This window comes from Bufo gargarizans, chromosome 1, assembly GCF_014858855.1.
Source record: "Bufo gargarizans isolate SCDJY-AF-19 chromosome 1, ASM1485885v1, whole genome shotgun sequence".
NCBI lineage: Eukaryota > Metazoa > Chordata > Amphibia > Anura > Bufonidae > Bufo > Bufo gargarizans.
Window position 1 is genome coordinate 235,984,694 of NC_058080.1, and position 144,179 is coordinate 236,128,872.

General features: G+C 46.2%; 2 protein-coding genes across 4 annotated transcripts; one reads left to right on the forward strand and one right to left on the reverse strand.

Moving 5' to 3' along the window:
- The first annotated feature begins 1,597 nt into the window (after positions 1 to 1,597).
- On the forward strand, positions 1,598 to 45,497 carry LOC122924350 (ras-related protein Rab-34-like). Of its 3 annotated transcripts, none has more exons than XM_044275355.1 (11): positions 1,598 to 1,859; positions 5,098 to 5,176; positions 16,265 to 16,356; positions 19,906 to 19,974; positions 20,698 to 20,799; positions 24,369 to 24,433; positions 28,071 to 28,122; positions 28,225 to 28,306; positions 30,435 to 30,525; positions 33,907 to 34,014; positions 44,908 to 45,497. In XM_044275355.1, exons 2-11 carry the CDS (start codon positions 5,120 to 5,122, stop codon positions 44,973 to 44,975), a joined length of 786 nt encoding a protein of 261 aa, XP_044131290.1. In that variant the 5' UTR covers positions 1,598 to 1,859; positions 5,098 to 5,119; the 3' UTR covers positions 44,976 to 45,497. The 3 variants fall into 3 exon arrangements, with proteins under 3 accessions (XP_044131290.1, XP_044131308.1, XP_044131298.1); XM_044275373.1 differs by having other exon boundaries at positions 19,909 to 19,974; XM_044275363.1 differs by lacking the exon at positions 1,598 to 1,859 and adding an exon at positions 2,818 to 2,939.
- An 8,391-nt stretch (positions 45,498 to 53,888) lies between these two features.
- On the reverse strand, positions 53,889 to 83,673 carry LOC122924372 (adenine phosphoribosyltransferase-like). The gene is made up of 6 exons (XM_044275397.1): positions 83,556 to 83,673; positions 78,676 to 78,821; positions 65,202 to 65,295; positions 61,478 to 61,624; positions 55,251 to 55,346; positions 53,889 to 54,448 (listed from the first exon to the last, which is right to left on the reverse strand). The coding sequence occupies exons 1-6, from the start codon at positions 83,560 to 83,562 to the stop codon at positions 54,294 to 54,296; spliced, it is 645 nt and encodes a 214-aa protein (XP_044131332.1). The 5' UTR covers positions 83,563 to 83,673; the 3' UTR covers positions 53,889 to 54,293.
- Between the last annotated feature and the right edge of the window lie 60,506 nt (positions 83,674 to 144,179).

The window sequence follows — 144,179 nt, forward strand, 5'->3', positions numbered from 1 at the left end:
ATAATGTGATGGATCCATCACAGCTGGAATTCTGTATTTCTGTTGCTATGATAGAACAAAAAATTTTTTAATTCCTAATAAAGATGGGACCTCCAACTGAACTCTGGATGGGCATGATTTGATGAGAGACTAAGACAGTAGGGTGTGAGATTTTGGATTTATGGAAGTATCTTGTTGGTGCTCTGATGCTGCTGTCTTGTGGATGTGCCCTGTGTGTCATACCCCAGACCTGGGGGTACTACTATTGTGTTCTTGTTTGCTGCATTTTATATGTTTTATATGCAATCTGTTGTACATTTCACGTGTACCATTTCATTTTATTCAGCAGGCGAGGTACTGGTTGGCAAAGGCTGGCTGTAACAGGGTTAGAGTGCGCTGGTAGAACTTCCTATTGACGCCAATAGGCTACCGGTTGGGCAGGGTGTGCGGTAGGAGGTGTAATGATAGCATTGGCGTCCAGATACTAGTGCCAGAGGGGGTTTAAATATTCCTGTGCCACATAAAAAGACCTTAATAAGGTGGGCCTAGGAGCTACAAGTTAAAGAGTAACTAAACTTTTACTAAACTTTTTGGAAAAATGTCCCTAATGCCCTAATTTGTAACATATTTTATTAATAGATTTTGAATTTTTAATAGAGATAGTCCCCCCCCCCCCCCCCCCCCCAAAGCGCACAGGGAAGTGCGCTTAAAATCCACTTTTCTGTACACCGTTGACTGCTCAGCGGTGTACAGAGTACGGGCTCTACAGTTTATGAATGGGGCTGTAGCGCAGTGAGTATGGGCAGGACCGCACATTGCTGCTCCTGCCTGTGCCCCCCTGGGGTTTACTAAATGCTGCCATAGCACATGGGTACCCTTTAACCATGTGCTATGCCAGGATTAGCTGAGCGGAGCGGCTCCTGCTTGTGCCTGCTTTGCTAAGCTAAAAGCTGACATGCAGGACTTTTAGCTCCTGCCTGTATTACATGCGCTGCGGCCCCATTCATAAACTGTAGAGCCCGAACTCGGTACACCGAGCGGTGTACAGAAAAGTGCATTTTAAATGCACAGGGATAGGTGCGCTATAGGAGGGATATATTTATTCAAAATTCAAAATCCATTAATAAAATAATACTTTTTGTAATGTATTAGGGAATTAGGGACATTTTTCCAAAAAGTTAATTAAAAGTTTAGTTACTCTTTAAACCTCAGTATAATAGATTTAGATCTGTAGCACTAGTATAAGACGGGCATACATTAGTTAGTATTTAACATTGTAAATTTTATCGATCAAGCAAAATGGACTCTTAACAGTAGCTGGAATCATCGGCTGGGTGACATCCGTGATTTTGTATACAAAAAGTTTACACGGAAACGACCTATAGACATCCACCAATTGAATAGATAGCCGGCGAGATAAATATTGGACTTTTTTTCTGTTTTCTTAGCAGCTTGCACCCTTTAGAGTGATAATGTTATATGCAGAAGGATGTGACAAGTCCAGTGAAGTGGTAAGTAACTGTAGGAGGAGGATACTTCAATCAATGCTAATTCTCCATCTTTGACACTTCGCTAGACTCTCCTCTCAGCATGGGGCACACAAGAACTTCCTGAGGCTGAACCACCAACATCCTAGGGGCTTTAGTCACTGCTCTCATCCCCCACCAGACTTCAGGGTGGAATACAAGAGTCAGCAGCAGGGGAGGAGGATTCGGGGCTGGGGAATAATAACCAGGCCTCTCAGTTATTTGAGTCACAGTAATAAGAAGCAGCTGCCGGCAGCTGGGCCGCCCCCTCTGCCTCCCTCACTTTTGCCCGAGCTCTTGTGAAGTGGGGAACAACGTGACACCCTTTCCGCCGGTGCAGATTTCTTATGCCAGGTAAGCGGACATCTGCTAGTTAATGCAGCCTGGAGCTCCAGATGGTGTCTGGGGATGGCTTACGTGTCCATCTTCATGGAAACATCTGATAATTCAGTAGTAAAATCTGTTCTTAGACATTTTGCTATGAGGATTATGCTGCCTGTACCACTACTAAGGGTATGACAACACGGTCACATTTTCTGGAAGCCAAAACCAGGAGTGAATTCGGAAAAGAGGACAAGTCTTATCTGTCCTTTATACTTTCTCTCCTTTTATGATCCATACCTGATTTCTGGCTTCTAAAACGGCATCAGGAAACCTGACCAAGGGGCCATATCCTAAAGCTATCCATTATTATACTAAGGCTACATGCACACGGCCGTTGTTTTGGTCCACATCCGAGCCACAGTTTGCTGTCTGCATCCGTTGCTCCGTTCCGTGGTCCGCAAAAAAAATATAACCTGTCCTATACTTGTCCATTTTGCGGACAAAAATAGGCAGTTATATTAATGGCTGTTCGTGCCGTTCTGAAAATTGCGGAACGCACACGGACGCCATCCACGTTTTGCAGATCCGCAATTTGCGGAACGTACACGGATGCCATCTGTGTTTTGCGGACCCGCAATTTGCGGGCCGCAAAACACACAACGGTCGTGTGCATGTAGTCTAACCTATACCACTGTGCTTACAATCAACAATGCACAGACCCAAAGAACAAGTATTGATTAAAAGTGAGATCCTCCTGCTCATCAGAGCGGACAGTCAGTACTGACACATACAGACGAGGACGGAAGACTTGTGTAGATTTGGATGGCCATTGTTGTGGTAGATTGCACATTGTCACCGTCATGGTTGCAATGCTTCTTGTGTTGTTGGAAGCCGTTGCCATGCCCGTGCTGCTTGCACTCTGTTCCTGGTTAGGCTCAGGCTATAGGACTGCTGCCTGTGTTAGATGCGGTTCAGATCTCTTGGAATTTCCTGCTCTCATGTTACTGCCACAATTGTGCAGATTTCGCCCCAGTCAGGCATTGTTCTGGGATGATCCAGCACACACTGAGCTTTATGTAAACTCTTTCTCCGAAATATTTCGTAGATGAGGTAAGAGGTTTTTTTTTTATTAACATTCGGAAAGTATTTTCGCATTCAGTCTTGCTGGATCTTAAGATTGCTGCTTCATACATAGAGAATAGGAGTAGTAATCCATCAGGAACGGTACAAGGGCTATTTAGTGATTCAATGTGTGTTGCCCCAGGCTACACTTTTCACATGTTGATGTTTGCAGAGCAGGAATTGTTGTGCCTGTGGTTCTTCTAGACATAAGTGTAGGATCTGTTCACAGAAATCTGATGGACCCACTGTAATTCAGTGGGATCTGTTATGAGATATATCATATTGCATCAGTCCTATGCAATAAATTACAATTACGAGGATATCTGCATTCTCAGGATGCAACACATAATGGACATACAAATATCAAACAGACATGTCTCTCATCTTATTCCATTTTGATACTCCGTTGTTGCAAGAAAGCTCTAGATTGGGGGCAGTGGTACAATATAAAAGCATGAAAAAAAGCGCTAAATAGGGGGCAGGGGTACAATATAAAAGCATGAAAAAAAGCGCTAAATAGGGGGCAGGGGTACAATATAAAAGCATGAAAAAAAGCTCTAAATAGGGGGCAGGGGTACAATATAAAAGCATGACCCATATGCAATTTATAGTGTCCCCCTAATAAGGAATTTGCAAATGTTAAGGTTTTCTGGGAGTACAATATTGATGCCCTATCCTCAGGATAGGTCATCAATATCAGATCTAAAACCCCAAGGCCGGAAACCAGTCCGTGCATGGACTCCTGGAGAAGGAAAAGGCAGACAATGCAAAAAGAAAAAAAATCCAACGCTCAGTGTCTCACCTAAAAACGATATTTAAAGCAATTAAAAGCAATTAATGAACGCAATAACGCGTGGCAGGCCTACGCGTTTTGAACCATATGGTTCTTAATCATGACATTAATATGAAGAACATTCACAAGATATTTAATACATGGAACAGGTCACATGCCCAATCACTCACTAAACACCAGGTGAACCAGTTGCTAGATATCCTAGAAGCCTCTAGATTGGTTAATTTTTTTGCCCATGTTGTGGTGGAGAATATGACAAATAATTAACCAATCGAGAGCCTTTTTGGACATTTGTGTTGCACTCTAGGATCCCTAAGGGGTTAAATCAGAGACGGGATCTTATTTGCTGCTTTTAGTCCCCATGTTTTCTGTATGATTTGGTCATGTGACTCGTACCATGTTTTAAATGTCCTGTGAATGTTGTTCATATTAAGGTCATGATTAAGAACAGTCTGATCCGAAATGTGTAGACCTGCTATGCAGTATTGTGCTCATGGAATTGCTTTTAATGGACTGCAATAAATAATATTTTTAGGTTGGACAACAAGTCCTGGAATTTACTTCTTTTGTACCAGTATTAGATTGGAGAGGGTTCTACTCCTTGCACCCCACCAATCAGCTGTTTGAAGGGACCATGGCGCTCCGTTAAGTGATACAGCCTTTTCCTAGGCCAGTGACATCACATTAATCAGTCACTCACATGGACCTGGGCTGCAATACCAAGCACAGCCATGTACAATGTACGGCGTTGTGTTTGGTATACTGTGAGGAGGCCATAGCGCTTGTCTGAGTTCTGTGGTCCTTTCAAACAGTTGATTGATGGGTGTGCCAAAAGTCCCCCACCAATCAGATGATGACCTCTCCTGAGGATAGGTCATCAATATTGTACTCCAAGAAAACCCCTTTAACTGTTTCCCTATCAAGATGACCTCCTACCAGTTCCCTCTGTCAGATAAACATGGAGTAAACAGATCCTCTAAAAACCACATGGGTGGTCATCTTGTTTTATTGTTTTATTGTGTCATTTGTTCCATAGGGACGACCAGTTCACCAATACATTTCTGTCTTGACATGTGCAAAAGGATATCTGAAAATAAAATTGCGTAAAAAGTATGTAAAAAGTGTCTGGAGTCGCTGTGCAGTCATGCATATGTAAACCTGGCAATAACAAAGAAAGTTACTAAATAATTCAATGGTTTTTCAGACAAAGGCATGCTAATGAGGAAAGCCCGGCGACATTTTTCACTTCATGGTTAAACGCTGTTTAATGTTCTAGTTCCAGCTTCATTTGCGATAGGGCTACCTCTGTTGTGTTCTTTTTGGGGTAACTACTTGCTTCTTTTGTCCCCACAGTCAGCAGACTTGACAGTTGTTAATGATGAGTGTGCTACCCCCAGTGCGGAGAGATCGGATTGTGGCAGAGATCCCCCAGGTAAGAAGAAGTGTTACTGGTTTATACCCTAATCAACATTGTCCTTCTGTTTTTGCCTAAAATTATAATTTATCAGATACAAATAAATGTATCTTGTTACCAGTGGTTGGATATTCCACAGTAATATTTATTTTACGCAGGCCGTTTCTTGGTTGATGAAATAGCTTGTTGATTGACTCCTGTTTGTCTCCATTTACATGGAGCAATCATTGGGACGGTATGTGATCCTCTGGATAGGTCCTCAGTATCTGATCGATAGGGTCTGACAACCGGTACCCCCGCCGATCAGCTGGCAGTAGCACCACGGCCTTCTCTCATCTCACCAAACACAGTGCCATACACAGCTCAGCCTCATTCACTCCAATGGGGTTGAGCTGCGCCTAGGCCTAGGTGAATGTGACGTCAGATGGCCTAGGAAAAGCAAGAGAAGGCCTCGGTGATACTGTGAGTGCTGCTGGTTTCTCTAACAGCTGATCAACGGGGCTCCCAAGTGTAGCATACCAAACCACAGGGGAAAACACGTAAGGCTCACGGTGGGACACTGGGTGCAATAGTTCATGTACTCACGGTTAGCAGATGCCTCCCTGGACTGGCGTACAGTGGATGGGAAGACAGCACAAAATCCTCCAGGGCACTCTCGGTTGCAGGGAACACCAGCCAGATGGAAGTTTAGGTTCCCTTGATGGTAATGGGTGTAAGGTGCTTTTGCGGATGGGCCCCTGGTTCATGACACCAGCACCATTAGGTGCAAATGTTGAGAGTAGCAGTAGTAAGAATGAGGAGTCGGTTGTTGTAAACCAGTTGAATATTTACTGAAGAATCAATAGTCTCTGGACAGTTGGTACAGTTCGTCAATGGAAAGCTTTTTGTATGGCATAAGTAATAATAAGTTCACTGGTAATCCTATTATCAGGTAGTGGCAGTTGTCAATGAAGGAGTTGTCCTTTTTAAAGTAGACACTTTACACGCAAGGATCCTGGTGGTAATCCCAAGTCCACTCTATAGCATTCTGGTACTAAGGTATGCTGATATATATAGTTACTATGAGCTATCCTTTAAGGGCGTTCCCCTCACGGCAGGCAAATACTTCTGCTTCATTATTTGCAGGATACTCTTATAAATAGGTTTTTCCACTATGAACCGGAATGCTTGTGTAGTGGATAAGGACAATTCTACGCACTAACTGTCCATTTGTGTCCAGGCACTAGGAAAGCTACTCCTGGTCACTTGTGCTAATGAGGTCCATAAGCTATAGTTAGCTGTTACCCTCGCTAGGCTCTCTGCATCTTTGTACATAGACTCACTGTCTGGTGCTTGGTTGCTGTGGTAGTCTTCTCCAGGCTTGATCAGAGCCCAGAGGAAAAGAAAAGAGCTACATGGTGACTTTAGCCTGTGTCTCTCTTCCATTAACTTGCTTCTCCTCCTCTCACATTCCAACTTCAACTAACTCACTTCCTGTCTAGACACACCCAAGCTACATATATTATGTGGTGCCAGCACCACCTAAGGGCGAGTGGGTGTAATGACATTGCCAGCCAGATAATAGGAAATACCATACATTGCAAATAAACACATATATATATATTCAGATGTTTAAAGTGTCCCATTTACACACATATGTGGAACCCTGCATACCCCACTGCTAAAAGATAAGTCATCCTCGATGTTTGCAGTGACTGAAGCTGTGGATCTCTACGCCGTCTCCTGAAATACACCAAGTACACGCCACAAAAATACAAATATGGATACAAACATTTCAATATATATATATTCAGATGTTTAAAGTGTCCCATTTACACACATATGTGGGACGCTGCACAAGTGTGAGACCCCCACTATCCAGACCATTGGTCATCAGTAAAAAGCTCTCAGAAAACCCCTTTAGTGCAGTGTCATTATTGCCAGCAGCACGTCCATGTTTATATGAGGAGATGTTCTGCCAACATCCGATGATTTTTATGTCTGCTTAAAAGGTGCGATCAGCGGAGAAATTATGATTTGCTCATCTATTTGCTGATCATTAAGTGTGCTCACATGCTGCAACGACTGTGTATGAATGCCCATACAGTGGTTCATTTGCCTGATTATTGCCACATATTACAGATTTTTAAAGGTCCTTTTAAACTGACCGATAATTATTCCAATTATCGGGGATAAGTGTTTGTATAAACAGTCCTTCCTGATAACTGGCCTGTGTAAAGCTGCCGGTGATCACTTGATAAAGGAGCAAACGCTCGTTCATCGGGTCATCATGTCTTTCACCAAAAATTATTGGGGAACATTTATCAATAATGATGTAATTTGTGCCAAAAAATACTAACATTACAAATCAAAAGTGATTTTTTTTTTTACCTCATATATCAAAAGGTGCACGCCACTTTTAAAATGCGACTTTAAAAAAATATAAGCTTGATTATCTGCCTATTTCTCTTGATTTGCAACATTTTAACGCCAATAGCACGAAAATGTGACTTTTTTAAACTGAAATGCGCCATTTCAGCCACCTCCTGCCAGACCGCACTTGCGACTTTTGAAGCATATTTGCAACATTTCCACTGGTAAATTGCGACTTTTGTCTTAGATGTTTTTGTTAATGTTTTGTTGGATGTCAATTATTGACAGAACCCTGTCGTTTAGCTCATTTATATTAGATAGAAATAAATGCCTCCTGTTTTAATACATTAATATCACTTGTTCCCATAATGGGTTGGTTTTTCTTTCTTATTACAAATGTGACTTTTTGACAAAAAGTCACATCTTTATGCCATAAATGCAACTTTTTACACCATGCACCTCCACATAAGTTGGCCTAATTGTCCGCCGATAAGAGGATGATAAATGAGGTGTAATATGCGCCAATTTGATAACTCCGCCCACTATAACTCATTTCTGGAGTGATGCATTCTTTATAGTGATAAATCTGGAGAAAAGAGTTGATATATTTGGCGCAAATTAAAACGTTATTCTTTTTGGCGCATTATATGCCTAAATTCTTGCGCAACATGCTTAGTAAATGTCCCCTATTGTTTCTGTGAAGCTATTCATTTTCTATGACAGGGGTATGCAACCTCTGGCACTCCAGCTGTTGTGAAACTACAACTCCCAGCATGGGAATTGTAATGCCGAAGGTTGCTGACCCCTGCTCTATGGGATCAAGTGATTGCAGCAGTGGTTGCGAATTCCCATACAGCGGAGGTGATTGCTACATGTTAATGCAGGTCTCCCCTCTGACAGGCCAGCAATTATCAGAAATGAACGTCTTGTTCCTGTTAATTGCGTGCTGTGTTGGCCTAGCTAAAAGCTTGTGAATGAAAACAAGCCTGGAAAAGCATAAGGCCCCTTGCAGACGAGCATGTCCAGATTAGGTCCGGATGCGTTGCGTCTGCGATCAGGGAAAATCGTGCGAGTAGGTACGCAATTGTAGTCAGTTTTGACTGCGATTGCATTCCGATGTTCAGTTTTTATCACGCGTGTGCAATGTGTTTTGCACGCGCGTGATAAAAAACTGACTGTGGTACCCAGACTTCTTCACTGAAGTTCGGGTTTGGGTTCGGTGTTCTGTAGATTTTATTATTTTCCCTTATAACATGGCTATAAGGGAAAATAATAGCATTCTTAATACAGAATGCTTACTAAAATGTGGCTTTAGGGTTTAAAAAATGTAAAAAAATTAACTCACCTCATCCTGTTGTTCGCACAGCCAGCATCATCTTCTTTCAGGACCTGCCAAAGGACCTTTGACATAATTGCGCTCACCAAGTGGTGAGCGCGGTGACGTCAGCGCAGGTCCTGCTGAATGAAGATAGAAATAATTACGTCATCAAAGGTCCTTTGGCAGGTCCTGAAAGAAGAAGAAAGAAGATGATGCCGGCTGCGCGAACAACAGGATGAGGAGAGTAACATTTTTGGTCTTTTTTAACCCCTAAAGCCAATATTTTAGTAAGCATTCTGTATAAAGAATGCTATTATTTTCCCTTATAACCATGTTATAAGGTAAAATAATACAGTAAATTAACTTTTATCAATTTACTTACATCATCTCCTAGCAACCGTGAGTAAAAATCGCACCGCATCTGCACTTGCTTGCGGATGCTTGAGATTTTCATGCAGATCAATTCATTTCTATGGGGCCTGCGTTGCGTGAAAAACACAGAATAAAGAACATGCTGCGATTTTCACGCAACGCACAAGTGATGTGTGAAAATCACCGCTCATCTGAACAGCCCTATTGAAATGAATGGGTCCGGATTCAGTGCGGGTGTAATGCATTCACCTCACGCATTGAACCCGCACAGAATTCTCGCCCGTGTGAAAGGGGCCTAAATCTACTTTAAGATTAAAAATAAAAGGGTAACACAAAAGGGCAGGCTAAGTGAACCATATGTTGTTGTTTTTTTTATCTTCTATATTTTTATGCTTAGCACCCCATTAGCCAGAATTGCAATAGATGCCTGGTGCCTAAACTGGCCATCCTAACAGATCCCACCGGCAATCATGGAATATACGCTAATACAGTGATCACCAACTCTCCAGCTGTTACAAAAGTACAATTCCTATCATGTCCTGATAGCTGCAGGCTGTCATGGCATGATGGAAGTTGTAGTGTTGCAACAGATGGAGAGACACAAGTTGAGGAACATTGCCCTAACTTCTACCATAAGGAGAAGAAAGGATTGGACAACAGGGATTGTTAACCTATTCTTTTCTGTTGCTCCTCCTGAGTATCAGCCTCAGATTTCTGCTGCAGACCCTATTGAAAAAATCTGACACGTGAACATACCGTTGAAGAAAATCACAGAAATAAGATAATAATGCACTTAGTAAAGTAGATGCAAGCATTATATATGGACAAAGTCCTCACTCTGATATGATAATATCTGAGACACTTAGCCAATATATTTTGATCAAAACACATCTGTGCCCGCCTACCAAGCGCCAAGGTGGTCTCAGGTCAGGCTGGTCCTACGCTAAACCTACCTAAGCCATTGGGCTTCTATGTTCAGGAGCGCAGACGCCGCACATATGGTGTGCTGCTCCTAGTCACCTCTATGTGCATCAAGTAACCAATGGGAGGAGGAGCAAGCACACCTATATGTACCACCTAATCAAGGCGGTCTATTGGAGCTTAGGTAGGTTTAGCGTAGGACCCGCCTGACCTGAGACCACCTTGGCGTTCGGTAGGTGGGCTCAGATGTGTTTTGATCAAAATATATTGGCTAAGTGTCTCAGATATTATCATATCAGAGTGAGAACTTTGTCCATATATAATGCTTGCATCTACTTTACTAAGTGCATTATTATCTTATTTCTGTGATTTTCTTCAATAATATGGCCAGGGACATCCACACATTTATATATCATACCGTGCAGGATGTTTTTATCTTAGTTTTTTCTGTGATTTTTTTGTACATGTGAACATACCCTAAAGTATCTGTGAAATGTATCATGGCTCTCGTAAAAACGTAAAAGCAATATGCCATAACTTTATGAGATTGGAATAACCCCAATCTAGACCACAACAGATAATACCATTAACTTGTTTTTCAGGATTGTACAAAATTAGGCTAGAGGAAGGAAAAGCTTAAAATAAAACCTGATAAGTCTTCTTCTCCTCTAGTTCTGCTGCTCCCGTGGCCCCTGGGTACACACACTTGACCGCTGCAGCCAATCACTGGTCTTACCCTTCTTGTGCCCTACATGCCAGCATCACTACTGAGTCCATGATTACTGCAGTGATCACCTGGGTGTACAGTATGTCACCACTGCAGGGAAATCATCAAAAACTGGCACAACAGTTGGGGAGGCGGAGGGTTTGCAACATATGCCTGAGGAGTGAGCGCATGGAGGATGGGAGTGGTAGTGGCTTTGGTTGCAATAATTATTCACAGTCGCAATCCTCACACCGATGCTCCCTAGGGCTGGGCATTTATAGGAGGGCACACCTTTTCGTCCCTCGGTGCAGACTCTGATGTTGGGGCTCCTGTGAGTTTGGTGGGGGTTCTAGACAGGAGATGTAGGTGCAATGGCCGTTGAATGGTGCTGGAGTCAGTAACCAAGCCAGTTGTAGAAAATAAATGTCTCTCTTTCCTGAAGTGCAGAATGGGAGTTGTAGTACATCCAACGGTATCAAGGCCACTCACAGTGCAAATCTTCAGAGATAGTGTTGTATTGATGTGAGCACGGATGTGGATTATAGTACTCCTTTTCCTCTATCTTTTTCTCTCCCTCTCTGCAGAGACTAAGGCTGGGAATAAAACACCCTGCCATACTCACTGACTCCAGTGCTCGGCCATGCAGATTCTGGACCTTCTTATCCTTTCTCTTTCCTTTCCTTCAGGAGTACTGTGAAGTAGAGATGGTTTCCTCTCTGTGGATCTCTCAGAGATTGTGGTTTTCTGGGATTTAGGCCTAGTACTCTTAGAAATGAGCACATGTAGCTTCCTCTCTCTTCCTCAGCTAGACTCACATACTAGAACTGCATACTGAGCTAGGGGGTGGTCCTGAGTCAGGACTGTTAACCCCGACAAATCCATACAAAACTACTCTGGTGCATTACAAGACATTAACGTATTAAATAACATTACATAACTAGAAAAGTTTACAAGCACCCGATTCTGGGGTACTGCAGATTTATGGTACCTTTTTCAATTGATGCCATGTCTTTCCTTTAGGCCTCATGCACATGGCCGTTGCCCGGCTGTGGCTGTATTGCGGCCCACAAACAGCAGGTCTGCAATATGCGGGCATCGGCCGTGTGCTCCCCTTATCACGGATGCAGACCAATTAACTTGAATAGGTCCGCAATCCGTACCTGCGCTGCGGAACGGAGGCATGTAACCCCACGGAAGCACTACAGAGTACTTCCGTGGTGTTTCTGTCCGTGCCTCCGCACAGCAAAAAAAAAAAACATGTTCTATTTTTTTGCGGTGCGGACGGATCATGGACCCATTCAAGTTGCACGGACGGCTGCACAACGGCTGTGTGCATGAAGTCTCAGCCTGATTTTTTTCCCCAAACCCAATTACAGCTTTAACCCCTTTATCAACCTAAGCCTCCAAGAATATTAAGTGGTAACCCTTAAACCACTCTAGACCTCTAGAGATATCAGGTTTTATTCAGACCACCAGACATATTAGCTAATTAACCCCTAAACCGCTGTAAAAAGAAACATGGTGTGTATATAAAGTTGGCAAAATGTGTATAATGGGGGGCATACTATTCTCGAGGGACCACTTAGTGAATAATCTGTACTATGTTGTCTTGGGAGAACAAACCATACGTGTAAATTAAAGTATGTGTTCTACATGTCACAAATAACGTGTAGCTGTTGCTGCTTTGTCATGTAAGTTGTACTGTTGCAAGTACTTTTTATACACTTATATGTCAGATCTTTGTCTCTTTTCCACCACACTGCTGTGTAACATAACACCCTCTCTCCTAACTGAGCCTCCAGCGCATTCACCTTGTGTGGTCCCAATGTTCTGCATGTGGCCTTAGATCTTCATGTCTATGCAAGTAGGATGAGCAACGCAAAGCAAGCAGCCTAATGACTGCTGCCAGGCAGGAAGTTACAGTTCACTTTTTCTGAGCTCAGGCTTGGATCTCAGACAAAACCAACATCTCAGCCCAACACCAGCAGAGAGGATGAGAGTGTGCAGTTTTAGAGGAAAGTTATAGCTAATAGTAGCCAGACTCTGTGCATATAACTACCGTAGCCTCAGAGGTATACATTCACCATATGTAAGTGCAATGGCCGAGCCCAGCACCTGGGGTATCCCTTGCCCCTTAGGAGGTTTCTACAAAATATGTCCCTCTTATAGAGCAAGTAAACGTGACGCCAGTTGCGGTTAAGTAACGGGAACATGGAGTCCCCTTTGTAGATGGCAATGTTGGTACCCAGTGTAGGAAGGCCAGAGTGGTGTTGAATAGGCCACAATATCCCTGGAGATGTTGTGTAGCACTTGTGTCACGGTGCTCCTACCTGAATACGGGTGGATCCTAGACATGGTTGACCAAGGCAATGCAAAAGGGGAATGAAGAACTTGGATGGTGTAAAACAAAGTTGAGTCCAGACTTGGTAAATGTTGAACAGTTGCTTTCACTTGGCATAAACGATAATCCATACAGTTTCCAGACTTTATCTTGGTTTCCAATAGGTTTCAGCAGGCAAATGGCAGGCAAATACTTTCTCTGCAACAATCTTAGCTCTGCTATGTTGTAGCTTCCTCAGCACGACTATGTTAGCAGTAGTAGCAGTCTCTTCGGGTAGATATTCCTAGGAACTTCTTGTCCTATTATTTAGTACCTCAAACTTCGGCTCAGCTTGGGTAAAGGCAATTCGTACCTCAAGCTTCGGCTCAGCTTGGGTGAAGGCAATGCAAGCCCAGGAGGGGACAAACTGCACTTTAGAGGCAGAGCCTCTGGGCCCAGCAGAGCAGGAAGAGCTCTGCTAGCCAACACACAACCTCTCCGCAGGAGGGGGTAGGCTAGACTGACTACTAACTAAACTAAACTACTCTCCTTCTTCCTCTTTCCTAGAGGGAGAGAGACTGAACAATCCAGTTCATTCCCTGCTCTAGCACTGCCAAATGTTTGCTGCCACCTTGTGGTCACCAGGCACATTACATGAACATAACTATTAAATTGAGTAAATATGCACATTATTAGAAGATGACATAAGATACATGAGATAACAGGAATTAGCACATAGGAAATGGTAGCAAGGTGTCAAAAACGGTAATGGCACTCTGGGTCATTACGTAAGTGCAGCATCCATCACCCATAGACTCCCAGAGTAAAGACTCCCAGAGTAAAAAAAAAAAAGTATAATACATAAGATACATTTTTTGTGTTAACCCTATGTATAAGGCCCCATTCACACGACCCTGGTTTTGGTCTGCATCTGATCCAAAAATGTAGACAGCACACCTTTCTTGTCCGTTTTACATTCATACCACCAATGTATTTTGCAGTCCGCAAAACACATATCCTCAAGAAATACAGATGACGTCCATGTTGTATCCATTTCTTTTGCAGAACCATTGTAACAATGACTATTCTTGTCCACAAAATGGCAAAGAATAGAACATGTTCTATTTATTTATTTTTTTTGTGGGACTGCGGAGCTGACAAACGGATGCAGACAGCACATGGTGTACTGTCTGGATTATTTTGCTGCCCCATTGCAATGAATGGGTCTGCATCCAATCCACAAATAATGTGGATCGGATGCGGACCAAAAATAGAGTCAAGCGAATTGGGCCTTAGAAAGAGCAGTCTTAAAATACGAGAGACCAAATTGAAAATCAGCAATCCTAAGATATCTACAGAATTACACCTTAAAGGGAATGTCACCCCAATTTTTCAACCATTATGTACAGTAACACGAATAGTACTGCAGATAAGGAGTCCAGGTCACTATTTTTTTACTGCCAGCGCAGAGGCGCATGGAAATACATTGAAATGACTTCTGTGCATGCGCACGAGTCCTTTTCATTATGTCGGAACAGCACAGCAGTGTGGACTGTGTATTTCAGTGCAGTTTTGAGCGCTGATAGCGGGGAAACCAGGGTCAGTAGGAAAATAAAAAATAGTGATCTGAACACGTTAGCTGCAGTACTACGTATGTATTACTGGAGATAGTCCAAAATCGGGGTGACGGATTCCCTTTAATGTCGTTTATTTCCTGATAATCATTTTTTCAGTGGTGGTTTAGATGCTTTTAGTTTATAATCCTTCCATGCTCACTGTAGTAGACAGAACTATCCATGCACTGAATAACTGGTTAGCTTGTGATCAGTGTCAGACTGGGGTGCCTAGGGCCCACCAGTAAAATGTATTTTGGGGGCACACTGTACGGATACATTCAAATATTAGCTGCTTACACAGCAGCGAGATACCACCAGATGATTGATTATAGAGGTCCCTACAGCGAAAAGTTTGAGAAGGTAGGTCTTAGGGAGAAGATGATACTGGCTAGCTTTCCTCTATACCCAGAAGTCATCTCAGCTCTGATCGTGTCTTTATATGAACATAGGCTGGATGAGGTGCTGTACATTGAGTATATGTATGTAGCGCAGTACGTCTACTGTGTTATGTACTATTTCTGCAGGGATGGGAGACTAGGGGCCCACCTTGCTCAGGGGCCCACCAGGGGATTGACCTGTACCCCTGTGGGCCAGTCCGAGCCTGCTTGTGATGAGCTTGTGCTGATACACCGCAGCCAATCTGAATATACAGAGCTACACTATAAGGCACTCCAGATAACCTCATACTGCCATTAAATAATGCAGCTAAGATGTTGTCACTGATCATAACTGTGTCCTAATGGAGAAGAGCTAAAACTGGCTGCCAAGAAACAAACCTGGCAATAGCAGGCCACAATGGGACACCCGCTTTAGAAGCTTAGGCATCCTTGTGTAACAGTTTTGTCTATATATGTAAGGCCCCATAGTGGCATTATCACTTCTGCACCCTGCTACTATCTCTAATGGGCTAACAAAATGTCATCTTATGTATTTTGTTCAGGTCCACTACACTGTGCATTTCCAATGTTTTGCAACTGTTATGTTCAGATGCGATGTGCCTGGTTCACCAGCAGGTGGCAGCAAACATGGAAGAGATACAGTTAGGTAGAATGGAGCTTTCCATTCCATTCTAACCCCCCTCTGTGGAGGAGTGGGTGAGTCCCACTTCCTGCAGGAAGGGTGGGGACTAGTGAGAGTTAGTCTAGCTTATCCCCTGCTAGGGGACAGGTGTGCAGGGAACGTCTCTGCTTGACGTGTCCAAGCCAGCCAGAGCACCCTAAGCTTTGCTGGCCATGGAGGCCAAAGCTTAAAGCCTCAGAAGCCAGGAGCATAGTTCCCTGGCATAACCTAGAGTCAGACTACAAAGAGAAGTGCAGCATCAAGAAGAAAGCAAAGTTATACAGCAGCCTGTCAGTACAGCAGAGCCAGAGAGAAACAGATGTAGCAGAGACAAGTTTGCCTGCCAGTTTTCGTGCTAAAGCCTGCTGGAACAAAGACAAAGATTGTATCCCAATTTTCCTTTTTTAATTAGATTAATTTGTGTTATGTGTTGTTTTTCCAGTGTTTCAAAAAGGAGGCATGTCTTCACACCAGAGACTCCTTTCATTCTAAAGTCATCAGTGCCTGCAAGCAGCAGAGAACCGGGACTGTGGGGTAAGCAAAGTCTAGATCAAATATATATCAATTAGACTGATTTAGCTCCCCAGTACGCAAAGCGCTCAATGTACATTTTGTTAACAAACTGCATTGTGAATCCCGGCAGTCTGTTCTAACAGAGGACCAGACAGCTGGAGTTCACTGTATCCGGCATAGCCAGACACCACAATCCACTGCCGAGTCCCCATTCACTATAATAGGATCTGGCCTCTTCACAGCCTATATGCCAGCTTAAGGCCAGACAAAAAATGCTGCATGTAGTGTTTTTTGTCCGGCAGCTTTCCGGCATGTATGCCGCATACAGTGCCTGGAACAGAGTGCTGGAGTTCACAATGCAGATATGAACCCGGCCTTAGTGGAGACCGGGAGGCAAGTGTATAACAAGCCCTATGGTTGACTATGGTGTCTCCTTTGTACCTGCATTGTATTATGCTTTTTTGTGATATCTTTCTCCTTGGTTATTATTACCTATCACCACAGCCCCTGATGAAGCACACTTTGGTGTGGGGGAGGAAACGCGTTGGAATTTATTCTGGATAATTATATAACAAAACATTGAATGGTGGTGTATATTTCTGTTATCCGTCTTGATACCAGTAGATTAGTGTAGCAAGATTTCAACTTTGCTAGGTATCAGTGGTCTGACTATTGTCCCTTTTTAGTTCGGAAACCACAATGGATGTAGTTCAGGGTGTTCTTGGGAGAATTCTGAAGACAGTGGGATCACCCTTATCAGTTCAATTGTTCCGCTTTAGGATGGGCACCCAGGGTGATATTAGGGTTTTGTATCATTTGGGGCTCTCAGCATTTGGAATTTTTATTTTCACTTAAAATAAAGGTTCTGTGAGCATACTGTTTTGTTAGCCCAGAAAATCACTGTACCCTATCCAGCTGCCATCTGCTGGGCATCAAACCAGTATAACACACACATAGGGGGATAACACTTAGGAGTGAATTATTTGATCTAATCCACGCAAAAGATGCGGACAGCACACCGGTTGCTGTCCGCATCCGTAGTTCCGTTCTGTGGACCCGCAAAGAAGATCCGCGGACAAGAATAGGCATTTCTATCATAGGGCCGGCCATATGCTGTGTGAATGGACCCTTAGAGTGAGTCCATAAAGTGTACAATCAGACTGCCCCCCATGAACTATGGAGCAAGATAGAAAAACTACCTAAAATACTAGATGGAACTTTTTGCACCAAAATGCAACTCATTTTAGACAATGTCAAGAGTCAAAGAGACAAGTCCATAATGAATCTGGGCCATTGTGTGCACTTAGCTTATAAAAGACTAAACAAAATATAAAATTGGTTGTCTGAGTTATAGAAAAACCTGGTAAACCCCTGTAAATGGCCTGAAATAACAAAAGAATGGATACTCACCGGTTTTCTTTCCTGCTTCTTCCTGCACTGCTACTCACCCTTCTCCCCTTCTTCTTCCTCTGCTGAGCTCTGGTCCTCCCCACCACTGATGTCATCTTCCTGGCTGCAGCGGGGACGTTCTTGCACACAGGTCACTGTACAGCCAATCACTGGCCTCAGCAGTGCACAGGATGCTAGGGAGGCTCATCCCCGTCCCCGTCTGCCATTGGCTGCTCCCCCCTGACGCCGGATGTGTTCATCTGTGTACAGGGAGAAGCAGCAGGGACCAGGAGTGGTGCGGGGAGCGGGGCAAGTATATTCCATGTGAGGGGCCTGGCACATGTGGGGGGCTGTTTATGACATTGGATAACCCCTTTAAGTGAATGGGCCTGGGCTTTAATACTAAGTACAGCCACTATATAATGTATGGCGCTGTGCTTGGTACGCAGTGAGGAGGCTGCAGCACTTACTGGAGCACCATGACCTCTTCAAACAGCTGATTGGAGGATGTGCCAGGCAGGGGCGAACCTATAGGGGAAGCAGGGGAAGCAGTTGCTTTGGGGCCCTGACCCAGAAGGGGCCCATCCAGGAGGAGGAGGACTAAAGGATTTGGTCAGGGCCCCCTCAACAGTATTACACAATGAAATTATATACAGTGACAGTATAGACAGTGTAGAGAACGGATGGAACAGCTGCCGGCCCTGGTCTGAGAGAGCGATCTTTACTAGCCACAGGAATGGGGGCGGCATGAAAGGAAGGGGTTGTGAAAAACTGACTGGTGGAGGGGGGCCCCATTTAAAAATTTGCTGTGGGGCCCAGTCATTTCTATCTACGCCACTGGTGCCAGGAATCAGACTCCCACCAATAAGATATTGATGACCTATACTCAAAAAACCTTTAATCCCCTCACGTTCTTTATATGTTTCTATATTGTTTGTGCTGTTTCTTCTTCATCTGAGCGGTGACTGATATAAGTGGGATATTTCTTTCCTCCTTTCAGGGGTCAGTTGTAAGGCTTGGTTTATGATCCACTCACAAGAACATTCCTCTGAGTTCATTCCAATACACCCCGACTTTCCCAAATATCTTCTAAGTGGGCGTGCTCCTGTTATGGGCGTGCTCCTGTTATGGGCGTGCTCCTGTTATGGGCGTGCTCCTGTTATGGGCGTGCTCCTGTTGGATATGTTCTCCCCACAGTTGTGCACGCTCACTGCAGGGACATAAAAAGTCATCTTTACATAGAGATTGCTAACCTGATTCTACCTTCGGTGGCAGATTTACTTCTGGAAAGAAGCAGAACAGAGAGGTCACCTAGTTACTAATAACAATAAATGCAGCATATACAGTATTTTAAGAGTTCATCAAGGACACATGCAAAATGATTACACAGTCCCTGAAAGCCAACATAAGACAGTTAGTTACTTATACTTTATATGTGTGTAAGGGCTCATGCATGAGCACTGACCGTATGACCGCCGTATGCGACGGTCCACACTGCTAAAAAGTAGTGCATGCACTACTTTTTTGCGGTGTGGAGTTACGGGCAGAAAACCCACGGAAGCACTCCGTAGTGCTTCCGCGGGCTTCCGATCTGTGCCTCTGTTCAGCACCGCGTCTCCTGGATTGCGGACCCATTCACGGCCGGCGCCCCTATGTTGCAGACCCATTTGTATAATGCTTCTTCATTGTTGGCCAGTCACTGCTGTGTTCATTGTGTAGCGGCCGTGCCTAGGTCTGCAGCACAGTCCCACTCATGTGAACGGGATTATGCCGCAATACCAGGCACATTCACTACACAATATGGAAGATTTATGAAGCTGTATAAAAGGAGGGTGTCTTTGCTGCCCATAGCAACCTATCACAGCGCAGATTTCATTTCTTATTGTGCTTTTCGAAAAATGAAAGCTGTGCCGTGATTGGCAACAAAGACAGTCTTTCTTTTAGACAGTCTTCGAACGTACGGAGCTGTACCTGGTAAACAACAAAGGGGCCGCAGGGTTCGCCGGAACACCACAGCTCCTTCACAATCAGCTGACCATGATGATGAGAGTCGGACTCCCACCGATCTGATATTGATCCCAAGAAAAGACCATACATTTTAAAGCCCTGGAAACCATGTTTATAGTGTATTATTATTCTCCGAACTTTACTTTAATTTTACTTTTTACTTTTCTTTCCCAGCAGATTTAAGATTTCCAAGGTCATTGTGGTCGGAGATCTTTCAGTGGGCAAGACGTGTATGATAAATAGGTAAGATTTCGATTTTTTTCGGCTCAAAAATAGCTAAAGTAAGTCTAGATGTCCTGCACAGCATGTCCGTATTGTTGTATTAGGCGTCTCAACCTTTCTCTGGCAGTAGCACTGGAAAATCATTGCTTGAAAACGCTGAGCTTTTAGATGGAGATGTATTACTGTGTGAACACTACCTCATAGTCCCAGGCCTAATAATCCAGGTGACTGGGTGATTTTCCGCAGTACTGACTATATTCCACCAATGGAGCCCTGCACAACCCTATTTATATTATTACAGTCTTTATTGTTCTCAATATCTATGTTCTACAGCTTCACAGATTCACTTCATATTCAAACCATTGTTTAAAGGGGTATTCCGAGACTTAAATATTAATGACCTATCCTCAGGAGGGGTGTGGTCTCTTCCTTGGCCTGTGATGTTACATCCATAGTTCACATGGCCTTTAAATAGCCAAGTCCCAGTCAAATGAATAGGACTAAGTTGCAATATCAACCACAGCCGCTATACAATATACAGTGCTGTGCTTGGTAAAGTAAAAAGCTTCAAATAGCTGATCGTTGGGGTCTCTGGGAGTCAGACCCCACCAATCTGATATTGATGACCTGTCCTAAGGATAGGTCATCAATATGTAGGACTTGGAAAGACCTGAAGCTCATATACAATAAGGCTATCCTACTGTAATATAAATTGTTAAAGACTAGTGATTTTTTTTTTTTAAGGTTTTGCAAAGACGTCTTTGATAAAAATTATAAGGCGACAATTGGGGTGGACTTTGAGATGGAGAGGTTTGAGATCCTGGGAGTTCCTTTCAGTTTGCAACTGTAAGTACAGTAACTCATTAGATACTTACTGTTAGTCCTAATCAGGATGATAACCTGAGAAAGCCATGTGTACACAGATGATTTACGATCATAGGAACAGTTTTAGAGCAAAGTTCCTAATGTCGCAAAATGCTGTAAATGTATTCCTCCGCTATGGGGTTTTCCTATCTGAACAGAGTTTACAGTGAAAGACCATTGATAGCTGTGAACAGTTCTGATACTGAGCCGCCTCTGAACATAAAGCAGACCATAGACAGGACCCAGAAAGATGATCAAAATTAAGGTTATTTAGTTTCGAAAAAAAGATGGAGCGATGGGGCGATGGAACTATCTATATACAGTGCTGGCCATAATTATTCATACCCCTGGCAAATTTTGACTTAAAGTTACTTTTATTCAACCAGCAAGTAATTTTTTGACGGGAAATGACATAGGTGTCTCCCAAAAGATAATAAGACGATGTACAAGAGGCCTTATTGTGGGAAAAAAAACATTTCTCAGCTTTTATTTACATTTGAGCAAAAAGTGTCCAGTCCAAAATTATTCATACCCTTCTCTAATCAATAGAAAAGCCTTTATTGGCTATTACAGCAATCAAACGCTTCCTATAATTGCAGACCAGCTTTTTGCATGTCTCCACAGGTATTTTTTCCCATTCATCTTTAGCAATGAGCGCCAAATCTTTCAGGTTGGAGGGTCTTCTTGCCATCACCCTGATCTTTAGCTCCCTCCACAGATTCTCAATTGGATTCAAGTCTGGACTCTGGCTGGGCCACTCCAAAACGTTAATGTTGTTGTCTGCAAACCATTTCTTCACCACTTTTGCTGTGTGTTTTGGGTCATTGTCATGCTGAAGTGTCCACTGGGCCCAAGGCCAAGTTTCTCTGCAGACTGCCTGATGTTGTCATTGAGAATACTCATGTATCGCTCTTTTTTCATGGTGTCGTTTACTGTGATTAGGTTCCCTGGTCCATTGGCTGACAAACACCCCCAAAGCATTAGGTTCCCACCACCATGTTTGACAGTGGGGATGGTGTTCTTTGGGTTGAAGGCTTCTCCTTTTTTACGCCAAATGAAGGAAACATCATTGTGACCAAACAATTCAATTTTTGTTTCATCTGACCATAACACAGACGACCAGAAGTCTTCTTCTTTGTCCAGATGAGCTTTTGAAAAGGCCAATCAAGCTTTTGTGTGCCTCATCTGGAGAAGTGGCGTCCTCCTTGGTCTGCATTGTGCAGTGTCCGTTGGATTGTCTGCCTTGAGACATTGCCACCAGCAGAGCCCAGATTCACCAGGATGGCCTTGGTGGTGATCCTTGGATTCTTTTTCACCTCTCTAACTATCCTCCTGGCCAGTACAGGTGTCACTTTTGGCTTCCGACCACGTCCCCTGAGATTTTCCACAGTGCGGAACATCTTGTATTTTTTGCTCAAATGTAAATAAAACCTGAGAAATGTTTTTGTTTCCCACAATAAGGCCTCTTGTACATCGTCTTATTATCTTTTGGGAGACACCTATGTCATTTCCCATCAAAAAACTTGGTATACACATCCCTTGCTAGCTGGAAAGAAATCTTGTTGGGGTCACAGCTCTCTAGCACGTACCATTCCTGAGATATTCCCCAAAAATGCAAATATGGCACATCACATGACCTACATTAGATAATAGAAGCCTGCAGGTCTTTCTCTTCATATCCCAACTGCTATACACACGGTCACAAATCTCTTATCAGCCAATAGAAGCGTACAGGGCCACGCCCCCAATCTGATTAGGCCACGCCCCCTCCAACTCAGCAGCCGACAGGGATTGAAAAAATGAAGGTAAAAATCAACTTCTGTCAGCTGCCGGGGTGGGAGGGAGGGTGACTTTCTCCCTGCAGCTCACACTCAGACAGCACAGACCTAACAAAGTAATAACTTCGGCACATAGGAGCCAATACATTCTAATACTGTACAAAGGGCTCGCTCCATACAGTATTCAAATGAAGTATTATGCGAATCGACTTTGGATGTTTCATCAGAAGTCGATTCGCTCATCCCTAGTGAATTCACTAAAAGAGAAAGGGCCTGGATGTATTTCTGGAGTATAATAATATTACAGGTTATCATTACTAGATTTCTGGAGAGGTCCAGGGAATTTTTCTGATTGCAAGCTGACTTGGACAAACTTACTGTTTGGGCCTCCGCTTGGCAAATGAGGTTCAATATAGATAAATGTAACGTTATGCACCTTGGCGCAAATAATCTGCATGCAGCATATGTCCTAGGGGGGGGGGGGGGGGGGTAAAACTGGGAGAGTCACTTACAAATAGTACAAATATATAAACGGACCATACAGAAAATATCTAGGGGAGCTATTCTGTGTTAAACCCCCTTTAAAAACAAGGGGCCACTCCGTACACCTGGAGAAAGAAGATTCAGTCATAAGAAGTGACAAGCATTCTTTACAGTAAGGGCTGTGAATCTCTGGAATAGCCGCAGGCGCTGGTCACAGCAAATACAGGAGATGGCTTCAAAAAAGGTTTAGATTAATTTTTAATTCAAAATAACATTGAGACATATGATAATGTATAGAAATCTTGTTCTATGCACCCTTTCCCTTTGCCCCAACCCCTTTTTAAAAGGAAGATGGACATTGATCCAGGGATTTGTTCCGTGGATCAATATAGCAGGATTTCAGGTTGGACTTGATGGACTTTTGTCTATGTAACTATGGAGTCAGGCTTCTACCTTCCTCTGAATCAAGAGCATGAACTGGATGGACATATATATTTTTTCAGTCTCATAAACTATGGGACACATTTATTAAGACCGGCATCTTAGATGCTGGTCTTAATAAAGCCCCATTTCTAGCGGAGGATCAGCCGGAGTTATGAAGAGGCGCCAGCCTCTCAATAACTTTGGCGCAACCAGCACCAGTTCTAAATGTAAGTCAGCTTCCAAGCTGTCTTACATTTAGACCATTTTCTACACCTAAAACAGGCGTAAAAACTGGTGAATGAGACGAGCCTGCTGGTCCATCCCCTTCCCCGCCCATGCCACACTCACAATTTTAGAACTGGTGTGAGCGGGGGAAAGTCGCATATAGCGGCGCAACTAACCATTGCCCTGCCATCTGCGCCTGACATACACCTAAAGTTAGGCGTATTTCAGCTTAGCCCTATATTGCTATATTACTATTTAAACTCAATTGGACCAGTACTTCAATATTTTGTAGTATTGGAATATTGCCCATTAAAGGGGCTTATATGGAAAAAAACATTGCAGCTATAAATTGATCTCACAGCTCAGCTGAATCACTGTCTATTATGGAATATGCATTGGAGGACATAATTGAAGCAGAAATATTTTAGGGCTTATTGAGTATTTCACCATATTGACTATATCCCAGTGTTAGTAAAGTTGACATTGACTTGCATTAACTATGTCTACTGACCATCAAAAAATGTTCTGGTTCGGCAAAAAATACATGTACAGTAAATGTATTTTTTTTATAAAGTCAACCCATTTTCATTTGCATTTGATACAGTAAATAAGTAGTTTTCTACTTTTTTATTTTTCTAATAGATGGGACACAGCTGGACAAGAAAGGTTTAAATGCATTGCTTCGACATACTACAGAGGGGCTCAGGGTATGTTTTTGATCACTAGTTATATAATTTGTACTTTCAAAAGGTTTTCTGGGATTACGGTATTGATGGTCTATCCTAAGGACAGGCCAGCAACATCAAATTGGTACTGGTCTGACTCTTGGCACCCCAATCGATCAGCTGCTTGACACAGGGCCTCTTCATTGCTTACATTGTTCCATACACTTGTACGTCATACGCTTATTATCGTCTATGCTGGATAGTTCAGCTTTATCCCATTCATTTAAAAGGCACAACGCTGTAATGCCCAGCACAGCCTCTAATAAGAGGGACAAAGCTGCAATACTCATCGCCACTAAGTGTATGACATGTAAGTGTTCGGAGGAATGTAAACATGAAGAGGACACAGCGCTCACCCAAATCCCCCCGGCCCCCCAAGTCCTTACAGGTGAAACTCGAAAAATTAGAATATCGTGCAAAAGTCCATTTATTTCAGTAATGCAAATTAAAAGGAATTGCATTAATGCAGCTTAAAATTAGAATTTTGTGAAAAGGTTCAATATTCTAGGCTCAAAGTGTCACACTCTAGTCAGCTAATTAATCCATACCCCCTGAGCAAAGGGGACCTGAGATTGTGACTTTGGGGTATAATAAGCTGTAAGCCATAATCATCCAAATTATAACAAATAAAGGCTTGAAATATCTCGCTTTGCATGTAATGAGTTTGTCTCATATGTTAGTTTCATCTTTTAAATTGCATTACTGAAATAAATGAACTTTGCACGATATTCTAATTTTTCGAGTTTCACCTGTATATTAACCCCTTAGTGACCACCCATACGTGTTTTTACGGCGGTCACTAAGGGGCCTTAGGCTGGGCCCCCGTGCAGCCGGAGCCCTGCTCTAACAGCCCTGACCGGCAGAAGTGCAGATCCGGGCTGTTTAACCCTTTACATGCCTGGCTCAATGGCGCCCACTGCATGTAAAGTGGTGACAGAGGGAGCGGACTCCCTCTGTCTCCCATCAGCACCCCGAAAATGCGATCGCGGGGTGCTGATGTGTTGTGAAGCTTACCTCGCTTAAGATCAGGGCCCCGAGCCTGTCTTCCGTTATCTCCAGCAGGCTGTGCCTCTCTGGCGCAGCCTGCTGGTCAATCTTTGAATAGCATTGCTATTGAAATGTAATGCATTATAGAGATAATGCATTACATTTTAAAAGCAATCAAAATACTGTATATTATAGTCCCCTTGTGGGACCTTTAAGTAGTAAAAAAAATACACTTTTATTAAATAAAAAAATTCCATAAAAGAAAAAAATATGCTTTTTTTTCCATTGAAAATACGCTTTTCAATGAAAACAATAGCAAAAAGAAAATACCCCTCATATGTTTGGTATTGCCGCATCCGTAACGACCCGGACTACATAAATATTACATAAATTATCCCCTATGGTGAATGCCGTAAAAAAAAAAAGACTGAATTTCTAATTTATTCTTAGTTTCCACCGAATAAAACGTAATAACAAGCGATCAAAAAGCGGCATTTACTCCAAAATGATACCAATGAAAAATACAAGTTGTCCATCAAAAATCAAGCCCTCACACAACTCCATAGAAAAATAAAAAAAATAAAGTTATGGGTCTTGTGAAGTGGCAATGCAAAATCATTTTTTTGGTTATTAAAAGGGGTTTTATTGGAAAAAAAAGTTATAAAACTTAAAAAAATTATAAGTATTTAGTATCACTGTAATCGTACTGACCCAGAGAATAAATATATTATGTTATTTGTACTGAAAAATTAACGCTGTAAAATTTATAATGTAAAAACGCAGTGGCAGTATTGCTATTTTCCCCATCTCCCTCCCAGAAAGAGTTAATAAAAGTTAATCAGAAAGTTATGTGTACCCCAAAATGGTGCCATTAAAAACTACAACTTGTCCTGTAAAAAACAAGCCCTCATAAAGCTATATAGACGAAAAAATAAAAAAGTTATAGCTCTTGGAACGAGACCATGAAAAAAGGAAGAAAAACGCTTGGTCATAAAGGCCCAAACAGGCTTGGTCACTAAGGGGTTAAAGATCTGACATGAGGGAATTTCACCCAAGAAGTGAAAAACATCCTAGTAGAGAGGGCCCCCAATAAAATATATATAGTACACAAAAAAAATGTCAAGTGCTACACATTAAAAAATCCACAGGCCTGAAGAAACACATAGGAGGGGCTAGACAGGGACAGTTGTTATGATTTATTAAAGGGGTATTTACAACTGGGAAATTGATGATATATTACTAGGATATGCCATCAGTGTCAGGTGTGAACAGAGAGCAGTTGCACAAGCGTGGTCACCCTCCATTCACTGCCCTCCTGTGCAGTGTGCTCTCCATTCACCGCTATGGAATTTCTGCGCTCTGCGGTTTTTGGAACTCCTATAGTGATGAATGGAGAGCATGCTACGCATGCACATTGTGCTCTCCTTCACTTTGGGGGCCCATTCCCTAGATAGGAGCAAGTGTCAGAGGTGGGACCCGCACCTATCTGTCATTGATGGCATATCCTAGCGATATGTCATCAGTGTCCCAGATGGGCCAACCCCCTTAATTGAACAGAAATACCCTACCATTGTGCTCCTGGTAGAATGTCAATTATAATTCAATATGCCCTATCCTTTTTTCCCTCGACATATGCCAAACAAACATTGGCAAAGGGTTTTGCACAGATTAAGGCCTCATGCACACGACCGTTGTTTTGGTCGGCACCCGAGCCACCGTTTTTGCGGCTTGGATACGGACCCATTCACTTTAATGGGGCCGCAAAAGATGCGGACAGCACTCTGTGTGCTGTCTGCATCCGTTGCGCCGTTCCGTGGTCCCGCAAAAAAAATATAGCATGTCCTATTCTTGTCCGTTTTGTGGATAAGAATAGGCATGGGCCGCCCATTCCGTTCCGCAAATTGCATAAGGCACGCGGTCGGCTTCCGTTTTTTTTTGCGGATCCGCTGTTTGCATGTAGCCTTAGTGTTCATTGGGTTTGACTGACCTACGTCTATTTTGTATACTGTTGACAGCAAAAAGTTGTATTCTGTAAAATAAAATACATTTGGGTCCATGTACATTAATGGAATTACTCCAGATTTCTGGCTCTGTTTTAGTCACACTATTTGTAACGTAATTACAGAAATTATCCAATTTTTTAGTGGAGACTACACCATGTTGTATTTCTAAATTGACGTGCCCAGGATACACTGTAATATTTGACCAAAACACCACTAGGCGACACAGTGGCCTTAGTAAATGTGCTCCTGCTTCATTACCAATATTCAAAGGTTTATGGGGGAGATTTATCAAGACCGGTGTGGTATGCTGGTCTTCATATCCCCTGCACTGCTGGAGAATGCTCTTAATTTATGATGAGGCGCAGACTGTGCCCCTAAACTGAAATCTGCAGCAGCTCGTAGCTGCCATACATTAGCCTTTATTTACACCAGAAAATTGGTCAAAAAGAAGCTGGATGTGCTCGGTCGCTGGCCCTCCCCCGTGGCAAGACCGGCGTACAAATATTAATTTGAGGCTAAGTTTAGTTGCACATCCACATTTAAAAAAATTGCAAACATGACATAAGCTGATAAATCTCCCGCTATGTCTTCTCAACCACATGCTAACATCAGCATCTTCTGTCTTACAGCCATTGTTATAGCCTTTGATCTGACAGATATTTCATCATTAGAACATACTAAGTAAGTGAATTCTCTCCGAATTATAAGCTATGGCTACATATGGGACATATACCGCCGAGGTTTCTTTGGAATTGTGTCTAATTCATGTTACTTTACTAACAGGCAGTGGCTTCAGGATGCTCTAAAGGAAAATGACCCTTCATCAGTGCTACTATTCCTGGTTGGGTCCAAGAAAGATCTCAGTGTAAGTATTGTATTACCACAACACGACTCGTCTAGTCCTTGGGGAACCCTGGAGTCATGTTTTCAGGATTTCCCATAAAGAAGACATCTATATACAGCAATATTATAATACTACTCGTGCAACTTTAAGGAAATCATAAAAAATGGACTCTTCAGGGTTCCTTAATAATTGCAATGAAAAATCAGTACAGTAGAACAGTTAAAGGGGTTCTGCAGTTTGTTTTAAGTGAACGGAGCTTAGCCGCGCCCAGGCCAGTTGATACTAGTCGTGACGTCACTGGGCCAGCAGTAAACGGTGAGAAGGCCACGGCACTCCTGGAGCGCCGCTGCCTTCTCAAACAGCTGATCGGCGGGGGTCCCGGGTGTCGGACCCCCGCTGGTCAGATGCTGATGATCTATCCAGAGGATAGATCATCAGTTTAAACAAACTGCAGAACCCCTTTAATTTAGGATTTCAACAATTATTTAGATTTATTTCATTCAGACTCCTATTCACTTCATCTGTCTCATTTTTCAGAGGGGTGTTTATATTTGCCATATAATTAATACCTCACCTTAGTATTGATGATACTTTCTAGAAATAAAGTAATCATGCAACTGGTCATTTATATTGCTTTAAGGTTTGTCCAGGATATAAAAATTTTTCTAAAGGCAGGGAATGCTTTAAAATTAAAAACAAAACAAACAAAAAAACATAAAACCAATACTAACTCATTTAATCCTCTGCCACTCCAGATGTCCCCGCCATTCTGTTGACTTCCATGTAGTTGGTATTGGCCTCAGCAGCCTCATACCTTCAATACAGATGAGACTGCTGAGGCCAGTTATTGGCTGCAGTAGACGGCACATGATCGGCAGCACGGAAGTAAACAGAGACAGGCGGAGCCACTAGAGGAGAGTCACGGACGTACCGAGACATATGGACGTCCCAGTGACAGTGAGTGGCAGGAGATCTTTGAGACTGGCAACATGTGGTTTGATTTGACATGTTTACCTTGTGGATCAATAGGCGTCTGTGTTGTTTCTGGTACTGGCCACACCCTTAACCTCCAGGTGTTGCTATTGTGGTCATTTAACTTTCCCCATTTATAGTTGTTTCTCCCACAATGCTGTGCGGTTTATAGCTTCAATTGGACCTGTGGATACCTAGTGTTTGGATCTCGGCTGAGTTCCTGGTGCTGCCATAGCTTCTTGGAAGTTAAAGAGGACCTTTCACCTTGAAAAACATTGTGAACGAAGTATGCTGCCATGTACAGCGGCGCCCGGGGATCTCACTGCACTTACTATTATCCCCGGGCGCCGCTCCGTTCTCCCGTTATGCCCTCCGGTATGTTCACTCTCTAAGTTATAGTAGGCGGAGACTGCCCTTGTCCTGTGGGCGTCTCCTTCTCATAGGCTGCAGCGCTGGCCAATCGCAGCGCACAGCTCACAGCCTGGGAGGTTCTTTTCGGAGGGCATAACGGGAGAACGGAGCGGCGCCCGGGGATAATAGTAAGTGCAGTGAGATCCCCGGGCGCCACTCTCAATGGCAGCATACTTCGTTCACAATGTTTTTCAAGGTGAAAGGTTCTCTTTAAGTGTTACCTTTCCCTTTGTATTATTGTTTTTCTCGGTGTTGCATTTCCTTGTCGTTTTGGTATTAGGCCTTAGGGAGACTCCTGTTCATCCTTCCTTTTGGAGGAACAGGTTGTCTCGTTCCTGTCATTAGTACCAGGGTCCTTTAGTGTTAGATAGGACTTTAGGTATTCCTGTGTATGAACTCACCTACCTCTGGGGTCTGTTCATACTGGTGGTCAGTCAGGGCTTTGGTTAGGGTTTTCACTAGGAGGTGTCCATCTTCCTTCCCTAGTTTTCAGGCCTTATTTCTCTTCCCCTTTCCATCCTATGTTCGGTGTGGGGTTTGCCTCCGACACTAGAGCGTGACAAGCAGTGGGGGATTAAACAGGGGAGTATTGGAGTTTTTTTTTTTTTCTTGCCTTTAGAAACATTTGTTATATCCTGGACAAACTCTTAAGGGAATTAGCTGAACACGAGCACAGCATTTATGTCCATATTTCACGTTTTATTAACTGGTATTACATAAAAGCATTAGCTAGATATCTGGTTGAGCATGTTTTTCCTCCCTTTAGTCCCCCTCTCAATATGCTCAAATGGAGCGGGATGCCTTGAAGGTGGCTAAGGAGATGCAGGCAGAATACTGGTCTGTGTCCTCATTAACAGGTATGTTGATGCCATCTTCAAAGTTTTATCTCTTAATGGTTGTGGATATAAATAACATTTTCAATATTTCATAATTTAACGTTTTTTTGGGGAACTTGATGGTCTTTTATTGTATAGGCTACCAAGCAGCAGAATAAAGGGGTTGGGGCCCTCCAGTAAATGCAAAAGATGAGTCAAATCTGCAGCAGATATCCCATGCCAAGGATTTTGGTGCAGATTTATAGTCTAGTTCCACATAGCATGAATCTAGCCAAACTGTGGTTAAAGGGGTTTTCCGGGATTTACATATTCACGGCCTCTCCTCAGATTGGCGGGGTCCGACTCCTAGGTCATGTGACATCAAGCTTTAGGCTACTTTCACATTAGCGTTTCTCATCACATTCTCTTCCGGCATAGAGTTCCGTCACAGGGGCTCTATACCGGAAAAGAACTGATCAGGCATATCCCCATGCATTCTGAATGGAGAGTATTCCGTTCAGGATGCATCAGGATGTCTTCAGTTCAGTAATTTTGACTGATCAGGCAAAAGAGAAAACCGTAGCATGCTACGGTTTTATCTCCGGTGAAAAAAAAAGAAGACTTGCCTGAATTCCATAGGAATGTATCAGTGCCGGATCCTGCATTCAAAATACCGGAATGCCGGATCCGTCCTTCCGGTCTGCGCATGCGCAGACCTTTAAAAATGAGGGGAAAAAAAGATCAGTTTTGCCTGATGCAATGCGTTTTTCTGATTTAGGGTACTTTCACACTTGCGTTTTTCCATAGGAATGTATTAGCGCCGGATCTGGCATTCAGAATATCGGAATGCCGGATCCGTCGTTCCGGCATGCGCATGCGCAGATCGGTAAATATGTGAAAAAATGTACAAGACGGATCTGTCGGTCCGCATGACAAGCGGAGAGACGGATCCGTCCTTGCAATGCATTTGTGAGACGGATCCGCATCCGGATCAGTCTCTCAAATGCTTTTAGTCAGCGGCAGATCGGCGGATCCCTCGGCCAGTTCTGACGACGGAACTGCCCGCCGGATCACACTGCCGCAAGTGTGAAAGTAGCCTTATCAGGGATTTTTTTTAGACTGATCCGGATCCTGATCAGTCTAAAAAATGCCTGATCAGTCAGAAAAAATTACATCCGTTTGCATACAGTTTGCCTGATCGGAACTGCCTGCCGGAATCAAACAACGCAAGTGTGAAAGTACCCTTATAGGTCACATGGCCGAGGCACAGCTCACAAGCTCATTCGAGTGAATATGGCTGAGCTGTAATACCGAGCACAGCCACTATCAAATGTACGGTGCTGTGCTTGGTAAGCTGCGAGGAGGCCACTTCACTCACCAGCGCTTCTGTGAGCACTGCTGATTAGCAGGGATGTCTGGAGTCGGACCCCCGCCAATCTCATATTGATGACCTATCCTGAGGATAGGCCATCAATATGTAAATCCCGGAGAGCCCCTTTAAAGCCCCTTTTTTTTCTAATCCTGCACAACCCCTTTAAGGCCCGTGTTTAAAGGGGTTATCCCATCATAATGATCACTGTTAAATCTGTTAATGATTTGACAGTGATCATTTTTGTAAATATACTTTATTAACAAATCCCCACCGATTAGGGTAAAATTCATCCCCACTTACCTGATTGTTGTGACTCGGTCTCCCCTGGTTACGACCTCCGCTCTTCTCCAAAAGCCGGAAGGTCGCGCTTGCCCAGAAGACTCCTTCTTTTCTCCCGGCCGGTCCGCTCGCTGTTCTGAACGCGCACGCTGCCGCGCATGCGCGACGGTGACTTCTTCCCGGCCAGAATAGTACAGAGCTGCGAACGCGCACGCCGGCTCTGTAGGAATAAGTCACCATTGCGCATGCGCGGCGGCGTGCGCATTCAGTCCAGCGCGCGGCACGGCCGGGAGAAGACTTCAATCAAGATGAAGCCCGCCCCCAGCCAGAATCCAGGAAGTGAACGCGCGGTGGCAGCAGGTAAGTAGAAAAACGCTAAGTGGGATAACCCCTTTAAGAAAAACTGAAGCACATGATGCATTTTACCATTCAGATTGTTAATAATTTACCTTGGGAAAGGTTTGACCGGTGACTGAGGAAATTATTTTAATGATCATGCATAGGAAGTTAATAATTTACCTTGGGTTAATTTTTACTTCATTATCATCCTCCAGATCAGGTCTTCTTATTGTTTTTCTACTGGGGCCTCACCAGCCAGAAAAGAGATGTCTGGACCAGGGGCCCCTCTGCAAAAACTGTATATTGGCCCCTTACTGTCTTAGTATAGTGAACTGTCCATATGTCGCTTTGACAATCAACTGGTAATAAAATTCATTAGCTCTGCCCCTTACATCCAGTGTCGGATTGGGGTGCCTCAGGCCCACCAGTAAGATACATTCGGGTGTCCAATGTACAGCTACACTGTAGACTAGACCTCTAGGGCCTCCTATGTACTGGGCTCCTATGCAACTGCATAGGTTACATACATGGTATATTCACCCCTGGTCTGGACTTCACCAGCAATATATCTTTCATCTGTCTCTTGAATCCAGTATTTTTTTTAGCACAAGAGTCAGTTAAGATAGTGTGCCAAACAGGGTGGACCTGATTGTTAAATGGTCGCATGATTTTGCAAGAAAATTGCCCTGTAACCCATAAAACAATGTGGCATTTGGCCAGGCAATTTCGGGACTAAAAACAGCTGTTTTATGGCAAAATCTTGTGGCCATTGAACAAGCAATGCAAAAACCACAGTTGCTGCATAAGAGCAGCGATGAGAAATCTGAAATCTGCTCCATTCAACGTATAAGGGGCTGGCACAAGCAGCCGAATACAGTGCTTGGCTGTTTCCATTAGCCCCAGAGATGTTGAACGGAGAGGCATGGTCAGATATTCATCTTGTGGACACTTGATAAATGCCTTTAACCCCTTTAAGGCTTTATGCACATGACCGTATTTTCTATCCGTATTTTCCGCGGATCGCATGCAGACAGCACACAGATGTCATCCGTGTGCTGACCGCATCCTTGTGGCCATGCCGCATATTGTAGAACATGTCCTATTCTTTTCCATTATGAATAGGCATCTCTACAATAATGGCCGGAAAAAAAGTGCACACAGACGGTATCTGTATTTTTCGGATCCGCATTTTGCAGACTGCATTACGAATATGGTCATGTGCAGAAGGCCTAAGTCTGAACTCAGCTTAAGAGAGGGGACAACTACGGTACTAAGACCACTGCAGTTGTCACATTCATTATATACAAGACTTGGAATGGGCCCCATAATAGCTGTGTCATGTATACGACTACCCTAGGGGGACACATTTAATATATATGATCACATAATATTGCTTCAAAAAGGATTCACTTTTAAATTGTATGTTCTTTCAGGAGAAAACGTGAAGGAATTCTTTTTCCGGGTGGCATCCTTAACATTTGAGTCCAGTGTACTAGCTGAGTTGGAGAAAACAAATGCTCGAAGGATAGGCGATGTTGTGAGTAAGTATTACTGGTCAGCTGGTGCTCCCCTCATGATAACTGTATGTGCAGATTCATGCCCAGGGGTAGAGATATTCTTTTTCATTTGATTCTTTATAAATCCAATTGAAACAATGCATAGAATTTTTTGTTGAGTCCAGAGATCATAATTCAGTAGTAGGATACCATACAGAGAATAATACAGATGTAGCAGGGTTAACACACAAACTCTTAACTCAAATTTCTTAACTCATCGCATTGTCTTGAAGCAAAAGCCATTGAAAAGCAATTAAAGGTGTTTGCTTAACGCATTTAGTTTAGATAACACGTCTTATAAAGCACGTGTGTTAACTCTACTACATCTGTATGACCAGTGCCTGCATGTCCATCTTTGTATACTAATATTCAAAGTGGTATCTCCCAGAGAAAGAGAACCATCTCGCTAGCACCGCCATCTGGAAGTGGCTCTCTGAGTCAAAGTTCAACTATTTTACAACCCTTTTGAGTTGACAAGGGAAAATGGGCAAGCCAAATACCCATCCTTAGGCCTCATGCACACGACAGTTTTTTTTCACGGTCCGCAAAAACAGGGTCCGTGGGTCCGTGATCCGTGACCGTTTTTTCGTCTGTGGGTCTTCCTTGATTTTTGGAGGATCCACGGACATGAAAAAAAAGTCATTTTGGCGTCCGCCTGGCCGTGCGGAGCCAAACGGATCCGTCCTGAATTACAATGCAAGTCAATGGGGACGGATCCGTTTGACGTTGACACAATATGGTGCAATTGCAAACGGATCCGTCCCCATTGACTTTCAATGTAAAGTCAGGAGTCCCTTTACTTTCACACTTGTGTTCATAATGCAGACGGTGGCTCCGTTCAGAGCGGATCCGTCTGCATTATATTGTTAAAACATTTCTAAGTGTGAAAGTAGCCTCAGACGGATCCGTCCAGACTTTACATTGAAAGTCAATGGGGGACGGATCCGTTTGAAAATTGAGCCACAGTGTGTCATCTTCAAACGGATCCGTCCCCATTGACTTACATTAGTCAGTCTGGACGGATCCGCTTGCCTCCGCACGGCCAGGCGGACACTTGAAGCGTCCCCATCACCATGGGAACGCCTCTACGTTAGAATATACTGTCGGATATGAGCTACATCGTGAAACTCATTTCCGACAGTATATTCTAACACAGAGGCGTTCCCATGGTGATGGGGACGCTTCAGGTTAGAATACACTGCAAACTTGGTACAAGACTGCCCCCTGCTGCCTGGCACCACCCGATCTCTTACAGGGGGATATGATAGCACAATTAACCTCTTCAGGTGCGGCACCTAAAGGGGTTAATTGTACTATATTCTCCTGTAAGAGATCAGGGCTGTCAGGCAGCAGGGGGCAGACCCCCCCCTCCCCAGTTTGAATATCGTTGGTGGCACAGTGTGCGCCCACCATCGCCCCCCCTTCCTCCCTCTATAGTTAAAAATCGTTGGTGGCACAGTGTGCGCCCCCCATCGGCCCCCCTCCCTCTATAGCATTAACAACATTGGTGGCCAGTGTGCGCCCCCCATCGGCCCCCCCTCCCTCTATAGCATTAACAACATTGGTGGCCAGTGTGCCGCCTCCCATCTCCCCCCGATCATTGGTGGCAGCGGAGTTCCGATCGGAGTCCCAGTTTAATCGCTGGGGCTCCGATCGGTAACCATGGCAACCAGGAAGCTACTGCATCCCTGGTTGCCATGGTTACTTAGCAATAGTACAATTGTAGAAGATTCATACTTACCTGCTTGCTGCTGCGATGTCTGTGACCGGCCGGGAGCTCCTCCTACTGGTAAGTGACAGTTCTTTAGCAATGCGCCGCACAGACCTGTCACTTACCAGTAGGAGGAGCTCCCAGCCGGACACAGACATTGCAGCAGCAAGCAGGTGTCACGGAATGTGTACAGGTAACAAGGCAAAGCAACATGTATAAACGACTCGCTGGATCCAAAAACTAAGGAACCAAGGGAGACCCCTGCAGAAGACCTGGCACTTTCCCTGGCTGCTCAGCCTATGCAAAGATCCTAATGGTGGAGGTTTGCATATCCACGAACCTTGACTATAAAGCCCTGAGCACCCTACTATAGTGAGGGGACACGACCACCGGCTCCCTACACAAGACACGGAGGGAGTCAGGGTCCTCTGGGATCCAGCAAACAGATATTAACATATAAAAGTACACTTAGCTTTGAAGCAAACAGGAGGACAGATCAGCGTGCACACACACTCCAGGAAGAAATATAAGCCGCCCAGAAAAGCATTCTGGGGAGGCATTTAAAGGGAAGCAATTAAGACATGACAGCTGAGAGAGGCTGACGAGAGGAGGAGCTGAATACCACAACACAGAAATTCAAGGAGGAGGTTCTGAAAGGCCTCTGTCAGAGCTTCTCAGCTGTCTAGTTGTGACAGTACCCCTCCCTCTACGAGTGGACTCCGGACACTCAGAGCCCACCTTCTCAGGATGGGACCTATGGAATGCCCTGATGAGACGAGAGGCCTTAATGTCCGTCACTGGGACCCACATCCTCTCCTCAGGACCATACCCCTCCCACTGAACAAGGTACTGAAGAGAACCGCGGACAAGACGAGAATCCACAATCCTAGAGACCTGAAATTCAAGATTCCCATCAACCATAATCGGAGGAGGAGGCAAAGGCGAGGGTACAATGGGTTGAACATAAGGTTTCAATAAGGACTTATGAAAAACATTATGGATCTTCCAAGTCTGAGGAAGATCAAGACGGTATGCAACAGGATTGATGACAGACAGGATTTTGTAAGGCCCAATAAACCTAGGACCCAACTTCCAGGAGGGAACCTTCAATTTGATATTCTTGGTAGACAACCACACCAGATCACCAACATTCAGGTCCGGACCAAGCACACGTCTCTTATCAGCCACACGCTTATATCTCTCACTCATGCTCTTTAGATTATCTTGAATCTTTTGCCAAATAGATGACAAAGACGAGGAGAATCTGTCCTCATCAGGTAAACCAGAAGACCGCTCTCCCGAGAAAGTCCCAAACTGTGGATGAAACCCATATGCACCAAAAAATGGTGACTTATCAGAGGACTCCTGACGACGGTTATTTAAAGCAAACTCAGCAAGGGACAAAAAAGAACACCAATCCTCTTGATTCTCCGCCACAAAACAACGCAGATATGTCTCCAGATTCTGATTGACGCGCTCTGTCTGGCCATTCGACTGCGGGTGGAAAGCAGAAGAGAATGACAACCGAACCCCCAAGCGAGAACAGAAAGCCTTCCAGAATCTGGAAACAAACTGCGTGCCCCTATCAGAGACTATGTCTGAAGGAATACCGTGCAACTTGACAATGTGATCAACAAATGCCTGCGCCAGCGTCTTAGCATTGGGCAAACCAGGAAAAGGGATGAAATGCACCATTTTGCTAAAACGGTCCACCACCACCAGAATCACAGTCTTCCCCGAGGAACGAGGCAGGTCCGTGATAAAGTCCATGGACAGATGTGTCCAAGGACGGGAAGGAATGGGTAAGGGAAGGAGAGGACCTGATGGCCGTGAATGAGGGACCTTGGCACGAGCGCAAGTCTCGCAGGCTGCCACAAAACCCTCAACCGACTTACGAAGCGCAGGCCACCAGAATCTCCGAGCGATGAGATCCAGTGTGGCTCTTACCCCCGGGTGCCCAGCAAGGACCGTATCGTGGTGTTCTTTAAAAATCTTGTGTCTTAAAGCGAGAGGCACAAACAACCTCCCAGGAGGACAAAGATCAGGAGCCTCTGACTGGGCTGCCTGCACCTCTGCCTCCAATTCAGGAAAAAGAGCAGAGACCACCACACCTTCAGCCAAAATGGGACCCGGGTCTTCAAAATTCCCGCCTCCCGGAAAACAACGTGACAGGGCATCTGCCTTCACATTCTTAACTCCAGGGCGGAACGTGACAACAAAATTAAACCTAGAAAAGAACAACGACCATCTGGCCTGTCTCGGGTTCAGACGCTTGGCTGACTCCAAGTAGGCCAGATTTTTATGGTCAGTAAATACGGTAATAGGGTGTCTGGCCCCCTCTAGCCAATGGCGCCATTCCTCAAAAGCCAACTTGATGGCCAACAATTCCCTATCTCCCACATCGTAATTTCTCTCTGCGGAGGAGAGTTTTCTTGAGAAAAAGGCACACGGTCGCCAATTGGCAGGAGAGGAACCCTGAGACAAGACCGCCCCCACACCCACCTCAGAAGCATCAACCTCAACTATGAAGGGTAATGAAACATCAGGTTGCACCAAGATGGGAGCGGAAGCAAAACTCTCCTTGATATCAGAAAAGGCCTTACGCGCCTCTACTGACCAAGAAGAAAAATCTACCCCCTTTCTGGTCATATCAGTGAGTGGTTTAACAATAGAAGAATAATTCAAAATGAACTTCCTGTAATAATTGGCAAAGCCCAAAAAACGCATCAGCGCCTTTTGATTCTCAGGAAGCTCCCACTCAAGCACAGCGCGGACCTTCTCGGGGTCCATGCGAAAACCAGAAGCGGAGAGAAGAAACCCCAGAAATTGAATTTCTGGAACCGCAAACACACATTTTTCCAGTTTCGCATATAATTTATTCTCCCGCAGGATGAGCAAGACCTGACGTAAATGTTCCTTATGAGTTTTGAAATCGGGAGAAAAAAATCAAAATGTCATCCAAATACACCAATACAAATTTTCCCATCAAATGATAAAAAATGCTGTTCACGAAATGCTGAAAAACGGCTGGGGCATTCATCAACCCAAAAGGCATAACCAAATTCTCAAAATGGCCCTCAGGGGTATTGAAGGCCGTCTTCCATTCGTCCCCTTCTCTGACCCTGACCAGGTTGTATGCCCCTCTTAAATCTAATTTGGAAAAGACTTTAGCCCCAACAACCTGGTTAAACAGGTCCGGGATCAGAGGAAGCGGATAAGGGTCACGAATTGTGATATTGTTCAGCTCCCTGAAATCCAGACAAGGTCTTAAAGAACCATCTTTTTTCTTAACAAAGAAAAAACCAGCGGCAACAGGTGACTTTGAGGGTCGTATGTGTCCTTTTCTCAGACTCTCAGAGATATAAGCACGCATAGCGATCCTCTCAGGTTGGGAAAGATTGTATAAACGAGATTTAGGCAGCTTGGCGTCTGGGATGAGATTAATAGGGCAATCGTACTCCCTGTGCGGGGGCAAATCCTGAACTCCACTCTCAGAGAAGACATCCGAAAATTCAGAGAGAAAAGATGGTATAGTCTTAGTAGCAACCTCAGAAACAGATGTCGTGAGGCAATTCTCTCTGCAAAAGTCACTCCAACCATTTATTTGCCTTGCTTGCCAATCAATGGTGGGGTTATGTTTAGTGAGCCAGGGTAGCCCCAACACTAGAGGAGTCGGCAAACCGCTAAGGACGAAACATGACACATCCTCAACATGAGCATCACTCACAATTAAACGGATATTGTGAACTATGCCCTTTAATGACTTCTGAGAAAGTGGAGCGGAATCGATAGAAAACACAGGAATATCCTTTCTCAAAGCGCACACCTGGAAACCATAAGTTATCGCAAAGTGATTATCAATGAGATTAACCGCTGCTCCACTATCCACAAAAATCTCACAAAAAATGTTCTTGCTCTCTAGCGCCACCCTAGCCGGCAGGACAAAACGGGAACTACAAGCAAACGGAAAATCTTCAATTTCCGCCTCAATCCTGCCAATAGTAACAGACGGAACATTTTTCAAAGATTTTTTCCTCTTTGTTTCTTTATTATACCCAGAGAACTGCCTGAATCTCCTAGAGGGACAAATATTTGCCAAATGATTAATACCTCCACAACAAAAACAAACCCTCTCATGCGGGCTGAATCTTCTATTGTCAGAAGCAATCAACCCCAGCTGCATGGGCTCCTGCTCAGAAGGGGCTGACAGCGACTGAGACCCCTGCGCAGAGAATGGGACCGCTGCACAGTCCTGGGACCGAGTATGACAGGAAAGAGAGATCTCTCCTCTCTCTCTAAGACGCCTGTCAATACGAACGGCCTGAGACATAGCAGAGTCCAAAGAAATAGGCCTTTCATGAAAGGCAAATGCATCTTTCAATCCCTCTGAAAGACCATGGCAAAATTGACTTCGGAGTGCAGCATCATTCCAACCAGTATCAGCTGCCCAACTCCGAAATTCTGAGCAGTATATTTCTGCGGATTGTTTACCCTGGCATAGGAGACGTAGTCTAGACTCCGCCAGAGCAATACGATCCGGATCATCATATATCTGACCCAGGGCTAAAAAGAATTCATCCACTGAACGGAGGGGCCGTGCCCCCTCCGGCAGCGAAAAGGCCCAGGACTGAGCGTTACCCCTGAGCAGCGATATAATGATCCCCACCCTCCGTTCCTCATCACCAGAAGAATGGGGAAGAAGGCGAAAATGGAGTTTGCAAGCCTCTCTAAAACGCACAAAATTCTCACTACCCCCGGAGAACGTATCCGGGAGCGAGATCTTAGGCTCAGAACAAGCTCCATGAACGCAAGCTGAACCGGTCACCTGAAGCTGAGACAAAGTCTTACGGAGGTCAGCTACCTCCAATGAAAGACCCTGGAAGCGTTCAGCCAAAAGTGAAACCGGATCCATGCTTAAGACGGTTTTGGCGGCTTATAATGTCACGGAATGTGTACAGGTAACAAGGCAAAGCAGTCGCTGGATCCAAAAACTAAGGAACCAAGGGAGACCCCTGCAGAAGACCTGGCACTTTCCCTGGCTGCTCAGCCTATGCAAAGATCCTAATGGTGGAGGTTTGCATATCCACGAACCTTGACTATAAAGCCCTGAGCACCCTACTATAGTGAGGGGACACGACCACCGGCTCCCTACACAAGACACGGAGGGAGTCAGGGTCATCTGGGATCCAGCAAACAGATATTAACATATAAAAGTACACTTAGCTTTGAAGCAAACAGGAGGACAGATCAGCGTGCACACACACTCCAGGAAGAAATATAAGCCGCCCAGAAAAGCATTCTGGGGAGGCATTTAAAGGGAAGCAATTAAGACATGACAGCTGAGAGAGGCTGACGAGAGGAGGAGCTGAATACCACAACACAGAAATTCAAGGAGGAGGTTCTGAAAGGCCTCTGTCAGAGCTTCTCAGCTGTCTGGTTGTGACAGCAGGTAACTATGAATCTTCTACAATTGTACTATTGCTAAGTAACCATGGCAACCAGGGATGCAGTAGCTTCCTGGTTGCCATGGTTACCGATCGGAGCCCCAGCGATTAAACTGGGACTCCGATCGGAACTCCGCTGCCACCAATGATCGGGGGGGGGGGGGGGCAGATGGGAGGCCGCACACTGCCACCAATGGTTGTTACTACTATAGAGAGAGGGGGGGGGCCGATGGTGGGCGCACACTGTGCCACCAACGATTTTTAACTATAGAGGGAGGAAGGGGGGGGCGATGGTGGGCACACACTGTGCCACCAACGATTTTTAACTATAGAGGGAGGAAGGGGGGGCGATGGTGGGCACACACTGTGCCACCAACGATTTTTAACTATAGAGGGAGGAAGGGGGGGGGGCGATGGTGGGCACACACTGTGCCACCAACGATTTTTAACTATAGAGGGAGGAAGGGGTGGGGCGATGGTGGGCGCACACTGTGCCACCAACGATATTCAAACTGGGGAGGGGGGGTCTGCCCCCTGCTGCCTGGCAGCCCTGATCTCTTACAGGAGAATATGATAGTACAATTAACCCCTTTAGGTGCCGCACCTGAAGAGGTTAATTGTGCTATCATATCCCCCTGTAAGAGATCGGGTGGTGCCAGGCAGCAGGGGGCAGTCTTGTACCAAGTTTGCAGTGTATTCTAACTAGAAGCGTCCCCATCACCATGGGAACGCTTCTGTGTTAGAATATACTGTCGGAAATGAGTTTTCACGAAGTGAAAACTTAGATCAGAAAAAGCTTTTATGCAGACGGATCTTCGGATCCGTCTGTATGAAAGCAACCTACGGCCACGGATCACGGACACGGATGCCAATCTTGTGTGCATCCGTGTTCTTTCACGGACCCATTGACTTGAATGGGTCCGTGAACCGTTGTCCGTCAAAAAAATAGGACAGGTCATATTTTTTTGACGGACAGGATACACGGATCACGGCCTCGGCTGCAAAACGGTGCATTTTCCGATTTTTCCACGGACCCATTGAAAGTCAATGGGTCCGCGAAAAAAAAAACGGAAAACGGCACAACGGCCACGGATGCACACAACAGTCGTGTGCATGAGGCCTTAGACAGTTGTTTCAGGGTGTCTGCCTTTCATCAGTAAGTATGGCGTAGGATTCTGGCTGGCTGAGGGTGATGCTTTGAACGCCGCTTAGGCAGGGTGATGGCTCTCCTTAAAGAGACCAGCTGTGTATTGAGACTTTTTAGCAGTGCTGCAAGGTAAGGAGACTTATTGGCAATGCTCCATGGGGAAACATTATGCAAAGAGTTATCTCCAAGAGAAAGAGAACCATCTCACTAGCGCCACCTTAAGCCGAGTTCACACGAACGTGTGTGACCCGTGCTCGTGCTGCGGCCCGCAAATAGCGGGCCGCAATGCACGATCGCCGGCCGTAGGTCAGCCGCATCGGATCGCGGACCCATTCACTTTAATGGGTCCGCGATCCGCCCGTTCCGCTAAAAGATAGGACATGTTCTATCTTTTTGCGGAACGGAGGTACGGGACGTAACCCCACGGAAGCACTCCGTAGTGCTTCCGAGGGGTCCCGTCCCGTGCGGCCGTTCCGCTATTCCGGATTTGCGGACCCATTGAAGTGAATGGGTCCGCATCCGTGAATCGGAATGCACACGGAACTGTGGCCGTGTATTGCGACCCGCGATTTGCGGGCCGCAATACGGCCACAGATCACACACGTTCGTGTGAACTAAGCCTTATAAAGTGGTTCCCTATGAGTTAAAGTCCGACTTTTTAACAAGCTTTGGGACATGACCTCTTTGCATTTTTTTTTCCGTGAGGCATTGCCAATAAGTCTCCATACCATAGGGCACTGCTAAAAAGTCTCCATACACAGCTGGTTTCTTTAATGACAGCCAGCCCTCTACTAAGCTGCATTCAAAGCATCAGACTAAAGCCTCATTCACACGTCAGTGTTTCACGGACGTGTGCTGTACGTGTTCTCCACGGATAGCACACGTCCCCATTAATTTTAAAGTGTGTATTCAGACATCAGTGTTTTAGCTCTATTTTGTCCGTGTTCACTGATCCATCACGTCCATTATAGTCTATGGGTCCGTGAAAACCACGGATGCGACACGGATGCAATCAGTGTTGCATCCGTGTTTCACGGATCATTAAGAAGAGATGCTTTGAAAATTATTTTTCAGCTGTTCAGTGTCAGTGAAACACGGATGCAACACAGACAGCGAAAAAAACGAACACACGGATCCTTCACGGACAGCTTCACGGATGCATCACTGACCACCTGCTCACGGATTTGAGCACGGACACGGACGTAAATGAGGCTTCAGCCAGCATCTTACTCCATACTGATGAGGGGCAAGCACCCTGAAACAGCTGTCTACTGATGGATATTTGGCTTGACTACCTTCCCTTGTCATGTTCCAAGACTTGTTAAAACGTCAGATTTTGACCCATAGGGAGCCACTTCCAGAAGGTGGCACCAGCAAGATGGTTCTCTTTCCCTGGGAGATACCTCTTTGAATATTTTTTTTGGAGCACTGCTACAAATTCTTTGTACACAGCTGGTCTCTTAAGGAGAGCCAGCATCATGCCCCAACAAAAAAGTTCAAAATGATGTACTGATTATTTCTTTATTATACTCTTGTAGGGACAGGAGCCTTTTTATTCTGATATAGAGCTCTAAATCCTTTGCTTAGAACTAAAATTAACAGGGTATTCCATTACAAACAGAAGCTGGTCATCAAAGGTTAAAAAACAATGAGCTTATACTCACCTTGCCGATCCACTGCCATTCTGACGGTGCCGAGTGGCTGAGGCAGGTCGTTGTTGCCGCCATTTTCTGCGGTGTTGATACAGGAGCAGGAAGTAGAGGAAGCCTGCTGCCTAGTATTATTATTGAGTTCAGTGTATAAACAGTATGCAGTATTTGTAGTGCCCTGGAGCAAGGGTACTTTGGACTATGGACATTTGTTGATATTTGCCCCTATTGCTACTACACAAAGCCATCAACTCACTACTTTAGTGCACTTGAAAGGGTTAACTTGCACTATGATTTATGCCGTTGTTTACACATACTATTTTATATTGTTTAACTGCATTTTATATCAAGTTTGCACTGTTGTTGCATTATATCTGCACTGCCCTGTGGAAAAAGTTGATGTACAACCAGCTAATTGTGGGAGACTTTGGGACTTTCTATCTATGCACTGAGAAGTTAGAAACCACCTCAAACTCAGCCACTGCATATGCCTCTAAGGCCTCTTGCACACGACCGTGTGTCCCCCGTGGCAATATTGTGGCCCGCATAACGGATGCGGACCCATTCACTTGAATGGGTCCACAAATTCGGAGATGCGGAACGGAAGCACTACGAAGTGCTTCTGTGGTGTTCCGTTCCGTGCTTTCGTTCCGCAAAAAGATAGAACTTGTCCTATCTTTTTGTGGAATGAACAGATCGCGGACCCCATTCAAGTCAGAGGGGTCGCGATCCGCATGCAACTTGCCCATGACGGGTGCCCGTGCATTGCGGACCGCAGCACGGGGAGCACACGTTTGTGTGCAAGAGGCCTAAGCGTTTCTTAGGGGCAGCAGCAATCATTTGAAGAAGTGTCCTGAATTAAGTAAGGCTCTACCAGGATTCTGTGTGATGTCTCTGATGAAACGGTCATTTCTGTTATTTTTTTAGGAATCAACAGCAATGACAGCAACTTGTACCAAAGTTCAAAGAAGAACAAGTCTAAGTGTTGTCAGTGACAACGGGCAAACACATCATATGATTGCACTGCAAAGCACCAAAGTGTTGCACAGACATGAAAGAAGGAGGTTGCATATAAACTACATATACCTGTAAATGACTATATAGTTCTTGGTGCTCTGCTCTGTTCTAGGAGGTTATTCAGGGCCCCTCTTGTAATATTGCTGGATACCACAGGTACATTTTAATTGCATGCTGCCAGAGGATGAACAGTAGTACACTGCAGGGCAAAGGGCTGCTATTCATTTTCTAAGACCATTTAGTTTGTTAAAATATAATATGTTGATGTTTTTCATAACTCGTTCTTAGTTTATCAATATTCTGATAAAAGGGAGAATTAAATGCCAATCTTCCTTTTTCCCCATACATAGACAGTAGACGGTGCCTATTACCCTAAGTTCATATCTGAGCGTTTTACAGCGCGTTCAAACGCGCTGTAAAACGCTCAACACGTGAAAACCAATGCTTCCCTATGGCCCTGGTTCACACTTGAGCGTTTTACAGCGCGTTTGAACGCGCTGTAAAACGCCCGACGCATAAACAAGTTCTTGAGCTTTTTTTTGGGCGTTTGTCGCACGTTTTGGCCCATAGACTCATTGGACAACACTGCAGTCAATCACACAAACGCGCGTTTACTATTGCTAAAAACGCGCGTCTCAGAAACGCTCAGGTGTGAACCCAGGGTTAAGATCTACAGAGCTAACCAGGTGAGCCTGGTTAGGAGCCACCAGTAAATTGGGGATGTTGGGGGTTGTTTTCCTTTAACCCTTGTGTGTAACACTATGCACAGTATTTTGTGTCATTTTGAAGAACGTAACAATGCAAAAGTCTTTTATGACATAACCAAGAAGTCATTGGGCACATTGCAATAAAATTTCTTTTTGTAAAAGTACAATTATATTTTTATGGAAACGACAATGAATTATGATGTAAAATAAAACTTTTACATTCTAATGATTTAAAAAATGACTATTATGTCTAGTAAGTAAATGTCCTGCCACATGTTACTTGGGTTCATTCACTTGTCGCATACTATTCATGTAAAAGTATAATCATTTACTTAACCCCTTTAAGAGAATCTGTCACCATTTTCCACCCCCCAGAACTAGTGTCTTAAAGAGTCCCTGTACTTTCACACAATGTCATTTAATAGAGAATGGTGTAAATAACTAATTTCTAAATCACTTCATTAAAAAAAATACACCTGCATCCACCTGAAAAAAAGCTGTAAAGTCATGGACACTAGGGGTATCACTTCCACCTAAGGCAGTTCGGTGCGGATCCGTCTTGTATCTGCATGGACAGATCCGCACCGATAATGCAAACGCTTGTATCCGTTCAGAACGGATCCTTTTGTATTCTTCTTTTAAAAAAAAAAGTCTAAGTCAATGGGGAACAGATCCGTTTTCAATTGCACCATATTGTGTCAGTGAAAACGGATCCGCCCCTATTGACTTACAATGTAAGTCAAGACGGATCCGTTTGGCTCTGCATCGTCAGGCGGACACCAAAACGCTGCAAGCAGCGTTTTGGTGTCCGCCTGAAAAGCGGAACGGAGACCAAACGCAGCCAAACTGATGCATTCTGAACGGATCCCTATCCATTCAGAATGCATTGGGGCTGAACTGATCCGTTTTAGGCCTCATGCACACGACAGTTTTTTTTCACGGTCCAAAAAAACGGGGTCCGTGGGTCCGTGATCCGTGACCGTTTTTTCGTCCGTGGGTCTTCCTTGATTTTTGGAGGATCCACGGACATGAAAAAAAAGTCGTTTTGGCGTCCGCCTGGCCATGCGGAGCCAAACGGATCCGTCCTGAATTACAATGCAAGTCAATGGGGACGGATCCGTTTGAAAATTGAGCCACAGTGTGTCATCTTCAAACGGATCCGTCCCCATTGACTTACATTATAAGTCTGGACGGATCCGCTTGCCTCCGCACGGCCAGGCGGACACCCGAACATAACTTGAAGCGTCCCCATCACCATGGGAACGCCTCTACGTTAGAATATACTGTCGGATATGAGCTACTTCGTGAAACTCATTTCCGACAGTATATTCTAACACAGAGGCGTTCCCATGGTGATGGGGACGCTTCAGGTTAGAATACACTGCAAACTTGGTACAAGACTGCCCCCTGCTGCCTGGCACCACCCGATCTCTTACAGGGGGATATGATAGCACAATTAACCTCTTCAGGTGCGGCACCTAAAGGGGTTAATTGTACTATCATATTCTCCTGTAAGAGATCAGGGCTGCCAGGCAGCAGGGGGCAGACCCCCCCTCCCCAGTTTGAATATCGTTGGTGGCACAGTGTGCGCCCACCATCGCCCCCCCCCTTCCTCCCTCTATAGTTAAAAATCGTTGGTGGCACAGTGTGTGCCCACCATCGCCCCCCCCCTTCCTCCCTCTATAGTTAAAAATCGTTGGTGGCACAGTGTGCGCCCACCATCGGCCCCCCTCTCTCTATAGTAGTAACAACCATTGGTGGCAGTGTGCGGCCTCCCATTCCCCCCCCCCCCCCATCATTGGTGGCAGCGGAGTTCCGATCGGAGTCCCAGTTTAATCGCTGGGGCTCCGATCGGTAACCATGGCAACCAGGAAGCTACTGCATCCCTGGTTGCCATGGTTACTTAGCAATAGTACAATTGTAGAAGATTCATACTTACCTGCCTGCTGCTGCGATGTCTGTGACCGGCCGGGAGCTCCACCTACTGGTAAGTGAAAGGTCTGTGCGGTGCATTGCTAAAGAACTGTTCCGATCGGAACTCCGCTGCCACCAATGATGGGGGGGGGGGGGGAGATGGAGGGGGGCGATGGTGGGCGCACACTGTGCCACCAACGATTTTTAACTATAGAGGGAGGAAGGGGGGGGCGATGGGCACACACTGTGCCACCAACGATTTTTAACTATAGAGGGAGGAAGGGGGTGGGCGATGGTGGGCGTACACTGTGCCACCAACGATATTCAAACTGGGGAGGGGGGGGTCTGCCCCCTGCTGCCTGGCAGCCCTGATCTCTTACAGGAGAATATGATAGTACAATTAACCCCTTTAGGTGCCGCACCTGAAGAGGTTAATTGTGCTATCATATCCCCCTGTAAGAGATCGGGTGGTGCCAGGCAGCAGGGGGCAGTCTTGTACCAAGTTTGCAGTGTATTCTAACTAGAAGCGTCCCCATCACCATGGGAACGCTTCTGTTTTAGAATATACTGTCGGAAATGAGTTTTCACGAAGTGAAAACTTAGATCAGAAAAAGCTTTTATGCAGACGGATCTTCGGATCCGTCTGTATGAAAGCAACCTACGGACACGGATCCCGGACACGGATGCCAATCTTGTGTGCATCCGTGTTCTTTCACGGACCCATTGACTTGAATGGGTCCGTGAACCGTTGTCCGTCAAAAAAAATAGGACAGGTCTTATTTTTTTGACGGACAGGATACACGGATCACGGCCTCGGCTGCAAAACGGTGCATTTTCCGATTTTTCCACGGACCCATTGAAAGTCAATGGGTCCGCGAAAAAAAAACGGAAAACGGCACAACGGCCACGGATGCACACAACGGTCGTGTGCATGAGGCCTTAGGCTGCTTGTGAGAGCCCTGAAACGGATCTCACAAGCGGACCCAGAAACGTCAGTGTGAAAGTAGCCTAATTTGCAGTCCACTGCCTGTTGTCAGGGAAGATCCGTCCCTAGTAACAGACTCAGAAGAAGGCAGAGAGGAAGTAGTGGTGTGTCAGAGCTGGCTGAGACCATGAATTGCTGATAAAATAATTGCTTCTACACTGCTTCTGAAGATTACAGGAGCGTCCAGCCTTTCGGTAAGTGTGATCTCTCCCTCCTTATCTGTTCTGTGAGTTCCGGAGCTGAAAACAAACATAGTGAGAAGTAAAGGAAAGGACTTCTCTGCAGTACAGTGCTGGCAGAATCCACAGAAGGGAGATGCCCCCTGCTTGTGAGAGAAATGCGTCTAGCTGAACAGCTGAAGTAGAAAATACTTAGGCTGAAAAAGACATTAGGGAAGCAAAAAAAAACAAAACAATTCCTTCAGAGTTATGATTGTACAAAGTAGCACAGCCATTATGCAAAGTTTTTTGAAATCTCAGGTAGCTTTAAAATCTAATTTGAGTTGGATACTCCATAGCAGTCAATCACTATTATTCTGTAGCACTTAGGAGTCCCCTGTATTATTTCAAAGAGATAGGAATCCGGGGTGTACAAATTACCCATGGTAGTCCCCTTCTATCCCTTATGAGTAATGTCAACCCCTCAGCTGATGTCACAGGCCACCTTTCTTTAAATCCCTTATGAGCTAGCTGCACATACCAAATACTGGTCGGAAGTCACATCATTTTCAGTGCTGGACTCGGATTCAGGATTGAAGACATTAAAGGGGTTCTACGGGCCTTTATTATTGGTGAACTCTCCTCAGGATAGGTCATCAATATCAGATCGGCGGGGGTCCGACACTCCCGCCGATCAGCTGTATGAGGAGATGGTGCACCGCAGTGCACACTGACGTGTGAATGAGGCTTAAAGAGGTTCTCCCATGATTAATGTAAAAAATTAAAATCAGACATACAGTACATGACAGTCTCTTTCTAATAAAGCTAGAACCAGCCCTGTACCTCCCATGGATCCAGAGATCTCCCCATTCATTGCTCTGCTAGATTTATATCAAGCTGACAGCTCAAGGGGAGTGTCTTTTCTGCTGCAGCTCAGGGTGTGTATCTCAGCTCTCCCTATCACAGCTCAGGGGGTGTGTCTCAGCTCTCCCTATCACAGCTCAGGGGGCGTGTCTCAGCTCTCCCTATCACAGCTCAGGAGGCGTGTCTCAGCTCTCCCTATCACAGCTCAGGAGGCAGATAAAGGATGAATCTGAGCATGTGCGGCCATCTCTGAGCAGGTCAAGAGAAATAAGAAACAAAACAAAACAGGTGGCGCTATACAGCTACATTTTATTGCATAACTCAGTGGCTATGCTACATGTTTAATGACATACAATTACAAAAGTATTCAGATCCAGGTACTGGTTTTAAACCTGTAGAATATTTTTCATAGGACAACCCCTTTACGGAAGGTGGCAGAAGAGAACAGCAATTCTTTCATTGTTTTGGGGTTTTGTTTTTACGGCATTCATGGTGCAGTATAAATAACATGTGAATGGAAAGGCAAAAATAGAAAAAAAATGGTGGCTCACTCACTGTTCCACTTCTGGAGAGGTGCACTACCCCACAGCATTGCCAAGTGCTGGTATATAGAAAGTGGAGATTGAGAAATTGGTAGGGGGGTCACTCAATATCAGGCAGACACATGCATATATTGTATCCAAAATAAAATATTTAGTAAATCTTTAAGATGAGTAAACATAAATGTATCACATACACATCATAACATATCATAAAAAAATAAAAAATACAGCAATTTACAAAAAATCCCAATACGCATAATCCGGTATAGGAGTGGAACAATCGGGTCTATATCGCAATCGTATCAGTTCAGCTGAACTGGCCCCAGGATCATATGTTCATATGCACTCATAGATGTTATACGTCACACAAAGTCAATGGTATTATATTAGTTGTTTTACATTACCAAATCTTCATCTGTTATCGCCAATGTCCACCATCATCTGCCTGAAGCTGTAGGTGAAAATTTCCCCCGCTCTTGTAGATACGGTGCGATAGTGTAACCCAGTTCACCGTTGTGACCTGCCAGGACCTGCGTGGCGTCCCACGTGGTTCACTGTTCGGTCATGTGATTTAAAGTTTTCGAGCGGAAATTCGGATCACCTGTAGATGTGGGTAGTCGATTCGAAGATCGCTACTATCCCCAATATTGGAATGTGCGATTTTTGAAGTATGCAGTTATTGGAGCGCTCCTTTCTTGATGAGCCCTCACTGTTAATTTCCAACGTGTTTCGGGGTGAAACGACCCCTTCTTCAGTGCTTTAAACATAGATGGTCTCATGTCCTCCTTTATATGGCATCCATAATTAGGACAATCCCTTTAAGGAAGGTGGCAGAAGAGAACAGCAATTCTTTCATTGTTTTGGGGTTTCGTTTTTACGGCATTCATTGTGCAGTATAAATAACATCTGAACTTTGTACTGTGGCTTGTTCCGATTATGACAATACCAAATTTAAACAGTGCATTCGGAAAGTCTTCAGAGGCTTTCACTTTTTTCACATTTTGTTATGTTTTGGCCTTGTGCTAAAGTATAAAGAAAGTTCACATTTCTCCCTTCATTCTCCACTCAGTACATCATCAGGATAAAGTTAAGACAGAATGGTTGAAATCTTTGCTAATTTATTGAAAGCGGAAAAAAATTGGCAGTGATTATAGCTTCCTGTCTTTTTTTTTTTATGAGGCCACAAGGTTTGCACACCTGGATGGGGACCATCGGTGGACAGCGATTTTCAGGTGTCTCCACAGATGTTCAATTGAGTTCAATTCAGGGCTCTGGCTGGGCCACTTAAGGACATTCACAGAGTTGCTCTTAAGACACTCTTGTGTTATCTTGGCTGTGTACTTGGGGTCATTGTCTTGTTGGAAAGTGAACCTTCGGCCCAGTCTGAGGTCCAGAGCGCTTTGGATCAGATTTCATTAAAAAATCTCTGTACTTTGCTCCATTCAGCTTTCACTATTGCCATCTAAGAGGTTAAACTTGGGGTTATTTCTGATCCCTGCCACTGCAGAGTGAGTATAAGGTGCCGCTGAGTTGTTATGGCATACGGAGGCCTAACAATGGTCTCCAGGTCTGCCATGTACTGAAGTCTATTAAAGAGCTTATCCTGGAAATACTATAGATGACTTATCCTGAGGGATTCTCAGCTGTTAGGAAAGGCCAGGCAGAGCGCCGTGGCTTGTTCCTAGGCCATCTGATGTCACTGTACATCTGTCACATGGCCTGGTTACAGCTCAGCCCCATTGAAGTACAGCCGCTAAACTATGTACGGCGCTGTGCTTGGTGACCTGTTGGGAGCCTGCATCTCTCACCAGAGTTCCACTGGGCGCGGCAGCTCCCTGGAACAGCTGATCAGTGGGGGTGCTAGGACTCGGACACCTGCTGATGTGATAATGATGACCTATCCTGAGGTTAGGACATCACGATCATTTCCTGGATAACCCCTTTAAGCTTGGACAGAAGCATTGCTTATTATTCTGCCTGTCAGCACTGATAGTCAGGTGTAATATACTGCTCTATGTACAAGTAATATCTTTAAAAAGAAAAAAAAATATCTTAAAGTGTAAAAAAAAATTGGTTAGAATCCTGGTATGTGCAGGGGTGATGTGTAGTTTAAGATTTCACACCACAGTTTTTAAAGAGAAGTAAAAAAAAAAAAAAATTTGATCTTCTCTCAAAAGCAGTTCTTAAACAAAGGTCTGCCAGGTCCCAAAGATATTGGGGCAAATTTACTAATGTTATTTGACCTAAACCATATCGTAAAATGTCTTTGAACATAGGGGGAGATTTATCAAACATTTTCCAAAGGAGCTCTGATAAATGAAAGGTGGAATCTGATTGGTTGCTATGGACAACTAAGCCAGTTTTCCTTTACACCAGTTTTGATAAATACTTTGGTGTATTTCAGTTGTGCCACTATCTGCAACTTCCCCCCACTCACCATGAATGGGTTATTGTGCATTCCCCGGGGCCTACTTACTCCACATAAAAACTCCCCTTTTTTACCCCCCAACCTCTCACGCCCCTTAAATGAATACACACAGTCCGAGTTGGATTAAATCGGCCACAGCAGCCGTTTATTAATAATTAAATAAATACATAACATATATAAATATATATATATATATATAAATATATAACAATAACTTTTTCCATACCCCCTGACGAGGGAGGTCATAGAAGCCCCACTTCCATCTTGCCTCCAGCCACAAAACTCCAGCTCGGAGACACTAACTGACGGACGCCTCTCTGAACGAACCTAAAAATGCCCCAACTATGAGAGTCCAGCCCCCCTCCTGGGGGCCCTCCCATTTTCCACACCATTCAAGACCACCAGCTTCTATGACCTTTCCCCGCCACGACTGCCGCGACATCACTCACCACCATCATCCTCCCCACAGAACACCCAAAAACAGGGCGGGTGAAAGGGAGATGTCCGCTCTCATGCTCCTCTTCTCCCGAAATGGCGCCGGTCCGTTAGCTCCGCCCCCTCTTGAAGCCCCGCCCATACCCTGCGCCACTCTGCCTCCTCACTATCCTAACCCTTCCTAGCCACTCCTCGGCCCGGAGCTCAAAACCCCTCATGCAGGCCTACCTCCAGCGTCTGGCCTTTCTGGTCTAAAATTCTGGGCGTGGCGTGGGCGAGAAGGGGACAGGCCAGGAGGCCCGTCTCATTTACCATTTTCTACGCCTGTTTTAGGCATAGAAAAAGGTCTAAATGTAAGACAGCTCGCAAGCTGTTTTACATTTAGAACTGGCGCTGTATACGCCGAAGTTATTCAGAGGCCTGCGCCTCTTCATAACTGCGGCAGATACACCGCCAGCTTAAGGCTGTATTAAGACTGCCGGCTTAAATGCTGGGCTCAATAAATGTGCCCAATAATGTTCAGTTTATGAAGTAAATGCATCAAAAAGAATAATGCACCGCATCTTGCTCAATACGAGGGTGTGGCTTAATTGGGGAAATAGTCTGGCCTAGCAGAAAGGGGGTGTGGCTTAATATGTAAAAATGTGCACCAAAATTGCATCATAATTTAAGCGCAAAATAAGCCGACCAACGTGTCTAGTCATGAACCAAATTTATCATCCAGCACCAGCCACTGTGATAAGTCTAGCGGATCGTTAAACTGCCTGTTTAAGTCAGGATTAGTAAATCTGCCCACATATATGCAGATCCCACCAAAGAACACCTTCATTTGTTTAGTTAAACAGCTTGTTAAAGCTTACATGAAATGTACACTGACAGGCAGATGTCTGGTGTTTGCTTTATTTCAGTATTAGGCAGGTAAAATATCCAATAGAGAATTTATTTTCCAGGCGGATTAATCTCTACAAATAGTTCACAGTCTTGAAACAGTGGGAAAAAAAATCAAGAAATATTACTACTTTCTTCACCCTTTTTGCAATGCAGAGGTGCTGTGAGTTCCCGCTGTAAATGAAGACACCAGGACAATCTTACAGTCTCTGATGCACTTCTGACCTGCATCTCATGGAGGCGCACTCACATCACAGTTTCTGCATCATAATTCTGTTGTATGGTAACTACTTATTCAGGCCTTTAATAAGACGTTACTGGAATAGAGATGGAACTACCTCATTCCGATGAATGCAGATACACTATGGTAATGTCCTAACTTTTCTGCTGTTTTTCGAAGGCATGAAAGCTCTCCAAGAAATGTCTGTTAAACTGGCTTCTTATGTCATCAGGAACACAGTCAGAACATTTGTAGTTTTCTCTCACCCATTTGCCTCCATCACTGTCCTCAATACAGATGGTAGCAACTCCTATATGAAAAAGACAATCATTAATCCAGTGACTTGTATGTATATAGCCCACTCCCATCTCATCATCACACTAACCAGCCTGTTTACCACTGCTCTAGACTATTGTAGCATGTAAGGCCGGGTTCACATCACCGTTTAGTTTTTCATTATGCTGATCCATCAGAAGAACAGAAATCAACAACTACAAAAAAGTATCCCGTATTTTAAGCATTTATTATGCTCAGTTTTAAAACAGTTTTAGCCATTTTCTTCCGAGATCCGTTATTTTAGACAGAAAAAAAAATACTTTGTGTAGGACTTTTTTCCCATCTAAAATAACGGATCACAGATGGAAATGGCTACGAATGCAAAATGTGCATAACTGAGCATAACGGCTGCTTTAGAGGATCCTTTTTTTTCTGTTCTTCTGACATATCAGAAGAAAGGAACACTAAAGGGTAATGTGACCCTAACCTAACATATACAAAATATAGCATAAATTGCATAGAAGTTAGTTGTTTCATTCTTCTATTTAGAGACTGTGACGGCATGTTTAGCAATAATCTATTGTAATCCAATGTATGTTGTATTTTAACACTGGGTGCATTGAACTAGATTAACACATAGTCACTCAGATCCAGTCATATTTTTGTGTTCTTTTTTTAAAATTAGTTATTGGGTATATGGCTGACGGTGCTCGTGACAAGTTTCCACATTGCATCAGCTGGTGAGCGTCTCCATACATGGATTTACAATTGTTCCATGCAAGCTCCCAACAAAATCCCAAACACACTTTACCCCCTTTAACATTTTTGGTTCTTACCTGCAACAATCCCACCTTGATCTTCTACCAGTTTAATAGCAGCTCTCATAGTTCCTCCTGTCTCAATCCACTGATCCACTAACAAGATGCGCACACCTAGAAACACATATCCTGGGCATGAAACCTCTTTCTAACCTTTACACCCAAGAAAAGTATTTAGGATTATTTGTAGCACAGGTACGAGCCATTCAGCATTGCATTCGTCTATAGTTCCTTTAGATTAAAATAATACTGGACAAAAGGGCTTTTATGATGCCCAAAATGTAGGAATTAAAGGGGTCATCTGGTGTAGAAAACCCACTTTCAAATACAGTACCCTAAGGCCCCTTTCACACGAGCGAAAACGGACAAGAATAGGACATGCTCTATCTTTTTTGCGGGGCTATGGAACGGATATACAGATGCGGACAGCACACTGTTGGCTATCCGCATTTTTTGCAGACCCATTGAGATGAATGGGTCTGCATACTATCCTCAAAAAACACGAAACGGATGCGGAAACAATATACGGTCGTGTGAATGTAGCCAATTTTGAGTTAAAGGGTTTCTGTCACCAGAAATACCTAAATTAAACTGTCTGACAGGTGCTAATGTCACCTGAACCTAACTAGCTTATTCCTAGTTTTATCCATGACCCCGTTACTCCATAAATGTAACTTTTATAATATGCAAATTAGCCTCTAGGAGCGGGGGGGGGGGGGGGGGGGGCTTGTTCCTGCTCCTAGAGACTCCGTTCTCCCACCTCTGTCACCTCCCTCCAAGTCTTGATTGACAGGGCCAGGCAGCATTCGCATCCTCCTGCCGGCCCTGAGTGCATGGTAAATCTCGCGCCTGCGCCATGCCATTCATTATTCAGCGCAGGCGCAGTAAGGAAGTTGGCAGCCAGTGAGCGTCCTTCCTTCACTATGCCTGAGCTGAATACTGAACGGCACAGCGCAGGCGCGAGATTTACCATGCACTCAGGGCCAGCAGGAGGATGCAAACACTGCCTGTGGCCCTGTCAATCAAGACTTGGAGGGCCATTCAAGCTATAAAGGCTGGGCAAACCAATTGGGTGAAGAAGAGGTGGGAAGAGAGATACTTAGAGGGTGGAGAGATTTTAGAAAACATATCCTATCGAAAAATTGGAGGGAAACCCAACTAAAAATTATGCACAGGGCAATATATGCCTTTAATATACCTCCCTCGGCCATTATGCCAGATAAACAAAGTGTCCTAAATGTAGTGAACCAAAGTCTGATCTATATCATGGGTTATGGAGCTGTCAGAAACAGTTTTTTTTTGGGGTTGATACCCATTCTCTAATCAAGACGTTAAGTAAGCTCACGATACCCATGGATTGTAAAATGGCCTTGTTTCATTCAGGTGGTGGAGGAACTCACCCTACAGGGGGCAGTGTCACTCATCTACCACCTGTGGCACACACTATTATCATGGCGGCAAAAAAAATGCATCCTAGCAGACTGGTTACTTCCACAGACCCCAACTGTTAAGCCTCATGCACACGTCTGTGGAACATGGACCGTGTGATACAGGCCTGGATGTCTTCTGAGTGCAGGAGCGCACAGCGTCATTGGTTGCTATGACGCCGTGCGCTTCCTGCTGCCACCGCAGTACAGTAATACACTGGTATAGATCATACCAGTGTAAGTAATTTTGACAACAAAAAAAAATCCAGTGGATAGAACAGTTAATAGCAACCAAAGATAAAGAGAGTCAGGCAAAAAGATTTTTATTTTTTCTTAAATCAATTTTTATTTACCAAAATAGGTAAAAAGTTAATAGTAACACAGAGTATCACATTACTAGGTTTGTACAAAGACAGGAGCTACCTGAGATACATAAAATCACATTATGTAAGCACAGGAAAAGGTTAATGACAGAGCCTGAATCATCATCAAGCAAGTACAAAGCATATTATCATGTGGTTAATACTTCATTGGCCGGACTTCTTTGCTTAAGTGGAAAGAAAACAAGATCCCATAATGCCTCAGAGAGGTAGCCTCCAATTTTGATTAACAGGCCATTTAGGGTGTAGGTGGAGCGTTCAAGTGTGAAATATCGGCTAATTAGTGGAAGGGGAGAATCTGTATGCAAAAAATATAAACAATAGGAGGGCACTCAAATATCCAGGACCACCAAAAACAGCTGCCTATGACCACATTTATTATAAAAAATAATTGACATAAAATTGTACATACATGAAATAAAATAATACAATGTGAGTGTGGTACGAATGTGCCCTCTTGGGCATAAAAAACAAGCAATATAATGGTACCAAACAAGTAATGTAATAACCGCTCTTGCAAACTGTGGGCTTGATCCTAGGTAGGCACTCTGAGTCCCAATGTAATGTCCTCTGGGGATCTACACTGGTGTTAGTCTATAAGTTAGACCGCGCTGCCATAAGTAACGTAGCGATGGTATAACGATGAGTATAGCCCCATGGGGCAAGGTACATTACCCCTCTTCTTTTGCTTGGCGGAGATGGAGAGCAGTCCTTGCTTCGCCGCCCGGACTCACCTCGGCGTCCCGTGTGGTCTCTAGGTCTGATACGCGGCGTCCCACGTGACCTGGCGGCACACCACGTGATACACGCGGCTCATTAGGGAACAGATCGATTAATGCTATGTTGGGTCCTAAAGTCCGGACCATGCAGTTATCCACAACTCCAGTCGCTAGAGATCCAGGGGGCTACCTATTGGTATCGGCACCTCAGGAACTCGAAAGGAGGACTTGAAAAAAGAAGAACTTTGCTGTCTCGAACCGGACGCGTTTCAGGGATCACACCCTTTCCTCAGAGAATCTGTATGCAGACCACAAACGCCACTGTTTCATGAATTGAGCATGAGTACGGGATTCCCATGCAGACATTTCCTTAAAACAATAAAGCTGGTCTATCTTCTGTTTCCATTGCTCAATTGATGGGAGGGATGTCTGCAACCCAAATTTTTGAATGATTAGCCGAGCCGCTGTAAGCAGCTGTTTGAAGATGTGAGGGGGGGGGGGGGGGGGGTGGTTCCTCCTCCTCAAAATGAGAAAGTAGGGCCCTGGAGGGCGAAGCCTGTATGGAAGTGTGGCATATTTGGTTGCCGATATGAAAAATGTCACTCCACCAATTCTTTATTGAGGGACAGTCCCACCAAATGTGGTGAATAAACGTTTCCTTGTCCCCATGGCATCTCCAACATCTGTCTGAGGCATCCTCGGAGAACAAGCAGGACCTGTCTGGTGTTATATACCACCTAGTGAGGAGTTTATAGCTATTCTCCTGAATCTGGACACACCTAGAGATTTTATGGGTGGACCGAAAGAGTTTGGGGAGAATAAGAAGGGGAAATTCTCTTCCTAAGTCTTTCTCCCCACTACGGATGAAAGCAGGCTTTGTAAGTATTGGGCCAGACCTCAATCTGTTGTAAAGTTGTGAAACTAACTTTTTAGAAAGCTTAAAATCTATTATTAAAGACTCGAACCATCCCAGCGGACAAAGTAGCTCGCCTCTTAGATTGTTATTCAACAAGAAAAATCTAAGGAAGGAGATTAGAGGTAGACCGCAAGGTTTGGGTTTTAGGATCTCTTTCATCTGATTGATACCCATAATTTTACCGTTGGGTTCTATGAAGGAAGTTAAGGGGATGGATGATTTCCGTAATTCCCGTGGGGTGGAATATAACCTAATTGGGGTGTTAGTGCCTACTATATCACTGACTAGAAGCAGAGGAGAAGGAAAGGGGACAAAGCAGTGTGTAGAACATAACCATTTCCAAGCGTCTAGGGTAGCCTGAAGCACTGGGTCTGAGGATAAGGGGGTAGAAGGTAAGCTTGAATTTCCTAGAAGAAGGGAATGCAGGGAACTACCCATTAAATGTTGTTCAATGGGGACCCATAGTTTATCCGGATTAGACCGTAGCCATTCCACTATTCTAGACAAAAGAATTGCTTTACCGTATAGTTCAGGATCTAGGAGACCTATCCCTCCACTCCCTACTGGCTTAGAGAGAAAGGAGAGTGATAGTCTAGGTTTTTTTCCGTTCTATATAAAGGATCTAAATTTTTTCCTGATTGAGTCATAGTAGGGCTTAGGGATTGGAATTGGGAGAGCTTGTTGGAGATAGGTGAGGCAAGGCAAAAATATTTTTTAAGAAATGGAAATCCTTTATTATATGTTGTTGTGATGACAAAGAGAGAGAGAGAGAAGTTAGTCAATCCCTATAGATACACTCAATGGTATCTGCTGGAAGAGCTTAAGGGTACATTGGGTAAACTAAAGAAAGCTCCTAGTTAGCAGACAAAAATGAAAACGTTACTACGCTGAGTAAGAAAATGTATGGCTACATGTTGTCTTCTTTACTTTATTGCAACAGACTCAGAAGGTAAATTTTTTAAGGTAATGTATTCATGTATTTACGTTGTTATAACATCTATGTTGTTTCATGTAAAGCTTAAATATTAAATATAAAAAAGGAATAAAATATCTTTTGGGGAAAAAAAGACTTGAAAGGAGGTGACAGAGGTGGGAGAACGGAGCCTCTAGGAGCAGGAACAACGCCCCCGCTGCTCCTAGAGGCTAATTAGCATATTATAAAAGTTACATTTATGGATAAATGGTGGAATGGATAAAACTAGGAATAGGTTAGTTAGGTTCAGCTGACATTAGCACATCGCTCATGTCAGCCACTTAAATTTAGGTATTTCTGGTGACAGAAACCCTTTAAAGGGATTGTGTAGTGGGTAAATCCTCAGGATAGGTCCTCAATATCAGATTGGGGGCTCCCACAGATCTGACTCCCGGCCCCCCACAGATCAGTAGTTTGAAAAAGTAGCGGCGCTTCCCCTTCATAATTACCTGCGCGTCACCTCGCTTGTAGAGGCGGTGCAGTGTAAATACAGCTGCTCGTACCATTCAAGTGAATTACACTGCACCACCTCTACAAGCAAGACAACACGCAGGTAATTATGAAGAGGAAGTAATGCTCTCACGCGGGCGGCTGCCTCTTCAAACCGTTGATCTGTGTGGGTGCCAGGTGTTGGACCCCCGCCGATCTGATACTGATGACCTATCCTGTGGATAGGTCATCAATATTTACCCACTGCTCAACCACTTTAAAGAGGAGAATCAATCACAACCCCTATCAGTTAGCCAGAGTAGAGAGCATCTCCCACCACATCTGACTACCATTTAAACAGCCCATTGATTTCAATGAGCACCTTGTAATGTTTAATTCCCCCTGTGGTGGCGCTGCTGAGAAACTGGCCACTTGCTGCCCCCACATATTATGGCCGATCACATGGGTGACAACTTGTGTTCAGCTTAATTTTTCAGGGTTTTAACAAAAAGAATGGACCATCTAATTCTCTGACAATGTATCCTTCAAATGTAACCGTCCATACATTTTAGACTGCTTTTCCTCCTGCTATTCCTTCATGCAAATGCACACTCGGCTGAGTATGGATGTGTTCTGAATGGGGAGTGTAAGTCACTGTCAGGCTCCTCTCATAACAGTTTAGCTCCATGGAAAACAAAAGGATTGGGCATATTGAAATCCAACTGCCTGATTATCCCCCCCCCCCCCCCCAACATCTCATGTTGTAACCTATGTGGATAGGAAACAATAGATGCAGAATTGCCCCCCATGTCTATAATATACATGTATAACGTGCTTCACACTCTAAAGCAGGAATGCCCAACCTATGGCCCTCCAGCTGTTGCAAAACTACAACTCCTAGCATGCCTGGACAGTCTACAGCATGGATGTCAAACTCATGGCCCTCCAGATGTTGCAAAACTACAACTCCCATCATTCCCTGATAGCTGTAGTATGCCCAGGCATGATGGGAGTCATAGTTTTGCAACAGCTGGAGGGCTGCAGGTTGGGCATCCCTGCTCTAAAGTCTAGTGATCACAAAGCAACCTTACAAACACAAACCACATCATGTAGCTGTGTTTGGTAATTGCATGGGGTAATATCATCTCTGCGCAATGACCTGATCTTCTCAAGATGGGGAGTTGTTGCAGCGAGATAGCAATGTACAGTATGTCCTGCTGCCTCTAGACCAGGGCTGGCCAACCTGCGGCCCTCCAGCTGTTGTAAAACTACAATTCCCACCATGCCCAGCTGTAGGCTAATAGTTGTAAGCAGTCTAGGCATGCTGGTTGTTGTAGTTTTGCAACAGCTGGAGAGCCGCAGGTTGGCCAGCCCTGCTCTAGACTCCTGATGATCTCTTACCTTGCTTAATGGCATCAGTCCGGATCTCCATGTTTTTTTCCTTTCCAGAGTAGTCAACATATGTCTGGCTATTTGTCTTGACACATAGGTGGCCAGCTTTCCTGATGGCTAAAAAACCTTTCCCCAAATGTGAGGCGATAGCAGCTCCTGTGCGGGAAGAATAACGGGCACATTTGTTAAAGCCAGTAACCTCGAAGAATATAATATATAATCCACAATAATCTCTACTCAAGCTGTCTGTTATTTTCAGTGGCAAATGCAGGATTTTTGAAAGGGGGGTGTCCAAGCATGCTGGTACCCACAATGTAGACAGCCCCCTTAGCTGATCTTAGAATAATTAAGTTATACTCAGTATTTATGGTGTTCTGGGATAATAAGGGGTTAATGGTGATATTCACTACTGGTCTAGCAGGGTTATATGTTATTTCTAATACCCCTGGAGGCCAGGTATGGTTATAGGGTTGCCACCCAGCCAGTAGCTCAGCGGCCAGGCCAGTAATTTAGTTCCCCTGTTGGTGCCGGTAATTTCTTTCTACCGGAAATAATAATTGCCGGTATATTCCTATATGGGCTGTTACTAATGAGCGCTTCCATTGTAGAGTGCTCATTTGTACAGCCTTTAACTCACGCCCCCCACTTGTGTTTTAAGAAGACGAAAAATAAAAATACCTCACCTCTTCTATTTGATCACGCAGCGGTGAACACTCGCTGCTGACTGGATGTGCAGGACAGGACCTGCTAGACATCATCGCACTGGAGCGCAGGTCCTGTCCTGTACTTCCAGTCAGCAGCGAGTGTTCACTGCGACGTGATCAAATGGAGTAGTGTTCTTTTTTTTTGCACAGAGAAGAGAAGGGGTCATTACTATTACTGGGGGGGGGGCACTACTGGGGGCATTACTGTTACTGGGGGGGCACTAATGGAGGGCATTACTATTACTGGGGGCACTAATAGTGCATTAATATTACTGGGGGGCTCTAATGGGGACTCAATTATTTCTGGGGATGCTAATTGGGGCATTAATATTGGGGGGCACTAATTGGGCATTATTAATTCTGGGGGGGAACTAATGGGGGCATTACTATTACTGGGAGCACTAATGCAGCAACCTTATATAGTTAAGGAGCTAACACCTAATATTCCTGTTGGTTTGGGATGGTGAAAGGATTAATCGTGGTGGTATAAGTCAGGAAAGTGTATCTATCATTTACCTTTATGTAATCTAAATAGAGCTAGAATTCTTTACTGCAGTCACAGCTCTGTTTTTCTGCTAAAAGAAAAAAATCCAAAGCCCCTGTTTACCACTGGGGGAAAAAATAGCAGTTGCCACTAGGGGGAGCTCAATGATAAATGCATCTTCAGTTAACTCCCTCTAGGGGCAAGAGAACAAGTTTTGTCATTTAAAAAAAAAAGACCTGTCATCATGGAAAATCAGTGTAATCTGCAGGCAGCATGTTATAGAGCAGGAGGAGCTGAGTACTGTAGATTGATATATAATTTTATGGGAAAAGATTCAGTAAAACTTGTAACTGTCATTTAATTTTCTTCAGTAATACACCCTATTAGGCAATTTTTTTTGCTTATTACATTTTTTCCATTAACAAGTCTCTGAGCATTGCTAAGGAAATTCTGTCTTCAGTTTGTACTGTATACTTGGAAAAAGAAAATGGCGGCTCACTCACTTTCCCACTTTTGGAATGGTGCACTGCCCCTCAGCACTCCCAAATGCTGGTAGATAAAACAGATTTGAAATTTTTAGGAAGGGGGTCACTCAATATTTAGGCAAACACAAAATGGATTGGTATCCACAAAATTTTATAGGTTTAAAATTATAAACACGCTACAATATTACATATAACACATATAAAACATCTCTTAAAATACAATCGTATGTATAATATATACCGTACTCTGATACCACTAAAATTGCAATATCCCGATATATATGATATATACCGCACTCTGATGTCACTAAATTGCAATGTCCCGATATATAGCAATATGATTAGCGTGAGTGACAAGTCTATCTAATTAGGTTGGGTTACTATGAACAGGAGCTGTAAATGGTGGTAAGTTGGTTGTACGTTACCATCCAATGCCCGCTTGGTCTCTCGCTGGACCTGTCTCCGAATCGGTGAAGTCTCCCGCTCCTCTGTGTAGAGCGCAGCACTGTTGCAAACGTTGTTTGTGGTTACCTTCCAGGACCTTACGTGGCGTCCCACGTGGTTCACTGCTTAGTCATGTGCTGCTGACGTCTTTTTAGGCGGGGATTTCAAATCACCTGAATTCGGTAGTAATAAGTTCCAAATATTCTATGATGCACGTCAAGGCTTATGATGTAGAGCGTTCTTGTTTCGATAATCCCTCACTGTTGTCACCAAACACGTTTCGGGGTAAAGGGACCCCTTCTTCATAGGTTTTAAACCTATACAATTTTGTGGATACCAATCCATTTTGTGTTTGCCTAAATATTGAGTGACCCCCTTCCTAAAAATTTCTAATTTGTACTGTATACTGAATACAGATAACAGGATAGGTCATCAATATCTGAGTGGTGGGGGTCCGACTCCCTTCCCACCAATCAGCTATTTGAAGATGCCCACTGGTGAGTGCTGCAGCCTCCTCACAGCTAACTAAGCACAGAGCAGTACATCGTATAGTGGTTGCGCTTGGTATTGCAGCTCAGGCCTATTCACTTTAAGCCATTTGACCAATGAATGTAACATTAGTAGCTAGGAAAACACCAGAGCGCCGCAGTGGACAGCTCACTGGTGGAGGTGCCAGGAGTCGGGTCCTCACCGATCAGATATTGATGGCCTATCCTGAGGTATGGGCTAACCATTCTGTTCCTCCCCTCTTGGTAGAAGTAGGCTGGTCCTGCTTCCTGTCATAAGGGGGAGTTCGAGTCCAGAGAAAGAGGAGATAGGAAGCACATGCAGGAGCTCATATTCAAATGGACCATAACTAGTTCTTTTATAAGACCTGCACTCCAAGAAGAGTATCATAATCAAGAACACTACTTTCAAAAACCTTTATTGTGCCTAGACAGCACAGTGATCTGCAAAATCACAGCATTGCAGACCCTGCTTCAGGTGAGGGACTACAATTCAGACACCCTTCACTTAGACACGCCTGTATCACATTGTGGGCACCTATATCCACAAGGGCCTTCTAGTGCGATTTAGTTGCCACATAACCAGCCACCATATTTATATAGTTATAATTAAGTAATATTTAAGTATTTTTATTTTCTCCATTTCTGGAGAACCCCTTTAAATGAATATATAAGGATTTACACTGAATTTCCCCCAAAAAACTATGTATAAATCTGTTCAGCTCCCTCCACTCTATACCATGCTTCCTGCAGATTGCACTTCATTTTCACAGTGACAGTTTCCCTTTAACTGAAGACTCTAAAAGGTTGGTGGATTTTTTTGGCACCAGAAACACTCCCTACCAAGCCAACCCCCCCCCCCCCCCCCCCCCACACACACACACATGCAATCCTACATTTTATAAGTGTAGCTAGATGTTCTAAATTGTTCTAGCAGTGATGTGCCATTCTTGCACACATGGTATATATAGCGCTTGGACAGGGAGTTGTTTTTAGAGGGGAGCAAGGGTTGTTGTTGTTTTTTAAACACACTGCTGCCTACCATTAATTTCCTCTATCACTTTGCCAAAACAAACAGAAGAAATTTGATTATTACTGTGTGAGGTATACCTAGGATGAATCCCATGGCATCAATCCCAGCAACAAGATCTATCTGGTCATTCTTAAAGGGTTGTAGAAGATCTTCGATGCAATCCTGCAGGGCCTATATAAAGATTAAAGCCTGTGATCAGTAATGTTGGAACAGGTTTTTCAGCAGATTCATCCTAACCATAATGCAGTGATAAGAACCCACTGAGGTGCTATCATGTTAAATGTACACCCATAGCAGGGTCTGCTTTTTTTGAAAGGTACCTCAATGATAAACAATGTTGGATTTTTTGCTATTTGCGTGTCACAGTTGTAATCAGGGGAGTATCTAAAGGCTCATGAGCCCTGGTGCAAGAGTTCAGCTTGGGCCCCCCTTCCCTCAGTGCTTTGTGGCCGGGGGCAGGGGAGCAGGCAAAGCAGTGGAAGTATTGAAAAATACATGTTGAGATAATTTTTGACTGTCCCTGTTGGTCCTTGGTGAGTTGCATCGGCAGAAGTGGTGATATCTGATTAGTGCATTGATCAAAGCAGCAGCATTTTGCTATTGACTGGGATTAAGCATGTTGAGTACACGGAAATAACTGATGGAACTTACTATTGCAAACTTGTGGCTTTATGTGTACACCTTCTGAACATATTTTGAGCGAGATGAGATACAGGACTTACTACGTGCTCAGTTCTGGTCTGTGCTGCCCCCCTGTGGTAATATTACATCCGCTCCACTATCCCGCAGTGTTATATATTGAACTAATGGTAATATTATAAATACCACATGGTGACTATACAGAGACAGATTTGATGTGGACTAATAGTGCATCTATATTGGCAGCTAAATAGCACAAGATTGTGCTTATTTTCTATACTCTTCATATTGTTTTAAACAGTTTACATTTTTTTCTCCCCATCAGGTGGTTACAGTGTGAATGTCACAGAACTTATATCTACACATTTCTATTTTTATTCTATTTTATCTTATTTTATTGGAATATATCTGATTTATGGGTGTGTTTATGTACTTTTATTATTGATATTAAATTAGCTATATATTTAACACTCTGCATGACCTCAGATTTAAAGTCTCTGAATGATTTAAAATAAAAAAAATTATGCTATACTTACCTCTTTCTCCAGGGCCATTCTCTGCGCCGTGGGCAGGCTCTGACTGGCCCACCGGGGATGCGGGGGATTCCTCCGTAGGCCCCAGTCTCCTGCGTCAGGAGATAAGACGGAGGAGTAATTATTTCTCTTGTTTCTCAGGAGAGATAATTATTGTAGCCACTAGGTGGCAGTATCACACAGTGATGAAGCCTCCTACTGGTGTAAATTGTACAGGAGGCCTCACAGTATCTTCTAAACTTCCCAGGCTGCTGGCAGTGATGGAGGAGAGAACATGTCTGGCCATCCTTCTGCCCTCCCTGCTGTCAGAAAACTGTGGTTGCTGGAGAGAAGGACTCCTCTGCGGTTCTGGGCTGATTTCTCAGGTGTGTGACAGTAGTGAGACTGTAAGGGGGAAATAGGGGATTTGTTTATAGTAGACTCAGATCTGTGTATGTGTGCTGCTCTCTGCAGAGTTAAGAGTGGCATCAGGGGGACTCTGCCCTAGGTCCCCCCCAATGCCTCTGCTTTAGGTGCACCCCCATTAGTTCCACAGCTCCAGATGCCCCCCAATGCCCCCACTCTAAAAGCAAAAAGCACCCCTAATATTGAATCTTCTCTATTTGCCCCCTAATACCCCTGCAGCTGCTCCAGGATCACCACTATTACCCTGCCTCAGGCAACCCTAATGCCTCTGCTTTAGGTGCACCCCCATAAATGCCCCAGCTCCAGATGCCCCCACTCTAAATGCGCCGCTAATATTGCCTCTTCTCCAGTTACCCCTGCTCCAGGATCCCCACTATTACCCTACCTCAGGTGACCCTAATGCCTCCGTTTCAGTTATGACCCTCCGTTTGTGTCCTTTGCTCACGTTGCTCCTCTAGCACCTTTGATTGGGCTTTGTTAAAGGTTATGACCTGCAAAGGGGGTTGGACTTATGACTGAAAAATTCTGCACAGTGCGTCACATTCTCCAGTATTGACACGTATGGTTTACATGGCGGTAGTGATGATATTCCGTATTTACAGGCATCACTGCTGCCATGTAAAGAGATACTGGTGGTGGAGTGGTGGATGATTTAAAGGGGGTAGTCCAGGTTTTCAAGTTATCCTCTCCACACCATATTGCATAACTATAGGATTAGTGGGGTCCGATTCTGCAACCCCCACTGATCCCAGAAACGGGTCCTGTTACCCTTTTTGATGGTGTGGCAGGCCACACATATGCCCTGCTGCTCCATTTATTCTCTTTGGGATCTCTGCCATCTCCAGAGACCCAATAGAGAATGGATGGAGAGGCAGGGCATATGCTCAATCTGCCACTCAACCAGGAAGGGCGATCAGCGTTTAGACCCCCACGGATCACTTAATTATCCCCGATCCGGTGGATAGAGGATAACTAGAAAAGTGGACACAGGCCCTTTAACCCCTTAAGGACCGGGCTCATTTTCACCTTAAGGACCGGGCCATTTTTTGCAAATCTGACCAGTGTCACTTTAAGTGCTCATAACTTTCAAACGCTTTGACTTACCCAGGCCGTTCTGAGATTGTTTTTTCGTCACATATTGTACTTCATGACACTGCTAAAATTGGGTCAAAAAAGTTATTTTTTTTGCATAAAAAAATACATTTTTTACCAAAAATTTTGAAAAATTAGCAAATTTCTAAGTTTCAGTTTCTCTACTTCTGTAATACATAGTAATACCCCCAAAAATTGTGATGACTTTACATTCCCCATATGTCTACTTCATGTTTGTAGCATTTTGGGAATGATATTTTATTTTTTGGGGATGTTACAAGGCTTAGAAGTTTAGAAGCAAATTTTGAAATTTTTGAGAAATCTTCAAAATCCCACTTTTTATGGACCAGTTCAGGTTTGAAGTCATATTGTGAGGCTTAGATAATAGAAACCTCCCAAAAATGACCCCATTCTAGAAACTACACCCCTCAAGGTATTCAAAACTGTTTTTTCAAACTTTATTAACCCTTTAGGTGTTCCACAAGAGTTAATGGCAGATGGAGAAACAATTTTGAAATTTCTATTTTTTGGAAAATTTTCCAATATAATAAATTTTTTCCAGGAGTAAAATAAGGGTTAACTGCCAAACAACACTCAAAATGGGTTGCCCTGATTCTGTAGTTTGCAAAAACACCCCATATGTGGTCGTAAACTACTGTTTGGCCGAACGGTAGCACATAGAAGGAGGGGAACACCATATGGGTTTTGGAAGGCAGATTTTGCAGGACTGGTTTTGTTTATACCATGTCCCATTTGAAGCCCCCTGTTGCACCCCTAGAATAGAAATTTCAAAAAAGTGACTCCATCTAAGAAAGTACACCCCTCAAGGTATTCAAAACTGGGTTTACAAACTTTGTTAACCCTTTAGGTGTTCCACAAGAGTTAATGGCAGATGGAGAAACAATTATGAAATTTCAATTTTTTGGAAAATTTTCCAATATAATCATTTTTTTCTAGGAGTAAAACAAGGGTTAACTGCCAAACAACACTCAAAATGGGTTGCCCTGATTCTGTAGTTTGCAAAAACACCCCATATGTGGTCGTAAACTACTGTTTGGCCGAACGGTAGCACATAGAAGGAGGGGAACACCATATGGGTTTTGGAAGGCAGATTTTGCAGGACTGGTTTTGTTTATACCATGTCCCATTTGAAGCCCCCTGTTGCACCCCTAGAATAGAAATTTCAAAAAAGTGACTCCATCTAAGAAAGTACACCCCTCAAGGTATTCAAAACTGGGTTTACAAACTTTGTTAACCCTTTAGGTGTTCCACAAGAGTTAATGGCAGATGGAGAAACAATTATGAAATTTCAATTTTTTGGAAAATTTTCCAATATAATCAATTTTTTCTAGGAGTAAAACAAGGGTTAACTGCCAAACAACACTCAAAATGGGTTGCCCTGATTCTGTAGTTTGCAAAAACACCCCATATGTGGTCGTAAACTACTGTTTGGCCGAACGGTAGCACATAGAAGGAGGGGAACACCATATGGGTTTTGGAAGGCAGATTTTGCAGGACTGGTTTTGTTTATACCATGTCCCATTTGAAGCCCCCTGTTGCACCCCTAGAATAGAAATTTCAAAAAAGTGACTCCATCTAAGAAAGTACACCCCTCAAGGTATTCAAAACTGGGTTTACAAACTTTGTTAACCCTTTAGGTGTTCCACAAGAGTTAATGGCAGATGGAGAAACAATTATGAAATTTCAATTTTTTGGAAAATTTTCCAATATAATCAATTTTTTCTAGGAGTAAAACAAGGGTTAACTGCCAAACAACACTCAAAATGGGTTGCCCTGATTCTGTAGTTTGCAAAAACACCCCATATGTGGTCGTAAACTACTGTTTGGCCGAACGGTAGCACATAGAAGGAGGGGAACACCATATGGGTTTTGGAAGGCAGATTTTGCAGGACTGGTTTTGTTTATACCATGTCCCATTTGAAGCCCCCTGTTGCACCCCTAGAATAGAAATTTCAAAAAAGTAACTCCATCTAAGAAAGTACACCCCTCAAGGTATTCAAAACTGGGTTTACAAACTTTGTTAACCCTTTAGGTGTTCCACAAGAGTTAATGGCAGATGGAGAAACAATTATGAAATTTCAATTTTTTGGAAAATTTTCCAATATAATCAATTTTTTCTAGGAGTAAAACAAGGGTTAACTGCCAAACAACACTCAAAATGGGTTGCCCTGATTCTGTAGTTTGCAGAAACACCCCATATGTGGTGGTAAACTACTATTTGGCTAAACGGCAGGACATAGAAGAAGGGGAACGCCATATGGTTTTTGGAAGGCAGATTTTGCTGGACTGGTTTATTTACACCATGTACCCTTTCAAGCCCCCTGATGCACCCCTAGAGTAGAAACTCCATAAAAGTGACCCCATCTAGGAAACTACGGGATAAGGTGGTTGTTGTTTTGGGACTATTTTTGGGGTAAATTTGATATTTGGTTGCTCTATATTACTCTTTTTTGAGGCAATGTAACAAAAAAATTAAAATCTAAAATTGTTTCTACATTCGCTATTTAGTTTTGTGGAACACCTAAAGGGTTAACATAGTTTGTAAAGTAACTTTTGAATACCTTGAGGGGTGTAGTTTCTTAGATGGGGTCACTTTTTTGGAGTTTCTAGTCTGGGCTACATCAGGGGGGGCTTCTAATGGGACATGGTGTCAAAAAAAAAACTGTCCATCAAAATCTGCCTTCCAGAAACCGTATGGCGTTCCCTTCGTTCTATGCCCTGCCGTGCGGCTATATAGCCATTTACGACCACATATGGGGTGTTTCTGCAAACGACAGAATCGGGGCAATAAATATTTAGTTTTGTTTGGCTGTTAACCCTTGCTTTATTACCGGCAAAATGGATTTAAATTGAAATTTTGCCCAAAAATAGGTGTTTTGGCACCGTTTTTATTTTATATTTTTAGCACCGTTCATCCGAGGCGTTTGGTCAAAAGTTATTTTTATAGCGACGACTTTTACGCACGCGACGATGCCCAATATGTATGGCTCTCAGACTTTGGAGACACTAAGCAGGCATCCTAAAACTGCGGCCCTCCAGATGTTGTAAAACTACAATTCCCACCATGCCCTGCTGATGGCTGTAGGTTGTCTGGGCATGCTGGGAGTTATAGTTTTACAACATCTGGAGGGCCGCAGTTTGAGGATGCCTGCACTAAAACTAATATTTTTGGGGGAAAGAAAAATAGTTTTCGTGTCTCCAAAGTCTGAGAGCCATAGTGTTTTATGTTCTCTAGTGAACTGTTGGGGATTATAAAAATTTAGTACTCCATGGAAGTGTGATACTCCCTGAAGCAATCGATAACGCAGAGGCCCGGATGATCGGGGCACGTGTCGCACTGAGTGGTGGTGTCCTTCCGTATCCCCCTCCTGCGACACACTCTGCACTTTTTTTGGGTTCGTCCCTTCTTTCCAGTATGGGGGACCACACCTGGAAAGTGTTGGCCAGGGACGATCCGGGCGCCTCCAGTTCCCGAGGTACTCCGGCCTGCTCTTTCCCGGTCCGAAAAGATCAGGTCCTTGAGGACTGCCTCATAGAATTGGAGGAATGTCCCTGTGCTGCCAGCGCTTCGGGATAGTACAAAAGAGTTGTACATGGCAACCTGCACCAAGTAGACCGCAACTTTTTTGTACCATGCCCGGGTTTTGCGCATGGCGTTATATGGCGTGAGGACTTGATCCGAGAGATCAACTCCTCCCATATACCGATTGTAGTCGACGATACAATCGGGCTTGAGGACCGTTGCCGCGGTACCTCGCACAGGGACTGGGGTGGTGCCGTTACCGTGGATTGTGGACAGCATAAGGACATCCCTCTTGTCCTTATACCTGACCAGCAACAGGTTTCCACTGGTAAGTGCACGGGTCTCACCCCTGGGGATAGGTACCTGGAGGGGGTAGGCAGGGAGGCCGCGCTGATTTTTCCGCACGGTCCCACAAGCGAACGTAGATCTGGCGGCAAGGGACCTGAACAAGGGAATGCTGGTATAAAAGTTATCCACGTACAAGTGGTAACCATTATCCAGCAGTGGGTACATAAGGTCCCACACGAGTTTCCCGCTAACACCCAGAGTGGGGGGACATTCTGGGGGTTGAATACGGGAATCTCGCCCCTCGTACACACGAAATTTGTAAGTGTACCCTGAGGTACTCTCACAAATTTTGTATAGCTTCACGCCATACCTCGCTCGCTTTGTGGGAATATATTGGCGGAAACTGAGTCTCCCCTTGAACGCAATGAGCGACTCATCAACCGCGACCTCCCTTCCAGGTACGTAGGCCTGCTGAAATGTGGCCCCAAAGTGATCGATGACAGGCCGTATCTTATACAGCCGGTCATAGGCAGGATCACCTCGGGGTGGACATGCTGCATTATCGGAATAATGCAGACATTTCCGGATGGCCTCAAACCGGGAGCGTGTCATGACCATACTGTACAGTGGGGTCTGGTACAGGACGTCCCCACTCCAGTATTGCCTGACACTGGGTTTTTGGACTAGACCCATATGCAGCACGAGGCCCCAAAATGTCCTCATTTCGGCTGCACTGACCGGCGTCCAGCCACCGGGTCTAGCCAAAACTGAGCCTGGGTTTTGAGCGACGAACTGTTGGGCGTACAGATTCGTCTGCTCCACCATCAAATTCACCAGTGGGTTACTGAAAAAAAAACTAAAATAGTCAATTTCAGTAAACCCCACTGTGGGAATCTGGATTCCAGGATTGCCAGCGAAATCCGGAATCTCAGGCTCAAAGTCCACTGGGGGACACCAGCTAAGTTCATCGGCAGGGGTCTCCGGTGAACTTATTTGGTGGGCCGGGAAACCAGTACGAACCCCAGGGCGGCTCGTACTAGGGTGGGCCACAGGATCCCTAGCATGTGCGGCCCCTGGCTCCGCCTGGCGGCGTCTCCGCCGCCTTGGTGGCTCATCGTCATCCGATGATGATGAGGAGGATGCTGATGATAAGAGGAATGTGGGGTCATCCTCATCCTCACTGGGGCTCTCGGAGTCGGAGGCAATCTGGGCATATGCCTCCTCGGCCGAGAACACCCGGCGGGCCATGGGTGTGTGTGCGTGTAGGTGTGCGTGTGTGGAAACCTTTATTATATGTGCGTGTGTGTGGGGGCAACGGGTGTTCGCGTACTAAAAAAAGGAAAAAAGGGCAAGTGTTAGGAAAAAAAAAAAGTTGCTGATTAGCGGTACAACGCTGATCAGCGGTGGGGCAGGCGATGCGCTAACAGTGGACGGACGCTAAAAAGTGCCGACCAGTCAGCGAACGCAGAAAAAAAAGTGGTGGTGAGGGGGCTAGTGGTGGTGGTGGGGGGGGGGGGGTTGGGGGGAGTGGTGGGGGGATGGGTGGAGGGGGTGGGGGGGCTGGTGGTGGTGGGGGGCTGGTAGGGGGGGGCAAGTGGCAGGGGGGGTCTGGGGTCTGATAGATGGATCAAAAAAAGTTTTGTGTAAAAGTTAAAAGTTTTTTTTTTTTTTTTTTTTTTTTCTAACTAACTTTTCCCTTCTTTCCCTGCCTAACGATGCCTCTCCCTCACTGACCCTAACCTACCTGGGTGGCGATGGGTGCAGGAGGGTGATGGATGGCGATTAGGGGGACACAGGAGCTGGTGCTGGACGATGCTGCCGGGTGCTCGTGCAGAACAGGAAGAGGAGGGGAGAGAGGAGCGCAGGAAGTTTGAATCTCGCGCCTCTCTCCCCTGCACCAATCAGCACCCTGGACAGCAGTGTTCAGCACCAGGGCCAGCACCGCCTCCTCAAATCCTCGGACTGCGATTGGTGGTGTATAATTACGCCACCGATCGCAGTCTTTTTCCGGTTCATCGGGTCACCGGACACCCGAATGGACCGGAAACGCAGAAAACCGCAGGTCTGAATTGACCTGCGGTTTTCTGCGATCGCCGATACGGGGGGGTCAAATGACCCCCCCCTGCGTTGTTACGGGATGCCGGCTGAATGATTTCAGCCGAAATCCCGTTCCGATTAACCCCCGCGGCGCCGGAATGCCGATTTTAAGTCAGGACGTACCGGTACGCCCTTGGTCCTTAAGGACTCGGGAAATAGGGCGTACCGGTACGCCCTGTGTCCTTAAGGGGTTAACAGGCGAGCATTTCTATTTTAGTTTGACACATATTTTGGGCCAGATTTTTAATTTAAATTTTATTTTTTTACACCTAAAGAAAACCTAAGGGTAGGGAATGTCAAAAGGTCCAACACCTAAGACATGACAGGTGCCAAGTATCTGATTGATGGGGTTCTGACTGCTGAGACCCCCATGATCAAGGGAACGTGGTCTTAAGACCTTTGTGTACATAGATTGGCGGTAATGTAATTGATGGTCTCAGGACCTCTTTTTTCATAATCAGTGGGTGTTCCAGCAGTCAGACCCCAGCAATCTGATGTTTATCACCTATCCTGTAGATAGGCAATAGGTCATTATGGTAGGACAACTCTTTTAATTATAATGTAGATTATGTACAATAGGAAGAGGTTAAGATTTGGTAAATTTCATGCCAGACATTTATGCTTAAAGGGTTAAAGCATTTGTCTCACTTCAGTAAATGGCATTTATCATACAAGGCACTTACTAATGTATTGTGATTGTCCATATTGCCTCCTTTCCATCACATTATACACAGCACATATCCGTGGTTATTACCACCGTGTAATCCAGCAGTGGTGGCCGTGCTTACACACTATAGGGAAAGGCTGGAAGTGCTCATAAGCCAACACCTTTACCTATAGTGTGCAAGCACGGCCACCGCTGATGGATTGCAGAATGGTCAAAACCATGGATACGTGCTGTGTATAATGTAATGGAAAATAGTCAATATGGACAATCACAATACATTAGTAAGTACCTTGTATTAACTTTCTCTACATGATAAATGCCAATTGCTGAAGTGAGACAATCCCTTTAACCCTACACTTAATATGGTTAGGCATAAATGTCTTGGTGTGTGCATTCCGTGTTTCCTATGTGTGATTGGTGTGTGCTATATATGTTCTATGTATCAGTGGTGTATGTGCAGTATGTGACATATGCATCAGTGGCATGTGAATTGTGTATAAGTTTCTTGTGTGCCACATGTGTCCAATGAGTGAATGGTGTGCGCTGCATGTGTCTTGTTTCTGACTGACCTAAGTGCAGGATATCCATACACTGTATGTGTAAATTCGGCCACATGTATGTTTGTGCATCTTGCTGTGACTGTCTGCCATCATACTTCATCTTTAACATTTCTGTTATCACTGTAAGTGCTCATGCACACGACTAGGGCTGCAGTAAACAATTATTTTAGAAATCGAGTATTCTACCGATTATTTTTTACGATTAATCTAATAAGAAAAAATGAATTAATAGACTGTTTTCCTTTTTAAAAACTCATCAGACCCCCTGCCATCAGTCCCCAACACCCTTCGTTCCCCCCTGTGCGGTCAGCCCAAGTGCATCAGTTCCCCCCATTGCCATCAGCTCCGTTCCCCCAGTGCTACTGAGCTGCCCCCTCAGTGCCACCAGCTGCCACCCAGTGCCATCAGCTCCCCCCTCAGTGCCATCAGCTGCCCCCTCAGTGCCAACAGCTTGCCCCCTCAGTGCCAACAGCTTTGCCCTCCCAGTGCCACCAAGGCAAAAGCTGTGGAGCAGCATCATGCCTGGATAGATGCCAGCTACCACAATAAGCTGCATAACCCACATACCGCTGTAAACTGGCACTGAGCCCTGATACCACATGTACAACAGAAAGCCAGGACATAAAGTGCCACCTAGGCTGTAAGTCTCGCCCCCTCCTCTGCACCAGTGTGACCTGTCATCCTAAAGTGCCAGCACATGGTACCAGCAGTTCCAGCCCTGCTCCCCAGGCTCCTCACCTCCTTGATCTTGTCCTGCTTCTGCTTGACATCAGGATCCGCAGGCTCCTTGCCCACCACTCCGATAAGCTCTTTGAAGGGCCGGGAATTTAACCTGCCCGCAGCCATGCCCCTGCCCTGCGCCCGCAGTCGGTCCTTTTCCTCCTGGATCTCCCCCTTGATCTGCTCGTGCAGCCGGTTCAGCGTGACCCTGGCTTCCCGCAGCGCCCTCTCATGTTCCTCCCGGATCCGGGAGGGGGGGCGAGGCGACCCCCGTTCTCTTTATCCTGCAGCCCAAGACCAAAGGGGGTGCGCTGTGGGGGCTGCTGGAAGAACACTCCACACTGAAAGGCAGCAGACTGCCGACCGGCATGGCAGCTGGACGCACACAAAGTTTCCCTCAGCGGTGTGTAGCAAGGTACAGGCCAGCAGGTGACCACGGAGCGGCGAGTGATAGCAAGCGCTTCACTCCCGCTTCGTGGTCACATGACACAAACGAATCCTCGATGCAAAAAATTTGCATTGAAGATTTTTTTTGTGTCGAATTACTCGATTAAATAGAGTTATCGTTTCAGCCCTAAACACGACCGTTGTATGTTTTGCAGTCTACAAAACAAATTGTGGATGTGGACATACAGACACGGAATGCACATGGAGTCTTTTTTTTTTTTTTTTTTCGTGGCTCCATTGAAGTGAAGTGAACAGTACAGACATGGAAAAAAATAATAATTTAGTGTGCAGGAGCCCTAAGGTGGGCCCCAGAAACAGTTACACTGGTGGGCCCTAAGCACCCCAGTCCAACACTAGCCGCAGGAATAGTGCAGAATGCTTGCTTACAGACTTCAGTTGTGCAACGTCCTAATCCCAGCGTCTGGGGTATCCCTTGCCCCTTAAGAGGTTTTTACGATATATGTCCCTCTGATAGAGCAAGTAGTTGTGACGCCAGTTGCAGTTAAGCAACGAGGACATGGAGTCCCCTTTAAGTATATTAATGTTGATAGCCAGGGTAGGAATGCCAGAGTGGTGGAGGTGGGCCTACAATGTCCCTGAAGGTGTTGAATGCACGTGTAACGGTGCTCCTACCTGGATGTCCTTGGATCTCAGACATGGTCGGACGAAGCAGTGCAAAAAGGGATGAATAACTTGGATGTTGAAGGAAGTAGAATAGATGGAGTCCAGACTTGTAGTAACTTTGAACACAGCTTTACTTGAGTAAACGGTAATCCAAACAGTTTACAGACTTGGTCTTGCTTTCCAGCAAGCTTTGGTATGAAGTTCTGGCAGGCAAACACTCTCAGCGCTGCTACATCTGAACTCCTTTGGTTCTGCTATATTGGCTGGCTTAAATAGGAACTTTTCCTTTCTGATTTCTGTAGTAAGCTGTTACTTAACTTTCTGTAGTCTGACTCTCACTGTAATCCAGGCTGTACTGTGTGTGAGAGCGTCCCTTGATTTCTGCACGCTGTCCCAACAGGCCACGTGGTCCGGTCACGTGATCACAAAAGTCAGTCAGGTGCTGTAGGTCATGTAGCTTGTACTCCGTGCACGGAGGTTGAATAGTAATCAATATTGCAGCTACGCCTCGCTGTACACGCCTCTATATTCTGCATCAGAATCAACTGTTTTGAAGAACGGTCCGCATAGTGTGTACTACGTGCTAATCGCAGTTTTCCTAATAATCAATACAACTATTACCTCACAGCAAATCTTTTTTCTAGTTGATCATATGTATACTAATCTAGTGCCATACCATCACGATCTAGGTATTTTTTAATTCATTTTTTTTAGTTAAAAAAAAATAAAATATGTACTAGACCAATATTTCTATCTATTAAAGCAGTTTTTATCTATTTAAATATATTTGATTTCCCGTGGATTGTGTTCCTGTAATATCAGAAGGGGGTGTGCCTGCCAGATTTTTATATATACTGTATATATTTGTAGCCTTTTCTTGCTGGACTGAGGGTGGTCCAGTGGGCGGAGAACCCCCCGTTATCCATTTCTCTCTACTGTGTGAGCCCTTTCAACTATACTGTTTCTACAGGAATAATGCACATTATTCAGAGATGGAATAAAATACATTCTGATGACATAAGTTAGCACATTGGAGACAGTAGCAAGGTGCAAAGAGTGGTAATGGAACTCTGGGTCATTACAGTTGTGACATGCAGGTATATGGCACATGACTGCTGCAGTAAATCACTGTCCTCAGCAGTATACCACTAAGGACAGTGTGGGTAGTGAGGGCAGTCTGCAATCAAGCCGGACCGGCAGCATAGAAAACGGCGCTGGAGAAAGAGGTAAATATAGCATAATTATTTAGCTTACACCATTCAAAATTTTGAATGATCTCAGACTACATTTTAAATAAACTATACCACGGGGGCATTTATCAAGACTGGTGTTCCTATACACCAGTCTTGATCCCTGTATGCCCGAGTGACATGTGTCTAATTTATTAAGAGGCAGATGCCTCTTATTAAATTAGTCACTCACATCTCTGGCAGTCTGTGTGCCAGAAACTGAAGTCTTAAATCTTAAGACTTCAGCTTAAATCCGGCACAAATTAAGGTGCAAATATGGTGTGCACCATAATTTGCAACTTTTTTATGCCACAATAAAAACTTTTATGTCATACAAAGTTTACTAAATGCCCCTCTATGCATTCCTTAACGCTGGGTTCACACCTGAGCGTTCTGAAACGAGCGCTCTGTATGCGCGATTGTACGGGCGTTTACAATCGCGCATACAGAGACAGGGGTGCACACATTGTCGCGCGTTCCCGAATATCTATGTGCGGGAACGCGCGACAAACGCCCCAAAAAAAAGCTCAAGCACTTGTTTGAGCGTCGGGCGTTTTACAGCGCGATCGTACGCGCTGTAAAACGCCCAGGTGAGAACCATTCCCATAGGGAATCATTGGTTCTTGCCTGTTGTGCGTTTTACAGCGCGTAGGAACGCGCTGTAAAACGCTCAGGTGTGAACCCAGCGTTATGGTATAAAACTAACCTGCTGGTGGCAGTAAAGTCTGGATGGGTCCAGCCAAGCGTAGCTTGGTCCTTTTTCATTAGGAGCCATTAATGATAGATACCAGCCACAGGTTCTGTTCTCTGGGCTCTTGTACGGATCCAAGTGGATAGGTGATGTGTTGCTACCTTCAAATAATATAAAATAGAAAATGTTACTTCTTAGAACATTACAGTTTATATTTCATATTCCCTAGAAGGTACAGTGAAGTCCCCAAATTTCCATGTTTGGAAGCCCCTGATGAAGTGGTGTGAAAACCGGGTTGGACTTGCCTGCAAAGACAATGATTTCTTTAATTCTATAATTAGAATAAAGTGTGGATTTGTGATCCTGGGGTGAAGGTGTTTCACCATAAGTTTTTCTCTGTTCTCCTTGAATTGAGACACTAAAGCAGGAGGGAAGAGGAAAATGGTTGCTGGAGGTCTGGCAGCAGTATGTGGACATATAAACCACAGAACTGAAAATGTGGACATAGATTGGTTGGTGTGGGGGTCTGTAGTCGAAACATTTTTCATTCAGTGTGTATTATGTACAGTAAACAATGGGGTAGGAGTAGGACACAGGAAGAATGTAGGTGACACCAAAATGCTGAACTCCACTTTATCTCATAGAGAGGCAAAAAGGCTTAAAGGAGTATTCTCATCTTCCCTTTTCATACTTACCTTCCTTGAGCGCGACGTTCACTTCCTGTATTCTTCTCCCGGCCGGGCCGCGCTTGCCCAGAAGACTGAAAATTTTTCCCGGCCGGGCTGCGCAATGTCCTGAACGCGCACACCGCCGCGCATGCGCCATGGTGACTTATTCCTGGCCTGTATAGTACAGAGCTGGCATGCGCTTTCGTGGCTCTGTACTATACTGGCCAGGAATAAGTCATCATTGCGCATGCGCGGCGGCGGGCGCGTCCAGGACATTGCGTGCCCCGGCCGGGAGAGAATCTTCAGTCTTCTGCGCAAGCGCGGCTCGGCGGGATTCAACAGGAGAGGTGGCCGTAACCAGGGGAGACCAAAGACAACATCAGGGAAGGAGGGACTTATTTAAAAAAAAAAAAAAGGGAATTAGGTAATAAAATGTATTTAGAAAAATGATCACTGTCAAATCATTAACAGATTTGTTTTGGGGTCAGCAAACCAGGGATCAAGGCCGTGTGCCAGCGCCACTTTTTTTTACCCCTCTTATGCTAATTAGCCTAGCAATATAGAGATCTATACATCTTGCTATTTAGTATAGCTGTAATAGCTGATCCGGGGCGGCTCTTACTGTGAGTAGTCAAAGTGCTGGGTGGGTGACTACTCCCCACGTTCCAGGCCGGGTCTTGACTGGTCTTTATAAAAAAAAAAAACAGTCAGCAGTGTAAGCTGGTGGTAATTACCTCTCTCTCTGACAGAGGAGCTCTGGCAATCCCTGGATTGGGATCCGAGCCGTGTGCTAGGCTGGAGGCCTGAGTTTGGGAGGTCTGTGCTGTCCTGAGCAATGCCAATCGAGTGTAAACTAACACCTAGGATAACAGGTGACTCTTTTGCTGTATGAACTGTCTAGGTGTGAACGAAAACCAAAACAGCAAATGAACTGTCGTACTGTTTTGTTGCCATAAGTGTGAATAAAACACTGAAGTTTTTGAGTTACAAACTGGTCTTTGCCTCTATACTGCGTCCGCTTGTTCAGTGCTGGCCGGACCTGGGGCTGAAAGCCTGGGGGAAGGCCAGGCATGACTACGTTTGGAGGGAGGGATAGTGAGGGTAGGCGAGCATAGGGTTAATAGGGGGGCAGGAAGGGGCGGCGTTTTAGGGGAGGAGGTTTAGGTGTTATATAGGGGTCGTTGGGGCGGGAAAAAGGTGCCATTTTGGGGAGACAGAAGCGAGCAGCCCCCACCCACCCTTGGGCTGCAGGATTCCGAAAAGTAAGGGGGTGTTCGGGCAGGTGAGGGTTGTGTGGCTATGGAGGGGGTGGAGTTTTTATTTGGCCGAGCAGGGCAGTGTTTTTGTCATGGCGACCGGGGCAGGGCGGTGGGGGATCCTTGGAGTTAGTGGTTATGGTGGCTTTGGCGTGGTGGGGAGGGAGCCAAAGGAGGCTCTGGACTCCCCAGGGATTGGTTTATGGAGTGGCGTATGGCGGGTATCTGCACTTGTTGTTGCCCAGGGTTACCGGTTCTGCCTCTGAGCTGGCGTTTATCGGCTAGAGGTAATTTAAAAGGAGGGGTGGGGCAGTTACCCATCAGATTTGCGGGGCTCCAAGGACTCCCCCCAGGATTGGTAAAAGGCTTTAGGTTGGGTTTAGGTTCTGGAGGCAGGCCTTCAGGTGGGAAGGCCTTGGGTACGGGGTTATTTAATATTTATGTTATTTATATTAATAAAATGGCCGCTGTGGCCAATAAAATCCACCTTTTGTGTTCTGTCTTATTTGGAAAGGGGGTATTGGCAGGGTGAACGAGTTGACAATACGATAGTCATGTCTACCAGAGCGAATTCCCAAAAAGGACAGATATGATATGTACAGATCTAGAGCCACCAATAAAGGGGTTCTGAGTAAATAATAATTCGGAAGCATTTCTAGCATCCACACTTTGTAGTAGGGCACCCTATTTAAATATTTGTCTCTGCAGTCACCCCTACCAGCAGCTGGAATGGGTTTTTGAGAGATTTCAGCCCCTCTACTTCCATAATTCCATTACAGTAGGGTGGCCTGCTGCTAAGATAGGTATACAGCTCTATCAATAGTTATTTATTAGGCCATTTAACCATACCTCCCAACTTTTTGGACAGTTAAAGAGGGACACTTATGGTTCACTGTGTGAAAGATCAATTTTTCCTGCATATTTATACACTTCAATAGTCTTCTCTTACAAAATGGCGCAAAAATAATGTGAATATAGAAATTTCTGAAATCCCAACTGCATCAAATAATGAAATAAAATACAAGACGGGCTCAAATATATACGGTAGATAGACAAACACTTTCTGGGTAATATTGTAATTGTAATAATGGAAATATATACCTCAGATGAAAAAGAGGGACATTTAAGGAGCAAAGAGGGACAGAGGGACTTGGGTCAAAATGAGGGACTGTCCCTGTATGTGCAGTACCCCAGACCTGGGGGTATCTGCAATTGTAAAAGGTTTTGTATTGATATATTATGCATTTCATGTTATTTTACCGTGCATACCAGCAAGAGAAAGTGTGGAATAAAAAAGTTGGAAGGAACAGGGCTATTCACTCCGCTTCTCCCCTATTGGTAGGAGGGGGAGTTCCTATCTAGCTACAGTGAAGAGAGGAAGCACAATACAGAGCTCCTGCTCCTGGGAACAATATATAGGTCTCTGGAGAGACCAACAAAATTCAGCTTCAAGAAAGCACCTGAAACAGATACTGCTGCAAGGTGAGGGACTATGGCTCAGACACCCATCACCTATACCACCACTGGGCCAGATAAAGTTCAACTCTGAACCTTACAGTGGATAACTATACCAACAAGTGCTAATATACGGTCATCAAAACTGCCACCAGGGGCGAACTGGGAACTTAAAGTGGCCCCATTTTGTAGTCGGCTCCAAATTGATGGAAGGCAGGGCCAACACAAGTAAGCGAGGCCAGCAATACCATAGTGTGGCACATTATACTACCCCAACAGAGCCAAATACCACGGTCCATCATAAAATACTGCCAGCAGCACAAAATACATCCCCAAAGACTTCCACTGCCGGCCGTGAGGAGAGCTCAGGTGACCCCCTGGGCACCGGGAATTTTCCCTGTAAGGTCTATGGCCAATCCACCCCTGACTGCCACCATACCTCCTCAACTGGTGCTGAAAGCTGCACTTTTAGGGTCCATTCACACGTCCGTAAGTGTTTTGTGGATCCGCAAAACACGGACACCAGCAATGTGCGATACACAATTAGCGGACCGCACATCGCCGACACTATAATAGACAATGCCTTTTCTGGTCCGCAATTGCGGACAAGAATAGGACATGTTCTATTTTTTTCAGGAACGGAATTGCGGATCTCGAAAATACGGATCCCGGAAATGTGGATGCAGATCCGGGAAACGCAGATCCCGGAAATGCAGATCTGCATCAGTTTCAGCCCCAGGACCCAAATTATGGACGTATGAATGGACCCCTAACTTACTGCTACTCGATGTGCCGTAAGTTATATTTTGTATTCCTGTATGTTCACTTGTGGCCTGTTTTTTCTCACTACATTTCCACTGCATTGATCCCCAGGGAGCAAGGCCACTACCACTCCCATCTGCTTGCATGGGAGTGGTAGTGGCCTCCTTAGAAGCCGCAGCAGCAAGTGACAGCAATATTGTAAGCAGCTTCCGACAGCTTATCAGTTATTTATCCAAGTTATATTACCAATATCCACAAGGCTAAATTGTCTTGCATCCTCCACGCAATCGCGGCATATTTTGTGGTACAGTGGTGTACGCCATATCACTGCGGTGTACGCCATATCACTGCGGTGTACGCCATATCACTACTGTGCACGCCATATCACTGCGGTGTACGCCATATCACTGCGGTGTACGCCATATCACTGCGGTGTACGCCATATCACTGCGGTGTACGCCATATCACTCAATATGGAGAACAAATGCACTAATTGCAATCACATTAGTCTCTGTTTCACACACACAGAAAGTACATGTATTTTGTCATTGTAACATGTGAAGAAAGCATGCAGCATGTGCTAGGGCTCTCTCTGCTGCCTGTCAAGGCTTCTCTGACGCACCCTGTCAATAGGGGGAAGGGGAGTTTTTCTAGCTTGCAAAGTTTGCTTTCTGTATGTTGTATGTCTGCGTGATTACATTCTGTCTATGCCATTGACGCACTTTCCGCACAGTCAGAGCAATGTTCACCTTACCTGGCATTTTAAACCGTTACAAGTTGCTGTAGACGCAGTCTGCTCCCTGGTTTGCTTGTTCTTCTCTCAGCTATGTAACCCAATCTGCTGGTGGGCTTGTGACCGGTGTACGCCTACTGAGCAGTCTTTGGACTGACCGTAGGAATGCTAGGGGAGAGGAAAGGGCAGAAAACTGTATTACTGTAGAGAACATGTTCTATGTTTTAAAGGGAATCTGTCACCTGGTTTGAGCATATTAAGGTGTTACTACGTCCATGTACAATACGATACCTTATTTCTTGCTGTAGTCTTCATTTGGTGTTTCGTGGTTTTTATTAGGCCTCTTTCACTTGCGTTGTCCGGATCCGGCGTGTACTCCACTTGCCGGAATTACACGCCGGATCTGAAAAAACGCAAGTGAACTGAAAGCATTTGAAGACGGATCTGTCTTCAAAATGCTTTCAGTGTTACTATGGCACCCAGGACGCTATTAAAGTCCTGGTTGCCATAGTAGGAGCGGGGAGCGGTATACTTACCATCCGTGCGGCTCCCGGGGCGCTCCAGAGTGACGTCAGAGCGCCCCATGCGCATGGATGACGTGCCATGCGATCACGTCATCCATGCGCCTGGGGCGCCCTGACGTCACTCTGGAGCGCCCCGGGAGCCGCACGGATGGTAAGTATGCTGCTCCCCCGCTCCCCGCTACACTTTACCATGGCTGCCGGGACTTTAGCGTCCCAGCAGCCATGGTAACCAATCTAAAAAAGCTAAACGTCGTATCCGGCAATGCGCCGAAACGACGTTTAGCTTAAGTCCGGATCAATGCCTTTCAATGGGCATTCATTCCGGATCCGGCCTTGCGGCAAGTCTTCCGTTTTTTGGGCCGGAGCAAAAAGCGCAGCATGCTGCGGTATTTTCTCAGGCCAAAAAACGTTCCGTTCCGGAACTGAAGACATCCTGAACGGATTTCACTCCATTCAGAATGCATTAGGATAATCCTGATCAGAATTCTTCCGGCATAGAGCCCCGACGACGGAACTCTATGCCGGAAGAAAAGAACGCAGGTGTGAAAGAGCCCTTAGCGATAAAATCCACTTTTTATGTTATGCAAATGAGTGTTCAAGGTGCCCAGAAGGGGCATTATTATTCTTTCTGTAGCCCAGTAGCTCCCACAGACGGGGGGTTAGAAGGGAATGGAAAGCTCCATTCTACCTAACTGTAACTGTCGTGTTTGCTGCCACCTGCTGGTGAACCAGGCACATTAAATGTGAACAAACATTAGAAATGCACAGTGTATAGGACCTGAACAAAATACAAAAGATGACTCTTTGTTAGCCCATTAGAGATAGTAGCAGGGTGTAGAAGTGGTAATGCCTGATCTGAGAGAGCGATCTTGACTAGCTGCAGGGGTTGAACTGGAGGAGAGGGTTTTGAAGAAGTTGCGGGGAACATTTAAAAATTTGCTGTGGGGCACAGTTATTTCTAGTTACACCACTGCTTCTCTACTTTCTCGCTGTTTAAAGGGAATCTGTCACCTGATTTGAGCATAGGGGTATTCTCATCTTAGCAATCAGTGTTAATTTAAATCCTTTCCCCCCACTGAAGACTTCTTCCCATACATTTCATAAAAAATATCCTACCATTATAATGCTAATTTCTTCTTTCTCTGTGTTGTGTTTATTTGCGCTTCCCATGGATACAACCACATCTCCCCTGCCGCATCCATGGGCCGCGCCTGCGCACTGCAGCGTCTGCGATCCTGTGGCCGGCCTGTGGAAGGACTTGTGAACACGCACGTCAGCTGCTCTTTCGGGCGGCCGCGCAGTGTGCGGACGGACATCTAAGGACCGGGAGGCTATTTCATAATAGGTAAGTATAACCCCCCGTCTGTGGAAGGGTGGGCACCAGTTCTAGTGAGTCTAGCTTACCCCCTGCTAGGGGGCGGTGTGCAGGGCACGTCTCTGCTGGATGCGCCCAAGCCAGCCAGAGCACACTCAGCTCTGCTGGCCATGGAGGCCAAAGCTTAAAGGGAACCTGTCATGTGGATATTTGATTATAATCTAACTAATTATATACAATCATTAACTACTAAAAAGTGCCTTAGATGTATTCACTTACTGGTGTGACAGATGGTTACCTCATAATATACACACAAAGATGCCGCATGCTAATGAGCTGATTTGAGTCCAGCGTGATGTCATTGAGTTCAGCGTATATTTAATTCAGAGCTATAGCCACTTCCCTGCCCACCTGCTGATGATTCATATGGAAAATAACTGTCACTCAGCAGCAGGTGGGCGGGGAGAGTCAGGAGCTCATCAATATTTATGACTCATCATTATCAGCTGGAGCTTTTCAATACAAGATGTTGACAGATTGACTGGGTCAATTAAAGAAAGTGACCCAGCATTTTGAAGAGAATCAGTCACTTATTTATGTTGCCCTTAGTTAGGACACCATAAAACTGGTGACAGGTCTCAGGAGCCAGGAGGAAAGTTCCCTGGCCTAATCTAGAGACTGACCAGACTACAAAGAAAGTAGTGCAGCATACAGAAGAAGCAGAGTCATAAAGCCAGCCTGTCAGTACAGCAGAGCCAGAGAGAAAAAGATGTAGCATAGACGAGTTTGCCTACCAGTTTTAATGCTGGGACCAAGACAAAGCTTGAAGATTGTTTCTGATAAACATTTACCAAAGTAAAGCTGCTGTTCAACTGCATACAAGGTCTGGACTCAATCTTTCTTTCAAATCCCTCAATTATTCCCCCTATTTTTTGCTTCGGAGCCAAAGCCTGGGGTCCAGCCGTATCCAGGTAGGAGCACCGTGACACATATAAAAGGGACATTTTAGGCCGCACTATACCACTCAGCATTCCTACACCTGGGACGCATTATGGAAGGCCCTAGGGCAGTGATGGCTAACCTTGGCACTCCAGCTGTGGTAAAACTACAACTCCCAAGATGCCCCTCTTGCTTGGCTGCTGTCAGAACTCTATAGAAATAAATGGAGCATGCTGGGAGTTGCAGTTTCACCACAGCTGGAGTGCCAAGGTTAGGCATCACTGCCCTAGGGGGAGGCGCCTGTTGCAATGTATATAATGTCATTGTATAATACTGTTGTGGGGGGCCCTGACAATAACATTGTTTTTAATCCACCTCCTGGGTGGGACCCTTTTGAGTTTGGGTCCCAAAGCAGCCACTTCCTGTGCTTCTTCTATAGCTACACCCCTGTAGAGAAGTAAATAAATGCAATAAATCTATGCACATACTGCAGTAATGAATGCCATAATCAATGAAAAGTACATTAATGAATTGCATGCTTAGGATATTCCCGGCCCATATCCCATACTAAAGCACATGAATATTAAAGAGAGGGGTTACTCACTAGTGACGCCTCCTAAAAATCTAAGGTAGGGAGCCAATGCAATATGGTCACTCTGGTGGACTCAAATGGGTGCCATGTATGTAAAAGGGTGCTCCAGTGAGGACTGTTAGAGCACTGATCTGTCCCACTTCCTAATGATTGTATCCTTTAACTGTGATACACCAGTGAATCAACTATTTTCTATTGTCATGTTGTCACGGTCTCTAACATGACAGGTGTCAGAAGATCTAAGAGACTGGCTGCACGTGATGTGATCTGACAGCTTCTTTGGTTTCAATGTTGTTGCTGGTATGACCACACCTCTTGTCTCAGGTGTAGCTTAGTGGTCATTACTAGAGTTGAGCGAACACCTGGATGTTCGGGTTCGAGAAGTTCGGCCGAACTTCCCGGAAATGTTCGGGTTCGGAATCCGAACCCGATCCGAACTTCGTCCCGAACCCGAACCCCATTGAAGTCAATGGGGACCCGAACTTTTCGGTACTAAAAAGGCTGTAAAACAGCCCAGGAAAGGGCTAGAGGGCTGCAAAAGGCAGCAACATGTAGGTAAATCCCCTGCAAACAAATGTGGATAGGGAAATGAATAAAAATTAAATAAATAAAAATTAACCAAAATCAATTGGAGAGAGGTCCCATAGCAGAGAATCTGGCTTCACGTCACCCACCACTGGAACAGTCCATTCTCAGATATTTAGGCCCCGGCACCCAGGCAGAGGAGAGAGGTCCCGTAACAGAGAATCTGTCTTCATGTCAGCAGAGAATCAGTCTTCATATCATAGCAGAGAATCAGGCTTCACGTCACCCACCAATGCAACAGTCCATTGTCAGATATTTAGGCCCAGCACCCAGGCAGAGGAGAGAGGTCCCGTAACAGACAATCAGGCTTCACGTCAGCCACCAGTGCAACAGTCCATTGGCATATATTTAGGCCCAGCACCCAGGCAGAGGAGAGAGGTCCCGTAACAGAGAATCTGGCTTCATGTCAGCAGAGAATTAGTCTGCATGTCATAGCAGAGAATCAGGCTTCACGTCACCCAACATTGGAACAGTCCATTGGCATATATTTAGGCCCCGGCACCCAGACAGAAGAGAGGTTCATTCAAATTTGGGTAGCCTCGCAATATAATGGTAAAATGAAAATAAAAATAGGATTGAATGAGGAAGTGCCCTGGAGTACAATAATATATGGTTAAGGGGAGGTAGTTAATGTCTAATCTGGACAAGGGACGGACAGGTCCTGTGGGATCCATGCCTGGTTCATTTTTATGAACGTCAGCTTGTCCACATTGGCTGTAGACAGGCGGCTGCGTTTGTCTGTAATGACACCCCCTGCCGTGCTGAATACACGTTCAGACAAAACGCTGGCCGCCGGGCAGGCCAGCACCTCCAAGGCATAAAAGGCTAGCTCTGGCCACGTGGACAATTTAGAGACCCAGTAGTTGAATGGGGCCGAACCATCAGTCAGTACGTGGAGGGGTGTGCACACGTACTGTTCCACCATGTTAGTGAAATGTTGCCTCCTGCTAACACGTTGCGTATCAGGTGGTGGTGCAGTTAGCTGTGGCGTGTTGACAAAACTTTTCCACATCTCTGCCATGCTAACCCTGCCCTCAGAGGAGCTGGCCGTGACACAGCTGCCTTGGCGACCTCTTGCTCCTCCTCTGCCTTGGCCTTGGGCTTCCACTTGTTCCCCTGTGACATTTGGGAATTCTCTCAGTAGCGCGTCTACCAACGTGCGCTTGTACTCGCGCATCTTCCTATCACGCTCCAGTGCAGGAAGTAAGGTGGGCACATTGTCTTTGTAGCGTGGATCCAGCAGGGTGGCAACCCAGTAGTCCGCACACGTTAAAATGTGGGCAACTCTGCTGTCGTTGCGCAGGCACTGCAGCATGTAGTCGCTCATGTGTGCCAGGCTGCCCAGGGGTAAGGACAAGCTGTCCTCTGTGGGAGGCGTATCGTCATCGTCCTGCCTTTCCCCCCAGCCACGCACCAGTGATGGACCCGAGCTGCGTTGGGTGCCACCCCGCTGTGACCATGCTTCATCCTCATCCTCCTCCACCTCCTCCTCATCCTCGTCCTCCTCGTCCTCCAGTAGTGGGCCCTGGCTGGCCACATTTGTACCTGGCCTCTGCTGTTGCCAAAAACCTCCCTCTGAGTCACTTCGAAGAGACTGGCCTGAAAGTGCTAAAAATGACCCCTCTTCCTCCTCCTCCTCCTCCTGGGCCACCTCCTCTTCCATCATCGCCCTAAGTGTTTTCTCAAGGAGACATAGAAGTGGTATTGTAACGCTGATAACGGCGTCATCGCCACTGGCCATGTTGGTGGAGTACTCGAAACAGCGCAACAGGGCACACAGGTCTCGCATGGAGGCCCAGTCATTGGTGGTGAAGTGGTGCTGTTCTGTAGTGCGACTGACCCGTGCGTGCTGCAGCTGAAACTCCACTATGGCCTGCTGCTGCTCGCACAGTCTGTCCAGCATGTGCAAGGTGGAGTTCCACCTGGTGGGCACGTCGCATATGAGGCGGTGAGCGGGAAGGCCGAAGTTACGCTGTAGCGCAGACAGGCGAGCAGCAGCAGGATGTGAACGCCGAAAGCGCGAACAGACGGCCCGCACTTTATGCAGCAGCTCTGACATGTCGGGGTAGTTGTGAATGAACTTCTGCACCACCAAATTCAGCACATGCGCCAAGCAAGGGATGTGCGTCAAACTGGCTAGTCCCAGAGCTGCAACGAGATTTCGCCCATTATCACACACCACCAGGCCGGGCTTGAGGCTCACCGGCAGCAACCACTCGTCGGTCTGTTGTTCTATACCCCGCCACAACTCCTGTGCGGTGTGGGGCCTGTCCCCCAAACATATGAGTTTCAGAATGGCCTGCTGACGTTTACCCCGGGCTGTGCTGAAGTTGGTGGTGAAGGTGTGTGGCTGACTAGATGAGCAGGTGGAAGAAGAGGAGGAGGAAGTCGAGTAGGAGGAGGTGGCAACAGGAGGCAAAGAATGTTGCCCTGCGATCCTTGGCGGCGGAAGGACGTGCGCCAAACAGCTCTCCGCCTGGGGCCCAGCTGCCACTACATTTACCCAGTGTGCAGTTAGGGAGATATAGCGTCCCTGGCCGTGCTTACTGGTCCACGTATCTGTGGTTAGGTGGACCTTGCCACAGATGGCGTTGCGCAGTGCACACTTGATTTTATCGGATACTTGGTTGTGCAGGGAAGGCACGGCTCTCTTGGAGAAGTAGTGCCGGCTGGGAACAACATACTGTGGGACAGCAAGCGACATGAGCTGTTTGAAGCTGTCTGTGTCCACCAGCCTAAATGACAGCATTTCATAGGCCAGTAGTTTAGAAATGCTGGCATTCAGGGCCAGGGATCGAGGGTGGCTAGGTGGGAATTTACGCTTTCTCTCAAATGTTTGTGAGATGGAGAGCTGAACGCTGCCGTGTGACATGGTTGAGATGCTTGGTGACGGAGGTGGTGGTGGTGTTGGTGGTACATCCCCTGTTTGCTGGGCGGCAGGTGCCAACGTTCCTCCAGAGGCGGAGGAAGAGGCCGAGGCGGCAGCAGCAGAAGAGGCCGAGGCAGCAGAAGAGGCCGAGGCGGCAGCAGCAGAAGAGGTAGCAGGGGGAGCCTGAGTGACTTCCTTGGTTTTAAGGTGTTTACTCCACTGCAGTTCATGCTTTGCATGCAGGTGCCTGGTCATGCAGGTTGTGCTAAGGTTCAGAACGTTAATGCCTCGCTTCAGGCTCTGATGGCACAGCGTGCAAACCACTCGGGTCTTGTCGTCAGCACATTGTTTGAAGAAGTGCCATGCCAGGGAACTCCTTGAAGCTGCCTTTGGGGTGCTCGGTCCAAGATGGCGGCGGTCAGTAGCAGGCGGAGTCTCTTGGCGGCGGGTGTTCTGCTTTTGCCCACTGCTCCCTCTTTTGCTACGCTGTTGGCTCGGTCTCACCACTGCCTCTTCCTCCGAACTGTGAAAGTCAGTGGCACGACCTTCATTCCATGTGGGGTCTAGGACCTCATCGTCCCCTGCATCGTCTTCCACCCAGTCTTGATCCCTGACCTCCTGTTCAGTCTGCACACTGCAGAAAGACGCAGCAGTTGGCACCTGTGTTTCGTCATCATCAGAGACATGCTGAGGTGGTATTCCCATGTCCTCATCATCAGGAAACATAAGTGGTTGTGCGTCAGTGCATTCTATGTCTTTCACCGCTGGGGAAGGGCTAGGTGGATGCCCTTGGGAAACCCTGCCAGCGGAGTCTTCAAACAGCATAAGAGACTGCTGCATAACTTGAGGCTGAGACAGTTTCCCTGGTATGCATGGGGGTGATGTGACAGACTGATGGGGTTGGTTTTCAGGCGCCATCTGTGCGCTTTCTGCAGAAGACTGGGTGGGAGATAATGTGAACGTGCTGGATCCACTGTCGGCCACCCAATTGACTAATGCCTGTACCTGCTCAGGCCTTACCATCCTTAGAACGGCATTGGGCCCCACCATATATCGCTGTAAATTCTGGCGGCTACTGGGACCTGAGGTAGTTGGTACACTAGGACGTGTGGATGTGGCAGAACGGCCACGTCCTCTCCCAGCACCAGAGGGTCCACTAACACCACCACGACCATGTCCACGTCCGCGTCCCTTACTAGATGTTTTCCTCATTGTTATCGTTCACCACAACAACAAAAATATTATTTGGCCCAATGTATTGTATTCAAATTCAGCTGAATATAAATTTGAGGCCTAGTATTTAGGCGCTGGGTGACCGGTATAGATTTACTGACAGAATTAGACTTGGAAATGCACAGTAGCGTGTGTGTGAAGTTATTCTGAATGACCCTATGTGCACCTTGAATATTATATACCCTTTTAGGGATAGATTTCAAATAGCTCTGATACAGCAGAAACCACTAAATTATGAAATTGCTAAATTGGGAATTGTATTTCAACCCAGAACAAAAAATGTGCTTTGACGGACACTAAATAACTTGCCCAGCCACAACAGTACAGCGGTAACGACAGATTTAGCGGGATATAAATTTGAGGCCTAGTATTTAGGCGCTGGGTGACCGGTATGGATTTACTGACAGAATTAAACTTGGAAATGCACAGTAGCGTGTGTGTGAAGTTATTCTGAATGACCCTATGTGCACCTTGAATATTATATACCCTTTTAGGGATAGATTTCAAATAGCTCTGATACAGCAGAAACCACTAAATTATGAAATTGCTAAATTGGGAATTGTATTTCAACCCAGAACAAAAAATGTGCTTTGACGGACACTAAATAACTTGCCCAGCCACAACAGTACAGCGGTAACGACAGATTTAGCGGGATATAAATGTGAGGCCTAGTATTTAGGCGCTGGGTGACCGGTATGGATTTACTGACAGAATTAGACTGGGATATGGCCAAAAAATAACCACACTATTGCTGGTTAAATGCACTTGGTGTGACAGCTTGACCAACCACACTACTGAGGGTTAAATGCACTTGGTGACAGGCGCAGCTTGCCCCTGATGTAGTATATGGCCAAAAAATGAAAAGACTATTGCTGGTTAAATGCACTTGGTGTGACAGCTTGACCAACCACACTACTGAGGGTTAAATGCACTTGGTGACGGGCGCAGCTTGCCCCTGATGTAGTATATGGCCAAAAAATGAACAGACTATTGCTGGTTAAATGCACTTGGTGTGACAGCTTGACCAACCACACTACTGAGGGTTAAATGCACTTGGTGACGGGCGCAGCTTGCCCCTGATGTAGTATATGGCCAAAAAATAAACAGACTATTGCTGGTTAAATGCACTTGGTGTGACAGCTTCACCCTGATGTAGGCTTTAGCCAAAAAACAACCACACCATTGAGGGTTAAATGCACTTGGTCGCAGCTTGTGCTGGCGCACCACAAGACACAAAATGGCCGCCGATCACCCCAGAAAAAAGTGACTGACAAACGGTCTGGGCAGCCTAAAAACAGTGAGCAATTGAGTATCAGCAGCTCAATGATCCACAGCTGCAGATCGATCAATAATCAAGTCCTTTGGAGGAGTTAATCTGCCTAATCTCGCCCTACTGTCGCAGCCGCAACCTCTCCCTACGCTAATCAGAGCAGAGTGACGGGCGGCGCTATGTGACTCCAGCTTAAATAGAGGCTGGGTCACATGGTGCTCTGGCCAATCACAGCCATGCCAATAGTAGGCATGGCTGTGACGGCCTCTTGGGGCAAGTAGTATGACGCTTGTTGATTGGCTGCTTTGCAGCCTTTCAAAAAGCGCCAAGAAAGCGTCACAAAAGCGCCAAGAAAGCGACGAACACCGAACCCGGACTTTTACGAAAATGTTCGGGTCCGTGTCACGGACACCCCAAAATTCGGTACGAACCCGAACTATACAGTTCGAGTTCGCTCATCCCTAGTCATTACTACTCTATTTAGTCTGGCTTCACCCATCATGCTATGCGGTTGATAGCTTCAGTTTGGTATTAGAAGTGCTGGTGTGTGGTCCTCTCCTGAGTTCCTGCTCATCCATTTACCTCAGAAGTTAAGTGTTATGCTGGGTTCAGACCTGAGCGTTCGGGATGGAGCGCTCTGTATGCGCGATTGTACAGGCGTTTGCAATCGCGCATACAGAAACAAGCGAACGCCCATTGTCGCGCGTTCCCGCTGAAGTCTATGTACGGGAACGCGCGACAAGACGCCCCAAAGAAGCTCCTGTACTTCTTGGGGCGTCAGGCGTTTTACAGCGCGATCGTACGCGCTGTAAAACGCTCGGGTGAGAACCATTCCTATAGGGAACCCAGCCTTACTTCCCTTTCATATTTGGTTGTTTCCCCTCTGTCTTTTGTTACTAGGCCTTAGGGAGACGCTAGTTCTTTCATATTGGAAAGGGCCAGGCCATATCAAGCCCAGACACTACTCCAGGGCTATTCAGGGTCTTGGGTTCCAGTGTATGAATGTTCCTACCCTCAAGGTCCATTCATACGGATAGGAGTCAGGGCTAGGATTAGGGTTTCTCTAGGTGGTGACCGTTTCTCTTTCCCTAGCTTTGAGGCCTAGTTCCTTTTGCCTTCCCTCCTGTTGTTGGTGTGGTGTCCTCTCCCACATCACTACGTGACACATGTCATGCCTTGCTATACCATGTTGTACACACTGTTGCCTTACATTTTCATTGTATGTACTGTGCCTAAAAGTGGTCTACATGGCTTCACTGTATTAGATTGAAAGTGTGCTGTCATGCAGTGCTTGCATGTAATTCATTGTATTTTGTAATACTCACTCATGACACTAGGTCATTTATATAAGGATTTGTAGCAGTTGTGGGGATTCGCTCTGGTAGTTAGGATAAGCGGGCGCAGTACAGAGGCAAAATACAAGTTCGTAATTCAAACTTCACTGTTTATTCACACATGGTGCCAAAAACAAAACGGCACTTTTGCAGTGTTGGTGTTACTTCTCACCCAATGGCAAGTTAATATGACAAAAAGTCACCTTGGTGGCAGTTCTACCTCAGAAAGTTCAAATACAGGCTTTAGGCAGCCTGTTCCCCTGACACACGGGTCTCAGCTCTCCAGCCCAGCACAGGCCTCAGATCCCAGCACACAGACATGGCTTCTGAGCCCAGCTGCCTATTTAAGGACAGCCAGGTGCTGCCAAAACCCAGATGGGCACTTAAAATCCAGTCTGGTATTTGACCTCACCTGGCTGTAAATCAGCCCAGCAGCACATGCTGGGAGGAAAATACCTGTTTTCCTAGACCAAACCTCTCACTGTGTCACACAGTGTATTATAGGTTATGGAGCTGAAGCCACATGGAATGAGAGTTTGAGCTTATGCCCAGGTGTGGTGCACATGCAGCGACTGGGCCTCAAGGGTGCAATGTGTGAGTGTGGTAACCTGATGGGTGTAGCAGTTGGTTCTCACATTTCTGCTGCTCCCTAGGCTAGTGTGCAGTGATGATCATATGAGTGCGGGACAATAGCCCTGTGGGCGGCCCGATGTAATCTATGATGCTGTGCGCTCTCGTGCACACAATCAATGCCGCTCCGGGACATATGGCCCGCTCACGGACCGTATATCTCGGAGGGCATACGGTCGTGGTCAAGAGGCCTTAATTTGATTCTGTTGCACACTGCCTGTGCAAACCTGAGGCTGCTGGACTGCTGATCATAGTCTGCTGCCCGTCCTGCTGTGCTCCAAATAAAAATATCAATTGATATTTATTGGGCATTGGGGGCACAGGGGCAGGCAGCAGCTTAGTGCTATCAGCATTCATATTGAAATGTATTTTCATATTCAATGTCTGTTTCTCTTTAGAGGATGTACAGTAAAAACAAATTACTGAGTAGACCTGAGGGATTAAAACACTGGGTAGATAACAGAAAGTAGGGTCATAAGGATTGATTCACATATATCTGCTCCGTAGCATGTTCTGTCTATTCTGTTTGGCAAAATCTATAACCCATGCAGCTTCATTGCCACGTGTGTTGTGCAAAATGCCACAAGGGGGCCCACTGAGGCTTTATCACCCAAGGGCCCACATGAACCTGGAGCAGGCCCTGTCCACTGGGCTCACTTTATACTCTCTCATCACACTGGGATTCTTCTGTTCAGGCTTACCCTTGGTCTGCACACAACTCAGAGGAGTAGCTCACTGTCAGCTTACTTCAGGTCCAGCCCTAGCTTTGGCCCTCCACTTCCTTTATCTGTCCCTCTTTATTCTGGCCAAGGCGTCTGACTTCTGTGGGTCTGATGCCGGAGGTAGTCTTCCTTAGCTGGGAGCTAAACTTGTGCTGCCCTTGCTGCACTTATCTCTCTGCTGCTGCACTTCACTGACTTACATCCTCTCTTACTCTGCACTGTACTGCTATATGTGACACCCCAGACTGGTGTTACCACTACTGCACCCTGCTACTATCTCTAATGGTCTAATATAATGTATCCTTATGTATGTCTTTCCAGGTCCTCCACACTGTGCATTTCTAATCTGTTTGCAACTGTTATGTTCATCAATGCGCCTTGTTCACCAGCAGGTGTCAGCAAACACAGAAGAGCTGTACTTAGGTAGAATGGAGCTTTCCATTCCATTCTAACCCTCTCTGGAGGGAAGTGGACTAGTCCTACTTTCTGAAGGAAGGGTGGGGACCAGTTAGAGTCAGTCTAGTCTCCCCCAGCTAGGGGAAGGGTGTGCATGGGCATGTGCCCATGCCAGCCAGAGCACCCTAAGCTATGCTGGCCATGGAGGCCAAAGCTTGAAGCCTCAGGAGCCAGGAGGAAAGTTCCCTGGCACAACCTAGAGTCAGACTACAGAGAAGAAGTGCAGCATACAGAAGAAGCTGAGTTATACAGCCAGCCTGTCAGTACAGCAGAGTGAGAGCAAGATATAGCAGAGATGAGTTTGCCTACCAGTTTAATGCAAAAGCCTGCTGGAACCAAGACAAAGCCTAAAACTGTTTGGAGAAATGTTTATTCAAGTAAAGCTGCCATTGAACTTCATTTCAAGGTCTGGACTCAAGTTATTTCTTCAAATCCCTCAATTATTCCCCCTATTTATTGCTTCGGAACCAAAGCCTGGGGTCCAGCCGTATCCAGGTAGGAGCACCGTGAGACACAAAGAGACATTTTAGACCGTACTATATCACTTGGCATTCCTGGGACGCGTTATATAGAGGGCCTGGGGGGAGGTGCCCGTTGCACATACCCTGCTATAGATATAGGGGTGACTAGTGTGAAGTGATGTTTACCAGCCGGGATTACAGCAATACAAATACATATAATAAAATAAAATTTTGCAAATTCCCATACACTACTGATACGGAGTGGGACATTGTACACATCTACCGCCCACTGCGGTGTGTCAGATGCCAGGACATGTGCATCTGAGGAGAAAGAGGTGTGAAGAGTCATAGTAGTAGAGTCTGAGTGGCTGGAGAACGGCTTGGAGACTCCAGTGAGCTGTTGTTAAGTCAGTAAAAGAGGGTGCTAAGCGGAGAGCCAGAGAGAGCTGAAGATTGACTATGGCAGCTGTATAGAGATGACTGTCCAGAAAAACAGCCCAGAGAAACAAGCTGCGGCTGCAATGTCCAAACCTCCCATATATATATAACAAAAAGGGAGAAAAGAAATGAAATGAATCGCACATCCAGCTGCTATGCTTTGATCTAATCCCTGCTACTTTTGCAGAAGACAGCACTAAATAGCGCATGTGTACCGCCTCCTATGCTACATGCTGAATGAGGCATTAGTGTACATTTTGATCAAAAGGCATAAGCCCACTCACCACGCCAAGGTTGCCTCTATGGGTGGGTCCTAACCTAAAATTGGCCCGGCGCTGCACGGCGACCACCGACGCTGCGGCGCCATCCCGGCCGGTGGCGGGACCCAGGAGCCAAACAGCACCCCTGCTGCCCGACTATGCCATACCTAGCCCTGGGCCCCACCAACCCACCAGAAAAAAAGCACAGTGGCCCAGTGCAGCACTGCACCATGTGAACAGTTGTCAAAGCTCACCTTACCTGAAGCTCTCAGGAACTCCAACTGAGAGCATGGTAGGTTAATTTAACCCCTACTGCAGAATACTTGGCTAATTAAAATCACCTGGCCGAATGGAAGGAGTGCTGATCCAGGGACAGAATCTCTTACATTAACCTACCATGCTCTCAGTTGGAGTTCCTGAGAGCTTCAGGTAAGGTGAGCTTTGACAACTGTTCACATGGTGCAGTGCTGCACTGGGGCCACTGTGCTGTTTTTCTGGCGGGTTGGTGGGGCCCAGGGCTAGGTATGGCATAGTCGGGCAGCAGGGGTGCTGTTTGGCTCCTCGGTCCCGCCACCGGCCGGGATGGCGCCGCAGCGTCGGTGGTCGCCGTGCAGCGCCGCGCCAATTTAAGGTTAGGACCCACTCATAGAGGCAACCTTGGTGTGGTGAGTTGTCTTATGCCTTTTGATCAAAATGTACACTAATGCCTCATTCAGCATGTAGCATAGGAGGCGGTACACATGCGCTTTTTCTGCAAAAGTAGCAGGGATTAGATCAAAGCATAGCAGCTGGATGTGCGATTCTTTTCTTTTCTTTTCTCCCTTTTTTATTTTATTTTTTTATAAATGTCCAAACCTCCTGCAGTTCAGCTGGTCAGTTCATTTAAAAAAAGGCAGGTCCAGGCATTATGGACATAATAAGGAAGCAAAAGTGTTCCCTTATTATGGCCATGAGAAGGTGGCCTTACTTCTAGGGCTGTTAACCATTCCAAAATGAGATTTTAACTACAAATTGGCTGGTTTTGCATTGGTCACAATTTAATCAAACATTGTTCCAGCACAGTGCAAATCCATTAAATTAGGAGTTATTGGTATACATTAAAAGTATGTATACATTGTTTACCTCAAGCTACTTAGTAGAAGCTATTGCAGCTTCATCCCGTTCACTGTAACCCTGGGTTCACACCTGAGCGTTCTGAAAGGAGCGCTCTGTATGCGCGATTGTATGGGCGTTTGCAATCGCGCATACAGAGGCAAGCGAACGCCTATTGTCGCGCGTTCCCGAAAGTCTATGTACGGGAACGCGCGACAAAACGCCCCAAAGAAGCTCAAGAACTTGTTTATGCGTCGGGCGTTTTTCAGCGCGTTCGAACGCGCTTTAAAACGCGAAAATGTGAACCAGTTCCATAGGGAAGCATTGGTTAGCATCGGTTATGCGTTTTACGAACGCGCTGTAAAACGCGCAAGTGTGAACTTAGGGTAATATAATGAATCTGCAATATCCTACAATACTTCTGCCAATTAGAAGGTGCAGGTAGATGGACCCATGTAAATATTGAACAGCTAAATCGTAAGGGGGGGGGGGGGGGGGGGGTACTGATGTGATGCATATCCTGAGGATAGGCAAACAATGCTTTTGTGCCTGAAAATTCACTTTAAATAAAATACCCTATATCAGTGGTGGCGAGCCTATGGCACTGGTGCCAGCGGCGGCACTCAGAGCCCTCTTTGTGGGTACCCTGGAAAAAGTCTATAGTATACCAATATGCCTTAGACTGCCGCCATTCATCAGTGCAGGGCACGCTATGAACGGCACAGGCAGGGCACTAAATGTAGGCAGGCTATTATAGCTAAAAGATAAAGTACATGGAAGACATACTATATTGATATTCAGGTTAAATTGCCGTGTTGGCACTTTGCAATACATAAGTGGGTTTTGGGTTGCAGTTTGGGCACTCTGCCTCTAAAAGCTTGACCATCACTATCATAGATTATATCATCTATATAAGGATTTTATACAGAGTAAGGCTACATGCACACGACCGTGCAGTTTTTTTGCGGTCCGCAAAAAACGGAAGCCGCCCGTATGCCATCTGCAATTTGCGGAACGGGAGGCCCATTGTAGACATGCCTATTCTTGTCCGCAAAATGGACAAGAATAGGACATGCTATATATTTTTTGCGGGGCCAAGGAACGGTGCAACGGATGCGGACAGCACACGGAGTGCTGTCCGCATCTTTTGCGGCCCCATTGAAGTGAATGGGTCCGCACCCAAGCAAAAACTGCGGCTCGGATGCGGACCCGAAAAACGGTTGTGTGCATGAGGCCTAAGAAGAAGTGACGGTGCTTCACCATTGGAATTTCCTTTCTGTTGAGTTGATACCTAGAAATTGCATGTTGGATATGGGAGAGCATTTCTCCAGGGAACCTTCTAAGCAGTTTAAACTAGCGGGGGGCGGACGGTGTCCCAAGAGCAAAGCATCGTAAGCATCACCAGCGGGAGCTTGACGATATACAAAGAAATATCAGCGTCCTGTAAGTAGAATCTGAGTGTTGGTATACCATTTCCTTGCTAGTACTTCACTATTGGATATACAGTGGGATGCTAAAGTTTGGGCAACCTTGTTAATCGTCATGATTTTCCTGTATAAATCGTTGGTTGTTACGATAAAAAATGTCAGTTAGGCTACTTTCACACTTGCGTTCTGTGCGGATCCGTCTGGTATCTGCACAGACGGATCCGCACCTATAATGCAAACGATTGATATCCGTTCAGAACGGATCTGTCTGCATAAAAAGCTTTTTCAGATCAGAGTTTTCACATCGTGAAAACTCAGATCCAACAGTATATTCTAACACAGAGGCGTTCCCATAGTGATGGGGACGCTTCAAGTTAGAATATACTAAGAACTGTGTACATAACTTCCCCCTGCTGCCTGGCAGCACCCGATCTCTTACAGGGGGCTGTGATCCGCACAATTAACCCCTCAGATGCCGCAGGTGGTGCCAGGCAGCAGGGGGCCAGACCCGCTCCCTCCCCAGTTTTAAATTCATTGGTGGCCAGTGCGGCCCCTCCCTCCCCAGTATTAAATTCATTGGTGGCCAGTGCGGCCCCCCCTCCCTCCCCCCCAGTATTAAATTCATTGGTGGCCAATGCGGCCCCCTTCCCTCCCTCCCAAGTATTAAATTCATTGGTGGCCAGTGCGGCCTCCCCTCTCCCCCCCCCTAATTAAAATCACTCCCCCCCCATCATTGGTGGCAGAGGAGAGTTCCGATCGGAGTCCCAGTTTAATCACTGGGGCTCCGATCGGTTACCATGGCAGCCAGGGCGCTACTGCAGTCCTGGCTGCCATGGTTACTTAGCAATTTTGGAAGCATTATACTTACCTGCGCTGTCTGTGGCCGGCCGGTGCTCCTCTTACTGGTAAGTGAAAGGTCTGTGCGGCGCATTGCTTATAGCACAGACCTGTCACTTACCAGTAGGAGGAGCGCCCAGTCGGCCACAGACAGCGCAGGTAAGTATAATGCTTCTAAAATTGCTAAGTAACCATGGCAGCCAGGACTGCAGTAGCATCCTGGCTGCCATAGTAACCGATCGGAGCCCCAGCGATTAAACTGGGACTCCGATCGGAACTCTCCACTGCCACCAATGATGGGGGCGGTGATTCTAACTGTGTTAGAATATACTGTCGGATCTGAGTTTTCACGATCTAACTCAAATCCGATGGTATATTCTAACATAGAGGTGTTCCCATGGTGATGGGGACGCTTCAAGTTAAAATATACCATCGGACTGGAGAAAAGTCCGATCCGATGGTATATTAATAGAGACTCCTGACTTTACATTGAAAGTCAATGGGGGACAGATCCGTTTGCAATTGCACCATATTGTGTCAATGTCAAACGGATCCGTCCCCATTGACTTGCATTGTAAGTCAGGACGGATCCGTTTGGCTCCGCACGGCCAGGCGGACACCAAAACGCTGCAAGCTGCGTTTTGGTGTCCGCCTCCAGAGCGGAATGGAGGCGGAACGGAGCCAAACTGATCCTTATCCATTCAGAATGCATTGGGGATGAACGGATCAGTTCGGGGCCACTTGTGAGAGCCCTCAAACGGATCTCACAAGCGGAACCCCAAACGCAAGTGTAAAAGTAGCCTTAACTATATCATATAGGAGACACACACAGTGATATTTGAGAAGTGAAATTAAGTTTATTGGATTTACAGAAGGTGTGCTATAATTGTTTAAACAAAATGAGGCAGGTGCATAAATAAAGATTGTTCACCATCATGGTTTAGGGGAAGGATGCAGAAAGCTGTCTCAGAGATTTCCGCTGTCTGTTTCAACAGTTAGGAACATATTGAGGAAATGGAAGACCACAGGCTCAGTTCAAGTTAAGGCTCGAAGTGGCAGACCAAGAAAAATCTCGGTTAGACAGAAGCGACGAATGGTGAGAACAGTCAGAGTCAAGCCACAGACCAGCACCAAAGACCTACAACATCATCTTGCTGCAGATGGAGTCACTGTGCATCTTTTAACCATTCGGCGCACTTTACACAAGGAGATGCTATATGCGAGAGTGATGCAGAGAAAGCCTTTTCTCCGCCCACAGCACAAAAAGTGCCGCTTGAGGTGGGCTAAAGCACATTTGGACAAGCCAGCTTTATTTTGGAATAAGGTGCTGTGGACTGATGAAACTAAAATTGAGTTATTTGGCCATAACAAGGAGCTTTATGCATGGAGGAAAAAGAACACAGCATTCCAGGACAAACACCTGCTACCTACAGTAAAATATGGTGGTGGTTCCATCATGCTGTGGGGCTGTGTGGCCAGTGCAGGGACTGGGAATCTTGTCAAAGTTGAGGGACGCATGGATTCCACTCAGTATCAGCAGATTTTGGAGACCAATGTACAGGAATCTGTGACAAAGCTGAAGCTGTGCCGGGGCTGGATCTTTCAACAAGACAACGACCCTAAACACTGCTCAAAATCCACTAAGGCATTTATGCAGAGGAACAAGTACAACGTTCTGGAATGGCAATCTCAGTCCCCAGACCTGAATATAATTGAAAATCTGTGGTATGACTTAAAGAGAGGTGTCCAGGGGAGGACTGGCAGCATTAGTCCTGGGGGGCAAATCTAGTCAAGTGGCCCATTTTTAGCCCCGCCCATCATTAAAAGCCCCTCCTACATATAATAGGCCACTCCCAACACACACTGTACAGCTGACATTTTATAGTTGCGGCCTGTCTCTACACATCATACGGAGAGGGGAGGCCGTCCTGGCTGCACTGCCTGCTTATATAACAAGCTACAGCCAGGAAGCTCCTCCGCTCTCCTCCCTACCCTGATCCTGCTCAAGGCCTGTGGTTCCCCCCACCATCTGCCACCCGCCCGTGGCCTGCTGCCCCCTTTCGTCATCCTCACCCAGTTCTGAAATCTCCTTCTGCAAATGGCAGGAGGAGGAGCCGGAGCATCTCCTCTCCTACATAGCACCACATACCTCTTACATCCAGTGATGTCACCTTTGTTGTAGACGTTCTCTTTCCTCATCTTCTCCATTCAGACCAGACCGCCATGATGATTTTTCTGCCATCTCCCTTCACTGCAGAGATTGAGAAACAGACATTAGTTTCCTGCCACCCCTAATACTATACTGCAGAAACAGTCCCCCTGGAAATACTGCTACCACACAGATAGTGCCCCAATACTGTGCCCGCTGTGCCCCCAATACTATACTGCAGAAACAGTCCCCCTGGAAATACAAACTACCACACAGATAGTGCCCCCAATACTGTACCCGCTATGCCCCCAATACTATACTGCAGAAACAGTCCGCCTGGAAATACTACTACCCCACAGATAGTGCCCCCTTAAACAATTATTGGCACACAGCGCTCTAAAAAATAACTGCGCCCAGAAACTAATAGTATAAAGATAATGTCCCACAAAAATAATTGTGCTAAGCTGATACTATGCCAGGGTGCCCCCAAAGTAACAATGCTCCCCAAAATCCCACCAATAGAAATAATTCTCTGCCAGAGCACACTTAGTAGTAATAATGCCCCTATAGTGCCCTAGTAATCATGTTCTTCATAGCCCCTAGTAGTAGTAAAGCTCCCCATAATACCCCCTAGTAGTACTAATTTTCCCTATAATATGACAGTACATGAAATACCCCCGCTTAGTGCCCGCAGTTGAGCTAATGTCCCCATAATGTATGCCAGTATAAAATACCCCTATATAGTGCCCCAGTAAATGCCCTCATACTGCTCCTCTCCCCCTTCCCCATAGTGTCCCCATAATATGCCAGTAAAAAAATGCCCCTTAGTGCCCCCAGCAGATGCCCCTATAGTGCTCCTCTCCCCCACAATGTACCAGTAAAAAAATGCCCCTTCTTAGTGCCACCATATGCCCCAATAGTGCTCCACTCCCCCATAGTGCCCCCAAATAATGCCCCATAGTGCCGCTCTCCCCTATTGTGCCTTCCATAATGTGCCAGTAAAAAATGCCCCCTTAGTGCCACCAAATGCCATAGTGCCCCCCATAATGTTCCAATACAAAAGGCCCCTTTAGAGCCCCCACTTCCCCATAGTGCCCCCAAATAATGCCCCTATAGTAGCACCAGATGCCCCATAGTGCTGCTCTCCCCTATAGTGCCCCCCAGAATGTGCCAATAATTAAAAAAAAAGCCCCTTTAGAGCCCCCAGTTACCCCCATAGTGCTCCTCTCCCCCATGGTGCCCCCGCATAATGTGCCAGTAAGAAATGCCCCCAATAGTGCCAGCTCCCCCAATAGTGCCAGCTCCCCCAATAGTGCCAGCTCCCCCAATAGTGCCAGCTCCCCCTATAGTGCCCCCCCATAGTGCCATCTCCCCCTATAGTGCCCCCCCATAGTGCCAGCTCCCCATATAGTGCCCCCATAGTGCCAGCTCCCCCTATAGTCCCCCCCCATAGTGCCAGCTCCCCCTATAGTGCCAGCTCCCCCTATAGTCCCCCCCATAGTGCCAGCTCCCCCTATAGTCCCCCCCATAGTGCCAGCTCCCCCTATAGCCCCCCCATAGTGCCAGCTCCCCCTATAGCCCCCCCCATAGTGCCAGCTCCCCCTATAGGCCCCCCCATAGTGCCAGCTCCCCCCACAGTGCCCCCCATAGTGCCAGCTCCCCCTATAGTGCGCCCCATAGTGCCAGCTCCCCTTATAGTGCCCCCATAGTGCCAGCTCCCCCTATAGTGCCAGCTCCCCCTATAGTGCCCCCCATAGTGCCAGCTCCCCCTATAATGCCCCCCATAGTGCCAGCTCCCCTTATAGTGCCCCCCATAGTGCCAGCTCCCCCATAGTGCCCCCCATAGTGCCAGCTCCCCCTATAGTGCACCCCATAGTGCCAGATCTCCCCCCCATAGTGACAGATCTCCCCCCCCCCATAGTGCCAGATCTCCCCCCCTATAGTGCCAGATCTCCGCCCCCCCCATAGTGCCAGATCTCCGCAAAGAAGAAAAAAGAAGAAAAAATACTTACCTCCATCAGCAGCGTGTGCTGCCGGCTCAGGCGTCGCAATGATAATGACGTCATCGCGCTTCCTGAGCCGGCCTCTGATAGGCTGCAGGCATTAGTGCCTGCGGCCTATCAGAAGAACAGGGGAGGGACACGCCTCTCCCTCCCCTGCCCCACAGCCCGGCCGCAATTACATCCTCCAGGGCCGCGCCGCCTGTGGTGATCGGCGGTGCGGCCCTGAAGAATAAAAAAAATATTTTTATTTTTTTTAGACGGGCGGCCCAGCGGCCGTTTATTTAGGGCGGCCTGGGGGGCAATTGCCTCCCTGCCCCCGGCCCAGTCCGCCCCTGGAGGTGTCCATGCTCGGAAGCCATCAAACCTGAATGAACTAAAGATGTTTTGAAAAGAGGAATGGTCCAAAATACCTTCAACCAGAATCCAAACTCTCATTGGAACCTACAGGAAGTGTTGAGAGGCTGTAATTTCTGCAAAAGGAGGATCTACTAAATATTGATTTAATTTCTTTTTTGTGGTGCCCAAATTTATGCACCTGCCTAATTTTGTTTAAACAATTATAGCACTCTTTCTGTAAATCCAATAAACTTCATTTCACTTCTCAAATATCACTGTGTGTGTCTCCAATATGATATATTTAATTGACATTTTTTTATCGTGACAACCAATGATTTATACAGGAAAATAATGTCGTTTAACAAGGTTGCCCAAACTTTAGCATCCCACTGTATTTATTATTTCTTGGAGAGAGATCTGGTTGAACCACCAGGAGGATTAGTGAAAACTGCTGAGGGGTAGCGTTGTGTCTGTGTGGTGTGGAAATATTGAAAAAGAGCAGCGCGGATTATATAGAGATATATTTACAAAGCAAGTGAGCTACAAATAATGATCCACTTGGGTTTTGGAGAAAAGGCTTTAGATGCAACCATCTGCTCCAAAATTGCAGCAAATATTTTCTACCAGAAAGTAAGGTCACATACACACACACAAACACACAGGGGGGAGGATAGTGACCACTGCGCTCCACCCTCACCCCTGGCCCTGCCTACTTGCCTCGCAAGTCCTGATGACAGGGGACAACTGGACGGCAGTCCCTAGCTTAGAATACGTGCTGGGAGGACAGACAAGACAAACAACGGATAGTGAACGGACCGAGTCAATACCAAGAGAGCAACTAAGTACAAATGGAGTAAGCAGAGAATTGTCAGGTGGAAACCGGAGTTGGGATACCAAGAGAGCAGCACAGTACAGGAGGAGCAGATGTAACACCCCAGAGTTGTGTTACAAAACTCTTCTACCCCGCTACTATCTCTTAAGGGCCTTCACCTTGTCATCTAATATAATTTTACATTATATCCTCACAACTGTGCATTATAAACCATGTTAAGTGTATATTGTTGTAATTTCCATGTTCACCAGCAGGTGGCAGCAATGTGTTAGTAAGGACTAAGTAAGTACATCTAAGCTGGAATAGTTCATTCCAGCTTAGCTCCCCCTCTGTGAGCAGAGTGGGCTGTGCCCATATCCTGCAGCATGGGGAGTGAAGGAAGTTAGAGGAGTGTGCCAGCCACCCCCATTGGGGAAGGCTGTGTGTGTTAGGAGCTCCCAGATATAGGGAACCAAACCAGGATCTTGTCTCAGCTAAGACATAGATCAAATCCCCAGCCTGAGCCCTGCATCCTCAGCTGGAAAAAGCAAGCAGACAAACTCCAGTCCCAGGAAGAAAGCATACCCTGAGAAGATAAGTGTGAGTAAAGTCCAGAGACCCAGGAGAAGCCATATTCCTCCTCAGCTAGTCAGTCCCCGTACTGCAGAAGATAGAGAGTGCAGAAGCCAAATTCCTGCCACAGTATAGAGCTAAGAAGCAGACATCCTTTCCTGCAAGCTCTAGGTTGATAGAGCAGAAGATAAATTCTTGCCAACTAGGGTTAAGCGAACCCGAACTGTAAAGTTTGGGTTCATACCGAACTTTAGGGTTTTTGGAACACTGACCCAAACCCGAACATTTTAGTAAAAGTTCGGTTTCGGTGTTCGCCGATTTCTTGGCGTTTTTTGAAAGGCTGCAGAGTTGGCAATCAACAAGCGTTTAACTGTCTGACCATAGAAACCATCACAGCCATGCCTACTAATGGCATGGCTGTGATTGGCCAGTGCAGCATGTGACCTAGCTTCTATATAAGCTGGAGTCACGTAGCGCTGCACGTCACTCTGCTGTTAATAGTGTAGGAGAGAATCTGTGATCAGAACTCGAATCTAACTCAGCGATCTACATACATTTTTGTTGTGTGGGTGCAGTGCACAATCTTTTTACCCTGCCCTGAGCCCAGTGACAGTAAAAAATAACTTTTATCCGTCTGTTAGGTGGGCGGCTGCGGACATTTTATGCAAGCTCAGTGCACCAGCACTGCATCTGAGCTTTTGTGACATTTAAATCCAAGCTTGAAATACTGCACTAATAATCTGGTTTTAAAAAAATCACCCTTTTTTGGCAATATACAACATCTGGTGCATTTGCAGAATTAGTCAGTGTTCAATTTAAGCTAGAAATACAGCCATAATTTTCTGGGTTTTTAAAAACACACTTTTTTGCCAAAATACACCATTTTACAGCCCTTGTGAGCACGTGTGAAATTCAACGTTTATGTACAGCTGTCATATTCAGTTATTAAACAAAAACCCATTTTGGGCAAAAAACTTAAATTGCGGCCTAGTCTGGATCAGTACGTGTGAGATACACCCTTTACATACTGTGGTTCTATTCAGTTATTTGAAATACAGCCATTTTGGGCAAACAAATTTAATTGCGGCCTAGTCTGGATCAGTCGGTGTGAGATACACCACTGTGGTTATATTCTTCTATTAATAAAACACTCTTTTTTTGGGCAAAATGCAAAAATTTTTTGCCCTTGCAGCGTCAGCACATGTGAAATTCAAGGGTTATATACTGCTGTCATATTCAGTTATTAAACAAACACCGGTTTTGGGCAAAAAAGTGTATTTTGCAGCCTTTGCTGCACATGTCATTGTGAGATACACCCTTTACATACTGTGGTTCTATTCAGTTATTTGAAAAACACCCATTTTGGGCACAAATCTTTAATTGCGGCCTAGTCTGTATCAGGATGTGTGAGATACACCCTTTACATACATTGGTTCTATTCAGTTAATAAACAAACACCCATTTTGGGCACAAATCTTTAATTGCGGCCTAGTCTGGATCGGGTCGTGTGAGATACACCCTTTACATACAGTGGTTACATTCAGTTATTTGAAAAACACCCATTTTGGTCAAAAATCTTTAGTTTCGGCCTAGTTTGTGTGAGATACACCCTTTACATACTGTGGTTCTATTCAGTTAATAAACAAACACCCATTTTGGGCCCAAAAAATTTAATTGCGGCCTAGTCTGCATCTGTACGTGTGAGATACAACCTTTACATACTTTTGTTCTATTCTGCTATTAAATAAACACCCATTTAGGGCAAGATCCTAATAAATATGAGGAGCGCGTCAAATAAGGGACGTGGCCCAGGTTGTGATGCTGCTGGTGGAGCTCCTGTTGCAGGGAGAGGACGTGGTCGGTCTGTGCCAGCTACACGCACAAGTGAAACCCCTTCCTCAGGTGTGAGTATGCGACAGAACCTGCAGCGGTATTTGATCGGGCCTAATGTGGCTCTACGAATGGTGAGGCCTGAACAAGTACATGCGATAGTACATTGGGTTGCTGACAGTGCCTCCAGTTCCTTCACATTGTCTCCCACCCAGTCTCCTGCTGAAAGATCACAGTTGGCACCTGCAGCCCATGTCCATCAGTCTTTCACCTCATCCCTTGCAAATCAGCCAAGCAGTCTGAGCCCCAAGTCATGCAGCAGTCTCTTCTGCTTTTTGATGACTCTGTTAGCAGGGTTTCCCAGGGCCATCCACCTATCCCTGCCCCAGAAGTGGAAGAGATTGAGTGCACCGATGCCCAACCCCTTATGTTTCAAGATGAGTATATGGGAGGACCATCGCAGCACGTCTCGGATGATGACGAAACACAGGTGCCAACTGCTGGGGCTTTCGAAAGTGTGCAGACCGACAAGGAGGGCAGGGGTGAAGATTGGGTGGAAGGAGATGTGGAGGACGATGAGGTCCTCGACCCCACATGGAATCAAGGTCATGCGAGTGACCTATGTAGTTCGGAGGAAGAGGCGGTGGTCGCACAGAGCCACCAGCACAGAGGGAGCAGGGTGCAAAAGCGGAGCGGCCTTCCCCTAGACAGTACGCCTGCTACTCCCCACCACAGCAGCAAGGGACCGAGCACACCAAAGCCAGCTCCAAGGAGTTCTCTGGCGTGGCAGTTCTTCAGACAATGTGCTGACGACAAGACGCGAGTGGTTGGCACGCTGTGCAATCAGAGCCTGAAGCGAGGCATAAACGTTCTCAACCTGAGCACAACCTGCATGACCAAGCATTTAAGTGCTAAGCACGAGCTGCAGTGGAGTAGACACCTCAAAAACCAAGAAAGGTCTCTGGCTCCTCCTGCTTCCTCTTCTGCTGCAGTCGCGGTCTCTTCATCCACCTCCTGGAGTGAACGTGCCACCCCGCAAACAGAGGATCTGCCAGCAGCACCACCACCTGGGTCACCAAGCATCTCCACAATGTCCCACGGAAGCATTCAGCTCTCCATTTCTCAAACACTGGAGAGGAAGAGGAAGTACCCCCGCCCCTCCCCCACCCACCCGCGATCCCTAGCCCTGAATGCCAGCATTTCTAAATTACTGGCCTTTGAAATGCTGTCATTCCATCTGGTGGAGACAGATAGTTTTAAAGGCCTTATGGTGGTGGCTGTCCCACAGTACATCATGCCCAGCCGCCACTACTTTTCCAGGTGAGCCATCCCTTCCCTGCACAACCAAGTGGGGGACAAAATCTGGTGTGCACTGCGCAATGCCATCTGTGGCAAGGTGCACCTCACTATGGATACGTGGACCAGTAAGCACGGTCAGGCACGTTATATCTCCATAACAGCACGCTGGGTAAATGTAGTGGCGGCTGGGCCTGAGGCGGATAGCAGTTTGGCGCATGTCCTTCCACCACCGAGGATTGCAGGGCACTTCAGTTTGCCTCCTGTTGCTTCCTCCTCCTAGTCCGCTTCCTCATCCTCTACCGGCTCCTCATCCGGTCAGCGTAACACCTTCACCACCAACTTCAGCACAGCCAGGTGTAAACGACAGCAGGCAGTTTTAAAACTTATCTGTTTGGGGGACAAACCCCACACAGCGCAGGAGCTGTGGACGGGCCTTGAACAACAGACCAATGAGTGTTTGGTGCCAGTGAGCCTCAAGCCCGGCCTGGTGGTGTGCGATAATGGGTGAAATCTCGTAGCAGCTCTGGGACTAGCCGGTTTGATGCACATCCCTTGCTTGGCGCATGTGCTGAATTTGGTGGTGCAGAGATTCCTTAAAAATTACCCTGATATGTCAGAGCTGCTGCATAAAGTGCGGGCCGTCTGTGCGCGCTTTCGGCGTTCTCACCCTGCTGCGGCTCGCCTGTTAGCGCTGTAGCGTAACTTCGGCCTTCCCGCTCATCGCCTCATATGCGACGTACCCACAAGGTGGAATTCCACCTTGCAGATGCTGGCCAGACTGTGCGAGCAGCAGACGATAGTGGAGTTTCAGCTGCAGCACACATGGGTGAGTCGCTCTGCGGAACAGCACCACTTCACCAATGACTGGGCCTCCATGTGAGACCTGTGTTCCTCATTGCGCTGTTTCGAGTACTCCACCAACATGGCCAGTGCCGATAGCGCTGTTCTCACCGTAACTATCCCACTTCTATGCCTCCTTGAAAAAACGCTGCTGGCGATGATGGAAGAGGATGTGGCACAGGAGGAGGAGGAGGAGGAAGAGGAATCATTTTGTAGGGTTTCTGGCCAGTCATTCACAAGTGGCTCTGAGAGTGGATTCCTGCACCCACAAACGCCAGGTACACAAATGTCCAGCCAGGGCACAGTTCTGGAGGATGACGATATGTTGGTGGAGGATTAGGATGAGGAGGATGAGATGGAGGAGGAGGAGGAACCATGTTCACAGCAGGGTGGCACCCAGACCAGCTCATGGCCATCACTGGTGCGTGTATGGGGGGATACAGAGGACACAGACCATACACCTCCCACAGAGGACAGCTTTTTGTTGGCTCTGGGCAGCCTGGCACACATGAGCGATTTACATGCTGCAGTGTCTCCGCAACGACCGACGAGTTGCCCACTGTCACCACCAGACATCTGAGAAGCTCTGACAGATGCCTTTCAGAACCTCCTCCTTGAGCTTCCTTTGTTTTGGTTTTCAGTTCCTCATCTCGTTAGCCTCTCTCAGCTGTCTTGTAGTTGGACTGATTGCATCCCTTTAAATTCCTCCCCATAATGCATTAGTGTGCGGTTTATACAACTTCCTGGAGTGTGTGTGCATGCTGATCCTATTTCCCAGTCTTCTACAAGATAAGTGTTGTACATTCATTTGTGATTTTCTGTTTGCTGGATCCCAGGTGACCCTGACTCCCTCCGTGTCTAGTGTAGGGAGCCGGTGGTCGTGTCCCCTCACTATTATAGGGTATTCAGGTGTTATACAGTCGAGGTACGAGGATATGCGATCATCTACCATTGGGATGTTCGCATAGGCTGAGCAGTCAGGGAGAGTGCCAGGTCTTATGCAGGGGTCTCCCTTTTTGTTCCTTAGTTTTGGATCCAGTGAGTCATATATTCATTTTGCATTGTCTTGTTTCCTGTACACCTTCCGTGACACCCACATTCTGACTTGTGCTGATTACTGGGTGGCCACGCTGCTGGATCCCTGTTACAAGGACAACGTACCGTCCTTAATTCCCTCACTGGAGCGTGATCGTAAGATGCGCAAGTACAAGCGCACACTGTTAGACGCGCTGCTGGTGGCATACCCACCTGACAGCGGGGGCACAGTGAAAGCACAAGACGAAGGCAGAGGAGGAGGAAGAGGTCGCCAACACAGCTGGGGCACTGCCAGCACCTCCGAAGGCAGGGTTAGCATGGCCAAAATGTGGAAAAGCTTTGTCAGCACACCACAACAACCAGCACCACCAGCTGATATGGAACATCTTAGCAGGAGGCAGCATTTCACCAACATAGTGGAGCAGTATGTTTGCACACGTCTACACGTACTGAATGACGGGTCTGCCCCCTTCAACTTCTGGGTCTCCAAATTGGGCACATGGCCTGAGCTTGCCCTTTACGCCTTGGAGGTGCTGGCCTGCCCTGCAGCCAGTGTATTATCTAAACGTGTGTTTAGCATGGCAGGGGGCATCATCACAGACAAGTGCAGCCGCCTGTCCACAGCCTATGTGGACAAGCTCACGTTCATTAAAATGAACCAGGCATGGATCCCTCAGAACTTGTCCGTACCTTGTGCAGAATAGACATGTATACCGGCACTAACCAGCCATTGTTATACTGCAGCGCAATTGCTCATTCTTGTATTTTGGATATTTCACACTCTTTTAGAGTGTACCCTAATTAAAAAAATAATAAAAAATTTAAACCAGTGTTGGCTACCTCGTCCTCCTCCAACGCCCCTTCCACCTACACCAAAAAGCACCACCGCTTCCACCTACACCGCCACATCCACCGCCTCCTCAACCTCCTACTCCATATGGACCACGTCCTCCTAGATCAAGATTATTCTTTTTTATTTTTACGTATTTTGTGTTATTTAACATCGAAAGTTGATAGAGAAGATATCTAAATGGATGGTGGACGTTACAGGGACGTGCGATCAGGCAGAAGTTAGCTAGAGTCAACAAAGCGGCAGCAGGGCTTCTCCTATCTAACGTTTACAAAGCAAAAATACCACAGTGTCATTCCCTATAATTTTTTATTAATCATTCCAATAGCAGGGCATCTTAAGAGTCCTGTATTGCTCTTTATCATCACTACCTCCCCGAGTCGGGAGTGGGTAATTGCCACGCACCCCCTCCTTAACTTGGAAGCTTATGCTTCGATACTTTGTCCCACATTTCTGATCTATTACATTTAATTTCATCCATTGACATCCTTTTCTCAGGCTCCCTCTCCGGCCTGGAACCCTGATTTCCCCGCCACCCGTGATCACCATGGTAGGCGCATAAAAGAACATCGAAAGTTGATAGAGCAGATATCAAATTGGATTGTGAACATCACAGGGACGTGTGACATGGTAGAGCAGTATGTGTGCACATGCCTACACGAACTGACTGACAAAGGTCAGCCCCTGCAACTTCTGGGTCTCCAAATTGGGCACATGGCCTTAGCTTGCCCTTTACCCCTTGTAGGTGCTGGCCTGCCCTGCAGCCAGTGTATTGTCTGAATGTGTGTTTAGCACGACTGCAGGGGGTTATCACAGGTTATTTCCCAATGTTTTGGGGTGTACTCTAATTAAAAAAATAAATGTAAAACCAAAAAGCACCGCCGCTTCCACCTACACCGCCACATCCACCGCCTCCTCAACCTCCTACTCCATATGGACCACGTCCTCCTAGATCAAGATTATTCTTTTTTATTTTTACGTATTTTGTGTTATTTAAAGTAATTTACTTATCCACATTTGTTTGCAGAGCACTTGCCATGCTCTTAACCACATTTATATGCCATTTGCAGCCCTCTAGCCCCTTCCATGACATTTTTACAGCCATTTTAGTGCTCAAAAGTTTGGGTCCCCATTGACTTCAATGGGGTTCGGGTTCGGGGGTTAAGTTCGGGTCCCAAACTCAAAATTTTTTCTGAAGTTCGGCCGAACCCGAACATCCAGGTGTCAGCTCAACTCTACTGCCAACCATTGCCAATACCTGCTGGGACCTAAGACTAAAGCTGTATCTTGCTTGGATGAAAGTTACAATCAGTAAAGACAAGTCTGAACTTCACCCAAAGGTCTGGATCTCAATTTCTTTTTCAATTTCTGAAAATTCCTCTATTACTACTACTATCACTACACTGAATTTATTGCAAGTGAGCCAGGATCCAGGAGTCCAGCCGTACCCAGGTAGAAGACACCGTTGGCACCATTATCACTACCATACAGAGACATTACACCTCTCTGGCATTCCTAACCTGGGGTGTGAGTTATAACATCTTAGAGGGCCCTGTGACAGTACCCTGCATACGCTGCAATTGGCGTCACGAACAAAACTCTAGACTATTATACCCATATCCTGACAACTGCATAATTTGGCGTCAGTGTAAACGTACCACGCATCCGGCTCTATTGCACAGGCAGAGGATCGTCAGGGAACACAGGAACAGTTAAGTATGCCAGGTAACAGAATTGCAAATGAACCTAAATAACATGCAACCTGTGGCCAGCAGGCTGCCTGTTAAATACTGACTAGCTGGGGTCATGTGACATTGCCAGCGCCACATGACCCACGCTGCTGAATACAGCTGAGCACCGAGTGCCCACCTCGGTGCTCAGACCTCCCCTGGTTGCCAGGGGAACTGAGGACGCCGGCCAGGCTGAGGAGACGTGTGCGGCCGGTCCGTCCCGCCCCCTATCACCTAGGAGACGGGGACGCTGCACGCGTCATCGCTCCAGCACAGAGGTGGGACACCAACGGCGCTGAGGAGAGTGAGCACCTCGTCAGCTTCCGTGACAGTAAGTCAATACGTGGTATATAGTTAGACACAGTGTCTGGTCATGGACCAAATATGTAATCCAGCGTTGGCTACTGTTATACATTTTGGCGTATCTTGTCAAAATTTATACTATTTACATTTTAGACAGGATTTATAAATTTGTCCCAATATATGTTTCAAGCTGGCCATGAACTACGCAATACAATCTCATGAGTATATCACCCACTGTCTCCAGAAAACACACAGGATAATGCACTATAAAGAAGATGGAGAATGAGACAAGCAGCCGTCAGACACCAAGAGCCACATATCTTCCATGTATTAGACCTTTTACAACCTCAATAATAGATCTGCACACTGAATATTAGACCTAAGAAATTTATTCAGATTAGATTCCAGTCCAGCTCTACGATTTCATCCTTGTGGTTATATGACGCATTACAGCATTTATCACAGTTCTGCCCAAAGTTGACTTCTTGACGAAATCTCTTTTTGTTACATCAGTTGTTAGCGGTTGATCTGTGGGTTTTTGTGGACCTGACTGTGACGTCGATGAATTATCTGGAAACACTGGATCTTGATCATCTTCATCCGGATGTTCTAATATGGTCTCTAGCCTAGGAGTCTAAAGGGAGAAAAATCATGTTTAAAGTACAATAAGTTAGAAAAAATGCTTCTTTCTTTATATAAGAAAAATAAATGAATGCTAAAGAGGTTTTTGAGTTGTAGAATATTGATGACCTATCCTCAAGTCATCAATAGTTGTTCGGTGGAGGGCTGACTCCCGGCACCACCACTAATCAGCTGTTTAAAGAGGGCTACACAAGATCCAGCCAGTCAGACCATGTTCTTCATACTGCTTTTCATTCCACAATAACCTAAATAACTAACACCTAACCTAAAGGTTGTTTGCTCTTGTGTCTCTGTGACTAATGTTGCTACCTCCTCTAATTAAGGGAAGACTCCTTATCGTCAAAATTTACATTATATCAGTAACCTATGTTGGTGGGTAGTACATACCATAGAACACTTCCTCCTAAGCCTAAAAGGATAATCCCTGATCTGTCTAAGCTCTTGTTCACGAGAATATGGCTGAAAGTTGTTCACAGAACTTCTTTTGTAGTCTTGCATATTGGAGTAATCCATGAGGGCATCAGCCATGGGTCTATCACACTGGACCTGAATTGTACTGTTGAATATTCAGCATGCAATGGTTGGTGCGGTTCCTGAAGCCGCAACTTATGTTCTGTGTTCTGTATTGTGATGTCACAGAACAAAGTAACGGCAATAACTACCAATATTGTGCTTTATACACATCTGTATTTTCTTCCGGTCTTCCTAATGGACTACTGTAAAGGAAGTAATAGTGATAAATCAAAAATATTTTAGTTCAAAACATAAAGGGGTCATTTATAGTGTTGATCGAGCACCAAAGTGCTCGGGTGCTCGAGTAGAACACCTCGAGATGCTCGGGTGCTCTACCGAGCACAATGGAAGTCAATGGGAGCAGTGCAGTTTCTAGGTAAAATTTCTCTCAGGGCGAGTGTCAAAACCCCCCCCCCCGCCCCTGACGTACAGTGAGTGAGCGCCGCCGCCCGCAGAGAGCCTGCCTGTGGGGGGACATTATTTTCTAATAAGGATCACTATGGACATTATTTAGAATGGAGGCTGCTGTGGGTGTCATTATAACTGTATAATGTCTGATAGGCCTAGTCCTGAGTTATATTACCCTTCCCTGTATAACAATGTATCCTGATACCCCTTATAACTAAGGGGTATCAGGGATGGGTACATTATTATACAGGGCATGGGCAGGGTAATATAACTCAGCTCAGGACTAGACCTATCAGACATTATAGTTATAATGACACCCACAGCAGCCTCCATTCTAAATAATGTCCATAGTGATCCTTATTAAACTTAATGTCCCCCACAGTGACAGTGGCCCCCATTTGTATGTCTCCCACAGTGGCCCCCGCCCCCCATTGTAATTAATGCCCCCCCCCCCCCACAGACCATCCACAGTGTCACTGTCCCCATTGTAAAAAAATTGTTTGTTTAATTTAACCACATTGCACACGAGTCGACCCACTGTCCCGGATCTTCACAGCAGGCTTCTTTTCAGCAATCAGCACTGCTCAGGGGCTCAGGGCGGGCGGTAACAGGCAGGCAGTGCGGCACTCACTCACTTACTGTACGTCACGCGCCTGCGCCGCCTAGTGGGAGGAGCAGGCGCGTGACGTCAGTAAGTGCCGCCCGCACCGCACGTACTGGAGCTGAGTGACTGGACTCGGTACGTACGGACAGAGGACTCGACACTCGGGCGCATGTCGCAGGGCAGGTGAGATCTCAGACGGAGGGAGCCAATGGGGCGCTCGGCACGAGAGTAATAACAGGCAGAGAAACATCAAGAGGGCGCCCCCCTTCTGACAGCGCCCCGGGCGGCCGCCCGGCCCGCTCGCCACTAGAAAAGGCCCTGAATGGGAGAACCCGAGCATTAAACCAGGCACCCCCTGCTCTGAAGAGGGGAGGGTGTCTGGTTCACATGAAAAGGTCAGAAATTGATGAAAACACCACCGAAATGGTTCGGGAACAGCATGGGGAGGATGTCTGGATGCATCTTGGACTCCCAGGTCACTGCTGGGAACGATGTTGTCCGAGTAGTACGCCAATTTTACAGACTGACAATAATATGCACAGAACTGAAGATAAAATCGATTTTAGAGGAAAAATTGTTAGGAAACATTCTTTCCTGTATTTTTACTTGTATATAAAGTGTAAGTGCTGCCAAAAATTACAAGGAAGAGGCACTCCGATACAACCTGTATATCACATAAAGGAGGGCCTTATTCACATTGTGGAACAATTGTTCAAGTAGTGGGACTCCTACACTCATAAAGCCTATGCACTAAGTGAAAGGGCTGCCAAAAATCACAAGGAACTGGCACTCCAAAACACCCTTCATTACACATAAAGGAGGGCTTCATACACACCCTTGAAAAATTATGATTAGGAGCAAGGGACTGCTGGTGATCCTCTAAAACATTATTGGCGAGGGCCTGCTGCTCATCTGACCATCTAAAACATTAGGGGTGAGGGCCTGCTGCTGAGCTGACCATCTAAAACAATAGGGGTGAGAGTCTGCTGCTGAGCTGACCATCTAAAACATTAGGGGCGAGGGCCTGCTGCTGAGCTGACCATCTAAAACATTAGGGGCGAGGGCCTGCTGCTGAGCTGACCATCTAAAACATTTGGGGCTAGGGCCTGCTGCTGAGCTGACCATCTAAAACATTAGGGGCGAGGGCCTGCTGCTGAGCTGACCATCTAAAACATTAGGGGCGAGGGCCTGCTGCTGAGCTGACCATCTAAAACATAATGGGCGAGTGCCTGCTGCTGAGCTAACCATCGAAAAAAATTATGGTTGGGGGTCTGCTGGTGAGCTGACTGTCTAAAACATTAAAGGCGACTGGGCGAGGGCCTGCTTCTGATCTGAACATCGAAAAAATTATGGTTGAGGGCCTGCTGCTGAGCTGACCCTCTAAAACATTAGGAGTGAGGGCAGCCTGATAAGCATGTTGATATGATTGAGAAGGAGGATGAGAAAAGGAAGATTGAACCATATACCCTTTTTTGTGGTGGAAGGGATGCATGGGAACAGGGCCGGCTCCAGGTTCATGTGGGCCCTTGGCGATAAAGCCTCAGTGGGCCCCTTGTGGCATTTTGCACTCGAGGCAATGTATTAGGCTACTTTCACACTAGCGTTTTTGCTGGATACGGCAGGGTTCAGCAAAAACGCTTCCATTACTGATAATACAACCATCTGCATCTGTTATGAACGGATCCGGTTGTATTATCTTTAACATATTTTTAACATTGCAAGGACAGATCCGTCATTAAACTTCATTAAAAGTCAATGGGGGACGGATCCGTTTTCTATTGTGTCAGATTGTGCCAAAGAAAACGGATCTGTCCCCATTGACTTGCATTAGGGGTCATGACGGATCCGTCTTGCTCCGCATCCCAGAACTGAAAGAAAACCGCAGCATGAACGGAATGGAATGCATTTTGGAGCACTCCGTTCTGGAAGCATTTTTCTTCCGGTATTGAGCCCCTATGACGGATCTCAATACCGGAAAACTTTAACGCTAGTGTGAAAGTAGCCTTATATATGGTGCCAAATACAATAGACAGAACACGCTACAGAGTGGATATATGTGAATCAATCCTTATGCCTGCCTCTTATTACTGATTACTAGAGATGTCCCGAACTATTCGCCGGCGAACAGTTCCCGGCGCACATCGCGCGTTCGCCGCGGCGGGCGAACATATGCGATGTTCGGTCTGCCCCCCATTTGTCATCATTGAGCAAACTTTGACCCTGTACCTCACAGTCAGTAGACACATTCCAGCCAATCACCATACCCTCCCTCCCAGACCCTCCCACCGCCTATCAAAAAGCAAGGACAGCATCCATCTTAGATTCATTCTGAAGCTGCAGTGTTAGTGAGAGCGGGGAGAGTGCAGCTGCTGCTGATTTAATAGGGAAATCGTTAGCTAGGCCAGTGTTCTGTGTCCACTCCAGACTCATCTGATCTGCTGTAAGGACAGCGTCCTGACAGCACCCCAAAAAGCCCTTTTTAGGGCTAGTACATCAGTCTGCTTTTTTTTTCTTTCTAGATATATATTTTAGTTGCCTGCCAGTGTGTGTCAGGCTCACAGAGTGTACACTGCCCACTTCCCACCTCTCATATCTGGTGGCACAGTACCTTGCAGATAAAAAGCAATGCAATTTTTTCTCTGTAATATAATTGTAGTTGCCTGCCAGTGTGTGTCAGGCCCACAGAGTGTATTGTGCCCACTGCCAGTGCCCACCACTCATATCTGGTGGCACAGTACCTTACCTTGCAGATAAAAAAGTAATACAATTTTTTCTCTGTAATATAATTGCAGTTGCCTGCCAGTGTGGCACAGTACCTTGCAGATAAAAAAGCAATACAATTTATTCTCTGTAATATAATTGCAGTTGCATGCCAGTGTGTGTTAGGCCCACAGAGTGTATTGTGCCCACTGCCAGTGCCCACCACTCATATCTGGTGGCACAGTACCTTGCAGATAAAAAAGCAATACAATTTTTTCTCTGTAATATAATTGCAGTTGCCTGCCAGTGTCTGTCAGGCCCACAGAGTGTACTGTGCCAACTGCCTACCACCACTCATATCAGGTGGCACAGTACCTTGCACGCATAGTACCACTTATGGGAGAGGCTTAACTGTGATAAGTGGGTGAAGCGCCTCCCCTGACCTAGCTGGCTGTGTTGTGCCGGAAGCCAGGAGCGAGGGTAAGCCTAGTAGTGGGCATACCCTAAGGGGAGTGTTTGAGAACAGGGGGGGGTGGGTGGGTGTGAACAGAAGCACCCTGAGGAGCTGGGGGCTGGAGCTTAAGAAGGTAAGATGCCCCTCCCACAAATTCAGGCTGACTTTTCAGCCTTCCACTTATGGGAGAGGCTTAACTGTGATAAGTGGGTGAAGCGCCTCCCCTGACCTAGCTGGCTGTGTTGTGCCGGAAGCCAGGAGCGAGGGTAAGCCTAGTAGTGGGCAAAGATAGACGAGGAGAGCAGAGTAGTGACCAAAGCTTTTAAATCCACTCAGAGGGCAAGACTACAAAACGCCTGGGAAATCTCTATATTCGGATTCGGTATGTATCTTGTGGAGCAGGAAGAGCGCCAACGACCCATGCATTTGATCGCGTGCGCCGGGACCTCGTTTTTTGATGTTGAGGACGCGGCCCCTATTCGGAGCGAGTGTCCTGTGATTGCCAGTCGGTTATGGCTGAGACCTGAGGCAGGACACGAACTGAATTGACGTCAGGGGCCCCCCCACGCCAAGGAAGCAGCGGGCCATCTAGGGGGGGCATCTTGCAACAGGGCTAACAATTGACGGAGGACCATGACCGGCCACCAATCGTTCGAGGTTTAAAACCTGACCTCCGAGGGAGGCCCATGCTGATTGGCCTTCGTGAAAGGGAGCCAGAGGACAAAAATGGTCATGGGCCCAGGACAACTGCCGCACCTGCAACCCCTGACGTTTAGGGGAGGTGCTGGTAAACTCACCTGGCCTGAGGAACACGTAAAACCCGAGATACATTGCTGCCTTAATAATTAAACTAGGAGAGTGGCCAAAAGAATGTCTATCCAGGACGGACGACAGTCTCCCAAACATCTCGCCGGAGACAGGCTTTCTACGGGCGGTAGGGGCATCCCCGCACCTCTGGATCCCCCTAAGGGCTGCCTTGACTGCCTGCACTGAAGAAATGGAACCTCCATTTGGATTATGAAGCCTGGCGCAGTGCTGTATCCCCGCTAGGTACAGCCCGATGGTGTTAAATGACAGCCTGAGATTTGCGGTGACAGTGGGCTATGAACGCCAGGGTGTAGGAGACATCGTTCAAGCCACCTGCGGGTAGGACCTTGAAAAGCATTGGAAACCTTGACGCCGGCTTGGTAGTTTCCTGATGGTACGGGATAACCTCTGAGCGTTTCAGGCAAATATATTGGATCCTGACCGATTCAGGCAAAAGCAAACAACCTGTGGGAAATAAGACCTGAGCGATTTCAGGGAAATACGTGACCTGAGTAAATCAGGAAAATACATAGTAACATAGTACATGAGGCCGAAAAAGACATTTGTCCATCCAGTTCGGCCTATCATCCTGCAAGTTGATCCAGAGGAAGGCAAAAAACCCCTGTGAGGTAGAAGCCAATTTTCCTCACTTTAGGGGAATAAAAATTCCTTCCCGACTCCAATCAGGCAATCAGAATAACTGAATAACAGAATAACCCCCCCCCCCGGAAAAACCCCCCACACTTCCCCCTTTTTTTTTTTTTTTTTTAAGCGGTGGCCGAGTGACCGGGCGAGAGCGGAAAGGAAACAGGAATGACCATGGTATAAAAAGGATCGCAACCTACCGGAATCCACGGACCAACTCTGCCAACTCTCCGGCGACACTGAAGACCTAGGAATGGAGGCTCGTGATGAATGAAGGAAGGCTCTGAGCTGCGGAGGTGCGTAAAGCCGCCACCCGGCTGGACCTTACCTGAAACCTGGCACCGTGGAATGACCGGACACGGAGACGCCCTGCGACACAATTGAGGATGGATCGAAATTCCGGTGGCCTGAGGCCCTGCTTACCTGAAATAAACTAGCGTTGGTACGAGACCCGGAGAGAGGTGTGATCTGGTGGCACTGGAATGAAGCGACGGAGAACCAGGATGCAGCCTGGGCGTCATGGCCAACTGCTGGGTGACCCTGAACTGCCCGAAGTCGCGCTGCATGCAACAAGACCTGCGGGAAACAGAAATCCAGACATGCCGGACACGAACCGGGTAACCAGGAACCAGCCGGACCCTGCTGAGAAACCCCCGGGCGTTCCAGGCAGAGGCATGGAACCTGAGCGATTCAGGCAAATACATTGAATCCTGAGCGAATCAGGCGCTTACCTACACCTTTCGTGAAGATGACGGACCCTGGGTGCGTCGGGCATTACCCTGAACCTGGGTGGACCTGGCCACCACCTACCCACTGAGAGACCCGGGAAAATACAGACGCCTGAGCGATTCAGGGGAATACATGAAAAATATGCAATAACTATATGTGACCGGAACGTAGTACGACTGCGAGAAGGCTTGTGTCGGTCTGAGTAACGTACCTGGGATTAGAGGCTACTACCTGTACTGATGTCTTGGGTTACCTGACCTTGGTCCAAATGTCGTACAAGTGAACGATCAGAACACGTTCCTGAGAGGACAAATCCATAAAGTTCGGAAGGGAAAGAGAACATAACTGAGGAGGGTGACGGGACTGGGTGACCAGGAGATAGAGGTAGGTATGAGCCTGGGGAGCCAGGAGGTAGAGGTAGGTGTGAGCCTGGACGAACCAGGAGACAGAGGTAGGTGCGTGCCTGGGCGATCCAGGAGGCAGAGGTAGGTGCGTGCCTGGGCGATCCAGGAGGCAGAGGTAGGTATGAGCCTGGGGAGCCAGGAGGTAGAGCTAGGTGTGAGCCTGGACGAACCAGGAGACAGAAGAAGGTGCGTGCCTGGGCGATCCAGGAGGCAGAGGTAAGTATGAGCCTGGCGAGCCAGGAGGTAGAGGTAGGTATGAGCCTGGGCGACAGAAGTAGGTAGTAGATGAGACAGCAGTATATAACGTGAAGCATAGACATATAACATATGGCACAGACGCCCCCATAGAGTAGGTGACTGCAGTGAGCGTTTGGTGACCGCTGAATGGGTAAGTTGTGGTGAGACCCCCAGGGTTTTTTTTTTTTCACCGTGCTGACCTAGGTCCCTTCCAGCCCAGCCCCGGGGCCGTCCCCCTGAATGAGGAACCGAGGGTGACTGCCTCGCTCCCGCTGCCGCACGGCGGGAGTGCGTATGAAATGGCTGGAGATTGGAACTTACCGATTAAATTGTATGTATACTTTATTTATTTGAACAAAAAAAAAAAAAAATTCCTTTAAATTTTCCTTTTTTTTTTTTTCAATTCTTTTTTGAATTTATTTTTTATTTTTATTTTATTTTTATTTTATTTTTTGAGGGCATGGCCCGACGTTGCCCGGGGCTAGATACCCCTGCTTCCCGCGTGTGGTTTGTTTGACGGGGGTGCCAGCCTGGGGGCAGTAGACCTAATGGGAACACAAAAATGCAGAAAAATTTTTACTCCAGGGATCAGATTTCAGGCATAGACACAAGCTTCTGTGAAATCATGCTACACTGTGAATTTACTTTAAACAAACATCTGCTAATGGCCTATCAATCATGAGGAGGGATCCATAGGAAAATGGCCCAACAGTTTGTGCTGAAATCTTTTAGCAAGTGTCATGGAAAGGTCACTGAGGAGGGGGGATTTCAAGAAAATGGTCTTGATATACTGGTCCACAATGCAAAGCCATTGCTTCCGCCTGGTGGCAGCAGACAAGATAACTGCTATGGAGGGTTTGTGATGTATATCTATATGCTCAGGCCTGACGGAAGCACTCCGGCGTGCGCTCCAAGCTGGAACGCACGCCGAACACATGACCAGGCCCAGGCCCGGCCGAGGGATTCCGGCGTGCGCTCCAAGCCGGAACGCACGCCGACCACGTGACCCGGCCTATGCCCTGCGGCGGATTTCCGGCGTGCGCTCCACGCTGGAACGCACGCCGGACTGCAGCGGAGCCGGGTGAGGATGGGGGCCGAGTGGAGAGGGGGACCCGCGGGCCAGACCCTGCCCCCCCTGCTGTCTCGGGGGGAGTTGGAGGAAGGTAAAACACAGTGAAAATGTACAGAACTATATGCAAGTTGTATTTCAATGGGAATTGAATGTAATAATTAGTTCACGTGGAACACAGGAGGGAACCAAGGAATAACCAGAAGCAATTTGAGGCAAAATGTGTATCGGCATGCGTTCCACGCTGGGACGCACGCCCACTCTGGGAGCCGGGAGTATGTGACCGCGGCTGATGGAGCCCTTGTGGCGCATTGTTTGCACAGAATTACCTCTCCTGAAGACGTGACGGCAGCATATGAAAACTAAACGACCCAGATGAAAGCAACTCACGACGTGCACGGATGCAGTACCAGAGCAGGCGACTCCCTATCCAGGTGTGAACAGAAGCGCCCTGAGGAGCTGGGGGCTGGAGCTTAAGAAGGTAAGATGCCCCTCCCACAAATTCAGGCTGACTTTTCAGCCTTCCACTAATCTAAAAAAAAATGACAAGCAGAGGCAGGCCACCCCGCAGGGGCTGTCGTGGTTGTGATGCTGTGATTTCCTTTGGCCCTAGAATAATGCCCAGTGTTCAGAGGCCACATACCCTGAACTCGAAAAGTTCTGAGGACATAGTTGACTGGCTAACACAGGACGCCCAATCTTCTACAGCTTCCTCTCAGAACTTTGAGGCACCATCCTGCTCCAGCTCAGCTTCAAGCACCTCTCAAGTTCCCATTCGGCCGCCGCCACCACCAACATTAGCACCACAGCCGCTTCACTTGATCTGTCAGAGGAGTTATTTACACATCAGTTGGAAGAAATGAGTGATGCGCAACCATTATTGCCAGGGGATGTAGATAACAGGGATATGTCTCAGTCAGGCAGCATTACACACATGGACGTACGGTGTGATGATGATGATGTTGTACCCGCTACTGCTTCCTTTGCTGAGTTGTCAGATATAAGTGAAGCGGTTGATGATGACGATGTGTCCGTGGATGTCACGTGGGTGCCTGCTCGAAGAGAAGAAGAACAGGGGGAAAGTTCAGATGGGGATACAGAGAGGAGGAGGAGACGAGTTGGAAGCAGCGGGAGATCATCGCACGGAGCTAGTGGCACAGTCAGACAGCATGTACCGGCACCCGAGGTCAGCCAGACAGCACGCCAATCAACGCATGCTGTTGCCACCTCCAGAATGCCGTCATTGCAAAGCTCAGCAGTATGGCATTTTTTGTGTGTGTCTGCCTCTGATAACAGCGATGCCATTTGCAACCTGTGCCAAAAGAAACTGAGTCGTGGGAAGTCCAACACCCACCTAGGTACAACTGCTTTGCGAAGGCACATGATCTCACATCACAAACGCCTATGGGATCAACACATGATGACGAGTACAAGCAGCACACAAACTCAAAGCCACCATCCTCCTCCTGGTCCAGCATCTTCAGCCACGTCAACCACTGCTGTCCTCCTTGCCCTCTCTCAACCACCCGCCACTCCGCCTCTCACCTTCAGCAGTTCCTGCTCATCTGCCCACAGTCAGGTGTCTGTCAAGGAAATGTTTGAGCGTAAGAAGCCAATGTCACAGAGTCACCCCCTTGCCCGGCGTCTGACAGCTGGCTTGTCGGAACTCTTAGCCCGCCAGCTTTTACCATACAAGCTGGTGGAGTCTGAGGCCTTCAAACAATTTGTGGCTATTGGGACACTGCAGTGGAAGGTACCCAGCCGAATTTTTTTTTCAAAAAAGGCAATACCCAACCTGTACTCTATTGTGGAAAAGGAAGTCATGGCATGTCTGGCACACAGTATTGGGGCAAGGGTCCATCTGACCACTGATACCTGGTCTGCAAAGCACGGTCAGGGCAGGTATATCACGTACACTGCGCATTGGGTAAACCTACTGAAGGCTGCCAAGCATGGAATGCGTGGCTCTGCAGAGGAGTTGGAGACACCGCCACGACTTGCAGGCAGGCCTGCTGCCGCCTCCTCTACTCCTCCTACTCCATCCTCTTCGCTAACCTCCTCGACTGAGTCCTCTTCTGCTGCTGCGTCTTGCTCCACATCAACTGCACCCCCCAGCTCCCCAGGGGCTATTCCACATCACGGATACGACAGTGTCACGCCGTCTTGGGGTTGACTTGCCTGAAAGCAGAGAGTCACACCGGACCAGCACTCCTGTCCGCCCTGAATGCACAGGTGGATCAGTGGCTGACTCCGCACCAACTGGAGATCGGCAAAGTGGTGTGTGACAACGGAAGCAATTTGTTGGCGCCATTGAATTTGGGCAAGTTGACACATGTGCCGTGCATGGCACATGTGTTGAATCTGATCGTACAACGCTTTGTGCATACGTACCCAGGCTTACAGGACGTCCTCAAGCAGGCCAGGAAGGTGTGTGGACATTTCAGGCGTTCCTACACGGCCATGGCGCACTTTTCCGATATTCAGCGGCGAAACAACATGCCAGTGAGGCGCTTGATTTGTGACAGCCCGACACGTTGGAATTCAACACTCCTAATGTTCGACCACCTGCTCTAACAAGAAAAAGCCGTCAACGAGTATTTGTATGACCGGGGTGCTAGGACAGCCTCTGCAGAGCTGGGTATTTTTTTGCCACGTTACTGGACGCTCATGCGCAATGCCTGTAGGCTCATGCATCCTTTTGAGGAGGTGAAAAACCTAGTCAGTCGCAACGAAGGCACCATCAGCGACATCATCCCATTTGTTTTCTTCCTGGAGCGTGCCCTGCGAAGAGTGCTGGATCAGGCCGTAGATGAGTGTGAAGAGGAAGAGGAAGAGTTGTGGTCACCATCACCACCAGAAACAGCCTTATCAGCATCGCTTGCTGGACCTGCGGCAACGCAGGAAGAGGAGTCTGAGGAAGAGGAGTCAGAGGAGGAATGTGGCTTTGAGGAGTAGGAAGACCAACCACAGCAGGCATCCCAGGGTGCTCGTTGTCACCTATCTGGGACCCGTGGTGTTGTACGTGGCTGGGGGGAAGAACAGACTTTCAATGAGATCAGTGAGGACGAGGAACGGGACATGAGTAGCTCGGCATCCAACCTTGTGCAAATGTGGTCTTTAATGCTGTCATGCCTGTTGAGGGACAACTCGTATAAAAAGGATGAAGGAGAACGACCTGTACTGAGTGGCCACGCTACTAGACCCCCGGTATAAGCAGAAAATGGCTGAAATGTTACCGAATTACCGGAAGTCGGAAAGGATGCAGCAGTTCCAAAACAAGTTAAAAAGTATACTTTACACAGCGTATAAGGGTGATGTCACAGCACCACAGGAATCTAACAGGGGAAGAGGTGAAAGTAATCCTCCTCCTACCACGACCACGCCGGAAAGGACAGGACGCTTTACAGACGTGTTGTTGATGGAGGACATGTGGAGCTTTTTAAGTCCTACGCATCGCCACAGCCCTTCGGGGTCCACCCTCAGTGAACGACTCGACCGATAGGTAGCAGACTACTCTGAGAAGCGATGAACCCTTTGACTACTGGGTGTGCAGGCTTGACCTGTGGCCTGAGCTATCCCAATTTGCGATAGAACTTCTGGCCTGCCCCGCTTCAATTGTCCTGTCAGAAAGGACCTTTAGCACAGCAGGAGGTATTATCACTGAGAAGAGAAGTCGCCTAGGTCAAAAAAGTCTAGATTACCTCACCTTTATTAAGATGAATGAGGCATGGATCCCGAAGGGACTGACAGTGGGCGATACATTTGACTAAAAAGGCCTGATAAGATGCCTTGGGCTAAAAATGGTCCACACGCTGCTGTATTTAATCTCTGCATTAGGATGACTTGCGTGACTTCTCCGCCACCAACTAGGGTTAAAGCCACAATGTTTTAGTGCACTTTCTGCCTGGAAAACATCAATTTTTCCGTCCGCTTACAGCAGCGGCTGCAACAATACCAAATTTTTCAGGCATGTGTACATGCCTAATTTTTATGGCCTCTGGTGCTGCACTGTGGCTGCAAAAACAAAACAAAAGGCACATACATGTGAAGGGGCTTGCGTATCACAATGAAGCGATCACCTCTATGAGTGTGTTGGCAATGGCAATGTTGGCACACCCCAGATGATAAGGTCGTTTCTTCATTGTGAACAGACCAAAAGCGATCGGCTGGATAATTTTGCATAGAAAAAACATTAATTTTCTTTGTGATCATCTAATGTGATCATTAAAGCCTACTAGGCCAACAATGGGCCTTAACTGTTTTCTGGGTCACTTAACTGTCACTGAACTACCTCAGCACGACCATAGGCTTTGAAAAACCGCCATTGCCTGCAATCTCCCAGATGTGCGCACGAGCACAGTCATCACTACACCAAGATTGATGCATAGAGGAATAAAATTTATGTCATGAGTGTGTCAACTATTGAATAGTACTACTTAACACACCACTCATATAGGGTGGCACAGTACATTGCACGGCGCACGCGCAGTGCCCCAAATTGGAAGTAAGAGGACCGACCAACCATCTTTTTCCATCTCCCGGTTCCTAAAATCTATTCCATACTCCGGACCCTGATAGGGGACAAAACAGAGATTAAACTGGTAAGAGCAGATTTTTTTTAATTGAAAAAAAAAAAGAGGACAGCCTCTGGGAAGCTGGGTATTTTTTGGCCACGTTACTGAACGCTCATGCACAATGGCTGTAGGCTCATGCGTCCTTTTGCGAAGGTGACATTGCCCTTTATGGATTTAAACCCGACTCTGCATCAACTATGTAATTTTCCATGGGAGTTTTGCCATCACTATTGTGGCCAGAAAGAGTCCCTGTGGGTTTTAAAATTCGCCTGCCTATTGAAGTCTATGGTGGTTCGCCTGGTTCGCCCGTTCACGAACATTTGCGGAAATTTGCGTTCGCCGTTCACGAACGGAAAATTTTGTTCGGGACATCTCTACTGATTACCACAGGACTATACTGGTAGAGAGTATGTCAGGGAACTATAAGGCTCAACATGTCCAACCTGTCTCATTACTGATTACCAAAAAACAGTACTAGGAGGGAGCATAAGAGCAGAGAACTATAAGGCTCAGCATGTCCAGTCTGTCATTACTGATTACCAGAGGACAGTATTAGGAAGGCATATAAGGGCAGAGAACTACAAGGCTCAGCATGTCCAGCCTGTCATTACTGATTACCAGAGGACAGTACTGGGACGGCGTATAAGGGCAGAGAACTACAAGGCTCAGCATGTCCAGCCGGTCATTACTGATTACCACAGGATAGTACTAGGAGGGAGCATAAGAGCAAAGAACTACAAGGTTCAGCTCAGTACTGATGGATAGTATAGCAGAGATGCTATCCACCAGTACTGTCCTCTGGTAATCAATAATGACAGCCTGGACATGCTGAGCCTTGTAGTTCTCTGCCCTTATATGCCTTCCCAGTACTGTCAGCTGGAAACTTTTGGAGCAATTTTGCACCATTTTGTTAGTCCTCTCCACCACAGGAATGAGAGATGAGAAGTTCTCTTTGTAGCGGGGGTCGAGAAGGGTGAACAACCAGTAATCGGTGTTTGCCAAAATGCGTACAACGCGACGGTCACGGGAAAGGCAGCCTAACATAAAGTCAGCCATGTGTTCCAGAGTCCCAACAGACAAGACTTTGCTGTCCTCATCAGGAGGATGACTCTCAATCTCCTCATCCTCTACTGCCTAACCACTCTGAACAGATGGAATAAACCTGCTATGGGTACTACCCTCTGTAGCTGAGGCAACTGTCTCCTGCTCCTCCTCCTCCTCATCATCCAATTCGCGCTGAAAAGACAAAATGAGGGTGGTCTGGCTATCACCCTGTGTACTGTCTTCCCCCATTTCCACCTCTTCCACATGCAAAGTGTCCGCCTTCATTGTGAGCAGCGAGTGTTTCAGTAGACACAGAAGTGGGATGGTTACGCTGATAATAGCGTTATCGCCGCTCACCATCTGTGTTGATTCCCCAAAGTTGCATAAAACCTCACAGAGGTCAGACATCCATGCCCACTCGCCGCTTGTGAAGAGCGGAAGCTGACTGGAAAGGTGACAACCATGTTGCAGCTGGTATTCCACTACTGCCCTGTGCTACTCACACAGTCTGGCCAACATGTGGAACGTGGAGTTCCAGTGTGTGCTCACGTCGCACAACAGTCGGTGAATTGGCAATTGTAAATGCTGCTGCAGCGTTGCCAGACCGACGGTAGCTGTAGATGACTTTTAGAAATGGGGACACACGCGGCGCACCTTCACCAGTAGCTCAGGCAAATTGGGGTAGGTTTTGAGAAACTGCTGAACCACTAAGTTTAACACGTGGGCTAGGCATGGTATGTGTGTGAGATTGCTGAGCTCCAAAGCCACCACCAAGTTACGGCCATTATCAGACACAACCATGCCTGGTTGTAGGTTGAGAGGCAAGAGCCACAGCTCAGTCTGGTCCCTTATACCCTGCCACAGCTCTGCGGCGGTGTGCTGTTTGTCACCTAAGCAAATAAGTTTCAGCACGGCCTGTTGCCGCTTTTCCACTGCAGTGCTACACTGCTTCCAGCTACTGACTGATGGCTGACTGGTGCTGCAAGATGAAAATGCAGAGGTGGAAGTGGAGATGGAGATGTAGGAGGAGAAGGGGGCGTTGAAGCCACTAATGTAGGTGGTGGCGGAAAACCTGATGGAAGTAGGGCCCGCTATCCTTGGCGTTGGTAGCACCTGTGCCATCCAAAGGTACTACTCGCTCCTGGCCTCGACAACGTTCACCCAGTGTGCCGTCAGGGAAATGTAGCGTCCCTGGCCACAAGCACACCAGGTGCAGGGCGGGAGGCATCCGGGCCTACGTCTTGAACAGGAGATTGGCCAGCACGTAACTCTGGGGAAGAGGAAGCAGTTGTGTGACCCGCAGACACTGATTGTGGACCCAGGCGTTCGGGCCACCTATTAGGGTGCTTTGATGCCATGTGGCAGATCATGCTGGTGGTAGTGAGGTTGCTAGTGTTCACGCCCCTGCTCATTTTGGTACGGCATAGGTTGCAAATGACAATTCTTTTATCGTCTGCACTTTCCTCAAAAAAGCGCCAAACTGCGGACCACCTACCCCATGGCAAGGGAGATTGCCGCAAGGGGGTGCTCCGGGGAATAGTTGCGGGCCTGTTTGGTGTGGCCCGCCTTCTCCCTTTTGCCACCCCTTTGCCTCTTCCAGCCTGTTGCGGTGCTGCAGATCCCTCCCCCTCTGTACTGCTGTCCTCGCTCGGCTTGCCACCTTCCCAGGTTGGGTCAGTAATTTCATTGTCCACCACCTCCTCTTCCACTTCCTCACTCTGGTCATCCTCCTGACTTGTTGACCTAACAAAAACCTCACTTATTGACAACTGTGTCTCATCCTCATCATCAACCTCTTGAGACACTAATTGCGGTTGACTTATTGGCAACTGTGTCTCATCATCATCATCATCATCCACCTCGTGAAACACTAATTGCCGTTCCCCACTGTCATCTTTTTCTGACTGTGGATGCTCAAGAGTTTGGGAATCAGGGCACAAGATCTCCTCATGTCCCTTTTCAAGCGGCCTTGGCGAGAGGGCCAAATCAAGGAAGCTGAAAAGAGCTCTTCGGAATATCCGAGTGTGGGATCACTTGTTTGCCAAGACTCTCCATGGTGGGAGGAAGGAGGATCAGGGTGAGGATTCTGTTGACTAGACTCTTGGCTACTGAGACTGGACCTTGTGGAAGACAGGGTGGTGCTTAACCGATGGGAATCTGCTGCAATCCAACCGACCACCTAGTTGCACTGGTGTGATGTCGAGAGTGGTGTCCTGCACCGCCCTGCAAACTGGGACATGAAGCTAGGTATCACGGGCTCTGCATGCACCATCAGCAGCACTGCCACTTCTTCGTCCCATACTGCTTGCCTTCCGCATATTAAATGGTATATATGCTTGCAAGTATGTCACACGTACAGTAGCGCAGGTTTTGTAAGTGTATGCTCAAATAAATTAGACTGAATGTCACTGATATTTAGGATGGGCAAATGTTATACAGTAGATGTAGCGCAGGTAATGTCGCTGCCACCAGCAGCGAAAAAAAGACACTGAATGTCACTGATATTTCGGATGTGCTAACGTTATACTGGTGATGCAGCGCAGGTAATGTTGCTGTCACCAGCGGCGAAAAGATTACACTGAATGTCATTGATATTTATAGGGATTCTGTCACCAGGTTTCACCCCTGTCAGCTAAACATATGCTGATGTTCAGGGCCTCATCACGATTCCTAATGTGGGCTTCCGCCGTTGTTCGTGTCCAGCGCCGCCTTTCCAGACTTCTGCGCCACATCCTAATCCTCTGTGCCGGGCTCTGCCTGATGCACCCGTGCAGACTTCTCCATTTGGCTTCTTACAGCGAAGTGCACATGAGCCGGCACTGTATGAGTGCAGGTCATACAGGGGTTGAGCGAAGTGCCGGTTCATGCGCACTTCTCTGTAAGAAGCCAAATGGAGAAGTCCGCACGCGCGAGATCTTACAGCAGGAGGAGGGGGGGGAGGGAGAGGCGGCACAGAGGATTAGGAGGCGGCGCAGAAGTATGGAAAGGCGGCGCTGGGCACGAACGGCAGCGGGTGCGGCCGGCACATTGCATCCCTTGACATCCCCTTGGGCACCCTATTTCTTTGAGTGACAGGTTAGTAAAAGCAGTTTTTTAGCAAAATAAGGCTACAGATCACATTTAAAAGCCCACATTAGGAATCGTGATGAGGCCCTGAACATCAGCATATGTTTAGCTGACAGGGGTGAAACCTGGTGACAGAATCCCTTTAAGATGCGCTAACGTTATACTGGAGATGTAGTGCAGGCAATGTCGCTGCCTTTAAAAGGCTAAAAGGCATTCCGTTTGCTTTCCATCCTAATAGAAGTCTATGGGAAAGCATAACGAATCCATCTGGGTCCCGTTATGCAGAAAGGACAAAAAAGTCCTGTCGACAGGACTTTGTTTTCCGTCTTGCATAACAGGAATCAGATGCCTCCATTATGATTCCCATAGACTTCTATTAGGACGGAAAGCAAACGGAATGCCTTTTTAAAGGTTTCCGTTTTGCATAAGGAGCGAGCTCCGTACAGTGTTAGAATGTATTGGCTCTGATGAGCCGAATTTATTACGTCGCGAAGTCTCGCGAGACTTTGCCTAATAACTTGATAAATTAATTTGGACTGTAAAAAAACATTTACCGAACTCTGGTTCGGTTTCAAGTGGTATTCAAACAAAGTATTATGCAAATCAACTTTTGATGGTTCATCCGAAGTCGATTCGCTCATCCCTAGTCAGTGCCACAATTAGTGCCAAAGTTATTGCTCGAAAGAACAATATAATCATACTGACCTGCAAGATAAAGTTATCATGTCTACTGCAGGTGAACACCATTAAAATAAAAATGTATAAAAGTTATACATTAGATATACCTCAAAATGATGCCATTAACAAATGCAACTTTTCCCACACAAAAAAAAAGCCCTCATACACCTGTATGTCGAATGAAAAATAGAAAAGTAAGACTTTTTTAGTTTTTTTAAAAATGCACAGATAAAAAATGTGTCCTTTATTGGGAATGTGTACTTTTTCAGGAGGCCTGTCCTCTCTCGTGCTTCTTTCTCCCTGTAACTGTCACAGCTTTCAGAGGCAACAAATCAAGAATGGATCAGAACATGTGTGACCTGCTTATTCTGCTCATTAGAAGAACATGCATATCACTACACACATTAAACACCAGGGGGTGCTATTATAATGAAGTACATTTTTAAAACAAGTAAACCCAAAGTAATTCGTTCGTCATGCTGAATTGTAATAAAATAACATTTAATGTTGGGACAACTCTTGTAATACCAAACTATGAAAAGATATGTGTTACTAAAAAGAGAGAAAGGGAACGCAGTGATTTCTGTACTACAGTACTATAGCATTCTGGCATCAGAATTTATGAAAAAAATTGGCTCATAGTTGGTGTAGCGAGTGCAGCAACCTGTCAATTCAGCTAAGTCCAGAAGGAGGTCTGCAGCCTGGTGGAAGGATAGGCAGTTGGTTCTGTTGGTTCTGTAGCAGTTTCAGAAGTCCTCCAGTGTGATGTATTGATTGTAAGTGAATTGCTGTTTGTTGACATAGTCCTCCAAGACTGGCATTGATCCTGTGGAGTCTTAGGCCCCTTTCACACGGGCGAGTTTTCCGCGCAGGTGCAATGCGCGAGGTGAATGCGCATTGCACCCGCACTGAATCCGGACCCATTAATTTCTATGATTATAAGGAAAAATAATAGCATTCTTAATACAGAATGCTTAGTAAAATAGGGCTGGAGGGGTTAAAAAATAAAAATGTAACTCACCTCATCCACTTGTTTGCGCAGCCCGGCTTCTCTTCTGTCTTCTTCTTTGCTGTCCAGGAGGAAAAGGACCTGTGGTAACGTCACTGCACTCCTCACATGGTCCATCACCATGGTGATGGATCATGTGACGGGCCATGTGATGAGCACAGTGACGTCACCACAGGTCCTTTTCCTCAAAGAAGAAGAAGAAAGAAGAGAAGCCGGGCTTTGCGAACAAGTGGATTAGGTGAGTTGAATATTTTTTTTTTTTTAACCCCTTCAGCCCTATTTTACTAAGCATTCTGTATGCTAGAATGCTATTATTTTCCCTTATAACCATGTTATAAGGGAAAATAATAAAATCTACACAACACCTAACCCGAACTTCTATAAAGAAGTTCGGGTTTGGGTAACAAACATGCCGATTTTTCTCACGCGAGTGCAAAACGCATTAAAATGTTTTGCACTTGCATGGAAAAATCGCTCATTTTCCCGCGACGCACTCACATCTTATCTGGCCCAAATCCATGACGCCGTGTGAAAGAGGCCTTAGAGTGGTTTAGAGACACATTCAGTCTGTGCACCTATTCCATATACTCAGCGAAGCCCTGTTGCTCTGGGAAAAAAGGCCAAATACAGTATTGTGTTCCCTTTATTACCATTAGTTGCTCAAGATGTTAACCACTGCCATATACTGCAACCATTAAGCTGTGTGCCTGCCATAGAACTGTAACCACTAAGCTGTGTGCCCATCAAAAAAATTGAAAGTGTGTTCCGATTGAATAACTGTGACCACTAAGCTACACTATATTAATAAAAGTATTGGGACACCTACACATTACACCTACATGAGTTTTTGCGACATCCCATTCTAAATCCGTAGTCATTAATATGGAATTGGTCATCCCTTTGCAGCTAATTTAGCTTCCTCTCTTCTAAGAAGATTTTCTACGAAGGCTTTCTACAAGATTTTGGAGTGTATCACAACCTCCATTTTAGTTTATCCCAAAGTTTTGGATGGGATTGAGGTCAGGGCTCTGTGCGGGACAGTCAAATTCTTCCAAACTAAACTTAGCTTTGTGCACTAGGGAACATTGTACTGGAACAGAAAAGGGTCCTTCCCAAACTGTTCCTACAAAGTTGGAAGCATACACTTGTCCAAAATGTCTTGGTACTAAGAGACACCTAGGACAATCCTTAAAAACAACCCCATAGCATTATCTCTCCTCCACCAAACTACAGTTGGTACAAAGTAGTCAGGCAGATATTGTTCTCTTGGTATTTTTCAAAACCCAGACTCGTCCATAAGACTACCAGATAGTCCAGTGAGTGCAGTGGCGGAGTGTTTTACACCTCTCTATCTAACATTTAGCATTGCGGTTGTTGACATAAGGCTTGTATTTGGAGGTCTGCAGTTAGGGAGCTCAAGGAAGCTGGCTTTCATTTAGACCAGAGGCTGGATATGCTGAAGATATGTAGAGGCCGGCACCTCTACATAACTTCAGCGGATCCACCGCCAGCACAGGGGCTTAATAAGACCAGCTTCTAAAACACCATTCTTAATAAATGACCCCCTATGTGCCTCAGCACTTGGTGACATGGGCGTAGGGATCACCATAGCAGCCATAGCAATGGCTATGGGGCCCAACGCCACTGGGGGCCCGGGCTGCCGGCTAAGGATTATTTTTTTAAAAATTCATGTGGCGTAGCTACAGGGGTCGCAGGCCCCTCCGGGACAGACAAAGAAAGCGCTATCTGCAGGGCCTGCAGGCTGTGGGCGGTGCGATAGGGCGCGGCCGGAGGCAGAGAGGCCTACCTGCAATGAGGAGATGGAGTGGTCCCGCTCCCAGTCTGGGCGGCAGTCCAACTGGCCAGAAGTGGAGGAGGCGGAGCGTACAGCAAAGCTGCGTGCTGCTGGTCCTGGCAGCGCTGCTGGAGTGTGGGTGTGCAGACGTTCAAGTGGCTGTGAGGTGAGGGCTGGCTGACTCTGGGACTGGTAAAACTTACTGTGGAGTCCTGGACCATTATATCTGGGGTGGAGGGGGGGAGCAGCACCCTGGAGGTCTGGACCAGTACATTTAAGGAGAAGGGGGGAGCAGGACCCTGGAGGTCTGGACCAGTACATTTAAGGAGAAGGGGGGGAGCAGGATCCTGGAGGTCTGGTCTGGACCATTATATAGGGGGGAAAAGGACACTGGAGGTCTGGACCATTATATCTGGGGAGGAGGGGGAAGCAGGACACTGGAGGTCTGGACCATTTATATTTAAGGAGAAGGGGGAGCAGGATCCTGAGGTCTGGACCATTATATAGGGGGGAACAGGACACTGGAGGTCTGGACAATTGTATTTAGGGGGGAGCAGGACCCTGGAGGTCTGGACCATTATATTTAAGGAGAAGGGGGAGCAGGATCCTGAGGTCTGGACCATTATATAGGGGGGAACAGGACACTGGAGGTCTGGACCATTATATTTAGGGAGGAGGGGGGAGCAGGACCCTGGAGGTCTGGACCATTATATATTGGGAGTAGGGGGAAGCAGGATCCTGGAGGTCTGGACCATTATATTTAAGGAGAAGGGGGGGGGGGGATTAGGACCCTGGAGGTCTGGACCATTATATTTAAGGAGAAGGGGGGGATTAGGACCCTGGAGGTCTGGACCATTATATTTAAGAAGGGGGAGCAGGACCCTGGAGGTCTGGACCATTATATTTAAGGAGAAGGGAGGAGCAGGATCCTGGAGGTCTGGACCATTATATAGGGGGGAACAGGACACTGGAGGTCTGGACCATTCTATTTAGGAGGGAGCAGGACCCTGGAGGTCTGGACCATTATATAGGGAGGAGCAGGACCCTGGAGGTCTGGACCATTATATATTTGGAGTAGGGGGAAGCAGGATCCTGGAGGTTTAGACCATTATATATGGGGAGTAGGGGGGAGCAGGATCCTGTAGGTCTGGATCATTATATATGGGGAGTAGGGGGAAGCATGAACCTGGAGGTCTGGACCATTATATAGGCAGGAGGGGGGAGCAGGACACTTGATGTCTGGACCATTATATCTGGGGACTGGCGGTGGAAGATTTAGGGTGGGAGGTCCTGCAAGGGTGTTTAAGTGGGAGCTCTGGAAGGGGTGGGGGATCCGGGAGAGGGGGCCCCAAAAATGTTTTGCTATGGGGCCCAGCCCCTGCTTGGTGACCCCGCTCTGTAACTTTACATATAGTTGCCACTTAGTGACTGAGTTGCTGTGGTTCCTAAACACTTCCACTTTGCAGAGGTACCTCTCACAGTTGATAGTGTAATATCTAGGAGGAAAGAAATGTCACACAATGACTTGTTGCAGCGGTGGCATCCTATTACAGGGACCATGCTGGAATTCAGTGAGCTCGTTAGAAGGACCCATTCTTTCACAAATGTTTGTAAAGGCAGACTGCATGGCTACAGGCTGGATTTTATACATCTGTGGCAATGGCACTGAATGAAACACCTGAATTCAATGATAATATTGTGTATGTGCTGATGACAGAACTGCAACCATTAAGTTGTGCATTGTTCTAGTTAACCACCAAGCTCTGTACCCACCTGTGATTGTAACAGCATAGAGTAGTCTAAATAATGCTATTATAGAAAAATTTCGATATAGATTAAACCCCTGCAGAAAGAGAAGACCTACCATGTTCTGCACCTACCATTAAAATAGCCCAAGTTATCATTTTTCTAAATTGCTTGCTTTTAATTAAATAAAACGTTAATTCTGATGCCATGGATGTATGTTCTTGGCTTACAATGAAGGTGAACAAGCTTATGGATCAGGAGTGATGGAGCCATAAAGGATCATGTTCTGGACAGCTTATCTAGAAACTATTCTACATAATGTCAGGTAAAATTGGGACTGGATATCTATCTATCTATCTATCTAACGGAAAGTTGTACCTTGTCCCAGATTCTAAATCCAGTTAGAGTTTTGGACCTAGATGTAAAATCTATAATATGCCTACACCCCAGCCGGCAACTGATATTCACAGAACTGCTGTCCCGAGTATAGGGGCAACTGAGACATCTGCACCCCCTATGACTATATCACTATATCCCCATAAGTAACCTGAAAAGTAAAATGATCAGTAAATGGATGGCAGGTTGTCTATGACTGTTTTCAAATAAGGTCTCTAGAAAGTTTATTTCTGGGAAGAAAACATATTCCACACTTGTGCATCCAGATTTACATTGCATTAGGCAAGCAATGAGAGGATTAATAGACAAGCAGCAGGAAAAGTTTGGAACTGGCAGTACACAGGGGAGGGAGGTGGATTAGAGTCAGATCTTTAAAGCATATTGTACAAATCCCCTCTTCAGTGGGGGTCTCCTCACACCATCTCACGCCACTTTATTCTTTTTTTTTCTTCACATTTCGAAATACAAAGCTTCATTCTGCACTGAGCTGCCTCCTAGAATGGCAAGTATGCTGCCTCAAAGAGGATTGTGTGGGACGCACTGGAGGTGAATGAACGGGAAAGACCTCTGGCAGGCTGGAAATATTCGGGACACTACTGACTCTGAACCAATCAGTTTGCACCCTTTACAGTAATACATTCATTAGCTATGGTAATTGAGGCTTCATTACTGGCAATTTGCATTTATGGCTAATTAGCTTCTTTTGAAATGTTGGCATAAAGCACAGTAAGACAATTATGGGGTATGATAATGAGATCTAGAATAAAGGTCTGAGGGTTCTAGCGCACAAATCCCTACTAATGTAAAGAGGGAGACTTGTATCACCATGAACATCCAGTGTAATCTGCAGGCAGCATGTTATAAAGCAGGAGGAGCTGAGCGGGTTGATATATAGTTTTATGAGAAAATCTCTGTTCTTTCTCAGCCCAGGATCCATGTGAGCAGTCCAATCAGCAATAGCGATCCTAGTACAGAGATCGCTGTCAGTCACTGCTTGGACCGCCCACTGGACTCCTAAATTCAGAAAATTCAGAGATTACAATAAATGAACTACAAGTCATACTCAGTTTTTCTTCCCAAAAAACTGTATATTAATCTGCTCAGCTCTTTTTGTTCTATAGCATGCTGGAGACTGGACTTCATTTTCATGGCAAATTTGTACCCATGAAACTGGCTGGCCTGTTACATGTGCGCTTGGCAGCTGGAGGCATCTGTGTTGGTCCCATGTTCATATGTGCCCCCGTTCTTGAAAATAATGATGTTTTAATATATGCAAATTACACCTAGAGGCTCTCTCTTCTCTGCAACTGCTCTGTCCTCTCCACTTCAATTGACAGGACCAGGCAGTGATAACATCATCATGCCTGGCCCTGTCAAAGTGCAGAGGGTTTGGCAGTTACAGAGAGAGCTGAGCCTCTAGGTGTAATGGCAACGCCCCCGTTGCTCCTAGAGGCTCATTTGCATATATTAAAACATAATTTTTCTCAGCAATGCAGACACATATGAACGTGGGACCAACACAGATGTCTTCAGCTGCCAAGCGCACATTTAACAGGTCAGCCAGTGTCATAGGGACAAATCTGCTGACAGATGCCTTTTAAAGATGACCTTTTTTTTTTTTTTTTAGCCACATGCCTCTATATAATGCCACCTGATTTTAAGTGATCTCACTGTTATTTTAACCTTCCGTGCTGTCCCACTCCTGGTCCTTGCTCCTTTTTGGCATCAGATATGCTAATTGGCGGAGAGAGGTGGAGACCATATCTGTCCTCAGTAGGCGTTGTGTCCTCCTTTGCTCTGACACCATCCAATCAGAGTGGACAGACCCGCTGATCTCGCAACATTTACCTAATGTTCTGTCATCAGCTGCTGTAAAGGCTTTAGGTCTTCTGCATGGCTCAGATCGGACATCCTCAGAGCGATGTAGGAGGTGTAGCTTCCGAATCTCTGTACTTTGACTGCCTGTTAGCATTTCCAGCACCAAAACTGGGCTGAGGCTATAGCGGAACAATGGAGAAGGGCTATAAAAAAAATTAAAAAAATTAAAAAAAAATTAAAAAAATTAAAAAAATTACTGGAATCAGGAGGAAGGTTTCATGAAGAGGAGGTAGGTAGCTAAAAAAAAACACTTGACAGGCCATCTTTAAGTATCAGATTATAATACCCTTTATATTGGTGGGGAAAAATTGATGGTCAAATAATATACTTTCTAATATCAGACTAGAATGTGTGTTTATAATAAAAGCCTGATTTCCGGGAAAAACTATTTCTTTCTCCCCCATACAGAATCACTATCTTATTTGATGAAGATTCACGGATGAATACCTGCCTTTCTCCCCGTCAGTTCTGCAGGTACAAGGGCAGCTTTAATTCACTCTATCCTGACAGAATTTGTAAATCAGAGTTTTATATGAACCATATAATACATGCACATTTTGTTGCTACTTGTTTTATTTTAAGGGATTGTCTAAGTGTTTTATAGTGATGGCCTATCATTTTCCTAGGGCAGTGACGACGCGATCATTGGTCACATGGCCCAAGCGCAGCTTAGTCCCATTCAAGTACCCAACACTGTACAGTGGATGGCGCTGTGCTTGGTAAGCTATGAGGAGACAGTGGGGCTCATAGGAGCACCTCATCCTCTTCAAACAGTTGGTCAGCAGGGGTGTTGGGAGTTCGACCCCCACTGATCAGATGCTAATGACCTATCCTAAGTATAGGTCATCAATATTAGACATTCCAAAAAACCCTTTAACCTTCAATGTCACTATTTATTTCAATAATAAAAGAAGCTTCGTTCCCAATTTTGGCCACTGAGCACCAGGTGTCTGTTATACAGCAAATCTCTAGGACTGCTTTTGAAGTAGAATATCTGCCCTCATAATCATGTACAAAAATTGAATCATAAGAAAAAACATATATATATATATATATATATATATATATATATATGTTTTTAGTTAAAAGGTTTTAGCAAAAAGAAAATCTAGTGATACATTCCCTTTGAGGCCATTGTAGATAACGTTAAAATGTACTATTCTAGGTGAATTTCCAGAATTAGCCATATTGGGTCTACTTGATTAATGACCTTAAAGGGATTCTGTCACCTCCCCTAAGGCAAAAAACGATTTAAAACCAGCCATGCAGCACAGCTTACCTGGATTAGGCTGTGCTGTTCAATCTTGAAATCCGTCCAGCAGTTAGTTCAAAAAACGAGTTTGATCAATGAGGAAATGCGTCCTGAAGGTGCCCAGAGGGGCGTTTTTTTCTTCTGAGAGAGCCCAGTCCCGCCCCTTTTTCAGTGCCCAGCCCGCCTTCCTTTTACTTCCTAACTGCCGCCTCCAGCCTGCCACAGCCTCCCCTTCCTCTCCTCCCCCTCCCTCTTGCCGAACGAAGTCTCGCACAGGCGCAGTACCCACTGAGGGCTGCGCCTGTGCGATCATCAGGAGACTGAGGGCGGCAGCTTCATCTTCGTCACTGGGCATGCGCCGAGCCCAGTGACGTCCGATGCTCGCTCTTCCCTGCTGAGGGAAGAGCGAGCATCGGACGTCACTGGGCTCGGCGCATGCCCAGTGACGAAGATGAAGCTGCCGCCCTCAGTCTCCTGATGATCGCACAGGCGCAGCCCTCAGTGGGTACTGCGCCTGTGCGAGACTTCGTTCGGCAAGAGGGAGGGGGAGGAGAGGAAGGGGAGGCTGTGGCAGGCTGGAGGCGGCAGTTAGGAAGTAAAAGGAAGGCGGGCTGGGCACTGAAAAAGGGGCGGGACTGGGCTCTCTCAGAAGAAAAAAACGCCCCTCTGGGCACCTTCAGGACGCATTTCCTCATTGATCAAACTCGTTTTTTGAACTAACTGCTGGACGGATTTCAAGATTGAACAGCACAGCCTAATCCAGGTAAGCTGTGCTGCATGGCTGGTTTTAAATCGTTTTTTGCCTTAGGGGAGGTGACAGAATCCCTTTAAATGTCTGAACACAATTTTACCTGTATGAAGCATTTTTATCAGTTTTCCTCCTCTGCTCACATAGTCTTTAGTTGTTACTTTTTCTAGAGCTTATATCTAGAAGATATGGACAGTATTTGCTTTTATATTCTCCAGTACTGATATCCCCAGCCCACAGTTCTGTATCTACTTCTAATGGACCAGCAGAGATACCAATCATTGTCCTGGGTGGGCTGCCCAAGTTCATCTAGCCTCTATACCGAGATCAATCATATGTTCCTCCTCACGACATGAAAGTCTACAGACCGACCTTCCGCAGACACTGCAGCAAAGTTTTTACCACATTATAACTAGAATTTTACACTAAAATGACTGAGCAGGGCTCTAAAAATGGTGTAACATAGTGCAACATTTAATAGATGATGATCGGTTCTACAGGCAAAATAGATCCGCTGTGTATGTGTGTGTGTTCTCTCTCCCTGCCTCTGCAGGTTTTCTGCTCTGTGTGATATGATCCCTTGGTCAAAAGCTCGAAAAACTATTGTACCTCATACTTGTCCAGGCTTTTAAGTGCAGCAATTTTTGAAAGTTACAGACAGTGCAGTGGCGTCTCTAGCTTTTAGATTTTGGGAGGGCACACTGGGGGCCAGGACAAAAGTAGGGGGGGCAGCTATAACAATGATACATTTACACAAGTATGCTTAGAAATGCTGCGATACCTAATACCTAAAACTGCAACAGGGAAGAAAAGTCCTGCTGTCTGTGTTTTTTTTTTTTTTTAATCACTCAGATTTCAACATGTGCTAGTTGCCTGTGGATGACACTTTTATAGGGAGGGGGATCTGTGGATGACACATACCGTATATAGCATCTTATGCTATATGTGTCATCCACAGATACACCCCATGACAGTGTCATCCCCATTTCCCCCTCCATAACAGTGTCATCCACAGATCCTCCTCCCTATAACAGTGTCATCCACAGATCTCCCTCCCTATAACAGTGTCATCCACAGATCCCCCTCCCTATAACAGTGTCATCCACAGATCCCCCTACCCTATAACAGTGTCATCCACAGATCCCCCTACCCTATAACAGTGTCATCCACAGATCCCCCTCCCTATAACAGTGTCATCCACAGATCCCCCTCCCTATAACAGTGTCATCCACAGATCCCTCTCCCTATAACAGTGTCAGCCACAGATCCCCCTCCCTATAACAGTGTCATCCACAGATCTTCTCCCTATAACAGTGTCATCCACAGATCCCTCTCCCTATAACAGTGTCAGCCACAGATCTCCCTCCCCGCCTCTAACAGGAGTGTACATTTGACATTTCTAAACTGTAATCCATATCCTGCAGTAACTTTAACTTTAAATCAGGATTAAGCTGACCCTCATCTCTACTAGTACCTTAATTTTACACCACTCGGCTATCTTCGGTAACAGGGCCAGGCTACAGTCTACAGGTACTGCATGTTAGTTGTTACCGAGCGAGTGCTGATTTCTGCAGGTCAGAAGATACGGATTACAGTTTAGAAGAAATGTACACTCCTGTGAGCGGTCCAGACCAGTGGTGGATCCAGAGCCTGGTCTCGGGAGGGGCACTTCCAGATTATTTTCTGTCCGCTGCCACAGAACAAGGGTACTTATAAAATAGACTCTACAGTGTAGATGTATACTGTATATTGTGGGGCACAGTGTAGAGGTATACTGTATATTGTGGGGCACAGTGTAGAGGTATACTGTATATTGTGGGGCACAGTGTAGAGGTATACTGTATATTGTGGGGCACAGTGTAGAGGTATACTGTATATTGTGGGGCACAGTGTAGAGGTATACTGTACATTGTGGGGCACAGTGTAGAGGTATACTGTACATTGTGGGGCACAGTGTAGAGGTATACTGTATATTGTGTGGCACAGTGTAGAGGTATACTGTATATTGTGTGGCACAGTGTAACGGTATATTGTGTGGCACAGTGTATGCTATATGTGTATAACAAACATATTTCATATGAAAACTTACAATTACTTGGCCCTTGGGGATCTCGGACACCACTTCAACACTTGGCCGGGGGCTCGGCGGAGCTGATGTTGTGTTTTATCCTAATGAGAAAGATTTCATAATAAGGATTTGGAGAAGGGGCAGAGGGATAGAGCAGGGAGAGGCTGGTGCTGCTACTAGGGGGCCATACCATGGTGGAGTAATAAAGCCCACCATAATGCCCCCCCCCCTTCCCCAGTAGAAATAATTCTCCTTATAATGTGACAATGCAAAAAAATACCCCCTTGTAATGCCTCCAGTTGAGCTAATGTCCCCATAATGTGCCAGTATAAAATACCCCTATATAGTGCCCCCATAGTGCTCCCATGTGCCAGTAATAAGAGCCCAGCCCCCCATCATGTGCCAGTAATAAGAGCCCCCCCAATGTTCCAGTAAC

Excerpts from the sequence above, each read along its gene's own strand:
- LOC122924350 (XM_044275355.1), top strand. The coding sequence starts at position 5,120 with ATGATGAGTGTGCTACCCCCAGTGCGGAGAGATCGGATTGTGGCAGAG. Across the intron at positions 28,307-30,434 it reads GGTCCAAGAAAGATCTCAGT|TCCCCCTCTCAATATGCTCA; the intron begins GTAAGTATTGTA and ends TCCTCCCTTTAG. Across the intron at positions 30,526-33,906 it reads GTCTGTGTCCTCATTAACAG|GAGAAAACGTGAAGGAATTC; the intron begins GTATGTTGATGC and ends ATGTTCTTTCAG.
- LOC122924372 (XM_044275397.1), bottom strand. Across the intron at positions 65,296-78,675 it reads GACTTTACTGCCACCAGCAG|GCCCTGCAGGATTGCATCGA; the intron begins GTTAGTTTTATA and ends ATCTTTATATAG. Across the intron at positions 61,625-65,201 it reads TGCCATGGGATTCATCCTAG|GAGCTGCTATCGCCTCACAT; the intron begins GTATACCTCACA and ends CTTCCCGCACAG.